The sequence below is a fragment of the Calonectris borealis genome, chromosome 16, assembly GCF_964195595.1.
Source record: "Calonectris borealis chromosome 16, bCalBor7.hap1.2, whole genome shotgun sequence".
NCBI lineage: Eukaryota > Metazoa > Chordata > Aves > Procellariiformes > Procellariidae > Calonectris > Calonectris borealis.
Genome location: NC_134327.1, coordinates 17,520,932 through 17,660,918, shown reverse-complemented (window position 1 = coordinate 17,660,918; position 139,987 = coordinate 17,520,932). Strand labels below are relative to the sequence as shown.

Genomic DNA, 139,987 nt, shown 5'->3' with positions numbered 1-139,987 from the left:
CGTGGAGGAGAGAGGAAGAAATCTCTCTGAAACACAGAAAACAAATTGTTTTCCTCTTGCATTTCTCTCTCTTGCTAAAAGCCCCAGTGCAGTAATCTGAGTGGCATTGTTTAGCCAATTACTAATTTACTAGGAATTAACTTTAATGCATTAATAAATGTTGTCATTTTCCTGACAAATTATCATCATAACGCATTTTAATGGGCTGCAGGAGTCGGGAGAATAGTGGGAAATAAATATATTTTAGTATTACTTATTCACTACATCTGTACCTAATTATATTTGCAGAATAATTACACTGCCGCTGCTTCCCCGAACTGCGTTAGTGTCAGCAGCATGGCAGTGATAAATCCCTGCCAGGCGGAGGCAGCCCCCCGCAGCGGTGATTACAGCCTTTCATCACCCACGGGGGAGGCCCCTGGGTGACACTGTCCGGCCGGGCCCGCCGCCAGCTGCCCTGATTTACTTACCTCTGCGCAGGAGAAACTAATCCAGGAGACGGATTGCTGGAAGGACCCTCCGTGTGAAACATGAATCATTCTTTAATCACAGCCTACCCTGGGCTAAAGAGCGCGGCTCCAAGGTACTGGTGGGAGAGGAGGGCTCCAGCCCAGCCTGGATGATTTGGGTACTGCAGCCATGGGCTGGAGGACCCCCCTGCATGCCGCTGCAGCCCCTCCGCAGCCCCCCAGCATCGCCCTCGCTGGGCGTGCTGGAGCCCTGGAGCCGCAGGGACCCTGCACGGAGGAGGGGGCAGTTAACAGGGTGACGGGCGGCTGGGTGCGCCTGGCACGTGGCACCAGTTCCTGGCAGAGGGGCTGGGTGATGGGCTTCCGTCTGCCGCATGAAGGGCGTAGAGCAGAAACCGTGAAACACTGGGCCTGGCCAGCCCGAGGGCTTCTGCTGCCATTCGGGGGCAGTGTGCCACCCCATGGGGCAGGGACGGGGACAGCACAAGGACAGGGACAGGGACAAGACAGACCAGCAGCGCTGCGGGCAGGGCGCTGGCATGGAGAACCATGCCGGATCGGCTGGCTGCTTTCACGAATGCAGGGGGACAGCAGGACAGGAGGACAGCAGGACAGGAGGACAGCCTTGCACGTGCTCTCACAAAGGTCAGCGCTCGGGCTCGCCGCGGCACCCCTCCATCCTGCCACTTTGTGTGGGCTCTGAAGGGTCCTGGACAGCAGCAACGAACCACAATTACACGAGACCTTTCGATCATAACAGATTTATTCAACACTCATGCATAAATATTAATGTCCCCAAAGATTTTGAACAACTATTTGGCATAATAGCAGAGCAAATATTTAAATCAAACCTGACTGCTGTGCATTGCAAACAGACAGGGCAGTTCTGCACACGACGGCACCTCTGGCAAAGCCTGTCTGTGCGCTGGCATTTCTGGGAGCCCCACAGGCTGCTGCGACATGCACGGCACGTGGGCCTGCACCCGCAGATGCCCTCCTCTCCCCTGCTTTCAAAGTGATTGTTTTAACCACACAGGCTGCTGCCAGGTGAAGGGGAGCACCTCTGCCCAGCCTCGTCCTGGGTTGGGGGTCGGGGTAGCCCCGACCCCGCGATCCCCCTCCTGCACAGGGGCTGGCACACAGCATCGCAGCCGGCAGCACAGTCCTGCAGCTCCTGGCGCCCAGGTGGGTTAGCAGTAATTGAGCAAGTTTCAGCCCCTTAGCCCCATTCTCATCCCCTCTCCGAGGGCAGCACACCGGGCACATGATGTATCTGCAGTAATGAACAAAGATGTATTTGCTGTCATCAGACATCATGAAAGCTTATGAAATTATAACTGGCTCCTCTTAGCATTGATGAAGCATGCCCACTTTAGGCAAATTGCCATTTTCCTGGTTAATGGTATTCCAGCCACTCTCCAGGGAGCTGCCCGAGGGCTGGCACAGGGCTGCCCCCCTCCTGCTGGCAGCCAGAGCTCCTGGCCCTGGGGGGCTCGGCGGCGAAGGGCACAAGCTGGAGGAGCCGGGGTGCTGGGCAGCCTGCTCCTACTCCTGCTGCTGCTCGCCATGCAGCTCTACAGACCCGAAAGCAAGGACAATGGTTCATCCCCTGATGCGACCGCCTGTGATCCGTCCTCACGGAGGAGATAAGCTCTTTGCTGTAGGAAATGGCAGAGGCTTCGCAGGTCCTGCCTGCTTTCTGATCAGGCTGTGCATTAATGACACAATCGATGCTCATTGATTGTTCAAGGCCGCAATATCAGGATGCTATCAGCCAAAGAGGCAATTGCACAGAGACCTGGTGTCTCCGGCAGTTGCAGTGCAAAATAGAGATAACAGAAGTCCCGTTCAGCACTGATGAAATAATTGTTCGGTCTGTGCCGCGCAGGTGAACATGCTGCTGCACTTCGTGGCCGTCTGGGTGAGCGGTGCTGTGCTGCTTCCTGGCCGGGGGTCCAGGCGAAGCGAAGGGACAAAAGAGGTTCCTGCTTTACGGCGTCCCAGGGCGAGTTGCTGGTGCGTAGAAGAAGCAGGAGTCATTCAAGAGGTCACGGCTGCCTCGTTTCCCCTCTTCCTCAGGTGCCTTGACCGACTCCCTCTTGTGCTTCTGGCTCTCAGCTAGCATTCAGCAAACGAGGGGAGCAGCAAATAGCCTCATTTACAAATACCCTGGGCGTGCCTGGAGCTTACGCAGAACTGGATCAAGAAAAAAATGCCCACAAATGTGCTTTTGGTGTATGATTTCCTTGTAAGGTTTAGAAAACAGCCCCAGCTCTCTCCCCTCCAACAACAAACAGATCCTCTAGTAGGTAAGGGGGGAAAGCAGCAAATTGTAGCAACTTCCTACAGAAACAGGCTGGTTTGAGGCTACAGATGTTGGCACTAGTCTGTCTAAAATAAAAATAATTGCAGACCATTAAAATAAAGCGATCTCTTCAGATGAGAAACAATTATGCTTTTCAATGCAAGTGCACGTCTTTACACCTAGTAATTATCAATTCCAGAAGATACTTGCTCTGTTATCTCAACAGCATCTCCAGTTATCTTTTCAGGGCTAATTGCAATGGATTTAATTCAGAAGTCAAACACTAATGATTTTGACCTTTATGCTTATTCCTGATAACACTTTAAAGGCCATGCAAAACTGATCTGCCTGTTGTTCGCATTGCGCTTCCCCACCTTTTAAGGCGGACAACCCCCCTCCCGCCCCGGTCTGTCCTTCCTGCCGGCTCTGTCCGCTGCAGGGGCTGGCAGGGAGGCGGCAGGGGAGGCGGCATGTGGCTCCCAGCCCCAGCCCGCCGGGGCGAGCTTCCAGCTGGCACTGCCCGCTGGCGGATGCTGTGCTGCCCGGGCTCTGGAGCGGCTCTGGGCAGGCAGAGCCCCAGCCCCGGCAGGTCCATCCCAGCCTCGCCTGGGGTGTCGGCCAGGGGCATCCCCGCCACCCTGGCCAGCCCAGGCTGCCAAGGGAGCGCTGGTCTAATGGCAACACCGCGCAGCTACGGTTGTTCCTAACTCCAGATTATTTACAGTGAAGTTTGTAAATGTCCCTACAGACTTCCCCAGTCGAGCGGGGTTGAAAAGAGGCTGGAGGGAAGCTCTCTCGTTGCACTCTGTCATAACCCATAGCGGCCTTTGTTCATAAGTACTTCTCTTGTCGCCATGAGATGTTTAAAAATCACCCTTTAAATCACTTTGAAAAGCATCCATTGACGTCTGGTCAAGCAGCAGCTTTGGGGAGCTGAAACGTGCATGGTGCTGCGAAAGCTGCGCACAGAGCAGTGCGAATCATTGATTTATTGTGTTTCAGCACTTTGTGCATTAATGTGGGCGAGCGTCTCACGGGGCCCCACAGCATTCACTCCTGGGCAGCGTTTCCCCGTCTCTTCTCCTCGTTTAAACGTTAAGCGGGGGCAAAGGGCCTCCGGTAAAGATGAACATCCCCGGGGCGTTGCCGGACCCTGTCGTTCCTCCGGCTGGACACATCCGTGGGTGCACTGGCTGCTCCCCTCGGTGCCGTCTCCCGCGCCCCAGCGGAGGCCGGATCCTGGCCCTGAGGCTGCGGGCTGCTCTGCGGAGCAGGCGCTGTTGGCCGGGGCAGGGCGGCCCCACGCCCTGCAGACCCGGGGAGGGCTCCGGGCTCTGGTGCGGCACCCGCCCCTCGGCATTGGTAGTGTGGCTCCGGGCCAGCGTGAGCTGGTGTTACAGCTCTACGTGTCTCGGGGAGCGAAACTTTCTCATCTGCTCCTTCTCCAAAGCAGATTTCATCTCCACGTTCAAAAAGCACATGTCCCAGCTAAATCCCCTTTTTAAAGGCCCTGATTTCTTTTCTGTCTTTGAGGAAGACGATTCCCTCTCGCCTAATTAAAGCCTCATTTCCATGAGGAGCCTTTGAGTTAGCTGGATTCTCTACCGGCGCTGTCCCACGGGTCTGCAGCCGGCGGCGGTGCCGGGCTGTGCCGGCCGGCACGCTCTCCACTCGCCCCTGCTCACGTGGGTGACGCCGCCTCCGCATATGGCTCCTTGAGCCAGGCTGAGCCAGCCACGGGAAGGGGAAGGGGAAGGGGAAAGGGAAGGGGAAGGGCTGAGAGGAGCTCCGGGGGGGGCAAGAGGTCCCTGAGTGGGCAGGAGGTCCCTGGGGGCAGGAGGTGCGGTGGGTGGGCAGGAGCTGTGGTGTGTCTCTCCCCATTCCTTGTCTGCTGCCTCCAGCACCTGAGGAGCAAATTCAGGCGCAGAGGAATTGCAAAGCAGACAAATGTCAGGAGAAGGTGTGCAAGAAACCCCAAAGGTAGGTGGATTTCCATCGCACCCTTAACACTGTCATTAGCATCGAATGTTTTCATTATAAAGGATCCTGGAAGTTCTTTGATCTCCAATACAAATCGTCCTTATTACTTGCAGATGGTGAAAACCCGTTCACGCTGGGTCGAGCGCTCAGCCCTGCCTTCGGAGCTGACGCGTGCCCCCTTCCCCTCTCCTGCTCTGCATTACATTTGTGAGTTTTAATATTTAATTGGTGTTTTTTGCTATTTTTGTCTCCTGGCACTTTGCCACGGTTGAGAGCTGGAGGTCAGCAGCCTGGCAGAGTGGAGGGGAGGCTGTGTATTAGTTCATCAGGTTTTTATAATTTATTTGTTATGGATGCTACACCAGGCCTTTCCCAGAACCCTTGGCTGCCTCCCTTACCAGTTATTTATAGGCTTCTCTTTTCCTCCCCTTACACCCTGGGCTCTGGCAGCCTCACTGACGGAGCCCTCCTCAGGGGGCCGGGACCCCACCAACCTCCCGGCCAGCTGCTGAGGCCAGGAAGAGACCTGGGGGGTGACCCGGGGGGAGACCCGGGAGCACGGGTGGCGCAAGCACCGCATGCGTCCCCAAGCGACAGCTCAGTGCCCAAGGGGACAGATGCCCCGCGGCTGGAGGTGCCCCCGTTTCGGCTGGCAGCCCCCAAAGCGCAGCTGCCGGGCTGGCTCGCTGGCAGGACTCGAGCGCCGCAGGGGCTCGTGCCGTGGCCAGGGGCTGAGCAAGGCGCCGAGGGCGGCGTGGGGGCCGCGGGCAGTGACTCACCACACTTTCCCCACGGCTCGAGTCTGCACCAGAACCGAGCTCCTTGCACCAGGCTGGCATTGTGTCTCTGTTGTCTAGGCAAAGGTTTCCATGACACTAAATAAAGTGAAATATGATTTTGCACAGCTGGATTCTGTCTTAGATGCAGGTTAGGGACAAGAAATGTACATCCAGCAGAGAGCTGCAGGTAGCAAATTATAAGGGCTGTGATTCGTGATGGTGACAAGCAGAAAAATACCAATTTTTAGCAGTTATTCAGCTGGCTGCCAACCAGATGTTTACTTCCAAAGCCACGTCTTGTTTGTTGGTCTTGCATAATTGGCTTACGCCTCAAGGAAAGAGAGTGTTCAAGCGATGTCATATAACAAATAAGGAAGTGGAGGGGACGTATGTCTGTGCCTGGGCAACGCGCTGGGTACCCCCACCCAGCAAGCTCACGTCGTGCCCAGGATGCAGCCAGCAGCCCCAGCAGTGGGCAGTGTGTGTGTGGCTGGCAGTGTGTGTGTGGCTATGCATTGGCACCCTGGGCTGGAGCTAAACCAGGCCCGTCCATCACTTTCCAGCACCCAGGGTGCTCTCCAGGCAGTGGTGAGGGCATCCCCCCGGCACCCCGTACTTGGGTGCCTGAGCCCCAGGGGCCCGGGGGGAGCGAAGGGGGGTTCGCCTGCCCTGCAGCTCCTCGCCCCACTGCATCCCCCCGGCAGTCTCCGCCAAGCCCCACCATGAAGGCAGCACTGCCACACCGGCACCAGCGCTCGCTGGATCCCAGTGAGGGTGGGGGGAGCCAGCAGTGGCTGGTGGCCGCGCAGGACGCCCCCAGCGCCCGGGCAGCGCCTCCGCTTGTCCTGAAACACCCGCTCGATGTGCACGGGCTGATTAATCAGCTCAGTTTATTAACAGTGGTACCTGAAGATCACCTCTGCCGTGCTTGTGTGCTTCCCTGCAGTAGGCTCTGAAACTGCTGCTTGTATAAGGATTTTATTTAAATACCTTTAAGGTGCGGCATCCGATGGGATCATGTCTGCGAAACTTGGAGAGGAGCTTTACAGATCTTATTTTAAGAGGTTTAATTAAATATTATGGGATATCAAGTATACTATGCTAATTGGTGTTAATTTGGAAGTTGTCTGAATTCTGGAGACTCAATTAGAAGTAATTAAAATCCATTCTCATTCATTCTTGCATACAAAATACATGCTGCTTTTCTACTCCCCTTTTTCCATTTGAAGCAAAGGGCATGTCTGGGCCCAGGGTGCACCCAACTTTCGGAGAAGAATTTGGTGGGCAAACCAAATTTTGGGAGGAAAAATCAGAATAAAACTGCATTACGGCCTCGCTGCTTAGGTAGGCAGTTGGGAAAGAGCTTTCTGTGGTTGGAGCTCAACCCATTTCCACGGGTTCGGGAATAAACAGCGGCTCCACGTGCCTGCCGGGCAGGGACGGGCTCGGCAGTGGGTGGGCGGCTGCCGTGGGGGGGCCGCGTGGCACAGGAGGGCTGTGCCGGCACCCGGCTGGGGACGGGCAGGGCTGGGACCCCGGCAGGGGGAAGGATGGGGGGGCTTGGCTGCCTGAGAGCAGGTGAAATGGGGGTGGGTGGGAAACGGGCAGGCCCCTCAAGCCCTTCTCCCACCTGACATGCTGACAGACACCCGATGCTTGCAGAATAATAATGCAAAAGTGAAGAAATAAATATATAACCGCAGGAGGAGAGCCGTGGGAATGCCCCGGCTGCTGGGGCTGCCTGCCCGCCCCATGCCGGCAGCGCTAACGATTACACAGGCGATGGCTCTACAAATTAGCCATGAAATTGGGACCCTGACAGGAGCTTTGAAATTAGGAATTTGGGGGAGAGTTTATAAAATGTTTAAAAGGCAGAAACAGCACAAAGCCTCAATTTTAATTATTCCGGTTTTAATCAGTGGAATAGTTTTTTCTACCCTGAATGGTAAAGTAATTGGAAATGTGAATGGAGTGTGATTATCGTGTAAATTACAAAATCAAAAAGAAGAGCAACCCAGCCTGAAACAGGCTCCTTGCTCTGCGGGAGGGAAGGACTGCTTCGGCCGCACCGGGCGCGGGGGGCAGCTGACACATGGGGTCACTGCTGTGGGGACGGTGCACTGGTGCTGGCCGTGTGCCAGGGTGATGGCCAGGCGTGGGGCCTCCGCATCCCTTTTTGGTGAGCTCTGCCAGCTCTGCCTCCTGGCACAGGCAGCTTCTGCCCGCTGCCGTCCTCAGTAGCCTGATGGGACGCGCACCTCTCCCGCAGATGGCCTCGGGCAGCGGGTGGTGGCAGGGCTGCAGGACACTGCACCGCGCTGCTCACTGCAGGACCTGCTCAATGCGGTGCACTGCAGGCACCGGTTATCCCCCCGAGCTGCCGGCGCGGGTGTCCTGGATAGAGACGAGCTGGGCAAGGGCGGATCGCATCCCTCTGGGGCATGCGGATCGCATCCCCCCAGAGCAGGCGGATTGCATCGCCCCAGGGCAGGGGGAATGCATCCCTCCTCCTGGCCTGCCCGCCCAGACACCGGGGCTGGACTGCCCCGAAGCAGGAGGGCACTGCCCAGAGCGATGCTGAGCCCCTCCTCCGAAAGGGAGGACCCAGCAGCATCTCTGTCCCCAGCGCCCTGTCCCCAGCAGAGACCTGGCGGTGGGGGTGAGCTCCGGCTGCGGGCAGCGCTGCCTGGCAGGACCGGCCGTGGGCAGGGGGGCGAACAGCTTGTTGGGATGAGCAATATGGAAGTCATTTGATAGCGAGGAAGGGATATACCTGCTCTCAGTCATGTTTAGGTAATTGGAAGTAAATAAGTGCTTTCATCCTTAAATCGGGTGACTTCATACACTGGGTAAATGGAAGAAACAAAATCCCGATTTTCGTTCGCGTTCCACGCACGTAGTAAAAATGAACCTTCGTCTGCAGCAATTCTGAGCTAATGAAAAACGAATGAGGTTTTAAATCAACCCAAAACGCAGAGCTCTGCTGCCATAGTCGCACACTGCTGCTGTAGGACAGCCTCTATTTCCAAGGCTCCTCACAGAATCCTGAATAATTTTATTAGATTTTGAGCAAGGCTGTTGCCAAAACATTCATTACCGCACCCAGCAAACAGCGGGGAGACAAAGGGGTGTTTGAGGGGCTGATGTCACGGGCAGTCATTGCTTTCTCTTCTCTTTTTCAAGTTTCAAAGGGCTAAGGTTTATTTTGTGGTGTTTGTACATCACTCATCTGGTCCAGAGTGACCAGCCCTGCCGGATCGCTTCTCATGGAGGGGTCCCTCTTGCGCGGCCAGTAAATCATGTCTGAACACGACATAATTCTCCCATGTGCCTGGTGACTTCTATGTATTTGATCAGTTCAGATTCCATAAAAATGTAAATAATCAAAGCCCTTCTGCTATTATTTATAACGCCTCACTCCGGGCTGTAATTTATGTATTAATTTCAGCTGCAAGTTTCTGAAGGGAGGGAAAAAAGATTAATAATCGGATGTGTGGCTGCCACTAAATGCTGTTGCTGCCAGTGTCTCCTCCACCGCACACACCCGAAAGCCCCGCAGACCTGATTATCGGCTGCCAGGGGACCGGGGGGCCAGTCCCTGCCCTGCACCCGCCGGCGGGGCGGCCGCAGCGTGTCCCCACGGGTGCTGGGAGGGTCCCTGCCAGCCAGGGCAGCGGGAGGCTCCTGCAGGCCGGGGATGCACCGCGCGGCCCCGGCTGCTGCCGGGCGCTGCCTCCGGTGGTGGGTGCTCCTGGGCTTCGGGACCTCCGAGGGAGCGGGCAGGACCCGACGGGGTGCTATCGGTGCATCGGCACAGTGTGGTACAGCCAGGGGTTTGCTGGCAGAGGGTCCGCTCATCAGCATTTATCTCCGGTGTCTTGTATAATCTGCTGGCTCGTAGACTGAAGCTCATGATGGTCTTTAGAGCAAATGATCAGCCCGGAGCTGCTGGCAGGCGATGTAACACGGATCGGTTTGGGGCCTTGCCAGCAGCTTTCCATCGCTGCCCTGCGCACACAGCGCTGCCTGCTAGCCCTCCAGCCGTCTCCAAGGGAAGGGAGCTTTTCCCTGTGTTATATCTCCTCTGCAGCCCGGAGCAGGAGGGAGGACAGGTCTCTGCCCCCTCCGCCCTGGAGCCGCGGGAGGTGCCTGGCCGCGGCCGAGGGCTGCGGTGTGGGATGCTCGTGGCTGGCAGCGGTGGGTGAGGTGAGCTCCACACTGCGTCAAGGAGCTCCTGCCGTCGTGGAGACTGCTTTTCCTTCACCTGTCGCAAGCAGCCCTTCCCTCCCACACACTCGTGCACGTCGGACCCTCCTTTAGATGATATCGAAGCAGCCGTAACTGGGTCCTGCAGACCCAGAACTGGGGAGCAGACGGGTTGGTTGGGATGTTAGGGACCAGTCCCACCCTCTTCCCAGAGGGAAAGGGGGAGATGAGGAACACGGGGCTGTTTGTGGTGCCGTGCCAGCAACTCTGCGGCTGCAGAGGGACAGGACAGCGTGACTGCATGGGATGTGCTGAGATCCAGCAAACTCGTGCCATGTGGGGCTGCCTGGGGTGCTGCTTTCACAGCCCTGTGGGCCACGGCTCAGATCTGTTCTGCCTGGGAGCAGACGTGCCCTGCCAGGCCGGCAAGGAACCGGAGCAGAGGGATGGCAGAGGCGGCTGCCATGGGACCCCGGCCCTCCTGCGCCCGGGGCCATGCCGTGCCTCCCAGGAGCGGGACCAGCACCAGTTGCCGGCAGCACCGGCTCTGCCCCGCCACCCTGGGCAGTGAGACGCAAACTGGCCTGGCCACGCTGGCGGTTCCTCAGCCCCCACTATTAGCTATCTGTTAAGCATTGTATCTGATCCAGACACAGCATTATATGCATTTCTCTGGGAATAAGCTCCTGCTTGACACAGTCTGTGATTGCTTTTTTAAAACCATGTGGGGAGGATCAGTTCCTTCATCCACTGATAAGGTATCAGGTGACAGAGGGATCAGCATCCACCACATAAATCTGCAACTAATCCTTCGGAATCAATATTTTTCATTAAGAACCTGTGAGAGTTGGGCCATTATAGGGAAAAATCTGTTTAGGTTGACACCTTGATGAAGTTATTCAGTTCAGGGGCTTAAGTCATTGAAAGGTAATAAAGAGCAAAGAGCACAGAAAGATCGAGGTGCCGGTTATGAGAGCTTGCGACGGGAATAGGGGCTTTATTGCAGAGAGAAATTACCATACTGATTTATTGTGGAATTACGAGAACTTTAAAAGGCTGGCAGCACTGCCCAGATGTCACTGCCGGCTGGGGACGCTGCCCAGGTGTTCCCTCTTGCGCCGAGGGCTCTCCCCTCCTGTGCGCCACACGACTTGCTGTGCCACGGTGTGCCGTGGGTTTGCTTTGTCCTCCCAATGCTTTGGGTGCCGGCCGAGACACCGGCTGCGCTGCCCCAACCGCTGCCACCAGCACGGGCACTGCAGGGGGCTGGAGGAGCCTGGGACCCGCCGGCCGGGGCATGGGGACCCCCTTGCGCTCAAGAGCTCCGGGTGGCTCCTCAGGGCCGCCAGCGCTGGGGGTTCAGCAAGGGACCCCAGCAAGGCCGGGGTCCAGGACGAGGTGCTGCTCTCTTCGCCCCGCACCCTGCGCCATCCGTGCTCTGTGTCCTTGATGTTCCCCAGGAGAGGAGGTCTTGCTGCCTTCCCACACTGCTGGCGGCCGAGCACCCTGCGCCATCGCTGCTGTCTCCGTGAAGCGCTTCCAGCCACAGCAGCGATGTCTGCTGGGGCTCCCGGGTGGGATTCGCTCCTGGTCGGCTCCTTTCCCGGCAGCATGGCCGTCCCCGCTGTGGCTTCTGGCTGAGTACGTCCCCAGCTGCCGCGGGCGCCAAGCAGCGGCCCCGGTGTGGGGAGCAGCCCCGTGGCCACAGGAGGGGTGCGGGGGCACGGGGAGCCGTGGGGGCACGGGGAGCCGTGGAGCCGGGGCTGCGTGGGGAGCGGCGAGGGGCCTGGCTGGAGAGCAGAGCGTGGCCAGGCAGCGGGCGCCTGTTGTGCCTCATTGGGAGGAGAGGAGCAGCTGCCCACGGACCTGCCACAGAGCCCCGTCTGGAGGGCACCCTGGGCCAGCAAACGCTGCTCCTGGCCCAGCAGCGCTGCCGAGCTGTGCCACAGCTCAGCGCAGACGCTTAACCCCTGGATAACCTGTCAGAGGACGAGTGTACACAAGCATGTACACAGCTGGGAGGCAGGACGGCTCCTCACGCGCGGCAGCTGCTGGCTTCTCCGTGCATGATAACAACGTGAGCGAGCCGCAGCACCGCGGGCTGCCTGCCGCTCTTCCAATCCCCGCCTTTAATAAATGGAGAAGTCAAACTTATCCTGAAGTTTTCTTTATAGGTTAACCAAGGTTAATTGTGCGAGGTGCAAATGAATATGTCTGGTCCATAAATCCCCAAACCTCATTAAAGAGGATTAAATGATATGACTACTTTGTAAATCCTAAAATTTCATGCAAACCTCTCATAAACAATAACATAAGACCCCTGACATGCTCAGTCTGTGCTAATCCTGGTGCTCGCCCCAGGAGCGAGGAGGAAATGAGCATCCGCCTCCCTGCAGCTTGCAAGGATGGGTGCTGCCAGCAGCGGTGGCACGGAGGGCTCCGCTGCCCGCACACCCAGGGCGGGGCAGCCGGTGTCTGCATCCCAACCGCCTCTGGCCAGCAGCCGCTGTGCCCACGCCCGCGGCGCAGCACCCGGAGGGCCTGGCTCACCCAGGCGGGGTGGGTGCCGAGAGAGCACCGGCGGCCTCTGCTGAGCGCAGAGACGGAGCCAGCTCTGCCCCAGCGCTGAGCACCCTGCTCCAGCTGAGCCAGCAAATGGAGGCAAATCGTAATCCCTCAGACCTGGGTAATGCCGGGGAAATTCTGCAATAACTACCCTGGCTCTGAGCCACGATTGATGTGTTTTGTGCCAGAAAGATTTTGTTTTGCAGCTCCTTCAGCAATCATTTGTTTCCATCCTCGCTGACTATCCCTAACCAACACTGAAGTAAACAGGGGAGGGGGAGATACGGAGAGAAGCACCCAAACCAGAGGGAAGCACCCAAGCCGGAGAGCAGCACCCAAGGCAGGCTGAGCGGGCAGAGCTCTCCCGGCAGCCGGAGCGCTGCTCTCCGGGAGGAGCCTGGGTTTGCTGGCTGGACATCCCCGCACCCCTGCAGGGATGCTGCTCCTCTGCCATGCAGAAAAGACATAAACCACCCAAATCTTAATGAGCAATTAAAAGCTAATCAAAGGGAAATCTGTCAGATAAGGTTTGTTGTGTGGTTTTTTACTTGGCTTTGCAGCTGTTTGTGGAACAAAACATATTGTCAGCGAGATTTGTAGCCCTGAGATTTGCATTGTGGTTCCTGGATCCAATTCAATTCAGAATTGATGGGTTGGGAAGGATGGGATTTTTATGTTAACAGCAACCTTTATCTTAGATTTAAGCTAACTGCTACGTGCTCTGTAAATACGTGCATGTGCTAGACACATTTCCTTAATTTATAATCATGATGAGAACTGCTGTCAGTTCATCTTCTTCTCTCCAAACATTCCCTTTCACCCAAGCACTGGAGTAGGGATTCCAGTGTCCTAGAGCACGGCTCGGCCCTGGCCATGGGACCGTGCCCCCACCCTGTCCCTGCCTTGGCTCGCAGGGGCCAGAGTTGCCCCGTTTCTGTCAGTGGAGATGAGGTGCCCTGTACTGGTGTGGCACATTTCAATATCTGTTTGATTTTTATTTTTACTGACTTAAAAAAAAAATCTCAAAAATTTTCAAAAGAAAAGCAAATTTCGCAGGTGTTTTCACAAACTCTCTCTCTTGCTCTTTGCCAGTCGCAGAGCTGCTTTAGGAACGTTTTGGCTAAATTTCGCATTTGGGAGAGGAAGGAGAGAGGGGTTGGGGTTGGTGGTGCCAATGCTCCCGGTTTAGAGTCCGTGCAATCCCTCCCCAGCCTTTTCAGACCACCCCGAGGGGTGCAGGGCTGGTGCATCCTCGCCCCATGGGGCCATCCCGCGCGGCAGGGACTGGGGATGGCCACGGCCCCACCAGGCAGCCCGGCAGCGCCCGGCCGCGGGCTCTCGGGCTCTCAGCAGCTCCGGGCTCCCCAGTGGCCCTGGGTCCGGATGCCGACCTGGGACCTCCCGGGAGGGAGATGCCGGCATCCAGCCACCCACATCTGCCCAACACACAGGGACACAGGGGACAATTGCTCCCTGCAGCACTTGGGCTTCATCCTGCTGGCTCTGAAAGGTCTGCAAAGGGTGCAATCACAGCGGTAATTACTTGCCAGGCAGGGAGCTGAGACCCGCCGGCATTATGCACAGTTAAACGCTCAGTGATTCCGCCCCGAGCCTCTCCGCTCCACTGCAGGCCACCGCCCTCCGGTCACCGCGATTAACGGATTACGACATTCCCACTTCAGAAGACGCTTGTATCCCCAGAGTTTTGCTGAGCAAAAACTGCTCTCAGAGATGTGAATAGAAACTAATTGTTCCGCGTATCTTTCTCCTTCCTGATGTATTGATTAACCACCAGGAGCGGGAATCCCTCTAGAAATACTCCCCCAACTCACTCAGTCCACATCACTTCAGCTTCTTAACTAAATCCCTTCCAAATCCTTGCAAAAATCTAATTGAGAGCTCACGCTGCTCAGTGGAGGTGCTGCAGCCTGACTCAACCAGTAAATGGCGTGTGAATAAGAGGGAGCCTATTGTTGCCTAACATGGTCCCATCAATAATAGATACCAGCAAACCTCCGAGGGAGCTAAAAATTTCTCCTTTAGGTATGAATTATGGATGCAGTTTAGTGTAATGTAGATGTATCTCAGAGGTTTTTCCCAGTTTATATGCTAGTAAAAGCTAGCAATTTGCTTGTGTTCCACCTATAGGGCTTTTAAAATAAAGAAATTCTCTCTTCTGCAATACATTCCGGCATTAATGAAGGTGAAGACGAATTTTTAACATGCATTTCAAGCACAGAATGAGTGTGTCCAGGTGGGAGGCGTGCGGGGCTGCCAGTGGTGTTCTGGCACCACTGGAGCCATGTGCCACAGGCAGCCGGGCGCCGAGGGGCGCACAAGGCTGGTCCTCCGCAACCGGAGCCGTCCCAGCCCCACCATGCCCATCACCTCCTCCCCAGGGTGGAAGGGCAGGGAGGGTCCCTGGGCTCAGCGGTCTCTGCTCCGGGGTAGATTTTAGCTGTGGTGGGGCAGGGGAGTCGGGCGATCCCAAAGGGTGCTGAGCCAGGAGCAGGGGGGCTCTGCTGCTGTGCACAGGGCAAGGGGCTGCCGGCAGGAATGGCCCCTGGTGTGGAGGCTCAGCTCCACAAACGAGCGGTGCCGGCGCCCATTACCTGCGGCGCCCGTCCCTGCCCTGATGAACAGCCCGCGGCCCCGATAGATCTGCGGGAGACACTTGAAAAGCCCGTGTGCATCTCCCGGGGTCAGAGGGCTAATGCTTTTTTTAATACCCCCTGATAATTAATACTCTACATCTACAATGAAAGATCATTATAAAAAGATTTGCTATAACTACAGTAGCTCCTTCTCAAACACGTAATGAACAGCAATCCCGAGGGGTCAGCTTCTGTCAAAAAAAAATCCATAGCTGCAGATTCATGTCGGCGTTTCCTACAGCTGCAACAACCGCCGAGCGACCAGCAGTAATGAACTCACGCTGGCAGCCACGGGCCCGGTGGGACCGGCACGGCAGAGCCCCAGGGCCTCTGGGGTGCTGCTGGGTGCTGCTGGGTGCAGTGCAAGCCAAGCAGCAACGCTCTCCATCTTGGCTCTTGCTCAGATCCCCAGCGGGAATCCCAGCCGGTCCCTCTGCGAGAGGCTGAGGGGATTCCCTATGGATCCAGGGTGTCGCGGTGCCACCACGGTGCCAACCCCAGCTCTGCCTCTGGCCAGCTGTCCCTGCCTTGTTGGCCATTGCCACCAAACTGCGGGGCACCAGCAGCTTTGCAGCTCCCCCAGCCCTGCCAGAGCGAGCATCGCCAGTCCTGCTGCCCGGGGCAGCGGGGGGGACCCCAGCGGGTGTGCTGGAGCCCTGGCACTTGCTCTCGGGCACCCAGGCCCATCTGCTCTCCTCCGCGGGAGAAAGCATGCAGCAACAGCTGTGTTTCCAGAATCTGGGACCAGAACTATCAGGGAAATTTCCAGTTTTCCAGAAGCATTGGCCTGTAACACAGTTTATACACAAAATCCTTGTCATTTAATATAAGCAATAAAAAGGCTCTTTAAGCACATCTTTTGCAGACATAATGTTTCAATTTGCAAGTTTAATTTTTTTCTGGTTTTTTTCACAGAGCGTTGACATATCTGTATTTATTTTTTAAAGAAAGAACAAACTTTTATAGACCTTCTGCAAAACCTTGTAAAAATATAATCTCTTCTTGCACCAGACAACTGGTGCCTGCTGACTCAATTGCTTTTATATATGACAAGGCTTGAAAAAAATGATTGCTATTGCCTAACTCTGAATAGATTGGAGTGAAGTGCAGGACTCATCAATCAGAGGTGCCATGTCGGGCATGCAGAATACAGCACCCTGGTGCCAGGATCATTGTGATGTTTTTTCCCTAAATCTTCCCTTCAGCCATTGCTTCCGAGCGCTCCTGGCTGCTGCTGAGCGGCTGGAGCAGCATCATCGCAGGGTAATACAGAAAATGCAAGTGCTGCAAGTCAGACACCGCTTCCAGCTGACGGCGGCTGCTTGTCAGGCAGAGTAATCGCTGATACACTTTTGTAGGAAGAAACTGTCTTCAATTTAATAAATATGTAAAACAGTGTTTAACAGCCCTGAAATAAACCGTTGAACTATGTGGTCCGTGGAGCTCATCTCATCCGCTGCTCCTGACGGCGCAGCCGTTTGCATCTGTGTTTAAGCGTGTCACACGCTTTGCACCTGCAGATGTGTCCCCACGCCCCACTCCTGCTTCTCTCCACGTCCCCAGACTCCGTGTCTGTGATCAGTGGCCTCCTTTCCCCTGAACAGGGGGCAAGGCCAGGCTCGGAGGCGGCGGCGTGCTCACACAGGGGCTCGTGCAGGGGCTCGTGCTGGCAGTGGGGGGCAAAGGGGGGGTCTCTGCCGGTGCGGGAAGGGCCGGGGCTGGAGGCGGGTGTGATGGGAGCGTTGTCAATTAATAAATTTAGGAGGTGACAGCCCAGTGTTGTGCTAAAGTGTAGGGGTGGTATTTCTTGAAAGTTTTGTGGTACATGTACGTAAGCAGGATTATCGATTTGAGCACGTATGTGGTGCAGCATTGGAGCCAATCAATATGTGCATTATTAACGTGCTGTACTTATACCTAGTGATTGCTCATGAAGAAGTGGCCTTCACTGGGGCCAGAGTTCAGACTGCTCTGCTGTGATAGATGCTTTTTAAAATTGCAGGGTTTGAGTCGTCGGTGTTTCACTCCGTGGGTCCTGTGAGTTACTTGTCCTTCGCTTTCTGCTCTTCCGCCAGCTTGGCTTGGCAAACACGGTGCACAGAGCTGCACTGCTGCTGCTGCTTTGCACCTTCCCCCTGCCCTCGGAGTGGGGCTTGTGTCCCGGGAAAGTCCCCATCTCCCCGTGGACCAAGCGAACCGAGGGCTGAGCAGCTCTGTGTGGCCCTCGGCATGGTCAGCACGGCCACGGAGCCCAGCCCCGGGCTGCAGCCTGCCGCCGGGACAGTGGCTCCTCAGAGGGACTCGGTTTGGTGCTGAAGCAATCCCCCCTGTCACTGCAACTGCCTTCTTGCTCTGAACCCTGGAAATACTGACTGCTCCAGTGCTGCCGGTGCCTGGCGGGCTCCTCACCCTGCCCTTTGCTCCCGGGACCAGAGCCAGCTATGGGGTGGGAGGGGGGATGTGAGACCGCTCGGTCCACCTTTGCCGCTCTCTGAGGGCAGGTAAAAATCATCCCTAGAAAGGCTGCTCCCTGCTCCTGACCCCCTGTGTCTGAAATGCAGTGTGCGAGAGGCCTTCCCTGTGCTGGCAGAGCCGACGGAGGGGAGCAAGGGCTGCACCAGGCTGACGCCCGCCTGCAGCGTGTGGTCTGCGCGAGGGGCATCCAGCCCACCGTCGGCTCCCCAAGCTTTCAGCTCAGCCCTGCCGCGAGCCCAGTGCTGTCCTCTGTGCTTGGGGGTGTCTGCAGGGATGCCGCAGCATGAGAGGACTTGAGTTACAACAAGCCAGTCTGAACTCTGGAGTATTTAACTCACTAATTAAGCACAGGCTTTGCAAGCTGGGACTTACTGAAAAGGGAGATGCCAGGGGGATATGTCTGAATGCTGCTCTACAGCTGAAAATTAATTCTTTGAGATGTTGCACGGATTAAAAGGCAGAGCCAGGCTGGAGCTGGTAATTAGTAGCTCTGGGATCCTGCAGTCGCGGCCAAAGGAGCAGCTAGTCCTGGGGCAGAGACCTGCCTGGAAAGCAGCTCTGCCCTGGCCAGCAAGGCAGCAGGGACATCGGGGGCCCCTGGAGTCGTGTGTCCCCATGGCCTGCGGTGCCCGTGATAAACAAACGCACGAGAGCGGGGCTGGGCAAACCGGCAGCGCAGCCCCGTCCCCAGAGCCCTGCTCACTGGGGTCAAACCCGCCAAAACTGAGGGCCGGGAGCTACCACGCCGGGCTGGCCGGGAGGGTGGCAGGAGCAGGCAGGAGACGGCCCCCTCCCTTTGGGGGTGACGCACGCTGGCAGCGTCGGCTGGCGCTGCCGCCAGAGCTGGTCGAGACCCTCTTGGCCAAATACCTCCCACCACCAGCCCTGGCTCGCTGACACTGAGGTGTTCTGAAGGAAAGTGTCAGCACTGATGAAACTCTCAGTTGAAAAGCTGGAGATGATTTGAAGTATAAAGGACATCTTTCATCACAGTTCTCCCTCCTTGTTTTGTTCCAGCTTTCCTGCAGTTTTTTCTCCTCTACGCGACATAGTCCTGTTCACATTGCCCTGCTGCAATGTTCCAGTGGGATTCTTCCACAGCCTCTGAACTCAATTTCTCTCCAGATGTCCAGTCCACAAGAGATCTGAAAATTTTACTTTGTCCTGATTTGTGATTACCAACAACCAAGTAAGATCTTTGCCAGGGAAGGGAAGTTTGGGTTCCTCACCGGGGCAGCAGCCGTGCAGCACGGAGGGCTCCGGGTGGAGCTGCTGCAGGGCTGGAGATGTCCCCTGCCCGTGGGGGGAGAGGGGCCGCGGCAGTGGGGGCACGAGGCAGGGGCGGTGGCTGAGCCGCCAGCAGCCGCGCACGGGAGGGCGGCAGAGGCAGGGTGGGAGCCGCCGTGGCAGAGCTCCCACCCTGCCTGCCCGTCACCCATCACTGCCCCGCACCGGGTGCTGGCAGGGCCCTGGGCAGAGCAGCCCCCGCGCTCCCCATGTGGGCAATAGGCAACCTCTGGCCGGAATTATTCCTGTCTGCATTTGACCCATGTTTTTTTGCTTGCAAAGCTTTGAAAAGGCAAATAGTTACCTCGACTGATCTCCTTTTCTTGTTAGTTTGGAAATACAGCATCAGCCAGCAATCCAGATCCTATTGCTTTGCAACGCACCCTCATTAGAAACACCGGGACAAGCTCAGACTCCTCAAATCAAAGGCGCCAGATCTGTGCACACATCTGAGGGATTCAGCACTGTCACAGGTTCCTGCATGTTAAACGAGCGCATGCAGGAGCTGCGGCTGAGGATGCTCACACTGCTGCGGTGAGGGACGGAGGTCCCCAGCCCAGCCCCGCACTTACAGCATGGCACATGGACGCCTGGAACACGGAGCTGCGTTCCCTGGTGCTTGGGGACCCTGTGTGCCGTGAACAGCTCATGTTACACTATTCCCGAGACATCCAGTGCCAGCAGCAGCCAGCAGCACTCATGTTTTCCCGGGGAAAAGGGCTAATTCAGCCTCACATCCCCCTGTGAGGATCGTGGGATGCTTATGGGTCCCGGGGACCCCGGGGTTAACAGCCACTTGTCTGAGCGTGCTCCAGGCAAAGCCTTCCTGGGAATTTCCATGCCAGGCAGCCGATCACAGGTGTAAATCTGCTCCATCTGTCTCTCTCTGCCTCTCGTTTACATATTTTTTCTTTATCTTGCAGCAAAAATACCAACTTTGACAAGACCCTTCTCCAGAGGACAGCCTGATTAAAGTGGGAATATTCAGAGGTGGCTCCGGTTCACAGACCCAGCTTGACTCACCCACGACTGAGGAGCTGAGCATGCCCCGCCACGAGCCACCGGCTCACCAGGGACTCCGCAAAGTGCTTTAGCTGGAGCCGCCTGCGAGGCCGGGGGTCCCGCAGCACCAGGCAGCCCCAGCACCGTGACCCCTCGTGCAGCATCCCCCCCCGGACCAGGGCGGCTGCACCGGAGCTGAGAGGACATCCTTGCACACGCGTGTGCACACGTGTGGGCACTTGCTACAGGGAGGGGTTCGCCATGCTCCAGCAAGACGGGGTCACTGCGGTGCCTCTGCTCCCCTCCTGGCTTCTCTGCTCTGGTGACAGACGGCACTGTCATACCCACCTGCCAGCTCGCAGCCCCCCACGGCTCTTGCCGCTCTGCCAGTGATTTGGGAAGGTGCCATAAGGTGCCCGCTAGGAATGAGAAAACCCACAAGCCCGGTGAGTGGGAATTTGTGAAGCTCTAATAGGCAGAGGAACCACAAGCCTGCGGAGCTGAAGGACAGAAAAAGGAAGGGGAAGGACATTTCAAAGCAAAGACCGGGGGATCCTCTAACACCCACAGGGAGTGCAGAGGCTGCTGAGCTGCTACATGATGAATGAGAAACCCAGAGATTACAATAATTTTGTTAAAGAGTTCTTAGCTCTGCTCTGCTTTTCTGATTAATGGGATTTCATGGAGAGTGCAAGGAAAGGTCATCTGACACGTGTTCAACAGCTGATGACATTATTCAGCTCTGCCGGGAATTGCTACTCCTAAATACCCGTGGATGTGCTTCACCAGCATCTACAAGGTGCTCTGCAGAGCGCAGACCCAGTAGCATCACTCCAGCTGCACCGGAGCACCCCGAGCACTTTCACAGGGATAAGAAAATGTTTCAGACAGGGCTCGTACCTAGATCTGCAGAACGAGGTGGTACAGCCACCCTCGCCACCCTTCTTGGGAAGGGCCATTGAATAATGAACTGTCTCTGACTGTGCTTCCTATCACAGGCAGGTGTGTGGTACATTATACACGTTATGCAGGGCCAGTAAACGTCCGGCAGGTCCATACCTGTTTGATCCCCTGCTGCAGCTGACTGTGCAGCTCGGCAGCTCGGCTCCCACGCACTGAATGCGAGTGGTTTGGCGCAGGGCCTGCCTTGGGCAGAGGGATGGGAGAGATGTCTCCTCGAGAGCCCTTCGCCTCCCAGGGCCCCGCTTGGGGAGGCGAGTGCCCGGAGAGCCCTGGGCCAGCTCCCGGTACCTAGGGCCACGTGGGGTGCGGGCTGCAGAGCGGTCCCCGAGGGCGGGCAGGGGTCCCAGCTGGGCGCCCGGGAGCCTGCAGCAGGACCCAGAGGGCCACGGGGCAGCGCCCATCCTGGGGCTGGGACCGCAGCCCGCGTGCAGCCCAGCCCGGCTCGGGTCCCCTGGGGCCGGCCAGACCCTCGTCCCAGTGCTGCTCCTCCTGACCCGAGCTGAGCTGCTCCCGGCTCCCGGCCCCATCCCTCCTGATCCACAGAGCACCCTCCGGAGCACATCCCAGAAGCGCGAGGAGATTAGACAGTTATCACCAGCCCTGTGTGTAAATCTCAGCTAATGACAGCCCTTGATGACTGCTCCCAGCAGAGCTGGCTGGGGTGACTGCCGTGCCTTCTGCACGCTCAGTTAATCACTGCTCTCCTCCACCTCCCCAGCCACTGCTCAGCCTCAGATTTACGAGCCGTGCCGCCGGGAAGCGCGGTGCTGGTGGAGCCGTGCCTTGGTGCCAGCCGCTGCGCAGCCACTCCTCGTGCCAGGCTTGCGCCCTCGGCCCGCAGCCTGCCCGCAGCGCCCGCTGTGCAGGTGGTGGCCACACACTCTCCGTCCCCGCCGTGGGCACCGGGGCACAGCCGCACTGCTGGGAGTGGGCACGTCCCAGCCCTGCCCTCGTGGGGAGCCTGGTGCAGCTTGGGTGCCGCTCGCAGGGCAGCTGGGAAGAGGCCGATGTGCCACGATGTCTGCTCGCCGAGCCCACGCGCGCTCCATCAGCCGGTGCTGATGCCGGAGCATGTTCCAAGCACCAGCATGGGTTGGCAAACATATTCATTCTGGGTTGTTTTCCCGGGGGTGCCCATTTCTCTGCAGGAATCGATGTTTAGCCTGAAGCCAATTAAATAATCACAATAACTCTTAAAAATGGCGCATGCTCACTGTCTGGGAGTTTCCGTTCTTCCAGGTGAGGACATTCTCAGCGGCTGGGGGGATGCTGCAGCCCACCGGGCGCAGGGCAGTCCTGCAGCGGGAGCAGCGGGCACAGACTGGCGTCCAGGCAGACTGATGTTAGAGGCGTTATTCCTCGTTTAGCCCATCCTGCACCCTAGGCTGTGTCCCTGAGGGGTCCTGTCCCCATCCCAGGGGCTCAGCACCAGCGTGGCCAAGCAAGGGTGCCCCTTCCCCACTCTGCCCCCTTTATCCAGGTGTGCTGTAGCTTAGACTGTTTTTCCAGTAATGAAACTTTTTTATTGTTATATTATAATCTGCTTGGTGTAAATGGCTTGTCCAGCCAGCCCTGCAAATCACCTGTTATCATTGCAGTCAATGGTCTGTGTCAACCCAATTTCACAGACAAACGCTTCTCTCCCTGACCACGGTCACTGACATGGATAACTCTGATTTACAAAGCCAATAAAAATAAATTCACTGGATTACTAAGAACCACTGACTTAATATAGGAGATTAAAATCTCCAAATTTAGGGTGACTGGAAGCCATTTAATACACGAACAGTGGCAAATGGGTTATAGAAATGTCAGCCTAGCCAGGGCCAGATGTCACAGTACAGTGATTTATTGGTGAGAAAAGGGCTAATTGATAAGTTACCTTTAATGCTTTTTTCCAGAGGCCAGGTTATTTATATCACAGTTTGTTTGTCATCTTTTACTTTTGGGGTCAACCAAAATTTTTTATGGTAAGAAAAATCTCAGTGTCCTGTTCATTAAAGGAGCAAGGTCAGGCTGAAGGGTGGAATTTAGCTGGAAATAATCAGGTTGGTGTGATTAACCATGGCCTCACTGCCTCTTGGAGCAAGCCACTGGCGAAGCCAGCCTTCAGAGAGTCAAAGCGTCGGCCACCGGCTGCTGGCAGACGTGTCTTTAAAAACCGTCAGTAAATAAGCAGAGAGAAGGTGATGGGCAGTAACGAGACGAAGCGCCTGCATTTCCTACCCCATCCCTCGCTGGGTGCTGCGGTCAGCAGCGCCTTCCCCCTTGCACCGTCCCCGAGGGGGATGTGGGCAGCAGGCTGGCCCCCCACGGCCCCTGCCCCTGCCTGGGCAGGGTTCCCAGGGTCCCCCCATGCACCCAGGGGAGTGAGAGGGCACCCCGGGGGCTGCAAGGAACCTCTGGGAGCTTCCCCCAGGCTCCCTCTGGGGCTCAGCCTCTCCCTATTTCTGTGCATGATTTTTGCCCTTAAAGATCTTCCTGGTTTGTGTCTCCGCCCTGCGTGCTGTTTGCAGATGTTTGCAGATGTTGTGTGCTGTTGCAGCAGTGTCTCCGGGCCAAAGCCTGCCCTGGCTGTGCGAGCAGGCGCTGGCGCAGAGCCGCCCTCCCGGCCCCTTGTTCGCTCAGTCCTGCGCCGAGGCCGGGGGGTTGCACCCCCCCCCGGGGCACGGGCACAGCCAGCAACAGGGATTGAAGAGCCAGATGAAAGCACTGCTCCCAGAAGCCAGTTAGGAGGGATGCGAGATTACAAATGAAAGGCTTGTGTAGACTTTAAACTTCACTCTGCCTTCATAAAGGTGTCAGCTGGAATTATTTTGGGCATTTACTCGTGTGGTCTAGTGCATCACTAGCTAAAACATTTTTTTTAAATAATGGAATTTGCTGCTTGGCTCATGCATAAAAAATAGCAAGAACACGACCCAGTTGCATAATTTTTTAGTAATAAATAGAGTCAAAAGTGTTTAGCTCAGCTGCTGGTGCAGTGAGAACACCCTGCGCACGGGGACGCGGGGCAGGGAGCCCCGGGCAGCGGGCAGCGCAGCTCTTCATGGCGTACTTGTGACCAAGTCCTTGGGCCAGCGCAGAGGAGACTGCGGGGGAGACCCTGGGAGATGCGGCACCTTGGCTGCTCACGGTGGCCTGCTGCCCGCAGCCATGGCCCCGTGCCACAGGAGGGGCACTTCCCCGCGGGGGCTGCCCCAGCCTCGCATCGCTTCCGCGGCATCTGTACATCCCGCGCGGCTCAGTGCCAGCCCTCCTCGTGGTTCAGCACGGCAGCGCTCCTCTTCCCACTCCAACTGCTCCGTCTCCAGGAAAGCTGCTCTCCTCCTGGAGAAATGCAGAGCATGAACCATTTCACCTCCATGCTGTTAAACAATTGGTGCATGAAATATGTTTCTATAGGAACCCCTACAGATGTTAGCTGAGCACAGCCCGGCATGGACAGGAGGTGAGTCACCAGATCCTGCACACAGGAGAGCAAGATGCGGCAGGAACGACATGGCCAAGGCCAGCTCGTCGTCCCCGCCGGCCTCAGGGTCCCTCTCCCGCACCCTGGCGCTGCCACTGGGCTCTGGCCATCAGACCAGGCTCACCGGGACCCGCTGCTCCCAGCCCGCACCCCCTCTCCTGCGGGCCTGGGACTGGCATTGCCGAGGCTGCTGGGCTGCCTGCACGGGCTGCCGAGGGTCTCTGCGGCTGCGGATGCTGCGGGTGGACGCAGGACCAAAGGGACCCATTTACCAGCCTCCTGCTCTCCAGACACCACCTCCTGCCGCAGCACACTGGGAAATACGCTCCTGTTGCATTTCTGACAATTAAAAAGGTTTGCAGCAATTAATGTTACCTGTGATGAGCCTGGAGATAGGCACAGGAGCCGGTTATGGCCCCGAAGAAGCCATCCCGTGCCTGGCCCCCGGAGCAGGGCTGGGGGCCACAGCAGGGTGCAGCAGGACCCCCCACATGACGCAGCCACTGACGCCAGCGCAGGAGCCTGGTGCAGGGGTGCCGGTGCCAGTTCCACACGGGGCACAGTTCCACACACCTGGCCCTGCTCCCCTGTGCTGTGGGATGCCCAGAAGCCCGGGGGACCGCAGCTGGGGGGGATGCCCTGCCCGAGGCGCAGCAGAGCCCTGGGCACAGGGACAGAGCAGCCGCTCCTCCTGCGCAGAGGCAATTTTATAAGAAGTGGCATTTTGATTGATGCCATTTGACATTCGGAGAATTCCCCACAGCAGGCAGTCACTCACCCGGCTGATTACAGGCTCTGACTTCTTTCTCTAATTAAAACTCTCCCTCCCATTTTAATTCCTTTGCCCCCGAACTCCCTGTTCTGGATCATCTCCTAATGTGACACTAACTGCCTGCGACAGGCAGCCAGGAATGCCCCATGCCCGGACTGGCCAGAGCCCCGGTGCTGGCGAGCACAGCTGTGCGGCAGCCCGGACCCAGAGCCACGGGGTCGGGGCGTGCAGGGACACCCCTGCCCACCCCTGCTCCTGCGCAGGCTGCCCGCGCACCGGGCAGCTGGGTCCCCGCCCTGGCCAGGTGTGTCCCAGCCCTGGCAGATGTGCCCCTGCCCCTGCTCCAGCAACAGGCACATCCCACTCTGCCCCTGACTGTTTTCCAGCTGTGTCCGTGGGGACACACAGACTGCAGACTGGTCCTTGGAGTCCAGTGTCTGGATTTTTGGCGGGCACCCCTTTGCAGTGTCCTGCCCAGGCATATCCTCACCTGCGCGGCAGGGGTCTGCTTTTCCCGCTTGAGAGAGTCAGGTTTTCATTACTAAGTTGCAACGATTTCCCTCCCCTCCCAAATCCCACACTGGATAGGAGCCATTCAAACCGAATCCCTTTCCTTACGAAAGGGATCTCCTCAGGCAGGCGCCTGCACGGGCAGCCGGGCTGCCTGCGTCGGGCAGCGCTGGTGGGGTTTGCTGGGCATGGGGACAGAGCCCAGAGCCCTGCCTGCATGTGCCCCTGGCAAAGCCGTTTGGACAGGAGGGGCCACGGCGAGCACCCAGCCCCAGCAGGGCAGGGCAGGCAGGGCAGGCAGACCACACTGCGGCTTGTCTCTGGTTATAGCTGGCCAAAGCGGGACGAGTAAAATGGGATTTCTGAAGGAAGGCAATAGCCTGCCCAGGGCGCTGATGAACGTGAAAGGTCCCACTCGGGTTTTCTTGGCACTCTGGGACTCATTTTTAATGTAAGTGAAAGGAAAATATGTTTAAACACAGGATTTAACTCTCTGACATGAGCTTTATTCTGGATGAAAGTAAATCCCTGAGGAGCAGAGCCCGGCGCAGAGGACACAGGGCCCCAGCGTGGGAGCTGCAGGGGAGCCCGGGAGCAGGGCATGGTGCTGCCACACCAGAGCCCACCCGCAGACCCCTCCCCAGGGATCCACAGCCACCTTCTCCTCCCCCTCGCTGCTCGGCACCCGCCCCGGCCCCGGTGCCTCCCCGGTGCCTCCCTCCTGCCAGGGGTGTTTGCTGCTCCAGCTACATCTGTATTCAGCCCGACACCCGCCAGATTGGAAGCCGTTTGCCACAAAAACATGTGCATCTATTTTATATAAACAAGTTACCAAGCTGGAGTTTTACTGCAGTGGGTAAATACTGGGTCAGGCCCTCTCGCAACAATGTCTCTCTCACTGTAATTAATATTGATTTTGTGCAGCTGAAATATAGCTACAAAATTTAATTTTGCTGCTAAGATTTTTGACATCGCTGTTCTTAGAGATTAATGTGGGATTTAATGAAGGATTTGGCCTCTCATCTGTGATGTTCCCTCATCCTGTCGTGTGCCGCAGCCCCACTGCCGACTGCTCCATCGGTCAGCTTATGGCCGGCGTCCCCGTGGGCGGCGCGTGGCCCGGTGCCCGCCGAGGCCGTGGGGCCGGGGGGACTGCACCAGGCACATGGCTCCTGTTTCACTGCACTGCTTTAGAGGAGAAATAGGGCCCGGGGCGCTGGGTACACTGGACGATGGGGTGCAGCCCTGGGACGGCACCACGGGGTGGTTTCATAGCCGCTGCCACCGGAGCGTGGCCAGTCGGTGGCTCTGCCCACCCCAGGTGGGGCAGTGGGACAGGGAAGGCTCCTCTCCTCGTGCCCTGAGGTGTGCAGCGGCTCCCGAACTCAGCCCTGAAACAGAAGTGGGAATTGTCCTGCCTCAGCTGCAGGTCCAGTAAAGAATGAGCTGGGGGGCACATGGTCTCGTCAGCCCTTTCACTCTGGGCTGCGATCAGGGTCCGACCCCTTTAGTCCTGCGCCTGTGCCCAGCAGGATGAGACCAACGCGGTCCCCTGCACCAGCTCCAGCAGCTGGGCATGGCACAGCACGGCATGGCACAGCACGGCACAGTACACCATGGCACAGCACAGCACGGCAGAGCATGGCACGGCACAGCATGGCACAACACAGCACGGCACAGCACGGCACAGCACAGCACGGCACAGCACGGCACAGCACAGCATGGACAGCACAGCACAGCACAGCGTGGCACGGCACAGCGTGGCACAGCACAGCATGGACAGCACAGCACAGCACAGCGTGGCACAGCACAGCATGGACAGCACAGCACGGCACAGCATGGCACAGCACAGCATGGCACAGCACGGCACAGCACGGCACAGCATGGCACGGCACAGCATGGCACAGCACGGCACAGCACGGCTGGGCAGGACCCCGGAGTCCTCTGCCCTGGGGAAGAGCAGTGTGGCGGGCTGGCCCTCGGGCTCGGGGATGCAATGAAAAGAGGTGGCACCCGTCCTCGCCAGTGCCTCTGAGGGGAGATATCGGATGGAACAAGGACCATGTGGCCGGAGCAGATTTTTCGCTTATCAAATCAAGGAGCAGCTGGATTAGAGGATTAGAAACCAAATTAATTACTAATGACTTCCCTGGGCCCCAGGCGGTTCTGACATGAGTCTCCCAGGCAGGAGCAGGCAGCAGCAGGCAGTGGCAGCCAGCGGCAGTGCCCGTGGCGCCGGGCAGGCAGGGAGGGGACCGTTCGTCAGCGGGCGGCAGGAGCCAGAGGACGGGACCTGGCCCCACCGGCAGCCGGTACCCTCCTGGGGGGCTGTGTGCCGCGCCGGTGGTGCCCCGCTGCCGAGCCTGACAGCCGGCGGCTGCTGCACTGACCGGCAGAGCTGCGGCTGGGGGCAAAGTGCAACCCCTCACCTCTGGCTCCTGCTTAGCACAAGCTGGAGCATTTCCACAGGCGTATCTGAGATGTGGTCCCCCCAGCCCAGAGGGAGGTTTGAGTTGGAGGTCTCACCACAGCCAGACCCCGCTCCTGCCCCCACCATGTGCTGCCCAGGGTGTCTGCGCCCTCCCTCCCTGCGCTCCCCCCATCACCGGCCTGACCCGCTCAGCTCTGACAAGGGACAGGAGCGGGAGCAGGAGGGGGCGAGCGGCTGGTTTTGTGGACACAGTTAATTGACTCGGTAAACAAGCGCTCATAAACAACTGTTCTGTCCCCATTAGCCAGGACAACTGGGCTGGTTTCCATCTGCTTCCTGACCTGGATATTAAATTGCAGCAGATGATGAAAATATGTCAATGAGAAGAAGGTTTTCTTCTGCCCACCAGAGCCTTTTGCTCAAGTGTGCAAGTGCCAGGCAGAGGGATGGAAGGACAGAAGGACGGAAGGGCGAGCAGGGCAGTGGGCTGACCGTGCGTGCCGTCCCTTTGCCAGGCACCGTGTCCCAGCCACCGCTGGGGCACCCTGCGGTGCCACAACCATGCTGCGGCCAGGAGCTGCCAGCGCAGCGCTCAGGACATGCATGTGGCACCCGGGCAGCCATGGGTCCTGGCTCTGCCAGTGCTGCCCGGGAGGGCATTTCTGCAGCGGCTGCGAGCTCTGGGGATGTCAGTCGATCAAAGAGCTGAAAGGACTTTTTAAACCCAATCAGTCCTTGCCTCTCCCTCTCTCTGGATGGAGGCTGGGTTGTGTTTTTAACCAGGTACATCACAGCTCGCAGAGGAGCTCCCCAGGGACATGAAACCTGCCCGGGGTCCCCGGGGAGGGGAGGGCACGGGGACAGTCCCAGCCAGTGGGGGTGGCTGTGGCCGCCCCTCGCTGCAGCCACCTGGCATCGCTGCACCCTGGGGCCAGGCCCCCTGTGACCGCTGCTGCGTCCCATGGAATGTGGGACAGAGAGCATGGGGACAGCTCTGCAGGCGTGGCGCTGGCTCACAGGGCCCCGTGCGAGGCTGGCAGCCACCGCTGCCCGCTCTGCCGTCCCCGAGGCACAGCCAGCGCAACCCAGCCGAACGCGGCCGTGCCGGAGCGCCGCGGGAGCACCCCTGCCCGCTGGGCAGCTCCCAGCTCATTTCACTTGTTACACTGGGCTAATTGGCTTAAAAGAGATTGCTGGGTCACTAATTATGGAGCCTATTGAACAGCACATCTCAGCTTAGGGATACAATTAAAAGTTCACCCTAATTAATCAGGGGTAATTAACAGACCTTGCATTTCTCTGAGGGTAATTAATCAAGGAATCCAGAGCAAATCAATGCGGGCAGGAGGGAAGCAGGGGAGGGAGCGAGTGGGCGTCGAAGGGGTGACGCGCTGCCTGACCCACTTCTCTGGGCTGGGAGCAGAGCCGGGGTCCCCACACCGGCTCCTGCGGTCCCGGGGGTGTGTCATCCCTCTCGCCAACTGCCACAGCTGAGACCCCACAGCTCTGCCCCCTCCTCAGCATGGGGTCTTCGTGGCCGCAGCGACATGGGACCTGGCTCCCACCGCGGGTACGGCCAGCGACAGCACCGCGGCATTGCTGCCGGCACCACAGGGGTCCGGCCCCGCAGGGTCCCGTCTCCAGCCCGCTGGGTTCAGCCCACCGAAGCCTTCGTGCCCTGCACCGCCCCGGCCTCAGCCACCGCATGAGTGCAGCCGTGTGCCCACGTGTGCAGCAGTGCCCAGGCGGGGCCGTGTGCCCGGGGGACGCGGGGACGGTGGCTAGAGCGCTGCGGTGTCCTCGGCTGCTGCAGCCGTGCCAATTGTTAACAGTGGTTTGGCTGCAACTGCTCTATCTGCAGCTCCCCAAGGAGAAGCATATTGAGATAATCCAGGCAAAATGATAGATGTACATCGGTGTCTTGTGTATGGATCTGGCTCAGTGTTTGTAATATTTTGTTGCTAAGGAAGCCCTCGTTTGTGGTGTGATAGAGGACCCCGTGCCAAATCACGGAAATGGATGTACTTGTAGTGGGAAACTTAATCACCAGAGGGGAAATGCCCACCTCGTTTTTCTCATGAAAGAGGAATGCAGTGCTTTGATTTTTGGCTCCAGTATAAACAGGGTGTGATTAAATATTGTTTCCCCTCTCTTTCTTGTCATTAATCAGGATATAGCTGCGAGCGCTGGGTGTGACGTGGGGACACTTGCTTTGATTCCTCAAGTTCTTAAATGGTTTTGTTCTCTTTTCAATCCCATTAAAAATAGAAGGCAGGGTGTTTCAAAGCACTCCTGCTGGAGAGCGCTTCTGATCTGAAGGATGCGTGCTTGCCGGGAAACGCGCCTTCTGCAGCCGGCGGCTGCGCTGGCAGGTAGAGCACCAGCCCCACGGCCACGTGGCTCCTCCTGTGCCTCGCACCTGCGGCGCTGCTGTGCCGTGCCACGATGGGCCCTGGCAGCCGGGGCAGCCTCGTGGCACCAGCATCAATCGGGGCTCGGGGCTGTGCCCCACGGTGCAGCTGGAGGGCGGCCACCCCGACGCACGTCCCACCCCGACGCGCATCCCACCCCGTGCTGGCAGACGAGCGTCCCTTAGCAGTTGCAGCACCACGAGCCCCCGCCGGCTCCTTGCGGCACAGTGCGGTGAAGTTGTGGCTCCGCAAGCGCTGCCCCAGCCAGAACGGGCAGTACTGGCTCATGCGGTACAGGCACCCGATGCAGGGAGGTGCAGGGCAGCCCGTGCCCCTGGGACCCTCAGCGGGGCTGGCATAATTGACTGATACAAAAGCAGACGGAGCCTCACCTTTAGGTGCGTTTACTCCCCTGAGCTCGTGTGGGCTGTGATGGGAATTAATACTTGCAACAGGGGAGGCCAGGCGGAGGGAGCTTTTGGTCTCTGGCCACGCTGCCCAGCAGAGCTGCAGGAGGGCGCCGGGCTGGGGAAGCCTGTGAGCACCGTGAGCTGGGAGCCCCCTCACAGCGGGTGCTCTCCTCCCGCCGGCCACCACATCTGCCGCCTCCTGCGCAGTCAGAGGACGCTGCAATGTCATCAGCGGCTTGTTTAGGCTGTTCCCAGCAGCCAGAAAGGGGTGTCGATGCTGGTGGTTTTGCAGGAAGGAGAGTGCAGGCAGCGTGAGCCGCCGGGAGCCCTGCTCCAGGCATGGCCCATCGCACAGGGCAGGACGGACCCAGCCCTGCAGCCCCCTCCTGCCCACCCGGGCTGGCAGCGACCCGCAGCTCTGCACTGCCAGCATGCTCTGCCCAGCAGCTGCCTGCACACGCCTCACGTCCCTGCCTGCAGCTCGCCGAGATGGGGAGCGCTTTGCTTGTTCACTCCCGCCCGCGTGCTTCGCTCGCTCACAGTTTGGGTGGAAATGCACCAGAAACTGCTTTCACATAAGTTAATTTTAGTGCAAAGCTGCCACAGAAGCTTCTGGTGTTCTGCCTGTCACAACCTCTCATGTCTGTCAGAATCCCTCCCGGGCTGCCCAACGAGCCCAACAGCTGGGTCCCTAACGAGCATCCCCACAGAGAGACCTTGTAGGTGCAGGTCTCCTCTGGGCCCCTCCGCAGCCCCAGGTGAGGAGCATGGAGGTGATTAGTCAGGACGTTTAAATTGACAGTGGGTGAGGCTTTAAAAGCTTCTAGCAGTGTGGGTATATCAGGAGTGGGGTTGGTGCTGCCTGGGTCCCCCATGTGGGCTGGCCCTGGGGGCAGGGCATGGAACTTGTGCCGTGCCTGGGTGGTCCCAGGGTCCCCCAGTACCAGAGCCACTGGGCCGCTTGCCCAGAGCGGTCAGAAGAGGAGGGAATGGCTGACAGGTGCCCAGCAGCCCCCAGGAGATGGTGCAGGTGGGTTGGTGTTGGGGTGACTGCAGGGACACCCCCTGGGCTGGCGGGCTGCTCACCCTGGAGCAAGGGCTTTCCTGCAGCCTGAGACCTCTGCCAGCACACCCTGCTCTTTTGGCTTTGTGTGGCTTTTCAGCCTGCCCATGGCTTCCAACATGGGGAGTGACACCTCCTGGCGTGTGGAGGTGCAGTGAGGAGGAAGAGGGCAGACCTTCCTCCAGCCAGTGACGGTGCCAGAGGACACAGCAGTATTGGGAGTGAGTGTGAATTGCTCACTTCTCTCCCTTTAGTGTGAATGGGGCATCTTGCTTCTTATTTTCTGCCTTAAAGTTTATGTAAGGTGTGGATGGGGTTATAAAGCTATAGAAGAGCTGGGCTGAACATGAGGCAACACTGAAAACAAGCTTTAAGAAAAAAATTACCAGCTTGTGTTTGAGTACAGATTCCTCATTTGCAGTTAAATATAATTGTGAAGGTCTGTGAGCCGAACAGATATTTCTGGTTATCGGAGAATGAGCTCCTGCCCCTGTGATCCCCAAGGAATGATAATGAGATTTAACCTAAGCAGCTGCTGCGGAGAGCCTGGGAGAGCTTCATGCGCGATGGTGTAATGATGAGGAGCAGAGGATGGTTACAGGGTCCCAGTCTGCTGCAGCGTGCTGATGAACCCTGCCAACTGCATCATTTTCTGCACCGTGCTGTTCATACAGCGGCTCTGTGGCATGAGACGCAGACAGACCCGGCACGGCCACCCAGAGCCCTCTGACACCGGGGAGGTGCCTCTGGCTCCTTCAAGGGTAGGAAGGATGCTCATGGTGGAGGGGGGGGGATCCAGCTGCCCTCAGGGGCCAGGACATGAGGAGCCTGTGGGTCATCCTTGCACTGCCTGCTCCCGGGGCCCTTCCCTCCCAGGGGCAGGAGCTCGTCCTCAGGCTTTCGTGCATCCCCAGCACAGCCGGGAGGTGCCCAGCCCCATGGGCAGGATTTAGCCCACAGTCTCACAGCAGCTGCCTCCTTGCCCAATGAGTCATGGCTGGGGACAGAGGGTCAGCCTGACTTGGCATCCTCGTCTGCTGGCTGCAGCGCTGGGATTGGTGCCTGCTGGATCCCATCCCAGTGGGAGCAGCCGTTGCCTCCGGCGCGGTGCGCGGCAGGGCTGTGGCACCGCCACCCGCTACAAGCGGCAGGAGCTCAGAGGGCACCGGTGCACCCCTGCCCACCTCCAGTTATGGTCTTTGCAGCGTCAGTGACAGATACGTAAGGATTAAATTGCAGTAATCTCTGTAATCTACTCAGCAAGATTAAAACCTCCCCCTGCCCCCAGACTTTATCCCTTTCATTCCAGGACTCCGCTAGCAGTGATTACAGCCGAGGGAAACCATTTAGCTCTTAAGCACTGCTCCATCCTGCTTAAAAATGCATTTCAGAATCAAATGAGTTTGTGCAGCATGGCCAGGGCTGGCTGCTCTGGCTGGGCAAGAGGCTCAGAATTAGGACCAAAGTAGCTTGAGTCGGAGTCAAAATTAAATTTATTGTTTCTGGCCTTATTCAGAATACAGTGCATTTACAACTGATTAACGAGGCTTAACAGGAGTTTCAGACTCAATCAAGGCCACTCGGAAAGTCTCTGCTTCCACCCTGCTGCCTGACATGCCCTTTTGGACTCCGCTGCCCTTGGGAGACCCCACACTTCAGAGCTGGGAGACCTGCCAGCCAGCGTTGAGTTTGGTGGTGATGAGCTAGGGGGCTGCGGGAGATGGGATCAGCCTTCGGAAGCAGCTCTGAGGCCAGGACAGCTGAAGTGCCATTAGCTGATGGGACTGAATGTCACCTCCATCTTCCGTATCACCAAGCCCCTGGCTCTCACCAGGGCGGGGGTGGTGCGAGGGCTGCACCAAAGAGAACGGAGGGAGAACCACCCGAGCACCGACAGCTGCTGCAGTGATGCCGGAGCCTTTGGCATTGGCTGGAGCGGGAGAGAGGATGCAGTCCCAGTGGGCTCCAAGTGTTTGGGAATGGCTGGGTCCCGCTGGCATGCACTCTATCACAGCACCCCAGGACCACTGTGGGGACATGCAGCAGGTCTCCAAGCACCATCAGCCCTGACCCCTGTCCTCGTGCCCTCCTGGCACCTCGCTGCTGCCCACAGATCCGGCTCGGCTGCGCCCCTCGCTCCTCCGCTTCCTGGCTGCAAAACACTGAAATGTCTTTTTTCCAGCTCCAAGTTTCCTGCCAGGACAGGGAGAACTGGGAGACACTCGAGAGCAGCAGACCCCATGGTGGAGGCTTCGTGCAGGCGTTCAAGGACGTTGCCAGGGCCATGAGGCTGAGCAGCTCAGCCCCAGCTGCCCTGTGGCACTGCAGATCCCCCTGTCCAGGTACATGCACTGCTCAGCCATCAATTCCCAGCACAAAGAAAGGTGGCAGTTTGTCAGCCCAGAATCAAAAGGTTGTTAATGACATACATATTAGACACAGAAAACTGGATTAACAATGACACTTTGGCCCTAAGGGCTTTTTTTGGCTTTGGAAATAAATTCTAACCTTGATCTCTTCTGCCTACTATCTGAAGACATCAAGGGTAGAATATCACCTTTAATCTTATTTGCTATTTCCAGTATGCATTTTATTGCTTCCCTTTTTTTCTGTAGGTTTCATGTGCTCCTGGCACAGACTTTCTTGTGTATTTCTGTAATAATCTTCTGATCCCTACATTTCTGCAGCCTTTCTTTTTGCCTGCCCATCAACTGCCTGTGCTTGGGATGAGCCCTTGGACTGGGTCCTCCCTGGTAAACCCACTGAGCCAGGAGCCTCTCGGCAGTGGTTCTTGCCTGCTGCCCGTTCGTGGCCTGGGGTGACCAGTACCTTGGGGGGGAAGCAAGGCAAGAGGGCTGAGGGACAGGGACAAGCTCCAAATCCCTTCCACGGTGTCTGTGTTGTGAGTGCTGTCTGGCCACAGCCCCTGCAATCCCATGAGCTGGGGGCTGCTCTGGGCAGGGTGAGAAGGGAGGAGCACAAGAGGCTTCCTGGGGGCATTCGGAGAAACTGTCCTGGGGCAAACCAGCATCCAGGACCGTGCAATGAGCTGCAACTGGCCTGGGAGGGACAGGACTCTCTGAGGGGCCTTCAGGGTTAATGCCAGGCAAGGCAGTGGGGTCTCGAGCTGCTTTGGTAAATCCCACCCCAGCAGGGAGATCGGAGAGCCTGGGAGAGATGAAGGAGGAAGGATGGGAAAGAACAACTTGGGAAGAGAGCCAGGAACCCAGGAGAGGTGAGGAGGAGAGGGGGGCACTGGTGGGACCCTGAAAAGGGGCTAACGGAGAAAAGACGACAAAGGAGAGGAAGGTGTAAGGCTGGCAGCAAAACACAGTGCCAGCTCAATTCAGGAATGGGTGAAGGGAGGCAGAAGGGGAAGCAGGACCTTCTCCAGAGCTTGCAGCAATGGTTCCGCCAGTCCCTGTGCTGTGAGGCGCTGGCTGATGGGAGGGGAATCTCCTGCAACAATTCACAGGGCTCCTTCCTCCTGCTCTGGCAGCAGCACAGTGCCTGGCTCCCTCCCCGCGGCGGGGATCCCACTTGGGGCTGACTCCTGGGGCTCCTGTTAGCACAGCTGGCAGGGCCGGGAGTGTGCCGAAAGCACCAGAAAGCTGTTGCTTATGTGGAGTCAGGTGTAAACAGCAAATATGTCATGGAAAAGACATGCCCTGCAAAGATACGAAGACTGAAAGCAAAATTGTCAGCTTTACAAAACATTCCTCCTTTGCAAGCAGAGAAACCTGGAGGTGTCTAGGCATCCACACCAGCTTTATTTATCCAGACACCTATAATGTTCATGCTTAAGCAATGTGTTTGCTGCTGAGGCTGGATCACCACATGGAGGCAATAAAACGGCTAAAAATGGAAAAAGCAACTTTTCCACAGATCTACTTTGGCAGTTCGTCAGGGAGCGGAACTGAATGATGGACACCTCCTGCCACTGGAAGGGGAGCCTGCCGATGCCCGGCACCTCAGGTACCCCCGCTCCTGTGTCCTGCCCTGCTATTACTGCCCGGGCAGGGCAGCATCGCCTGGTTGAGGGGCTGAAGCCCATGGGCTCTGTCAGTGCCAGCTCCCTGCTTGGCACCGCACCAGCTCAAGTGGGGGGCATATGGCCCAGTGGAAGTACCAGACATGGGTGAGTTTACACTAGCTGGGAATAGCCCAGTGCTGCTGGACGCACGGCTCTGTCTCCCTACCTTGACCCGCACAGGGGTGCTGGTGCCCAGCCCGCCTGGGCAGAAACTGCTGTTGCACAGAGCAGCAGACATGGTACCAAATGTCCTAAATGCAACCCCCCTGTGCGTCACTTCGGCATGTCAGGATGATGAGGTTGGCCTTATGAGGACTCAGCCCCTGCCTTCCAGTTCCAGAGCTCTCCTAGGCCAGCAGACTCTTTCTTCCTTAAGAAACAATTTTTAAACTCCCAGGGAGGTGCAATCCCACTGCTCCCACACCAGCACAGGTGAAAGAGGCTGCGGAGAGCACTGCTTTTCAGCCATCTTTTCCGTCTTTCTTTACATCTGCACTGAGTTCCTGGGTGTTGCACAAGAGAAAACTTCATCCCCACCCTGGACTGGCTGCCAGGGAGCTTGCAGCATCCTTGTTTGTGTTGGGCTGGCACTTTTTGCCTGTCTCTCTCTATTATCATCCCTCTTCCCAAGTAACAAGACAAGTAGTTTTCTGCAGCTGAACAAGCTTTCTGTGCTGAGAAAGCAGGGACAATGACTGTTAATGTTTAAGCAGGGCTGCACACAGCCCTTTGGCTTTAGCATGAGCAGCCAAGCAGAAGCCTGGGATGTCAGGGTGTGAGAGGGAAGGAAGCCGCATCAAGCCCAGGGAGCCAGAGGGGTAGGGATGGAGCAACAATCTGCACCCATACCCTGCAACAGCCTTGTGGTTTTCCTGGGTCAGCCTGCTTGTGGGGCATCACAAACCACACAGGCGAGGATGAGCATCCCCAGCCTGCAGAGAAATTTAATTGTTGTGTCTTTTTCGAGCCTTTCCTTCTTACTTACTCAGCGGTACCACAGCGGCCGATGGCTGCTCTTCCTGCCCTCGCTGAGGACAGAAATCGTTGCTGCTGTGCGGGGCGGCCGCTCCTCGCTCCCGTCCCCTCCCTCGGAGGAAGGTGGCCGCAGGGCAGAGCGGCTCCGGCACCCGGGAAGGAGGATCGCTGGGGACTGGCTGGGCACGTTGCCTCGCTACCAGCAGCTACCCAGCCTGCTGCCAGCTGTGCCCGTGCACAGCTCTGAGCCCGGTCTGCCGGCTCCCGAATCGGTGGCTGCTCGCACCCGCTCCGGTGCTGGTTGGCGTTCCTGGCCTAGGGGCTGTGCGGCTGCGGGAGGCACCGCTCCCGGCCCGGGCTGCGGGGGCAGACGCGGGTGTCCCCGGCCCCGCACCGCTGCTCTGGATAGTTGAGGACTCGCCGCGGGTTCCGAGCTGCCTGCAGGGCCGAGCAGGCGTCCATCCCCGCCCTCCAGCCCCGGCGGCACGGCGGAGCCCGGGGCACCGGCCGGGGCGGGGCTGGGCGGGATGCTCGCACCGGGGCCGCGCCCGGGCAGGGCAGGGCAGAGCCGGCGGGGGCCGGGCTCAGCAGCGCAGTGAGGCCGGCCCCAGCCCCGTGGCAGCCCCGGCCCCGTCCCGGGCGGGAGGGCTCTGCGCGGCGGGTGCCGGCGGCCGGGCCCGGCCCGAGGGAGGCTGCGGCCGCCGAGCGATCGCGGGGGCTCCAGGAGGAGCTGACGTCAGGCGGCCCCTTAAATAGCAGCACAGCCGCCTCTGCCCCGGCACTTCCCGCGGAGGCGAGAGTCGGAGCCGCCGCCGTCCGAGCGCCGAGCCGCGCCGCGCCTGCCGGGGATGGGAGCCGCGGCGGCGGGGCCGCGGGCGCGCAGGGGCGAGGGCGGCGGGCGCAGCCCCCCGGGGCGGCCCGGCCGCGCCGCCGCGTAGCCGCGGGACATGCCGGAGCGGCCGCGCAGGGTGCGGGGCGCCGCCGCCGCGGGGCCCCGGGGGCAGCGGCGCGCCGGGCCGGGCCGCGCCATGCCCGGCGGCGCGGCCCCATGGAGCCATGGCGCATAGGGCGCCAAGCGGGCGGGCCCCGGCTGCGGCTCCGGCTCCGGCTCCGTCCCGGCGGCTGGCGCGGAGGGTCCTCGTCCTCTTCACGCTGTCGCTGTCCTGCTCCTACCTCTGCTACAGCCTCCTCTGCTGCTGCGGCGGCCCCGCCGCGCCCCGCGCCCGCTGCGCGCCCGCCCGCGCCGCCGCCGCCAAGAAACTTCTGCAGAAGTCGCGGCCGTGCGGGCGGCCGCCCCCCGCCGAGCCCCCGGGCAGCGCCGCGCTCGCCCGCCGCTCGCGGGAGCCCCCCGCGCCGCCGGCCCGCAGCCCCCCGGGGCCGGCCCGCCCGGGCGCCAAGCGCCTGCCGCAGGCCATCGTGGTGGGCGTCAAGAAGGGCGGCACCCGCGCCGTGCTGGAGTTCATCCGGGTGCACCCCGACGTGCGCGCCCTGGGCACCGAGCCCCACTTCTTCGACAGGAACTACGACCGCGGGCTGGAGTGGTACAGGTGAGGGACCGGCCCCGCCCGCCCGGGCATCCCTGCCCGGCCCGGCCGGCGAGACCGCGATCACCCCCGGCGCGGCCCCCGCCGCTGCCCCTGCCCTCTGCCCTCCCCTCGCGGTGGCGGACTCGGGGCTGGGGTCCGCGCCCGCTGCCGCGGCGGGTGCTGCCATCGGCGGGGCGGGGGCGGGCGGTCCGGCCCGCACGGACGGGCGGCGTTGCGCTGCCGGCGGGGTCTGTCGCCCGGCCGCACTCGGGGAGTTTTCCCTCCTTCTCCTCCTCCTCCTGCTGCAGGGCCGAGCGGGGCCGGGCTGGCTCCGGGCAGGGCAGCCGTGCCCCAGTCCTTCGCGGCGCGGTCCCTCCCGGCCGTGGGAACATGGCTGCTGGAGCCCACGCCAGCGCTGCGGCTGCAACCGCCCGAGCCCCAGCCCTCTCGGGAGCGGGCTCTGGAGCCGGGATGATAACAGGTATCCCACCCCGTCTGAGGAAACACTTGCCTGCGTGAAGAGGCCTCCAAAACACGAGTGAATGACTAGCCCACAGGATGGCACGGCTACCCTCCCTGCAGCCCCACTCAGCGTGCCTCAGCACCCTTCTGCCATCAGGTTTTAGCTCTGGCTCTGTGAGAGTGGCAGTCCCTGTCCTCCGCCGTCTTTCTCTCTGAACTCAGATAAGTGTGGGTCGATCTGAGATCTGTAATAATTTGCACAGAACAGCGAGTGCGTCTCCAGCAGGAGATCGTGGGATTTTAATTTCTGTAAAGGCTTTTGTGAGGAGCTATGGGGTGCTCATGGAGAGGCAGCGAGAACTGCGTGTGAGCAGGTCACAGCGCCCATGGGCTCATCCCCTGCCCATGGCCCCGCACTCGGTGCTGCAGGCAGTTCACCTCCTGCTCCCCGCGGTGTCTGACCCAGCGTACTGGTGGTTGTTTGCTGTGCTGTTGTGGAGCCCTGCAGGAGCTCTGGGCTGCTCTTGGGCAGGACTGCGGTGCTTCGGCTGGGCATCAGCCTCAGGAGGCAGAGGAGGGCTCGGTCTGACCCCAGGTGCCTGCAAGCTCGCAGCAGGGGAAAGGACACCTGGACGGTCAGTGCATCGGAGTATCGTGGCGGATGGTGGGAGGCAGCCCGCGGGGCAACACACCGAGCTCGCTTGCCCCTCTGTCTCAGCAGCGGTTCGCCAGTGGAGATGTTCCGTGTTCCAGAGCAGGGCAGTGCTTGTCGGCTGCCAAATGGGTCGGGAGGCACTGAGATGGTGCTCGCTCCCAGCTCTGCTGGGGTCCTGGTTTGTCTCCTTGCTGGGCAGGCATGAGTCGTGCCTGTGGTGTGAGGATGCTGTTTTCTGACTCTGAGCAGGTCAGAGCTGCTCTGAGCGGCACCTGCCTGCTGGGCACTGGGCTGGTGCTCCGGCCCTTGTAGCTGGGGTTCATGCCCGGGGAGGCAGCTCAGGCAGGTTTGCTGCCTGTCTGCAGACACAGGCAGGTTTGCTGCCCTGTGTTGTACTTGGGTCACAGCGGACCCTGCAACCAGGAATGTTCAGCTCCTTTTGCAGTGGTACAGGTGGCAGGGGAGCCAGGACAGGTGCAGGTGGAGCTCGCTGAAGCTCTTTCCCTCTCCTAAGGCTGTCCTGCAGCATGCCCAGTTCCTCCTGCCCTTTGGAGAGTTGCTGCAGCAGTGTCCTTCGCCTGCTCTTGCCCCTCCACACATCTGTGTCATTCCCCCCACCCTCCCCCTGACATCAGACACTGTGACCCATCCTGCATCGCCTAAAAGCAAACAGCTGGGAGCAGCCCTGCAATACAGGCGTGTAAGGACAGGAGCAGCAGTGGTTTGTCTAAAGGGCATCCAGAGTAGCAGGACAGGCGATGGAGGAGGACGTGGGTCCTGGCTGAGCCCCTCACTCAGAGGGGAGCTGCGTGTGCTCAGTGCCTGGCTGAGAAGCAGCCCCCCCAGTCTTGAGCTGGCATCCCCCCATGCAGTCCTTGGCCCTGCAAGCTCTCTGGGCTCTTGTGCTTCCCGTGTGTGGGGTTGGTGCAGGGAGTCCGAGGCTGGGAGCCTCGCAGGAAGCGCAGGACCGAACTCGTGGCACTGTTCCCGCAGAAGTGCTTGTGGCTCCTTGCAGGAGGGCTGGGGCCACAGAGCCCGGCCACGGCAGCGCTTGCCAGCACCCGTCTGAATGAAGGGAAGGGGCTGCGCCCCGGGACAGACCCCGCCTGGGGCATGTAAGGGCACCAGCATGGTGCTGACCCAGGAGGCGGGAGCTGTGTCCCCCTCCCACACACACTTCGGCACCGAGGGGCTGCGGCAGTGAGCGCCGAGCAGCCGACCTCCCGCCCCGAGCCGTGGTTCAGCCTGGGATCCCCCATGTGAAGGGACTCGTCTGTGACATGGAGGGACGCAGCCTGTGACAGTGAGTGGCAGTGGCAATGGGCAGCTGCCAAGCGAGGCAAGGGCAGTGATGGGAGTGCGGCCGGGTGAGCAGCGTGCTGCCCGGGGCCTGGCTTTGTGTCTGGATCGATGGAGAGATCACGCTGGAGCAGCAGAGCCTCCAAATTAGTTCAGCTAAAACAATTAAATGACACTTCCCTGGTTTTATTACTTTTTTTTTTTTTTAACCTCACAAATGTGCCAAAACTTAAGCACAGAGGCTGCTAATGTATAAAACGTGGAATTGATTTTCCTCCTTGCAAGTGAAGCAATTAAATATGGAGGTCTAACTCGCAATGTGATGAGCTCCTGTCGCTCTGCCAAGAGGCCAGGGAGCAGGAGAGCAGGGTCCTGCCGATGGCCGTGTCCTGGGGAAGGGCAGAGCTGACGCCACGAACTGCTGGTGGTGAAGGGCTGCCCCACCAGGACCCCGGGGCAGGGAGGCTGCTCCGGGCCAGAGCAGGAGGCCGTCTCCAGCTGCCAGCCAGGGTGAGGTGATGGTCCCGTGTTTGGGGAGCACCGCGGTGCGGTGGGGTCTCTGCAGGTATCCCAGAGCACAGACCCCTTGGAAAGGCAAAGGCTTCCCCCATCATGAGCAGAGACTTCACTTGCAGGAGCCCCTGGCTGCTGCGACAGCCGAGCTCCCAGTCCTTTCCGTTTCATGCCCCAGAGGGGAGCTGAGCAGAGGGACCAAGTAGGTCTTCGATGCAGTTGAGAGCTGCGTGAGAGCTGAGCCCCTCTGGTGCTCCGAAAACATCAGTTCCTGGTTTTCCACATTTTCCCCTGCCCCGCAGTTGGTCTGACGTGGAGGTGGCAGAACCAGCGGGAGCGGACATCTCCTCCTGATCCGCCTGTCCTTGCCGGCTCCAAATGTCGTGCTTGCTCACAGCTGCTGTTTTCATGGTGCCTCCTGTCTTAGCTCCTGCCCCGAGCCATCGCCCCGGGCAGCCTTGGCTCCCTCTGCTCCGGGAGATGGCACGCTGGGCAGAGCCAGACCCCTCTGCTCTCCCCCGCGCCAGACCACCGCCCGGGAGCTGCCTGCTCACCGACTTCAGACCCAAAACACCCGTGCCATTTCCAATTCCCATCAGCCTCTGTAATCCACCTCATTAGCTACAGATACACTACAGGAAGGGTATTTTTAGCAAGGTCTGTTTTAAGACAACTGAAACCAAACAGCCAGCTACTGGGGAATATCGATTCATTACCAATCCTGGACTAAATGTTCAGTATAGAGCTTTTCCTGCTGCAGGTAGTGTGTGCCAATAACCTTCAATATTTTCCAGAACACAGGGAAGACAGTGCCATTTAATTTGCAGTTAACTTTGAGTAGTGACTCTGTAATTACAGCATCTCAGGGTGCACTTTTCCTCCCTAAGATTCCTGAGTAACCTGTCAGATGCTCCAGCGTTACTTTCACAGAGAGAGGCTTTTCCTAGCAGGTCCGGCTGCAGGCTGAGCCCGGCTCCTGCCCGGCAGGCTCCGCAGTGCCTCTGTCTGCAGGAGCTGAGGCAGGCGCTGGCCCGGGGCGAGCCCCGTCTGGCCCCCGCACGGATCCACCTGCCTGAGTCCTGTCCCAGGGACGGCACTTGGGCCAAGCCCGGCCTTCCCTGCGTGCCGGTGCGACAGGTCCCTGGGGGCACCCGTGCTGCTGGGGCTCTGCCCTGTGTCCCCCGCGCTGCATTTGGTTTCGGGGTGCTCCTGGGGCTGCAGCAGCACGAGGAGTGCTGCCGGCCTCTGGGCGGTGGGCTGGCCTGGGGGAGCATCGCTGCGCCATCCCCGCGTCCCTGTGCCTGCGGGAGGGAGAGGAGGGAGCGGGCAAACCCAGCTCTTGCACTCCGCCTCGCTAATTGCTCTCTGCTAATGGCCAGGTTGGCTCACGCACAAATGGGAGCCCATTAGGCTTTGCCCAGCGACGCGGACTGTTTTGTGGGCTTGACTGACAGTGCATTTTGCTAAAGTTAATTAGTAAGAAGAGAGGAAGGCAGCAAGCTTCAAGGATGCTTTGAAATTTCCTTGACTTCAGAGAGTGCCCTGGCTCTGAGGAATGGGTACGAAACCTCCGGCAGAGACTTCTGTGTGAGGAGCTGCCCTGCAGGCAGCGTGTTCCCTGGTCACTGCCTTGCCTACGTCTGCCTGCAGGCAGCGGTCCTGCCCTGCCCTCCTCTGGGTGGGCCTGGCTGCCGTGGAGACCCTCGCTCAGGCCCCAGGAGGGCTTCCCCTGCTAAGGCGCTGGAAGAAACGCAGGGGGGTAAATCCATGCAGGGCTCCAAGCCTTCAATATTAATGATGTGTTCTTGCTCTGTCTTCCGTGACCTTGTTTGTAAACGCTGCAATTTGTTCTAACCTTCACTTCGGTAGCATGAAATCCAGCTCGTAACTTGGCATGGCCTTGGGCACAGATGCTTCATGAAGCTGGCAGGTGAAGGACACTGGTCTCTGGTGACCTTGGGTGCCCATCACAGGGGTCAGGCGCTGTCTGCGGTATCTGCACGCGGTGCGTGCTCCGGGGACAGCTGGGGCGTGTGTGCGACCCGCTGCCACCGGGCTGGGAGCGGGGTGGTGGGCAGGCTCCGGGGGCAGGCGGTGCCCAAGACCCTCTGGCAGCGCAGCACAGCGTGCGGCCGGCAGCACCCGGCCCTGTTGGGAGTCTGCAGCCCTGGATCCTCCACATGATGACCACGTCCAGGTGCGTCCCTGGCAGCAGGCACATTAGATGAGGCTGGAGTCGCTCTTTCTCAGTGCTGGCGTGTGTCATGGGGTTTCCAGGACGTGCTGCTGGGTTGGTGTGGCTTGTTCTTGGTGCTGGCACGTTGTCCCATCCATTTGCACACTCCTGAGCACTGGAAGATCACCAACTGGGCAACATATCTCTGACACCAGCCTTTAACTAGGGAATCACTGCAGCAGCTGGGGCATATTAGTGATACAGTTTTACCTATGGAAGGAGTTGCCTTGGAAATGGGAGAGGGGCAGACCCCAGCCTTTCTCCATGAGCCTCGGGGCCTCACCCAGCGTCGGGGCTCACGCCGGGCCAGGCTGGGGTGCGTGCGCTCGCTGGTGGGCTGTCTGCCCCGAGCGGTAGCAGCAGGGCTGGTGAGCTGGGCTCTGCAAGCACCATGCTGGGAAACCCTCGCCTCCAGCTGCGCTCCCGTCGGTGCTGGCCTTGGGCTTTGTCGGACCCTCAATCAGTGCTGGACGGTTATTTAGGAAGATGGGAGTTATACGGTGGCTTGTGTGCGTGAAGGGTGTCAGCAGCGTGCCCTTTGGAAAAGATTTTGTTGACTTAAAGGACACTGCAAATCTTTGCAGCGTTCAAATGATTACAAATGAATCAGCAACAAAGTTAATTACTGTGTTCACACTGCTTTTATGCATTGAAATGTCCCTCATTAGCTGTCTGTGAGCACTGGTGTAAATTCTTTGAACATAAACATTTATTAAAGGCAGCCGATCCATCATTAAATCTGAGGCTGCCTTAGCACAGGGCGGTGGCAGCGGGGACGCAGGGCCGGACCAGCCACTGCCTGGGCTGCGGTCCCTCGGCGCGGTGTTTCCCCGGTGCACCTCTCGAACCGTGCAGGCTGGGAGGACGCGGCGAGTCCATCCCACTCCGCATTGCAGGAGCTCTGCTCCCGGGGCCAGCCCTCTCCTGACCCCATTATTGTAGTGCTGCCAGCCTCAGCGGGTCAGGGGAGGGGACGTGGCAGCGGCGCTGGGGGGACCCGGGCCGGGGGATTCCTGCTTGCCCCGTGAACTCCTCGCAGGGGTCTTTCACTGCGAAGCACCAGCTATGCAGCTCTCGGCCGGGGTGTCCCTGTGCCCTAGACGTCTGCTGCAATGTCACTCAGCCAGGGAGAGTTTTTATCTTCCTCACACCTCAGTTTCTCGCGTGCTTGACCCAATTTTGCTTAAACCTCCATGTAGCTTTCCTTGAGCTTTCATCTACTGATGCCATCCGCAGTCCTGCTGATCCCAGCAGCGCTGGGCCACCAGCCGAGAGCCGGTGGTGGCTGTCAGCTGTGTGCACCTGCAGCATGGCACGGCACGGCACAGCGTGGCACGGCACGGCACAGCCGGTGGGATTCTGCCTGTGCCTTCCCCTGCTCCTGCCGGGGCGGTGCGGCAGGCAGCCCTCCTGCACAGCTCCGGCCGAGGTGGCGAGGGGCAGGCTGTGGCGTGGAGAGGGGACCTGCCGTCGGATCAAGGTGGAGCGGTGCCGCGGGACCATCCTGATGCCAGTCTGCGCTCTTGGAAGAGTTTCTGTGCTCGTCTCCAGCATGTCAAGCTGCAGCTGGAGATGCACTCGCAGCCCACCCTTCTCCCAGCTCCCTGGTGCCACACGGAGCAGTGACCCTCGCTGCCGCCCCACCACCCTGTCAGCCCCAGCCAGTCCGGCCCCGCCGGGAGGGCAGCAAGCGGGTGCTCGCTTGTGCTGGAGTATTTTGGCTCCCAGCGTGGCGGGCTCCCCTCTCCCTGCCTGCGCATGGGCAGCGTCCCCGGATGCAGCCACTGAGCCTGTGACATCAGCTGGAAGAGGGAGAGCACACAACCCTCGTCACAAGAGCCAGCACTTGGGGGTTTTTGCCAAATTAAACAGTTTTTGTTTTTATGCCGATGAGTGGATGGAGTCCAGGATTATGCACACGTCAGTCTCTAGCCTCCGAGGAGAGCCCGGGATGCGCCTGCCATGTCCTCACACGCAGTGAGCTGCAGCAGGCAAATATTTACGCGGGAGCTGCACCGCTCTCCTCCTCCGCGGTCTGCAAGCTGGATGGAGGGGCTGGTGCTGTAACGGGATTATTGGAAGGGTGCTCTCCTCACGCATGCTTATCTGCAATATCTCAATTGTCTGATGAATTTTTGTACAAATTCCTCCCTGGGAGAGTGTTTCACGCATGTTCGACATCAAAGCAGCGCAGCCAGTGAGGGAGCACATGTTTCTTTAATGTGGGAGTGTTGTAGGGGCCGTGGAGTGCCCAAAGGCAGATTAGAAGAAAATTAATAATTCAGGTCTAGGAAAGGTGCTGGTGAAAAGTTAACTCCTTCAGAGCGAGGTGCTGCCTTAGCACTGGCACAGCTGCGGCTGGGGCCGGGCTCTCCGCTGCTGCCACCGCACAGCCGTGGGGCTGTGGGGGCTGCCCAGGGATGTGCCAGCTCCCAGGCACTGTGGGGCATAGTGATGCTGGCTCGGCCATGTCAGGGGACAGCAGCTCTCTTGAGGCTGAGCCAGCGACTGGATGTACCTGACGTGCGTCCCCTCTCCAGTAACGTGGGCAAACGCAACCTCTAAATCTGCAGGTTGGAAGGGAGCGTTAATGCCCGGCACTAAAGGGCTTTAAGGATTGAGTAACTATAATGAAAATAATCTCTAATTCAAGAGGAATTCATGCTATGTCTCCAGCCAGAGTTGAGCGGGGGATTTGGCTTGTGCCGGGGATGCCTCCTGCTCCCCCCGGTACACCCAGCAGGTCCTGCTGCCTGGGAGCCCCTGGCCCCGGGGCTGTTTGTAGGGGCACCATCGAGCACAGGTGCCTGCAGCCCCCGGCTGTCCTGGGGGGAGCTGTGATGCCCCTGACAATTAAATGCCTCTGTTGGTCAGAGCATCGGCCTTCTTGGCAAGAGCAATGAAAAGCAAACGAAGCAAAAAGCCTGTGGCTGCTGAACAGCGTCTGTGAGGAATGAGGGGTGAGCTGTTACTGCTGGGAAGAGCTTCCAAAACCTCCCGCCAAGGCTTGTCCCTCCTCGGAGGGCACCCATCCCACGCATCCCTGGAGCAGTGCTCCACGGGCTGGGGCCATGCCTGTGGTCTTGCAGCTGCAGGTGGGTGTGGGCAGCGGAGCAGGCAGCAGCTTTCACCTGGGCAGGGAGCCCGGGGCAAAGCACAGCATCCTCTGGAGAGAGCAGCAGGGCTGGGCCCGCGCTGGGCATGTTCGTGACCCTCCCTTGCGGTTTTTCTCTCCCAGGCAGTCGGAGGGAGCCGGGTGCAGGGGAGGGACAGGCTGCTCTGCTCTCCAGCCCACGGCGTAGCTGCAAGGCCAGAGTGGAGCTTGCTCCACTACGTCCCTAATGATTTCTGTGCAGAGCCGCCCTGGTATTCACTCAGCATCAGCGGTTTTGACCTCCTCCATTTCTGCCGCATCGCAGATTCCCATCATCAGGATACGGTGCGGATGGCTTGGGCACCGCTGCCGGGTGGAGAAAGCCGTGGTGTTTCTCCAGCCTGACCGTGCTGATGGGGAGAGCACTGGGAGCGGCTGGTGTGACACCAGCGTGGGCAGCACTGTCACACCACAGGGAAATCGGAGGGGAGGGCTGGGGCTGAGGGCAGCAGCCTCGCGCTGCCCTCCCGGACCACCAAAGCCACCCCCCACCCCTCCAGTGGCAGAGGCGACCCCTCCAGCTCCACCAACACGGGGGGACCCGTTATCTATCGGGGTCCTGAGGGCAGCCACGCCATCCCCCTCCCACCAGCACTGTCCTCGTCCCTGGTGCAGGAGGAGGTGGCCGCTGACCGTCCCTCGGCACCCAGCAGCTCTCCCAAGAGCGGCAGGCTTGGTGTCTCCTCTCTGCACCCGGCGAGTGCTCCAGCCGTCTGTCCCCATCGGTGTCGCTGGTACGTCACCGTCACCGTGCTGGCGTCAGCTCTGGCACCGCCTGGCAGCGTCTCGCTCGGTGCGTGCCAGGAGCCGGTGCCGAGGCCGGCTGGGGATCGTTAGCAAAGTCGCAGGCGCCCAGGACAGGTCCCCGCAGCAGCAGGAGTGGCTCCTGCCTGAGCCCTGGCTGTGTTACGCTGCGGGCCGGCTACTGAGAGCCTTCACACCTAAACACGCGAGTCTTGGGCTTAAAACTATGTGACATGCTATTTGTATGCAAATAACTCTGTGAATGCAGAAGTCCAAAAATATCATTTTAAAGTCAACTGTAATTAAGTTTGCAATGCATTTCCCCGCTCTTTCAGCCCTAGGGATCCTGCCGTTAACGTAAAGATGAATGCCTGGGTGACATTTCTCCCCCTTGCATGGTTTCACTGGTGATTTATTTATCTATTCGGGTTGTGTTTGTTGTCTCAGCAGTCTCTGTTGTTCAGAGGCAGCAAACACTAGGAGTCCATTTAAAAAAAAACAACTCTTGTCTCATTTCAGTAATTTACTATGCAGAGATTTTGTGTTTTTCATAATGGATTAGAACCTGTAATTTCATTTTTTTGAATACATGGACCTAATAGCTCACGTAATGAAAGTCTAACAAGCCTGAAGATGAGCCATAAATGAAACAGCAGTTTTATGATTCTCCACCAATATATTGTAATAGTGAATCACTTATAAAGCTGTCCCGGGCTGATTTATGATGAAACTTGTTTGTGATACGGAGATACAGCCGTGGTGCCTGCCGCTAAATTAGCATTTCCTGACAGTCATTAAACAATGGGAATCGTAATCAGGATTTATGGGGTTTGAAGCGGAGCAGTGGGAAGGGCCAATTAAGCCACATCCATGCTCAGGTACCTCTGTAAAACAGTCCTGTTAATTTATGCTAACGAATTAGTTTGTTCTCTTTCAAATGAGGAAACTGGTCAAGAGCGCATGAGGGTGCGTGGGCTGGCTGCCGTGCTGCCCCGGACAGAGAGCCCCGTCCCCTCGCCGAGGGGGCAGCGGGGTGGCAGCCCTGGGGCCACATGTGGCACAGGGACCGTGTGGGCACCTGGGGCAGCGAGGACGGCCTCGGCCATCACCTCCTGTAGCTCCCCGGCAGCTTGGCACAGACCCCTGGGCACGTCTCTTTAGTATCTCTCCACGGGCCTCTTCCAGCTGCTCATCCAGTCCCCCTGGACCACGGTCTCTTCTTGTCCCCACGTCACCTTCACAGGGAGCGTCCCAGGTCCACCGCGGACCCGCCGCCCTCGGCACGTGCTGCCGCCCCCCGCGGTGCCCCGGCTCTTCCATCGTGGTCCCCTTGTCACGCAGGATGTTGTGGGCTGCTGTTGTATCTCCTCCCAGTTAGGTCTTTCATCGGGTTTCTCTCTACAGAGCAAGCCCCAAAGCCGGTGGCTGTGGACCGTGCTTTAGGGACCCTGCAATGACAGCTGGTTTCCCTGGAGGTGTCTGGTTTCGGTCACCCGGCTGATGCAGCTCTCGGGAGACACCCGTGTTGCAGCACGCCAGCGAGGCAGCATGGCCGTGGCGGTTGTGCAGGGTTTGTCCCATGAATAAATCAGTGCCTCGCTCTCTCCAGCTGAATTGCTGCAGCCAGGGTTGCTGATGTTTGCTTTCCCTGACTGCTTCTGTCCCGAGGCCTCGCTGGATTACCCAGACATCCATAGCTCCAAGTCTATTAAGGTAACTGTTGTTACCAGCTCCTCCCCAGCCTCCTTCCCCAGGGCCCCTTGCAGGGCTGAGCACCCGCTGCGGTGCCCAGCCGGGGCAGGCCCTGCCTGGAGGATGTGCATTGGGGGTGGGCTCACGAGGAGTCCCACGAGCTGAGTTAACGACGCGCCTGCGCACACAGCGGCTGCTGCCGGTGCCATGGGGCTGCCAGGGTGCAGATGCAGCTGGAGGGCAGCAGCCTCGCTGCCCAGTCCCCCTCACCGCAACGTGCTTGCTGTGCACCAGAGCATCTCCCTGGGTTCGTGAGGGGAGCGAGCCGGCTGAGTTTGCCCCTTCCTCTTGGAAGAGCCCTGCTGTGCCCCCGGAAAGGTGCAATGGGAGGTGGCAGACCCGGGACACCCTTCCTGCTGCCTGGGGTCCCTGTGGCCAAACTGCCCATGGGCTGTCCGGCAGCCGGGGTGCTGCTCTGTGCTGGGCACATGTGGGCGCCTTGCATTAAACAGGGGCTCTGTTTTAAAAAAAACTACTCCTGGAGGCACTTTTCACAGTTCCCCATAAAAATCTCCCCAGCCAGTGTTCTGCTGCACAGCTGAATCCAAACCAGCCAGTTTATGAACACAAGCCACCAACTTGCGCCACAAAGTGGGAAAAGTGGCAGATGCTTCTGAGCAATGAACATAACTGCAATAGAAGGTGCCCTTCCAGCCTGCGCCTCTCCCCGAGGGGCTGGGGCAGGAGGGCAGCGGCCCCAAGGCAGGTGCCCGGCTCGCCGTGGCATGGCTGCTGGGAGGGCTCCCGCGTGCCCAGAGCTGTCATCGTGGCAGGACGCTCCCCGGTGTGGGTGCTGGTGCCAGTCGGTACCTGCGGGGCGCTGGCCTCGTCCTGGCTGCCTGCGCTCCCTGCCCGCTCCCTGCCCGCTCCCTGCCCGCTCCCTGCCCATCCAGCCAGGGGACCCACAGCACCATGAATCTGGCTGAGATGGATTTGATAGTTTACTCTAGTAATACAAGACCAATTTATAAATCTTTCCATCCCATTAGTTTTTATTTGATTTGGATGTTCACATGTCAAAGCAAATGATTTAATTAGTGCTAAGCTGGGCTGCAGGGACGTTACATTTTCCCCCGGTCTGGTGCTTCCTCCCGCACCTTGCAGCCCAGCTGCCTGCGCCAGAAACAGCCAGGTGCACGCAGGTGCAGAGCCACTGGGCCTGACCAAGCCCCCGGCAGGGTGGGCGATACCCTCGTGGGCACAAGCCCCGTGTCCCTGGGCAGCCCCTTGCTCCCAGGTCCCGCTGGAGGAGCAGCACAGCACCCGGGTCTGCATCCATCACTCCCCACAGCTTCTCCTGGCGGTGGCATCACACAGCCACCACGCTCCTGCGTCCTGGCCCCGGCAGCCTTTGCCGTCACTGGGCACAAGGGTTGCGTGCAGGCAGCCCTGGTTTCCTGCCCACCTCCAGGATGAAGGCAGAAGGGGACTGTGCTCCTGGTGGGTGCTGGAGGCCAGCACACTCCTGGGCTGGCACCCTCCTCTGCCCCAGGCACGGTGCTCGCTGTGGTGCCAGCGGCACAGGGAGTGCAGGAGCAGGGGTGCGCTGTAACGTGATCGGGGAGGAGAGACGCCGCGTAATTGCAGTAATTCCGGAAGGAGCTGCTGTAATTTGTTTTGCAGATGGCAACTGTTGTAGGAATGGGGGATGAAAGGTTGAGCACAGGCTCCAGCAGAGACTGTCTGCTGGGTAATGAGTCTCCGTGCCAGCGATGGGGGCGGGTGGCAGGACTGGCTCCCTTTCCTGGCTACCGACTGAGCTCCATCGCTTTCCTTACATTGATAAAGACTTTACCGACGATGGGGACGGAGCAGCCCCAGCAGTCAGGCCATGCCCTTGCCCTCCGTCCTGCTTGGCTCTGCCCTCTCCGGGAGCTGAGCATCTCCGCTTGCTGCTGTGCGAGTGGGGCTGCCAGTGACACGTCCTCTGCACGGGGGGTCCCCTGGGGCTGGGATGGACCCGGGAGATGGTCATGGCCAGGGACCCTCTGCAGCACTGCAGGAGGGAGCTGTGCCTGCCTTGTCCTGCCTTGTCCTGCTGGGAGGGGACACCATGCCAGCCCCATGCTGCGGACACCACCTCCTAGTGCCATGCCTCGCCCAGCTCCTTTCTCACTATCACCTTCTGCTTCACTTGCAGGAGCCTGATGCCGCGAACGCTTGACAGCCAGATCACAGTGGAGAAGACCCCCAGCTACTTCGTCACCAAGGAGGCACCACGGCGAATCTTCAACATGTCCCGGGACACGAAGCTGATCGTGGTGGTGAGGAACCCGGTCACCCGGGCCATCTCAGACTACACACAGACGCTTTCCAAGAAGCCGGACATCCCCACCTTCGAGGGGCTGTCCTTCCGCAACCGCAGCCTGGGGCTGGTGGACACGTCCTGGAACGCCATCCGCATCGGGATGTATGCCGTGCACCTGGAGAGCTGGCTCCAGTACTTCCCCCTCTCCCAGATCCACTTTGTCAGTGGGGAGAAGTTGATCACGGACCCAGCTGGGGAGATGGGCAAAGTCCAGGACTTCCTGGGCATCAAACGGGTTATCACGGACAAGCATTTCTACTTCAACAAGACAAAAGGTTTTCCTTGCCTGAAAAAGTTGGAGAGCAGCAGCTTGCCTCGCTGCCTGGGCAAGTCCAAAGGCAGGACTCACGTGCAGATAGACCCCGAGGTGATCGAGCAGCTTCGGGACTTTTATAGACCTTATAATATCAAATTCTATGAAACAGTCGGGCAGGACTTCAGGTGGGAATAAGCATCTGGGAGCAGAGCTGCGGTGATGTGAGGCTGCAGTCTTCCATGAGGGGGGCCCAGGGGGGCTGAAGCCAGGACCCCCTGACCAGCACCTCCTGCCCAGAATCCGTGAGCAGAAGCAGGCAAGGGGCTTCCCCGGCCCTCGGGAGGCTGGGATGCTCCAGGGCGAGCCGAGTCGGAGGAAAACACAGAGTCCTGCTGCAGCCACTGAGGGATGAGTGCCTGGCAGGCACTGCCTGTCCCGGCAGGTCAGCAGTGCCGTGGCTTGCTCCGTGGGGTCCCATTTGCTTTTACTGCCACCCGGTCCCTGGGGCCATGGTGATGGCCCCGTCTTGCAGCCCACTTGCAGGCTGCTCCAAGGCACATCCTTCCTCTGTGTCCCAAAGCAAACCGGTGCTCCCGGGCATCCCCCGACTGCAGGCAGCGGCTGTGGGGCTGTCCCCATGGGGCTGCGTCCCAAAGCAAACCGGTGCTCCCGGGCATCCCCCGACTGCAGGCAGCGGCTGTGGGGCTGTCCCCATGGGGCTGCGTCCCACCACGGTGCTGGGGCAGGCAGAGCTCCAGCCGCTCCGCTTTGCCTTTCATCACTTAAGCGCAGTGTGTATCCATGAGGACAGTGAGATGTATCTGCTAGAAAAAGAAGTCTATGAAAAATGTTGTACCGATATTTTGTCCTGTGAATAAAGCACAGAATCCTGCTGTTACGGGTACTTTAGTGGCACTAGTTTCCTTGTTCAGCATGTGATCCCTTTGTGTAAATAAAAGCGGCTACCACCGGTCGTATGCATGGGCTTTTCTTAGGGCAAGGCTGGGCAGCCCTGTGCTGCACCACTGCCCGTGCAGTGCTGCCGGGGGCCGTGCAAAGCCCCACTGCACCCACGGGTCAGGCAAGGCGGTGGGCATGGGGCTCGGGGCAGGACAGCGGATCAGCCCAGCCCTTCACAGGGGTGGCGGCACCGCTCGGGAGAGACGGCGGACCCTGGGGTTAATGCCACCTCCTGCCAGGCGCCGGGGGGGCGGACGCTGCATTAGACGTAAGCAGCAGTAATTTATGGTTGAACTTAATGGGCTGTTCTGTAGGAGCCCACAATTACACTGAAATGTCAAGTGCTGCACGCTTTGCTAGATGGCCCCCCCCGGCCTGTGCACACCTCCCGTTGCATTAGTCACGGTTGTCCTTTGATTTATCTCCCCAGCAGCTGCGGCCAGCCCCGGCGGAGGTGCTGAGCCATGGGCAGGCTCCGCAGGCAGCCCCTCCTGCCCTGCCTCAGCTGCACAAAGCACAACAGCACCCGCAGCACCCGCAGCTGGGCATCGGGGACGTGCCTCAAGGTGCATGTGCCCTGGGCAGCTCCTTTGCAGTCTCACCCAGCCGCAGCATGACCATGCCAGCTAGGAGCTGGGAGCTGCCGCACCTTCTCCAAGCGGGGCTGGAGCGGAGCCCCCCGCACCCCCCTGCTGCACCCCGGCCCTGCTCCCTGCGGGCGCACCCTCAGCATCCGCCCAACCGCTCGTCCCGGAACCCGGCCAAGCCCTGCAGCACTGCAGTGTCCGGCAGCGCAGGCAGGTGCCCCTCGCCCTGGCTGGGTCAGCCCCATCGCTGCCCCTCCTATGAGCACTGCACCTCTCCCCCGCACCTCGCTGAGCTGATCCCGGGTCCAGCCACCCTCTAACTGCTGGCGCGTTCGGGGACAGGGAATTGTCCCAGCTCAGCACCCTGCCTGGAGTTGAGATTGATGGGCTGCATCCTCGGGCGCCCAGAGCCGGGAGCAGCATCACTGTGCTCCTGGCTGAGCACTGCTGTGCTCCCGGCTCAGCATCGTGAGGATGGGAGCCGGGGGACCAGACAGCTCCCGCAGGGCTCGGCTGTGGGGATGAGCTCCTGAGCACCGTGCTGCGTGGGGTCCTGGCCTGCCAGGGGAGTGCCCGCTCTGTGGATGCACACACGTAGCCCCATCCCATCCTGCAGCAATCCATCTTACAAACCTGTTAGCAGGCCCTGTAATGAGCACCACTGTTCATGAATATCAATAGCAGCTCTTGTTGGAGTGGCATTATTTGCCTTTCCGAGTGCTGGACTGTTTGAATCATCTATTGATTTTCGTAGTAAATCTCAGGCATTTCTGTCAAAGGTTGCAATTTACCACGAGCATCTAAATCTCAGCCCGAGCCTTCAGCCTCTCCCCCGTGCCTGCACAAACTGGTGTCAGTGCCATTTTGCAGCCGGGCTCTCCCCGGGGCAGGGAGCAGCCCAGGAGCGGCCGGATGGGCCGGGAGGCTCCCACCACATTTGCCAGCGCAGCGTGGGTGCTGCGGCAGGGCCGGTGCTCCGGGCACTGGCGGCTATTAGATCCCCACATGCTCGGTAGCAGAACAGCCCAGGGTACCACAGGACAGGGACAAAACCAGGCCCCTCCACCCGCTGCCAGCATGGAGCGATTCCCGGCCAGCCCCGCTCAGACTCGTCCTCTGGCGGCACCGGGGCCACGGGTAAGTCCCTGGGGAGAGTGGCAAAAGGGTGGGGGGTCCTCCTAGGGTGGCTGTGACCCAGGAGGGCCCGGTGTCACCCCACGGTGTGGAGGACACAGGCACCCCCAGAGCTGGTGGGTCACAGAGGCAGGCTCACGGACACGTTTCGCTCTGAAACCTGTGCTTTCTGCTGGGGCTGCACAAGGCAAATGCAGAACGGGGGATCGGCCTGAGCCCAGCTGGGGACTGTGACAAATGCCCCGGGGACACGCTGGCGTGGGGGCTGTGACAAGTGCCCAGGAAAGGGGGCACGGCTGGGCAGGACCAGGGGCTCAGTTTGGGACAAGGCTGCTCCCCCCGCCTCGCACCCCAGTGCTCCCTGCACACACCGCAGGCTTCCCTGGGGAGGGGTCAGCCACGGGGCTGCTGGAGACCCCGGGCGATTTGTCGATGCGTCCGGAGCGGGCCGGTGACTGCGGGGAGCTGCAGCCCCAGCACCCTCTGTCCTCTGGCACAGGGCAGGAGGATGCTTCAGAGCGATGCCCGGTGGCTGTGTGGGGATGCAACACGACCACGGACCAGTTTGGGAGGCCTTACTGGAAGTGGTTACTGTCCAGTGAGCTCGAATAGGAAAACAATGGAGGTAATTAATGGGCGCCTAATAGAGCCCTATCTGCATCTCTTCCACTCATCCAACAGCAGCCACAAGAGACACGGGGAGACCCAGCAGCGAGGGACCCAGCGCTAGCTGTGGGCAGGCAGAGGGAGAGCAGGGGATTAACGGCCATCTACAGGAAGACAGGATATTTTCTTGTATGATTTTTCCTTTAAAGGAGAAAAACATTCACAGCGAGACTCACAAATCCCAGCCTTGCAGTAGAAAAGCCATTTCCAATCCACTCCAAGGAGGCAGAAGGTGCCGGGTTAGATTGATCCCCCTGACAGTACTGTATTAGTGGGAAATTAGAGCTGGAGCCTGAGGAAACCGCTGCAATATCAAACAATTACTTTACATTTGTCCTTACAAATGGAGGGAGCAGAAATGTGCTTAAATCAAGTATTAGATTTCCAAAGGGTAAGCAAATGAGGGCTCAGGAAGGGCTATACTGAAAATGCTTATCACATTAGGAGCTCTTAAAACGCAGCTTAAAAAGCCTCGGAGTAGACAATCTGCATTCGGAAGAGGCTCTGGTAAGGCCAGGGACCCCAGGAATTCTGACTGCCCTCCCCGGCCGTGCAGGAACAGGCAGGGTGCTCACCTCCCTGACGGGTAGTTGCCCGGGAACAGACGGTCTCTGCACAAACCCTCGTCCCACTGCCAGGTAAATGCCACCAGCTTCAGCAGTGCTTTTCTAACGGCAGCCGCAGAGTCACAGCAGAGTACGGGGGGCTGCATGCTGGCTGTGCCTGCACAAAGCACGCCTGCAGCTGCCGTGGGGTGACCCACGGGATTCGAGCCCCACCAGCGACGCCAGTAGCACAGGCACAGGGCGCTGGCTATGCCAGGAGGTGCCAAGAGACACCTGCCACCGATCGGCAGGAGGCTGCATGTGACCATGCAAAGCCATCCCTGGTGCAGCACGTCCCACAGCCCTGGCTGCCCCAGCGGCATGGCCACGGCCATTGCATGCACCATGTTTTGATCAGTTCACTCAGGCTTGAACCCTGGCGAGCACCTGTTTAATATTTATCAGCTCATAAATACTTAAACATAATGAATGCGACTTAAGTGGTCCCTCATCCTGTTCACGTTAAAGAGCTCTTGAGATGCGCTGGGTCAAGGGAAACCTTTACATCGCTGGCAAGTGCCCTGCCCTGCCCCACGGAGAGCGGAGCAGCTTGGCATGTCCCCAGGTGCTGCGGCACTGCTCCTGCCCAGCAGCAGCCTTTTATCCCCAAAATGGCCCTGAACGCCCCCTCCCCAGTGGAACCGTCCCAGGACCCCCAGTCAGAGACATTAACTTTGACTTAGCATCTCCATTAGTTATTTACCTTCCCTGTCTCCTGATGAGGAGACCCTGACCCCAGGCATGAGCCGCCCTGGGAGCACCGCAGTTATTCTTTACTACCAGCAGCCCCGGCCAGGAGGAGCTGGCTCAGCAGCGCGCTCCCCGCCAGCGAGCTCGAGCTGCGGTGCTGGACCGGCATGTTAAATTAAGCCCGAGTATTTGCAGTTGCACAAGGAGCATCATTCATCTCTCAGACCAAGGTGGGATCACAGCGCCGTGAGCACAGAGAAAATTTCATTAACTTCTTATTAATTAATTTGATTCAGTTTCACTGCTCGCTCCATGTTCATTGGCAGCAGTGGGGATGGGGAATGCAAGTGAGGCCTGGGGAGCCGTGGGGGGAGGCAGCCCTGCAGTGGGGGAGCCCCAGCCCTGTCCCCCCGCTGCGATGCTTGGGAGCTGGACCCACGGCTGGTGTTGGCTGTTACGATCCCGCCATGGCCATGCCTCTGCTCTGAGCTACGCACGTTTCTAACACACCCTGTCCCTCCACCCAACACGGAGCTGGGCAGCAAATAAATTTGATCATTAACAGAAACCTCTAACCCCTTGGAAATGATTAATGCTTAGGAACAGCTGGGGTGCTAATACAGTCAAGTAGGTCAAGTTTCCTCCTATTATTTTATCAGGTTGCAGCAAGGGACAGAAACATGCTGTCGGCTGAACCCCCGGGCTCTGCCACCGCTGCCCAGGATGGGTACAGAGATGCTGGCACTCGCTTGCGTGAGCAGCACAGAGACAGTGCAGGCACAAAACACGGGCTGCCTGGGGTGCCAGCTCTGCGCCTGCAGCGACCCCGGGGCCCGCAGGCATCCCTCCGCAGCACGGGTCCCACACACAGGCTCTGGGAGCTGCACCCCGCTGCCCGTTCTCCCCTTCCCCAGCAGGAAACCTCCAGCCCCTCCCGGCAAAGGCGTCTCCACCAAGCTCCCAGGAACCACCAGCCTCTGACCCCTGAATCTGCTTTCCTTCCTCCCGGCCCCGCTGTCCTGCCCACGGGCACTCGGAGCAGGGCGGGCAGCTGCCCATGGGCACCGAGTCCCCTGCCTGCCCGGAGCACAAGGCAGGCGGCAAGCTGTGCAAAGGAGGAGCTGACGTCTGTCCCCGAGGCTGCCAGCTGAGCTGCTGGTGCCAGCCTGCCCGCCTGCTCTCCCGGTGACTTGCCACCGCGCACAACTGATTAACACGTTTAATTTGCTTTGAAAGTTTTCCAAGTTCTTCTACAAGCTCTGATCAGCGCTCCAGCGAACAGCAGCATGTAGAAATGAGAGGAGCTGATGGTATCAATACTGCACTGAAGTCCAGGCATCACTGCATAATTCATTACCTGACAGCTAATTAGCTGGCTGGTCCAATTAGGGCGATTTCTCTGCAGCCAGGGCTCAGGGCACAGGGTGGGGGGGCTGACGCTTGCCAGCACACAGGCGGCCGTGCCGGCGGTTCGCAGGGCCCATGAGGATGTCAACTGCCACATGAAACTGCTGCCAACAGATGGTGGCGGGTGCCGTGCACAGCGATGGCTGCGAAAGCGCCTGTCAAAAGCACTTTAGCACTGACTGAGGAATGATGCTCCTTACACCCCTGCAAGAACACTGATTCCTGCAGCAGCCCCGAGGGCCCCGACAGCACGGGGTGCTGTGAGTGCGACCAGAAACAGGGTGGGGACGTGGCAGGCACCCCAGGAAAGGGCACATCTCACCAGGGCATGCAGGCAGCGCTGCCCGCCAGTGCAGAGCCCTGCTTGGCCACGGGGTCGGTGTCCAGCTCGCCCGGCAGAGGCGGGCAGCAGCGGGCAGGCTGGCCGTGGGATTGCTGCTGCTGGCCTGGGGCGGCCGCCGGCTCCGAGGAGGGAAAGGAAAGCTGGTGTTGGGCTCACACCACATGGCACTGAGTCCCCAGCTGGTCCTGAGCCACAGCATGAGGCAGGTCCACGCCGGTGCCCGCAGGGTCAGCGCAGCTCCCTGCTAACTGCAGCCAGCTCCTGCAGCAAGCACAGCAACCCCTGCATGCTCCAGTGGCTGGGATAAGGATGGCTTAGGTATAAATATTTACCCAGTGATTGAATGGATTCAACTGAGTTCATTCCTATTAGAGGATCTGTTAGTAATTATCTGAATATGCGTTATTACCTGGGGACCTATAATCTGCCACAGTAATGAGTTCAAGTGGCTCATGGCATAATAAGCAGGAAAGGGAAGGTGGGAAGGGGCCCACTGCAATCTGCAGCAAGGGCAGGGCAGGGCTCAAGGACAGCGGAGTCGCTTGGCTTCAGGGAGCTGCTGCTGCCGCAGTAACACCGTGGCCATGGGACATGAAGCTCCCCAAGCAGCGGGTCGAGGGCGAGCCCTGGGCAGGGTCCAGGGACGACTCACCAAGCTCAGAAAGTCAAAAAGAAGCTGAGACCTGAGTGAAACTGCTGCTTCCCCGGCCAGGCATTGCTGCAAGGGATGCACTGCAGGACACATTCCCTGTGCCAGGCACAGGGCAAATCCTGGCTCCACAGGGCAGCCCTGGCCGCCGGCTGGGCTCTGCACCCCTGCAAATCCAGGCTGTGGCTCTGCAGCATCGTCCTGGTCCCGCCTGCCATATGGACTCGCCCTACAAACTTGAATTGACTTCATGTGACTCAACTAAAATAAAATAAAGAGTAGGACGCGAGGCAGAGACTACCTCCTGCAGCCGGTATTGACATAACCCCACAGCTAGCAAGGGGGAAAATTCCCTCCCATCCTCTCTTCCCCGGGAGACGTGTCCAGGGTCTGTGTGCATTTGCAAAGTGCACGTCCATGCTGCCGTTGCCATTCAGCGCACGTCCATCCCCGTGCGCCGCGGCGCACGGCAGCTCCGCTCTGCAGGGTGGGGAAGTCTGCAAGCGGGTTGATGCCCTAAACGGCAACACAAGAGGAAAAGTGCCCAGGAGGGATTGAGATTAATTACTCTGCTGCTAATCCCATGAAGGATCCAACCTGCCAGCTGAAGTGAAAGCCCACGATCCATCTCTCCTTATCACACACACCATTTTCCTCTCGCTGCCATGCCATGCTCTTGGCAGCCGGGCTGCCAGCGCCTGGGCTCACACCCCGGCTCCGTGGCCTGCACCAGGGAGGATGAGGGGTTTGAGGTCCCGTTCAGCCTGGCTGAGGGTGACCCACCTCCCCCAGGGCAGGGCAGGGCAGAGCCCACAGCCCACAGGCGCCCGCTTGCCCCTCGCTTGCGGGGTGCAGCCGTCCCCAGCCGCCCGCTCCCCCCGCAGCAGCCCAGCCCTGGACTCGCGGTGCCTGCCGGTGGGAAGCTGGCGAGTTCAGGCCAGGATTGCTGCAGCCCCTGCTTTGGGCAGCCTCGTTTGCTCGTTAATTGTTCGGTGCTAGAGAGACACGGCTTGGCAAGATGGCGAGCAGGAGGCGCAAGGGCTGAGGGGGGCGAGGCGGGGGTCCCACCGCAGACCTTGCCCTGGCTCCCCCCAAGCGCTGCCTGCGGCACCCTTCGCGCAGGCAGCCCCGGGCCCTCGCTCAGCCCCTGCGGCGCTCGGGCTGTCGGGGCTTGGGGGCTCCCCGGGAGGGAGAGGGCAAAGGTGCCCATCCCCATGGGAAAGGGCATCGCTGGTCTCGAGAGACAGGGGCTTCGGCCCGTACCCCTCCTCTTTACGCAGCTCCTACCCTCTCCAACCTTCCCTGAGTGCTGGCAGGTCCTGCTAGGTTTGTGATTTTAAATATATTTCTTTACTTGAGAAATAATGATCTGAGACCAGCAAATAATCTCTGTCCCATCTCTGCCCACTGCAGTGCTGCCATGTGATGTTACTGTATTTAGTCACGGTGCTGTTATGAGAGCAATACAGTCATTAAGCTCTAATTTCTAAAACAAAGATAAAATTACGTGATTAAGATCTAATTAAAGTCTAACTACCAGCACCATGAATCACTTCAGCACACAGTTTAATGGATGTCTTTTGAAGCCATCATGCATTTTGTTTCCTTCTGTGGCCGGTGATTTCCCTGCAGGGACTGGGTTTGCTCAGGCTGATGTTTGCTTTCGCTGTTTCTGCTTTGGCTGGGGACCACTAAAAATGTTTACATGTGAGCGAGGAGCTTGAAAATCCATTTCTAACCAGACAGAAAATTTCTCTTGACAAGCTCGTTCAGATGTGCGTCTCTGTAGAAATAAGCGGAGCAGGGAGGGTTCCTCACGCCGACACCAGCCCCCGGCCCCAGTCTGGGAGCATCATTTCAGCAACGCCATGTGCTTTGGTGCAATTAGCACAAACCGCCGGCACGCTGGATGGGCTCGGTGCCGAGGTGCCTTGTGGCTAGCGCTGCGCTAAGTGCCGTTAAAACTCTCCTTGTTAGGAAAAAAAGCAAACAAGAAAACCTCCCTCACAGCTCTCGGACTGTTGACTCTAAGGGACAGCACTGTAATAATTTTGATGGAGAGTATTGTCATTTTCCTTTTCCCCAGCAAAACATTGCCAGTTGATCAGGTTGGTTTGGGTTGGAAGGGACCTTTAAAGGTCATCTAGTCCAACCCCCCTGCTGCGGGCAGGGACATCTTTCACAAGAGTTTCTGGGACATCTGTTGATGTCCCAGAGCTGCCTCTGCCAGATCAACACAAGCATTTTAATGCCATCGCTCCTGTGGCCGCAGCCTGCCAAGGCAGAGATGCTGCCAAGAGCTGCCTCCCCTGGAACCTGCAGCCACTGCGGCAGCCGGCAGCCCCGCACCTGCCAGACATGCCACGCCGTCACCACCCCGGCTCGGCCACGGCGCACCGCCAGGCCACGCGGGCACCGGCTCTGCCAGTGGCACGGCGCAGTTCTGCATCGGGCACGCCGGCCCGGCCCCGATGAGCCCATCCTAGAGACCCTGCCGGCTCCCGCCGCCCTCCGCGGGGCCGGACGGCACGCTCCCCACGGGCTCTGCGCGCTCTGCGCTCTCTGCATGCTCTGCTTCCATCCCAAAAGGCAGCACCTGCAAAATTGTCCTCGTTTCTCAGAGCCAGCCCTGCATTTATGGAGCTCAGTGGGGGAGACGTCAGAGCCGTGTGGCTCCTGGCAGAGACAGCGGTGCAGCCTGTCCCCGGTGATGGTAGGATGCTGAAAGCCCTTCCAGCTCCCACCAGCTTCACTGCCGAGGACCTGCCCTCGCCTTGGGAAGTGGGTCTCACCAGACATGGGCAGCCCCTGTCCATCCTGCGGGTGCCAGGCTCCCACCCCAGCCCGCAGGCAGGCGGCGATACTGCTACGAGCCAAGGCAGCTATGGCAGATTCCTCCGCACTGCGTCGACCCTGGAGGATTAGGAGCAAGAAAATCTTATCTTGACATGAATCCAAGGAAGCCCGATGAGGAAGGCCCAGCAGAAGTGCACATCTGCATTATTAATGCAACAGCCACCCCTGCTGCTCGCCACGGCTCGGCCACGGGAGCAGCCGGAGGGATCATCCTGCCTGTGGTCTCGCAGCCCCGTGGGAGCAGCCGGAGGCACACCAGCGCGGCTGCCAGGGCGGTTACGTCCCTCCGACCAGCCAAGCACTGCGAAACCCGTCCCCGGAGGCCCCTGCAGTGATCGTCACCATCCGAGGCAAGATGTACTGCACCTGCAAGCCAAGGCAGCGGCTGCCACCTGCCCGCGGCGCTGCCGGCACTGCAGAGGTGGGCAGCACAGCCCCTACGACACCAACCGCTCCATGGATTAATTACACCCACAGGGAAGTTTAAGATGAAGACAGCCTGGTATTTCCCTTGGGGAGAGCACACAGTGAAATTACTTCCTCCCTGTTGCTCAGATGTGCGGGATGGATAGAAAAGCATGTTGGAGGGAAACAAGACAAAGAAAACTTATAGCCCCATTTAGGTTTGTTTCGTTGCCTTCTTTTAGTAGAAGAATGCCTTGTTTTCCCTGCAATGACACATTAAGTGAACACGTGTTCTCCTGGGGATAGCTGCAGCTGCAACAGGTACCTAACAAACTGCTAAATGGGAAAGAAGATTTCCATCATTAATCACACACTGTGAAATGAGGTAGTGCTCAAAATTGCACCCCCCGAATAAATGTTAGTGGATACAAACAAGGAGCAGTAAGTCAGGGTAATGTTCCCCAGGTGACTCAGACAGCCAGAGGAGATAAAGGAAATGGAACTCAGGGGTGCTCCTGGTTTACATCGTCAGAGGGATGAACTTCCTTAAAATGCTCGTTACAACACAGCGGGGCTCAAAACGGGGTCATTCCTTTCAAGAACTGGACAAACGCACCCGCTTGGTTTTGTGAAATATGAAATACTGGCAAGACAAGCCCGGGAGGGCAGGCAGGCGCACGGTGCCGGAGCCGCGCAGGGGAGCTCGGTGCCAGCAGCTCCGCCCGGAGCAAAGGGGCCGCAGTGAGCCTCCGGGTCGACTCCGCTTCCTCTTGGCCCTGGGGCCACCATCGGGGGTGCTCGGTGCTCCCAGGAGGGTGTCTGGCCGGGCGCTTCACCGGCATCGAGCCCAGGCGCTCTCGTGCATTTCCAGCCGCCACAGTCACGGTGCCGACGGTTGCTGTCACCAGGAGCAGAACTGCTCACACCATAATGATGATTATTTATAACAAGGAAACGCCAAGCAGCGAGCGGGGTTAGGCTATTCCCCAGCCAGCTGGCACAGTGTGCCTGTGCTTTCAGGAGCAATCAGCAGCTTTGGGTGCCTAACTTGAGGCAGTTTCCAAGGGGCCTAATTTTCAGAGAGCACGCTCCAGGGAAACGGATTCAGGACACGCAAGCAGAGCCCCGGGAACTGGAGGTGACGGGGCAGAGTCACTGAAAGTGTGGGGAGAGCGTGGGGACCACACCACAATTCCCAGGTGCTGGCAGGGTGCCCGAGATGCTGTGCAGAATGACAGCATCTCTTATTGCCAATAAAGCAGATCCAAAATAGTGTGAGACACCATTCTCAGTCTCCTGCCGTTTCTCCCAGCCCAGCTCTGTCCCTGTCTGCGGTCACTCAGCTTTGCCAGAGCACCGGAGCCACCGAGGCCCCCACGCAGGGGCTCATTCACCAGAATTAGTGAAACCAGCAGTTAGAGCAACGTGAGCTGCAAGCGGAGAAATAAGAGGGGACAGATTGCCAATGCTCACGGTGCACGTTAGCGAGCCTATGATTAAGACATTTCATGCCTCCAAATAACAGGAGTGCATGTACCGCCAGCCACATCCGGGCAGCAGAAGCTCAGCCAGGCTGCACCCGAAGCAGAGATCGCCCAGCGCTGTAAAAAGACGAACTGCAGAAGTGATGGAAAACATGGGGATGTATTTTTCTGGCTGCACAGAGGACCTGCACTTCAGGCTCTGCAGAACGAGCCCACAGCACGGCCCTGGGCAGGAGACGTCGGTGCTTCTTGGTGGAAAGCTCATTTTTCCGCTAGCTGCCCTGGCTATCTGTCTGCAAAGAGAGCCGAGGCACCAGCCCCGTGCCAACATTCACACCAGGCTCAGATGAGTCCCACTGCCACTTCTCCTGTAGACGGTGCGAGAGCCAGGGCAGGTCCCACCATCTGCGTGCTCCTCCCCAGCTGCATCCGCCAACACCTGCAGCGAACACCCGCGGCTTTGCAGGGGGCTTGGGAGGGGCGGGAGGTGCCCGGCCGGGAGGACGCGCGGGGGCTCGCCCAGCAGCGAGTCCCACCAGGACACTGCTCGTGGCACAAAGGAACGGCCGGTGCCGCATCACCTGCGCCCGGCCCCGCCAGCCCCCAGGCACCGCGGCCAGAGCAGTCCCTGTCCCAGAGGGAAATCAGATTGGATGAGATGATTTGTTTGTGACAGATCCGTGTTGGCTGTTCCTCGTCTCCTTGTTTACTCCTAGGTGCTCACAAGCGGTTTCCTTGTTCATCAGCTTGGCCGCAGTTCCTGGAAACACCCTGCGACCGCCAGCAGAGCAGTCGGTCCCCGACACTGCAGCTCCTGCCCTCGCTGCTCATTAGCAGTGGGCTCCCCTCGCCCCCGTCACCAGGAAGCGAGGGCTCAGACATGGCCATTAATTAGCTTCTGGCTGCTCCAGCTACTTGCTTAAATTAATTTGGTCCAGCCTGGTTGAAAACATGTGGTTTAGCTGCATAGTCCAACCTGGCCTTTTCCCATCTCCTTGGGCTTTTACCCTGTGGCAGGGCTGGTATGATCTGTGTCTGTGTGTGTGTGAGTGGTGCTGCGCTGCGTGTCACCAGCGTCGGCGGTGTTGGTTCCCCTGGCTGCAGGCGACTGGTTTTGGGTGGTTACGGGAAGCACGGGGGGGTTTACACCTGGCTGAGCTGGGAGGGGACACACTGGCACAGGATCAATGAGGGGAAAGGAAGGGAAGAGCATCGGCACCGGAGGCACAGGGCAGAGGATGCTGCAGGACAGCCGCGGGACTGCGCCGGCACTGGCACCTGGCACCCCCGGGCACACCTCCCTGCCGGCTCTGGTGGGACATGGCTCACCTCCGCGCCAGGACGGCGGCTGCCGGGGGCAAGCTTCAAAAGGGGGAGAAAATGTTGTTTCTCCACGTTAATGTTCCCTTGTGGATCTTGTTCTCCTCATTATTCTGGTCGTTACTTAAGCAACAGCCGCTCGTCACTTGTGGTTCAGCAGCTGAGGGAAGAGCTGAGTGCAAGAGGCTAATTTATTTTCTTTTAGTGCTTCTCATCCATGGCAGCCCCTGGCTGCTCCTCACCACTGGTAACCAACTGGAGGCATTTCAGATATTTCTAATGTATGACAGCAACTGGGAAACAGAAATTACCCTCTCTGAAATAATTCCTGTGACAGATTTCTTTTGGCACTTTGCAATAGATATGCAGAGGAGACGCAGGCTGCATGTACTAGCTTGCCTTTCCTGAGCAATTTTTTAGCCCCGCCATCTGGTTAAGACCTCGATTCTTTCCCCATGGTGCGCCGGCCCACTGGGATCTTCTGCCACGCGGGGCTTTACAGAGCCGGGCTCCAGCCTCGCCGGTGCTCAAATGGCGCTGGGGGAGCGTGGCAGCCCCACACAGCCCCGCAGGAAGGACCGACAGGTCCCTGCCTGCACCGTCCTGCCCCCACCCCGACCTGCCTCCGACCAGAGCCCCAGCCCCGCAGCAGAGCACCGGGTGAGTGGGGCGAAGGGGCTCGGTCCCCTCCTGCCCTGGCTCGTCCTGCCCAGCCGGCTCCCTGGCTCCATCAGTGAGGAGCCGCCGGCATCATCTCACGTGCTGGGCCCCCGCCGAGATCCAGAGCGGGAGACAAATGATCTGCTTAGGATGCGCTGCCTCCACTCCGCCTGCTCAGCCCAAATTAAATTAAAATATTGACATAAACAATTTCCAGGGGGAAATTGGAAAAGTTAGTGGCAGTGCCGAAGCCGTGCGGCTCCTGCGGGGCACTCAGCAGCCACCAGCCCTGCTGCCCATCGTCTTCCTGGGGAGCGTGGGACAGGCAGCGTCCTCCAGCTGCTGCAGACGAGCAGCACCAGCGGGCGCCCGGGCACAGGGCGGCGAGTTGCTCTGGCCATGACGTGCCGCCTGCACCACGGGAGCGTGTTGCCCCGGACAGGGCAGCCCCAGCACTCGGTGCTGCTTCGTTGCACTTTGTTAAAGTCAGCCCAGGGAAACAGGAGTTGGGCCATTACTCACAGCACGCCCGAGCACCACTCCAGGCTCCTGGTGCCATCCTGCTCGGGCACCGGAGGTCTGGGGCACCGCTGGCCCCAGTGTACTGGCCAGGTACTGCCCCAGGCCACTGTACAGACCCGAACGTGCCCCGGCCATTGCACCCCACGGCATGCACATCCCCCCACCACGCTGCACCATGCCAGCAGCCCCATCCCGGCAGAGATAATCCCGCAGCAGCATGCAAACCCGCTCCTCCACTCTCCCTCCAGCCTCCTGGAAGCTGGGGGGACCCGTCACCTCCAGACGTGAGAGCGCAGGGCAGTGCAAGGGAAGTGGGTGCATGGATGGGCAGTGAGATGGTTGGCCAGCAAGAGACTGAAAAACAGAAAAAAATGGAGCTGGAATGACCCCACTAGCGAGCCCCACAGCATGGTGCGGTGCTTACAGGACAGGGCAGGGTGACAGCGAGGGTCTGCCTTGCAGCCGAACTGCCGGAGCTGGGGGGATTGCAAAGAGCACCCCAAATGCAGCATTCTGAGCAAGCCTTCCTCTCCCGCCGGCGGTGCAGCTCCTGGCAGAGGAGCCCCAGCAGCAGTGCGGTGCCCGCGGCAGCCTGCCAGCAATGCCGCCACGACGGGCGCTGCCAGAAGCGCACGAGCCGGCACCTCCAGCAAAGTCCCTGCTGCTCGGCGAGCCGCTCCCCGCAGCCGCTGGTGTTTCACGACAGCTCCTGTGGGCCCTGGGTGGGCTCTGACCTGCCAGATCTGAAACAACAGACCTGCAGGAGATCAACCCTGCTCCAATAAAATTTTTATTACTAGTGTGTTTGAAAAGTTGTTTTACTGTTTTAGAGGAGAAAGGCAATCAGTCATGGCTTACTAATGCACCCTAATGGGGTTCTTTGTGTGTGAAGGACACGTGGGGGCTGTAATGTCTACCGGGGGCTGAGCAGCCCTGGCGGAGCATGCACAGAGCAGTGCAGCCCCGACACGGCACAGCCGTAGCCACGCCACGGCACAGCCCTGCCGGCTCAGCCCTCCCGGTGAGTGCATCCATGCCGGCCAGATGCGGGGAGGGACGCGGGAGGGACGCAGGGAGGGACGGCTGTTGGCAGTGCACGCGTGTCCCCGCTGCTCTCCTGCTCTTGGCTGCTTCCTCTGCCCCAGGCGCTCTAGTGCAGGGTGTAATTTGTAGCTGTCTGCGAGTACCGCTAGCACGGCTGTGCAATTGTGGGATTTTAAGAAAAAAGTGTTATTTAAAAAGCAGCAATAAAGGACTTTTGCAGGCCCTGTGTTCTCACAAGCAAGGAGGTAGCTGGCCCCTAGCATGCTTTCAGCAGTTACCAGCTGGGGAGCACCATGCCTGTGCCCACGCACAGCTCTGGAAGCGTGGCAGCCGGTGAGGCGAATGGCCATGAGCGCGGGCCTGGGCAGTCCTCCAGCACCCAGCATGGTGGGTGGCAGACTGCATGTCCCAAAACTGCCCAAAAACTCCCGGAGGAGGAACCGAGTCCAGACAGCAGACGCCATGAGTGGGGCGGGAGTCAGCTGCCCCCCAGCTGCGGTGCGTCCCGGGCAAGCCCAGCCGCGGTGCCCACCCGGCAGCACCGGTCACCGCTCAGAGCTCAGCAGCACCCGCGGCTTCCACGGAGAGCGGAGCTGACGCTGCAGCAGAGGGGCTGCGGGCACGAGGCCCTGCCCAGGGCTCCGGGTGCTGGAGACAACCCGGGCAGAGCACAGCTTCCAGCCCGGTGCTAAGTCAGCCAGGAACCTCTCCCTTCACCTTGAAACGGGCACTGAAGTGGTGAGGAGGGATGAGACAAGAGCTGCATAAATCTGTCTGTTGCTAGAGCTCTGATAAAAGAGAATATGGTGGTTAATTAAATCCATTTGTAATCAGATGGATTTGGGTCTTACTTTGGGCACAGTTGCCGCAGCTTTTGCTGCACTTAGAATCATCTTCATGAAATGCAAAAATAAAGCAAACTTGACATTTTCTGCAGACACGCATTTTCCCTGGAAGGCGGGCAGCACACAGGCACCCGTGCGAGCCGGGCAATTCACTGCCCCAGAGCAGCGTGAATATTAATCACTTCTCTCCTCCATTCACACTGCTATGGTGCCGAGTGCCAATGCCCCATGGCACCGCGGCACCACGGCACTGCGGCATCACAGCACCGCACACCGGCACTCCTGAGACCCCAGCCAGGACGTGGCCACCGCCACCACTGCCTGGCTGGAGAACAGCGACAGCGGCAATATTCCCTCCCGCGTTCTTCAGCCTCATTTTCTAATCCACTTTCCACCAGCTTTTTAACCAGGGCATCGCGGCGCCGAGTGAAACACTGTCCGGAGCCTGTTATTTCTGTACCACTGCGTCCATCAACCAAACTCGTAATCTCATCACAGGATGAAATCAGATTGGTTTGACAGGACCTACTTCTTTTCAACATATTGACAGGCATGAATTTATATTCCCAGGTTCTAATTCTCTCATTAATTGCATCTTGCATTAGTTTTTCCACCCGCTTGCCCAGGATTAACGTCAGGCTAATTGGACGTAGTTGTCCAAGCCATCTCACTTACTCACTCCACTGTCTCTTGGTACAATGCGTTCTCCTCCCACCCAACACTATTTTCCTGCTCTTCAGGATCAACAGGGAAGCTCCAAGGGGAGCTGCTTCTGGCTCCAGTTTAAATCCACTTCTCCCCAAAGCCCCTTGTACAGGTCCCGGGGCCAGGCTGCCGCAGGACCCCGCAGTAGCACCCGGCACCGGCACCGCGTGGCGCGCTCGCTGCACACCCGGCACCCACCGCGGCTGCTCACCCATCTCAGGCCGGTTCACTGAGCAGAGCTCCAGACCTGCCCTTGACATTGTCCTTCATTCTCACCGCCTGCTGCACAGGTTTCAGCTTCTGGAGGCCTCATCTCCCAGTTTCCTTCTGCAACCACAAGAAGCGATGATTCTTGTCTTTTACTGGCAATGGAAGTCTCCCGATTTTGTTCGAGTTTGAAAAGAGGGAGGTCCCGCCGCAGCCTGGCAGACGCCAGCCCCGCAGCCCTGCATATTGCAGTTGCATTTTTAAAAACAGTTTTAATGAAGGTGCTCCACTGTGTGTGTATCTGCATGCGTCATCCGTCCAGGCTCACACCATATAAGTCACCACTACTTGTGGAAAAGCTAATTAAAGGTAATCATGAAAACCTCATTAGTCCTCATTTACATAAGATACACAGAGAAATTTCCTAACCTTTAATCCTGGCCGTCACAATCCATTTAGATATCTCCTGTATGCTTAATTCAAAGGCAGAAGCACAGCCCCATCCCCTCTGTGCACACTGCTCCCCGAGCTCTCTCGGCCACTGCGAGCCCTGGAGAAGATGGACCCAACTGCTTCAAACACGGCTGAAACAGGTCTGGGTCAGCCCACGCCGATCAGCGTATCGGGGTGAGCATGTCCTGCCCCACAGGCGAGCACAAGCATGTCCTGCATCCTGGGGAGAGCATGTCTGCATTGCGATGTCAGCATGTCCTGCCTGCCCTGCGCTGCGGGAGAGCACGTCCTGCCGTTCCCAGGACCTGGCCCTGCTCCGGCACCCCTTGCCCCAGGAAGTGCCCGTCACCCCGTGCTCGTGCTGGCGCTGCGCGCTGGCACTGCGCACCAGCACCCCAGCCCCTACCGCTCCTGCCGGGGCTCTGCCCCCCCGGCCCCTGGCCCGACAGCAAGCGGCGCTCACCGCACTATGGCAGGAGCAGCAATGCTGGGGAGAGGAAAGAAAAAAAATTAGGCCCTGGGGAAAACAAAGTTCCACTTCTCTGCACAGCTCTGTCATCTTCAGCACCAGCCTCGCCACCACCATGAGGATCACCTTAATAATGCATATTCGTGGCAGCGCCGGGGCTCGGCACAGCGGCTGGTGAAGGTGACAGTCACACTGCAAAGGTCCCCCATGAGCCGCCACGTGCCATGACAGCTTCTACCCCCTGCCCGGCAGAGTCCTGGCCTCCTGCGCGCCTGGTACAGAAACGCAGCTCAATTAGGACCTGTCTGCCATAAAAATATTGGAGCATTAAAGGTATTAGATAAAACTGCTTCTGCTATTAAAGCAGATCACGTCCTGGAAATCTAAGCAGTAAGCTGTGCAATTTCACCCTGCGATAGGACTGGATTAAGTTCTTCCCACAAAAGCCTCTTATTGTACGAAAAAGACCATTAGCAACCTATGAAATCAATAGGAGACACAGCCCTGGTGCTGTAAAACACCAGAACTGGCCGCAGCACTGGCAATAGCACCAATTAGGCTGGGGCCTCTTTCGCAAACTCTAGCAGGAAAGAGCTTTGCTGAAATCGGAGGAGTTGTTGCAGTCCCGCGGCCGGCGGCTGGCCGGCAGGAACGAGCCACGAGCCCAGAGAGCTTTTTGCGGCGGGGACACGCGGTGGCAGCACGGGCAGCGGGGGCTGCCGGGCACGTGTCAGGGTGATGGGGCAAGCGGCAGGAGCTGGCGGATGGAAGCCTGCAGGACTGAGAAGCCCTTCTCATCCTTCTCCTGACAGCCTTTGGGGCTGTTCAGCTTTTTTTGCTGCGAATTGGGGTGGCAGCTTTTACCCTCAGTCCCTCAGACTCCCACCTGCAAACAGCCACCTCTGCTCCAGGAGCCAAGCTGGTTTCCCCGGGAGCCCCGGGGCCATCGCAGCAGGACCCAAAGGCGTCAGCCAGTGGCAGCGTGGCAGCTGCACCGACACCGTCAGGGTATCACCAGTGCCCTGCCTGCCCCGCCAGGTGCTGGCATAAGTGTGGGGAGCCACGTCGAGTCCCTGCTGTTTGCTATTACCTTCCAAAGACATTGGGTTTATTTTTCAGTCTTGGGCAGAGTTGGGTGAAATGCATCAAAGCAACACAGAATGTTGCAAACCTCATGAAAATAGATTTGCAAAATACGATTTTCCTCAATTTCTGCAAAGTAGTAATTCCGTAAGTCAGTGAGCACGGAAACCGGTGTGGTGGGGACAGACATTATTCTGGTGAGCAGCTCCCACCTTCCCTCTCATCTCTGCAGCTCTGCAAATCCCGCTCGGCTCCCGATCCCAAGCCCATGTGCCCGGGAGCTGCCCCGGGGAAGGTGCCCAGGAGCAGGCTGCGGCCATCCTTCAGCCGCGGCCACGGCAGCGCTGCCGGGCAGAGCCACGCTGCAGGCGGCTGTGGCCCAGGGCAGGCGCTGGGGCCCGGGGGGACGAGAGGATGCCCTGAGAGGGGACTTCGCCCCAGCTGAGCCCCACAGCACCAGGGTGGCAGGGGGGATCCCGGCTGGGCTCGGGGCTGGGAGGGCCTCACAGTGGGGAGGGGAGCGGGACCGGGAGCATCGCCTTGGCTCGGAGCTGTCCCCAGCCGCGAGCATGGGGGGACGCACCGGCCCCCGGTCGAGCTGCACATCCTCCAGCGCTGCCCAAGGACTCGCATGTCTCCTGGCAAACGTGGCCCCACCGGCGCTGACAGGCATGGCAGCGTCGGCTTGCAGGAGACGAGGGGTGCGCTCGGGAACGTGGCCCCCTCTCAGCCATGGCCTCTGCCGGCCGGGTGCTCCGGCCACCCCCGGGCAGCCGGCGGAGGGAGGACTCGACTGCCAGGGCCAGTCCCACCACTGCCGGCGTGAAGCACAGCCAAACCCGTGAGCGGCGGCAGAGATGATTTGACCTTCACATCAGATTAGCTCCTCTGCTCCTCAGACTGACAGCTAAGATTATTTGTAATTAGGATTAAAAGACGAAGTAAGAGAAGAAACAGAATTGAAAATGGGCTTTCTGTAATTAAGAGCGCTGCTTTCGCTGCCGTTGCGGGGCTGGCCGGGGCTGGGGCTGGTCCGGGCTGGGGCTGGTCCCGGGGCCGGTCCCCTGCCGATGCCCATGTGCGGCTCCGTTGGCGTAACGGGGGTTGGCAGGAGGAGGAGACCCCTTGCCGACCGCGCTCAGAGCCTCCAGCTCTGGTGACAAGTATTTAAATATTAAACGATCCCCTAAAGCGAGTCAGAGGCTGGAAGCTGAATCATCACAGAAAGTAATAGGCTGCGAAGGAGGGAACAAGAGGACAATCGCACGAGCGGCTCTTCGCGGGAGACGTGTCTCGGAGCAGCTGGCGCGGAGACTCCCGCTCTCGAGAACGCACAAACCCACTGGGCTCTGCCAGCATGTTTGCACAGCAGTAATTTAATAGAAACCAATCATGCAAAACAGACACAGTATGAGTTTGGGGATTCATTTCCATATATTACACTGTTCTTTACCGTATTCCCAGCCCCAGCCTGAACAGCAGCAGCAGCCGGAGAAAGCGCCAGGCTGGCAGAAAGAGCCGGTGCCCAAGCCGGCCCCAGCCCCAGCAAGCGGCAAGACATTCCTGCTCTCTGGCTTAGGGGGCCACAAGCTCCCCAGGAAGCATCATCACCCCGCTGGGGCCTCCCAAACTCATCATTCCCCCGCACCGGGTGGGCCGGTGCTGGTCCCAGCCCTCACTCCGTGCCCGAGCCGGCATCTCCCACCAGCGCTCGTGGTGTCCTGCGGGGCAGAGCTGCCCCTGGGAGACAGCCTTGGAGAGGGACGAGGATTTCAAGCCAAGGCTAATTGAAGGCTGAGAAACACTCTTTGTGATTCACCACTGGCACGGAAGAAACAGCCCTGCGTGCCATGCCACCTTCCAACGGGGTCACGCATCACACCGGGATTGTGACAAACCCCACACAGAGAGGAGAGCCTGTCCTGCAGGAAGGAAAATCCTCCTGTGGCCACCTCGCATCCCCAGCCCATTACAAGCTATCCTGGGAATGCTGTGCACCGGGTTCACACCGACCTCTTTGGATTTACTCCCACTTGCTTTCCACGGCCTCACCTGACCCTCTCTTCCTGCAGCACCTCTTGGGCAATAGCCATTGCCCCCAGGGCCAATACTTCTGGGTGAAGGCTAATGGAAAGGCTCCTCAGCCATCGCTGCACTGGAAGCCCTTGGTGCCGAGCAGCCCGGGGAGAGCTGGGTCTCACTAGCGCACAGGTACGATGGCACAGCGCGGCTGCACAGGACAGCCTGTGCCAGCACAGCACGATGCCAAGCGGCACAGACCATCCCGTTGGCTTGCTCCAGACACCCACCACCGTGGTGTCAGGCCTGGACAGCAGCGTTTTGCCAACCTCTGCCCCATGGTGCCTGCACTGTGGGTGCCAGTGCAGAGCAGCAGGGCAATGAGCCGCAAGGGCATCGTGCACCCTGACAGCTCCTGTTGCTCAGAAAACACTGCTGCCCCACACAGCAGCCCTGCAGCAGCAGCAGGGAGAGGTTTCCTCGCCCCCGGGCAGCAGGCAGGACCTCACACAACTCCTCCTCCCCAGGCACCCTTCTGCTCGGCAGCCCTTTGCCACCCCGAGTAATGGCTGTGCACGTACCCTAATAGCGCAGTCAAAGGGCTCAGCCGGAAGGCGGTGGTCCAACATGAAAAGCAACCTGGGGAGTTTGATGCAATATTTATACAGTGCCTTGTCTCGGTCTGATGTGGCGGCACAGCAGGCTGGCTCCCGATGTGCGGGGGGGATAACCCACCCCCTGTCCCCGTCCCCAAATCCCTGGGAAGCCTGTGCCCAGCCCAGCCCGGGCGCTGCAGTCCCCAAAGCGCTGCCGGGTCCCTTGCAGGGTCTAAACACCAGATCGAGCGGCAGCTCGCGCTCCATGGCTGCCCCGGGGACCCTGTGGCTGTGGCAGGGGCTGACTGTGACTGTGCCGCTCGGGCAGCCACCCCCCGGAGTGCCCATGCTTTATGGAAACATGATTCAAAAATACTGACACTTCAGGGAAAAGTGAAACGTACCTGGAAGGAACTTTATGGGAGGAATTTCTAGCAGGTTTAACATTTACCCAGTTTCATATCTTCTTTAGCCCTTTTGGGAGAGCTTAATTTCCTGTGAAATTCAGATTGCAAATGAGTTTGGCCACTCAGCCAGCCAGGAAAGTGGCTCAAATAAGTGAACTCCCTCCAACTGACCAAGAGCGCTGGTCCGCAGGAACACCATATAATGGGATGTGAGCACTGGAGCCCTGACGGCCTAATAAATGCCGGGTTAATTTTGATTATAATATTTAAAACCTCGCAGAGTACACGAGAATCTGTCCGACACTGTCATAGAAAGGAAAACATTTCCCTTGCTGCTCCGGACAGGACATCTTTGCTTTGCTGGCAGTTCCCCTAATTTAATTATCCTTCCTTCAGCAACTTCTTATCACCATTTCCCAGGAGGTACAGTTCTTTGGAGGATGTTTTTAGGGGCTCTCAGTGGTTCAAATTTAATTGCAATGCGCTGTCACTTCAATGCAGGACAGGGAGCTGCATGGCCAGCCAGGACCGCGGGCACCCGGTGGGAAACGGCTCCTCTGGAGCGGCCAGGGCTGGATTTCAGCCTGGGCTCCTGCTCCCCACGGGGGATGCACCTGGGGGGCGGCAGCCACGGCTATGCCTTTGGCCACCCTCCGAGCCCCGCTGTGGGGACGTCTCTCGGGGAGTGGGCTGGGGGCTCCGGGCGCTGCCCTTGCCAGCGGCCATCCAGCGTCCATCTGCCTTCAGAGAGGTCAGGGGAAGGGATGACACCCCTGCCAGCCCCGTCTCAGCCGTGCTGGTGATCCCCCTCGCCAACGGCTCAGGGCCGGGGCTGCCATCCTCCCGCAGCCGCTCTCCCACCCGGGGGGATGGAGGTCCCCGCTCCAGACTGGGTCAGTGCTGCGGTTTGCATCTCTGACGCAGGAAATGTAGCGTGATGTGCTACATCAAAATTGAGCTGATGGCCAGCAGCTCCTGCAGCTCTAGCGCGGCTATTCATGGGGGTCACAAGCCCACCGAGCAGACCGCCGGCAGCACAACAGCAAGACCCTTCAGGTACAACTGCACATGAACATGCAGCACATGGGTGCCCCCAAAGCTGTTGCTGCTCTGCAGTGACACACAGCACACCCCAAAGCTGGATGTGCCAGGGATGCTGGGTGCCCGACCGTGGTGCCCAGCCCCTCGGGCCAGCAACGAGCTGTGGGCTCAGGGCTCCTGCAGCAGCAAGGCGGCCAGGCTGCTGCTCGCCCACCTGCCCAGCGCCGCTCTGCACCCACCTCCTGCTGCAGTGCAGGCGGTGCCCAGCATCCTGGCACGCCGGCTGCGGTGAGGCTGCCAGGGCAGTGGCCTTGAAAGGGAATTTCTAATGACCCCTGCCTCGGGTAATTCATGGCCCTGCAACAAACAGATGCAAATACACGAGCAAGAAGGAAACATCCCTTGGATTTTTAAAACATTCAGTAACAGCAAGTGAGGGCGATATATTATTTAAAGGCTCTTCTAAGGAAAGAAAATAATTTCAGCTTAGTTAGCTTTTTAGGACAGTGTAAGTAGAGAGCAGGGACAGCGGAGCCGCAAGCAGCAGCGTGGGTGGTGGAGTGGGGAGATGCACTGGCCGACAGGCACACGGCACCGGGCTGCTCGGCCACGCCAGCACAAGGCACCGCGGGGCTGTGGGGTCCCTGAACCCCGAGATGGCTTTTCCTGAAGTCCCGGCCTCCCTGAAGACAGTGCGGGGCGGCCATGCCAGGCTGCTGGGTGAAGCGGGGTCTGGTCCAGCACAGGTGCTGGTGGCTTCAGCCGGAGCAAGCAGAGGACGAGGGGACACAGCGCCCAGCTTGCAGCATCCCCGTGGCCGCCCCTGTGCAAGGGTGCCAGGAGCTCGCCAACCGGTGGTGTGAGAAACCGGCGGTGATGGAGGGGAGCAAGGCGTAATGGGCACTGCGGTGCAGGAGCGCACTGATGAATTAGGTGTCACTGGGTTTAATCCAGAGTCATTAGCCATGCTGAACACTCGCATATCATTTGTTAAACCAATGGATTGCTGGAGGTCATTCGGTAATAAGAAAGGGAGAGAAGGGTTATTAGTTTTTATCAGACATTAATTGGCCAAAATCGATTACTGATTTGGCATTTGCAGTGTATTAGGGGTGTCCCCCCGCCAGAAGCACCCCGGTTGGCAGAGCAGAAGGGTGGCAGCACCTCCGCAGTGGGCACCACAGCATTGCCCAGGCATGGGCCAGCAACCCTGTCCTGGGGGGACGCTCTGGGCAGACGCCATCGCGAGTGGCTCCCATCCACACGCTTCCCATCAGCTTGTCCTGGGCTGCAGGAGTGGGGAGCGGCGAGGGGCACCCCGTACCCGTGCAGCCGCCCCACGCGCCTGGGTGCCCCATGCCCAATGCACATCCTGCACCCAGTCTTGCCCCAGCCCAGGGCAGCGCCGCAGGCAGCAGCTCCTGCAGCTCCCCCAGGTCCACCCGCCACGCTCGAAGTGGCAGGGAGCGGCAGAAATGATCCGGGAACCGCTCAGGTGATACCACATTTATCTAACAAGCTTCCAAATGAAAACTAGCATTTGGACTTATTGCATTCTGGCTCAAAATTTGATTACATTTTTCTACAGCTGTAAATCTGCCTTCCTTTCTGCAACATTATTATTAAAGCCAGTATTGAATTGGTGGTGTGATACGTAAAATTTCAATCCTGGCTTTGACATTCCAGGAAGTTAAAAACCAATTACAGTGTGTGCTTTGCCTCGGGACAGAATGAATCATTGAACACAGCCACTTCACCAAGAGAAATTAAAGGTTGAAGCAGCAACATGGGGAAGGTATTAAGTTAAAAATCAAAGGTCAATTAAAGTAAAACTGAGTCTATTTTATTTTTAATATTTTGCTTACATTTTCATTCCTTTCTGATGAACAAGGAGGCAAAATAAACCTGCACTTTTATTTATTTGCTGGGTAATAAATCTGGGCTGAAGTTGGTTTCAGGAGCTAAGAGGAAACATTCAGGTGATAAAACTCCCAGCCCAATAACCAGCACTAATCTCGCCGTAACGAAGCCGGCGCAGCAATGGCGCAGCACGCACGCCCTCCCCACACCAACGGCAGCCGCCACACGGCAGCGAGGGTCCCGCCTCGCCTCCGCCTGCGACCACCGAGCCGCTGCGGCCGCTCACGCAGCAAAGCAAAGGGCATACGCGGGAGGTGCCCAGCGCCCAGGGGACACGACCCGCTGCCACCATCACCCCGGGCCCATGAGGGCCCACTTGGCCCCAGAGCTCGGCCGTGCCACGCCGGGACAGGCAGCACCGACTGCAAAACGCAGGAAAGAGGGTCAAAGTCAGCACTGAGGTGTGCAAAGAGCTACGTGTCCCGCAGCCAGCACCTCCCTCGGGACTGCTGAGCCCACGGGGACACGGAGGGAGGGGGTGCAGCAGGTCTTGGCAAAACCAGGCGGCACGGCTCCTTCTGCTACTTTGGCTTTGCGGCAGGGGATGCCCCGCGCTGCGGGTCCTCTGCAGAAGTGAGCAGCCAGGGCGCAGGGTCACACCGTGTGTCACACCACGCAGCATCACACCACGACAGCGTCACGCGGCGCGCTCGCGGTTCTGCTCTTGGCTCCAAGGGGCACCCAGGGTGAGCCGTTAAGCCCCAAAGCCCCAGCCTGCTCTTTTCCAAATGGGGGGGTAGCAGCTCCCCGTCCCCACGCATACCGTACCAGTGAGACCCCCGTGCCCCCCAGGCAAGAGCAGAGCAAGGCCTTTTCCAGCAGCAGACTCACCGGCCGCGGGGCAGGCTGGCACCAGCGCATCCCCAGGCTGGCACCAGCCCAGGACGGACCCGCCGCGGGTACCCAGGGCCCGGCACGCTGCGCGTCCCCGAGGGATGGAGCCAGCACCGCCGGGGGACCGGAGCTGCAGGCAGCGTGGGCAGCCCACGCCACGGGCACCTTCCAGCAGCAACGAGACACATGTGTGCACACACGCGCACACGCAATCCCCCCAGCACGGCGTGCAAGACAGCATGACAGGGGCAGCCCCTCTGCAGCCCCCCGCCTGCCTCGGCAGCGTGCGGTGCGACCAGCCCCACCGTATGAATTGCTTCATAAATAAATAAAGCAGACTTCTCCCACACTCCTTGGCGCACAGAGAGCCCTGAGAGGTGATATCACAGCCCATAAACCCATCCAGCGGTGGGAGTGAATCGGCAGCGCCCTCCGCTCTTTACCAGGCATGAAATCAGCTCCGGTTCGATGGGCTGAAGCCTCCAGAGGCAGCGCAGGGGCAGGATCGGTGCCGGCACGGCACAGGACCCACCACGGCAGATATTTACCGACGTCATTAGAGCAGCGAGCGGGGAGGCCGGTTATCTCCTGAGCTGTGGCAGAAGCTGTTGACCCCTCCTGTAAAGCAAAAGACAAGTTGTACTTTCCGTTTTCTGCAGCAGTATGTCATTTGCAGATGCCTTTTACGTGTGGACTTTAATAGATAATCCATACCCTTGAAGTGGAGTATATCATCTGCTCGTTACCGACGATAAATCATTTGCAAAATATTAAAATGCTTAAAGACTGTCATATGGGCTTCATGAATTGCTTTGCAACACACACACTTCTGCCTATCAAAGGAGAAAATGTATTCATCGTGGACCCAGGCACAGCTATCAAACTCCGCTTTATTTACGGTCTGGAGTACAAAGCTATCGGAGAGGCGCAGCGGTGGAGGGAGAACCACCTCCCGGCCCCGCCATTACCGCCTTTCTAGATAATCTGACCCCAGCTATGGAAACTCATTAAGGTCGTTAGGAAACGCAGCAGTTCTCCAGGGAGCCAGCTTCTTTTAGATTAAAAAAGGGAGCGAGAGCGCGTGCGAGCACTGCTAACTGTGCGGTTTATTCACATCTATACAAGTGTGCTAACGGCAGGGAAAGAGTAATCTAATATATTCTCACACAATTTAAACTCATTTCAATAAAAAAAGAATTAGATGGAAGCGAATGGCAGGGAGAGCAGATGTTACGGTGTTGGTGACACCCAGAAGAACAAGCCGATAGCGCTGTATCACACAGAGACGGCGCGTTCAGCCCCGGACGTGGGCTGGGAGGGAAGGCGCGGGAGGGCTGGGAGTGACGGGATGCCCAGGGAGCGACGCGGCCCCGGAGCAGGAGCTGGGCTGCCACCGTGCCACCCGCTCCCAGGCGAGCGCGGCCACCCACAGCTCCCAGGGACCCCGCGCCCCTGCCGCGGGCAAGCCTGCGGGGACACACCAGCGGGACGATGACCCACGGGTCTGGCAATCCACAACCAGCCTCGACCTGCAACGCCACCCGCGCTCATCAACAGAGGAGAGCGGCAAAGGGGCCGGGGGAGCTGGAGCAAGGACAAAGTGAAAGGGCTTGGAGGCTTCTCAGCATCAAATTCCTCCACTCACAGCAGCACCCCCTGTCCCCTGCCATCCCCATCCCCGTCCCTGCCCGCTGGCCACCAGCTCCTTGTCATCCACAGCAATGAGACCAAGCTCCAGGCAGAGGAATGCAGCCAGAGGCACGTTAGGGACCCAGGTCCTGTGGCATTTGAGGCCACAACACCCCAGCGGGACCCTCAGCCACCAAGGAAAGGGGCACGGGAGATGCCCGGGCTATCCCCCCACCAGGAGTTCCTGCAAACGCTCCAGCTTGTTTGGTAAATAATGACTTCGTAATAAATATTCCATAAGCCCACGAACTGCAGTGCATTAAAAAATGATAAGGTCCCTGCTTCCCGAGCAGCCACTCCTCTGCACCGGGGCCTGGAAGAAGTGTTTAAAATCAAGTGTCAGCCAGGGCCGACAGAGGAATTTGTCTTGGGGCTGATGAATAGTTTGAGAAGTATTCAATACCTTCCGGAAGGATCAATTTATCACAGTTTGGCTCAGACCGAGTGAAAACATACAGCCATCCACACTGCATTCGTTTATTAAGAAATTCGGGTCATTATGTTAGACATGCGGTTTCTTATTATTTTTTCTCTGGATGAAACTAATGTGGAAAAAGGGCCACGCGGTGCCTTGATAAATTGCTCCAGCAGCCAACGATGTGCTCATTTCCCCAATTTAAACATCTCCAGAAAAGAGGCGGCAGGACTAGCACCAACACAGCGAGCGCTGGCAGCCGGGAGGGAGCCTCGGGAAGGGCCTCAACGAGTGAGCAAACCCCAGTAACTGCAAAATCAACTGCTTTGTGGCAGCGGCCTGCCTCTGCTCCCCAAGTTGTGGCCACCACCCCACGCCACAGGGCAGAGCCTGGGGTGCCGTGCACCCCAAGGGAGGTGGCATGGGCAGGAGGAGCCCTGCAGGGTGCTTGGGTTTTCCCATCTCCAGGGCAATTAAGCACCACCAGCTCCAAGCTACCAACGAGCCCTCTGTCGGAAGAGCCAAGACCAGGGCATTACAGCCTTTGCAAAGCCTCTACACACGTTTGCAGGTGCAAAAACAGGGGAGACGGAGCCACCACCTCCGCGGCCACGAAGGCACAGCAAGCTCCTAAGGACCGAGGGCCATCACGCCGAAGAGCGCATCTCTCATCAGCATAACACCATGCTCTGGTGTTAATGGGAGGGCAACACAGCTCCCAAATACTGTCAATCTCCTCTCTGCATATGACAAAAGCCTGCACAGAAGTTTTCCCCTAGCAGGGGGAAGGAGGGGTTTCCCCAGCAACCCAACGCTACAGCTCTACGCCTGCCCCCGTTAACCGTCAGATAGATGCTGTGAGCGTCCACCAACCAGGCGAGGTTTCAGGAGCACTCTCAGGACTTCCTATTGGCCTCAAAGCTTTCAATTAGGTACATATGTATTTATGAAATATTATGACAATTGAAAGCCCGTTAAGTGTTACAGTAAAAATCCCTATGTGCAAAACGACTGGGGCATCAGCACGGCCTTAACTGCTAAATCCATTTGGTAATCAGGTTAGGCTGCCAGCGAGAGGCTGGTGTCAGCGGTTTTTATTAAAAGCTGGGTTTTTGCTATAAGAGGTACTAGTTTTATGTTACCATAAATTGTCAACAGTTGGTCAGATCCCCACAGAGAAAGGATCGATACCCAGCAGAGGGGAAAAAGTGCTGAGAAAGGAAAAGCGATACTCTAATTAGAACAAAATTTAAGAGTCCAGGGGTACAGATGACAGTGCCTAATATGTTATAATTTATTGACGGCCTCCAAAGATTGGGTTTTGTTCTGGCTCTCAGAGGCAGGCGGGTGTTAATAAATATCCCAACAGACAGCAGCTGCTGCAGGCAGCGAGGGCAGCTCCTCGCACATCGATCCTCCGCGCCCTCAGCCCCTGCAATCGGCACAACCAGCAGCCATCCTCGCACGGCAGAGCCGCTGCTGCCGCCGGGTCGGGTCCTCAGCCGAACAAGTGGTTTTCTTGGCTCCTCTGGTTTGCACATGGGCTGGGGGGTCTGCTGGTGCCCCCCAAGCCAGCGGCAGGCGAGCTGCAGCCCTGCAGGACAGGTGCCTCGCCAGCCCAAGACCAGGCTCCCGGGGCAGGGGGACAAGGCGGAAAGCCTGGCCCCCCATGGCCAGTGCTCCTGGGCCACCCCCGCCTCCCCGGGGTGTCAGAAATCTGCGCCTCGTTTCACAGTAATCTAATCCCGGCTTAGCACAGTGGTAATCCCGGCCGAGGACGCGAACATCTGCGAGCCCCAGCTCTGCACCCAGATGCAGCCTCCCCTGCTGACCCAGATTTAATAACCACTCGGGTCCTAACCTGCCCTTGCTTCATTTCACAGCGCACGAAGCACCTGCCATTGGACCCTCATAAACAAGGAGGCAATAAAATTTAATCACTCAAAGATCAAAGTTCTCAAGTGTTTTCCAATCACCCTTTCACCACCCTCCCAGCTAGGTTAAGGGAACTGCAGCAGGCGCTCTCTTTAATAAGTAGCCATAAAAACCCGGCTGGATTAGAGAAATATTCGCAAATATAATAAACAAAAATATATTAACTCTAATTCTGCAAAGCCTTTGGCTATATTAATATCTCTTTAATGTAATCACCTATAAATAAGTGATGACCCTATGATTTAATATGACATCTGTCATTCCCATTTCCATACAAGACACGAAGTAATTACTCTCTCTGGTATGCAATAAAAGGATGGGAACGGTATGTTGTGGTTGCCCAGTGCAGCCACCAGCTCCGTCACCCAACGCCCGTAGGCAGCCCCTGGAGGCTCGGCTCTGGCTCACCATTCCCAGCGGGATGGATGGAAACATGAACAAAAGCTGCATGCACGGTCCCATGGCATGGGCTGGCGGTGCCCACGTGTCCCCCCAAGTCCCAGGGACAGGCTGGGGCAAGGGATAACACAGCACAGCTTTGGGTAAACAAGCTAACTTCCATAGTTCTATGGCTGCAGCTGGACAATGGGAGATCAGCCATAGCTGATGACATGTCTGTGATTTGGGGACCAAGGGGGGATTCATGGGTGACCCCTGCCTGCCCCGCAGCAGGGGGGCACACGGCACGCACTGACAACAGCACGTCACTTCAAAGCTTACAGTGCCCTGCGCCGACGGCAGCCTGCCCACCTCGCTGTGCCCTTCGGCCGCTGGACGGGCAAGATGAAGCCCAGAGCCCCCAGCCACATCCCCCAGCCCCACAGCATGGGAGGGCTGGCAAACTGGTTTCTCAGTGCTGGGACCAGTCCTGCCCCAGGAAGAGCCAGGCTCCCCTCGAGGAGCTGCCCTGCTCTCTGCTGGGAACACTCTGCTGGGTGTCAGGCTCGGGCTTGGCAGTCAGACCCGGGACCTGCAGACAGGCAGGGAGCACCGTATGCCCCATGTCCCGAGCTGGGAAACGCACCAGCCGGGGAGAAGAGGCAGGTCCCAGGCTGCAGCAGTGAGCAGAGCTGGCTGCAACAGCCCCCCCGGAATCCCTGTGCCCCCAGACCGGGGTGGAAGCAGCGGCCCCCAGCGCCCTCCCCTGCAGGCACAGGGGCAGATGCACTGCCTGCCCCCCCAGCCCTCTCTGGAAGCGGCCGGCGGTGCCCTGACACCCCAGGGATCTGCAGCGGGGGAACCCTCAGGCCGCGGCTCTGCAGCTACCGGAGCTGGGCCGTGGTTCTAGCACTGGCTGCTGGAAGACCACGGCAATCACAGGCACTGTAGTTTAAGACAGCTCAGCGCGATCAGGAGAAAGGCAGAGCAGTCTGATATGCGGATCTTTCACTTTAGCTGGAGCTCCGCTATCAGGGGAGGTGCTGGGCTCCCAGCCAGGCTCCCGCCATCTCAGCAGGGCAGGGACGAGCCCCGTGGCACGACCCTGCCGGCTTCGTTTGAAGGGACGCAGCTCCGCGCCCCTCCAGCCAGCGCTCCGGGGCAAAGCTGCCCTTTCCCCGTTCTGTCCGGAGAGCTGGAGATTACCAATGCACAGTGCTGCGTGGTGCAGCTTACTGCTGTCCCCAGGGCTGGAGAGGTGACAATATTCTACAGCCCTGAGACAGGAAGGCAACAAGATTTACAGGGAAAAAGCAGCTATGGCAGGCATAAGGAGGCTGGGCTGAGGCTCTTCTTCACACTAAAAGTGTATTGCAGAACTGCCTCACCCCAGAACTGGCCAGAAGAAGCAGAAGAGACTCTCCACCTTATCCCCACCCACCCCTGTCCTTGCTGACTCCTGGAGTAGATCAACCCCATGAGCAGCAGCCTGCAAACAAATCCAATGAAGGGGAAACGCCCGACCATCCCGCCCCATGCCCTGCAGAGCTGAACGTTTGCTCTAGCAATACAGCAAAGGTGACAACCAAATAGCAGCAGCCAGCCACGGCTCCACAATAAGAGTCCACAACCAGAGTCATCTCTCTGCAACCCTACACGAGAGGCCCACAGCCCAGGACAGGAGCCTAGATAGTACGGCGTGCGCCAAACTGCCTTGGCCCAGCCACGCTCTTGGCCGACAGGACCTGCCCACCCAGACCAAAGCAGCCCCAGCAGCGACGCCAAACCCCCAAGCACGCTTCTCCAGCTGGAGCACTGCTTTTGTGTATTTGGGCACCTATGTGATGCTGCATCTCAAAGAGTGGGAAGACAAAAATATGTACATGGGAGGGAGGAGGAGAGAGGAGAAGGGACAAAACCTTAAGAATCAAAAATTGGATTTAAAGGCAAGTTTGTGAAGCATGAGCACCAGCCCCTCCTACACCGATCTGATGGCTCACTCAAGCAGGACGATCAGAGTCTGCAGTGGAAATGCCCCCGGGCAGCTCCGACCACGTCTTCCATTTTTCCCTCCTGTTTTTCAGCTGAGATGACACACCGATTGCTAAAGCATTTCGCACTCCATTCGCCCTCCAGACCAGAGCCCAGGCAGCCCAACAGCCACGGGGATGGTTGCCCAGCCATGCCTGCAGCAGCCGCAGCTGGAGCAGCTCACCCAGCCGAGGGTGTCCCCTGCAGACGACGCAGCCACCCGCATAGACAGCGACAGAGAGGTCCTCCCTTCAGCAGCCGGGAGCAACGGCCCGTCCTCCTCCCACCTTGCTCCATGCTCCTCTCTGGGCCAAGGCGAGGAGGCAGCAGGAGCAGCCCAGCTGCATTCCCGCTGAGCGGCCCACGCTCTCCTCCATGGCTGGAGAGCCGCCGCTGCACACCCTGCTAAATGAAAAACAATATTTAATTACAACAGAGCTAGAGAAGCACAGAATTAAACACACTGTTACTATCACTCTTGCACAGTTTAAGCCCCAGTTCAATAAAGAACCATTAAAAAAGGCTAATATTGAACCAAACCTCAAGAAGCGGAGCCGTGCACTGCATCACTACAGCTGCCAGCACAAGCAGCAGGCTGGAGCGCGGCCAGCACCAGCACTGCACGTGAGAGGGGACATGGGGACGCTCCCACCAGAGCCTTGCACCCGCTGGCGAGGGGAGTGCAGCCCTGGTGGCCCCGGGACATGGGGCCAACGCTGACGGGGAGCCATGACCAGAGACCCATGGACAGAAAGGAGCCAGGGCAGCCGCAGCCTTCGAGCAGAGGCCTGAGCTTTCCGCAGGGCTTTAGGGGCAGGAACAGGGAGGCTGAGCTCAGAGGCGAGGCATGGCTGGGCGGACAGGGGAGACCCCCACCTCTGCGGGCCAGATATGAGCCCCTGAGCCCCAAAAAGGAGCCAGACCGCATGCCCCTGCCCATGGGGCTCATGGGCAAAACTCACCTGCACAAAAAAGCTCTGTCCAGGTCCTGCACCCTGCTCTCGCGATGTGCCAGCAGCAGGTACCCCGGCCGAGCACCAGCAGGACCTGGGCTGCCAGTCTGCGGAGAGAGAAGCATCAGGGACAACGTCGGGGGGTAAGGTAGGAGCCCATGTCTCCCCCTCCCCAGCCCACAGGTCTACGCCCAAAGACAGGCCTCCGGGTTTTTGTTTCTCAAGAGGAGCGGAGAGGAGCCCTGTTCGGGAAGCAGAGGGACGTTACTAAGCCCTTGCCCCCTTCCCGTGCCTGCGCGGGGAGGGGGCAGAGCCGCCACGGCTGGGTGGTTACAGCCGGCACCGAGGCCCCCACGGTCACCCCACGCAGACTCCGGCCCTGCCCCAGAGACGCTCTCCTCCTGCAGCAGAGGGCAGGCAGGGCAGCACCGGCGGGCGAGAGCAGGCAACATGGCCAGGCTGGTGCAGCCGCTGCCGCCTTGTCGGGCGATGATGCGGACCTGGAAAAACGCTCACTCAGGCAGGATGCCTAGTAATAAATTTATTGTATTTTATTACATATTCCCCTTTTTGCACTTAATTCCAATTCCTCATATTCAAACTCTTCTTTCTGAAAGAAAATGATTTTTAACATAAAAATATAAATTCTGCATATTAAAAGTGCATACACCTTGAATAATAAAACATACAAATAAATAATAAAAGGCATTGACACAGTCTCATGCACTTGTCCTCAAATAATTTAAAATTTATGGTACAATGTTCAATCCCAAGTAAAGACAGCCTGCTTTCCAGATTACTGTACAGTTCAAAAACATTAAAATACAGAAGAGAATATCAAAGGTGTGGGCAAACCCCACGTCCCAGTATCAGTGTACAGTGATGTGACATGCAGTTTTTAGAACTGTAGATATTCCAGTGTAAAATCTGACATTGTGTCCAGAAGAGAAACTGCATTTGCAACAGGACTTAAAATTCAATTTTAACCAATGGTGAGGCACAGTTGGTGAGCAAATCTGTACAAATTAATACTTGGAAGGCCACAAGAAAATAATCTAGCCACTTGTAGCCTATATTCCCTTGTGTCACCCTACCCACGGCAATGTAGCACCTAAAAATGGTTTCTTATTGCACTGCACAAATGCCATACAAACCTAACACTAACTTTCTTGCAACGCGTTTGTGCTGCAGGGCCTAAAGTGAAACGGAATTTGTGTTTACACTTAGTTTTAATCTGTGTCTTTTAAAAAACACTATTTGCAGTTAAATTGAGTGCTATCGCCTTTAAAAAAATAGAAGATTCCCTAAACCTCTAGACCTAATATAGATATTGTACAAGTCTTCAGGTACTTTTATTTTACAAAATAAAGCTTCTAATAGTAAATGCTTACGGTGCTTTTATTAAGAAAACTTTCATCTCACCACAGATTAAAACTAAATTTCAGTTCCTTCCACAGGTAACATTAGATACCGCCAAATTATTTTGGATTAGTAGGCAAATGACAAAGATACAAAAAAAGGTAACAGTAGAACTATTTGGAATGTCGTTTCCAAACCCTCTCCGTGCCAGCTGACCAAGGGGGACGGGCACAGAGCCCGTGGCGGGAGCGGGGCCAAGAACCTGCCTGACACCCAGCCGCTGCTCAGACCGGCTGCTCTGTGAAGACAAGGCTGCTGCGGGGTGGTACCTCGCGGGGGCCCAGCCAGGCAGCCCAGGAGTCCCGGGACCCACGCTTCTTGCCAACCACACGTGCTGCTCGTGAGACCTCGCCAACCTGCCCCCAAGTCAGCCGCCCCGAGCAGGCAGCTGCCCGCTCTGCCCAGCGCGCCCCACGGGCTGCGACCCGGCCGGCCCCGCGCTGCGCGCACAACAGCCCGCTGCGATCTGCAGTCCAACGGCAGCGCGGCTCAGACAAGCAAACGCCACCGCGGTTTTGGAGCACGAAGGGGAAGCGCAGCCACCCCCGCGGGCGGCTGGGGCCCGGCACGGCTCTTCCCGGGAAGGCAGGCAAAGCCCCGTTACCAGCACAGGCAGCACGCCGACAACTGGAAACTGCTCCCTTAGCACGGAAATTCAACAAGAACTCTTTTTTGGAGTGCTCGTACGGCTACAGGTGACTGCCTCTTCTCACAACCTAGAACGTGTCATTAAAGTTACATGGAAAATGGCAGGCTACATACAGAACACTGATCAGGTTTTCCCTGTTAAAAAAAGAAAACACAATACAATACAGAAAACCAGTTTGTTCTCATTTCAACATTTCAGATCCCTTTGACGTTATGCTACACTCCAGCCTTGTCAGTAATGCAGAATTCTGCAAAGGAAAGAATCAAAGATGTGCAAACAAAGCAGGAACCCAGGGACATGCTCCTATGTGCTGACACGCAGCTGCACCAAGAAACAGAAGTACAGACTCAGAGCAGTGCTCCGGAGTCTACCTAGCAGCTTCTGATACTGAAAGCACGGTCTATGGTTTGTATTAGATGCTTGCATAGTTAGTAAGTGCATGCATTTGGGTACAGCAAGAGAACTGCCATGCAAAACTGTCTTTATTACTGAGAAAAAATGGTTGATCATGCTCAGTTTCAGCTTTGGAAAGCAAACAACCCTGCAGCTAAGATGGATGAGGGCACTTACAGTGGAATGAGTGTACTGCAGTTAAGCTGCTAATTTTCTATCCTAAGCATCTTTTTGTATTTAGTCATATTTGATAAGTTTGAAAGGGTTAACAATTTATACACCCAAAGTGAGACACTTACAAGTTACAGAGAACTGCAGGCACCAAATTGTCTATCAAATGTGATTAATACAAATAAAAGGTGCCTCTTTAATACACGTCATTGAAAATGTGCTTATAATTTGTATACTACTAAACACTATCCAAAAGATGCAGCCCAAAAAGGGTAAAAATAATTTCTTTAGGTGACTCCAGCAGGAATCTAGCACTGGAATGAAGGCACTGCTTTCCTGCGCCCAGAGGGCTGATTCCAGGAACAGGAGCAAGTGTCAGACTAGAGATGTGATGTGAAATAAGAGTTACACATGGCTGATGCAGGTGAGTTCAACCCAAAGGTGACTGGAAACATCATAAAACCCTTCAGAGGACTTGAAGCCTGCTTTCTCCTGGAGCTTGCACGGCTGTTGGAGAACAGGGACAGTGCTGAACCTCCCCCTCTCAAGATGTTTCTCACCAGCCTGAGGCTGCCCTGTAAACCTTTGCTTCCAGGTCATCGGCGCTGGGGTCCCAGACTCCACCACCCCCAAGCCAGGACAGCTCACCCCGTAGGCAGCCACACCACGGGCCGCTCAGCACGCACCATGGCCGTGCACGACTGGCAAAGCAGACCCGGACAGCAGCCATTCTTGTCCCACCCAGATGCTCCAGCCCCCACGTGCCATCACCCAGGGGCAGGTGGAGATCCCTAGCCAGTGGTGACCTTCGGAAGATGGCTGAACCCACCTCCTCCACAGGCACAAGTACTTCTGAAGCCAAACGTCAATTTTAAGAAAAGAGGTGACCATGTATAAGTGGCTGCTTCAGAACAGCCTCAAGCCTTCACTGCTGTAAGGATCAATACACAAAGCCAAGGTGGTGTTGGCGTCCAGGACTTGTAAGATCCCTCTCTGGAGTGTTCCCTAGCACTGTGCCACATCCTTACATCTGGACAACACAATACACATGGACAGGAATTCCTACGCATGAAAGGGCTAAGAAATAAGTCTGCTTTAAAGCAAGGAGAGAAGACTGATGTTGCTTTTCCCCAAATCACTTTAAGCAGGGCCTGCAATAACCTACATTCAGTTTTAGAAAGATTTACTGTACAGCACTGATGGAGCCATGACTTTAACAGCAACGAGGCTTGGTTTTACACTCAGAATGAACATTGTTGTTTCCTGGACCCACACCTTTCAACACTCTCCTGTGCAAGGAAGCTCATATACTACTGGAAATCTGTGATACCAAAAACCAGAGATGCACGAGTGGCAGCAAACAGCTGCTTTCCAAACTGCTTTGTTACAGAACCGACCCAGCCACAGAACAGGGACTGCACTTCCCAGGTCGTGCACAGGCATGCTTTGCACATTTTGCCCGGTGTGTGCCTTATATTCAACACGAACTACAGTGCACCCTTATAAGTCAAAACATTTTGCTCGAGGACACCCTAAGTCAAGCCCTCCCAAGCCAGAAAACACGCCACGTGCTGGCAGCCCACCACAGAAGAGCAGCATCTCATCTGCTCTAAGACGAGGGCACTCTCAGTACAGCCTCTTCGCTCACCCCACGCTCATGTGCGGAGCGAGGAGTCTGTGCACTAGAGCTGCTGTTTTCAGAGCGACAGGTAGGAAATCCAGTTTGGCAGCATACGCACAATAGTGCTGGAGCTGGCAGCAATTTCCATTAGGAATTATGGGGAATACACAGAAAAAGAGCTAGATTACATATCATGGGATTGCAGATGTTCAACTGCTTTTAACATCAGCTGCTGGAACACTTGGCACCAGGACCTCCCATTCCCATTTTGTCCAAATAGGAGCTCTAATGAACATTCTCATGCCCCAAATACAAACATATTGAAGTGGCGTTCAGCTAAAATGCCAATTTGGACACAGCTTCCAATTTCCTTCAGTCCAGGCATGCAATACAGGAGCAAAACCACCTCAAAAACCATGTACCAGCTTCCAGTTTAAAACAACTTCAGTGAACGATGGCATGAAAAGAAAATGTCATTTGATAAAAATAACCTTTTGCAAACATCCCATGGTAAAATGCACAGAAAACTAGGTTCTGTCTATTAAAAGATACCAAACCAAGTTAGCACTAGCTACCAGAAATACATTCTTGCTACAAGAGTTGTTACAAGAGAAGAGCCAACACAGTGCAGGACCTTAATACAGATAAAACCTTAAACAAATACTTCAACATCAACATTTCAGGGAGTAATTTAAGTACAATAATGTGAAGCAAGTCTTATCTGCTCTGCTGGATATAACAAAAAATAATCCAAGAATAATCCAAGTCATACATTTAAGAAGCAAGTAATGCAATCTTTGCTTCTTGCGCTGCAATAAATGAGACTGAAACAATACCCGGGAGAAGAAATGTATCAAGAATATGGTCATGTTCAGGTTTAAAAACACAGTCCAGGGCACAGAGTCCAGCACGTTGTAAAAACATGCAGGCTACTGGCATTGCTTCTGGGTTGCATGAAGGCAAGTACTGCAGAATGTCATCGGGACAGAGCAAGGGCTATACTGCAGGTGGGCTCACAGTCACACGCTGACCAGAGCTCTGTGGCACGTCCAGCTCAGCTCCACACACACGCTGCCTTTTCTCCAAGGTGTCAGCTACCCCTACAACACTTCTCTCCAAAACTTGCTGCAGATGTGTGGTGAGCCAAGTACAAAGAGTGATCACGGAGCAGCAACGTGCCCAGCAGACCTGGAGGCAAGGCTTCTTGCAGGGTTGTCGGCACATCAGCTCAAGAGAGGAGGTGGAACAGACTAGCTCAGAGTCACTACTTGTTTGAGAGCCGTTTGTTACGGTGACAGAAAAGACATACAAATAGGTCTGTCCACGAGCTAAGCCTGGAGAAGCTTTGCCAAACACGACTGTATGACAGGCAAAGACCTCATTCAGAAGACAAGTGTGCCCAGCACACTGCCCAGCTGCTGCATGTCGTGACCTACACAACAGATTGCTGCTGTGCATAAAGGATAAGCAGCACATAAATAAAAACTCATGAAATCAAAAAAAGATTATACCACATGTATATAAGAGGACTTGAGGAATCCACCTTTTAAGAGGAATCTTAAAGAACTTGAGGAATCTCCCCTGTAGGAAGGGCATGTAAACAAAGACGTCACTAGATGTAGTGTTTTAACCCTGATAGAGACTGTCATCCAAACAAGAACGAGGATCGCTTCGCTAAGAGACATGTGGCAGCCAGACCCGCCGGGGAAGGTGACAAGCATGCCGAAGGGAGGAACGTAGCAGCGCTCTGGAGAATGCGAAAACTCCTCCGCAGTATTTTGGTACAGCCCCTCCAACCCGCACGAAGAGGTTTGTTCAAAGCATGCTCAGAGAAGGCAGAGAAGACAAGACAACACTTGGCTTATCTAAACATTACTCCTATAAATAACGGATGCTATATTCACACCACTACAATTAAGCATCTGAGCACATTAGGAAACGCTTCTTCTCAGGAGTTTGAACAGGGGTCCTAACAGCATCACTGCCATTCAGGTGCACTAAGACGGCTCTCCTTCGGCACCGCAACCGCAACCATCTCCTGCCTAGCACTTTCATGGGTACGAGCTGGCAACCAGCTGCTGCTTAGTGATTTCTTCTGTTGCTTAGTATAGTGTTTCAGAAGAAAGAAAGTAATTAAAAAGGACAGGGTAGAGGTTGCCTTAGGTATGGACAGAGTAAAACTCTTCATAGACATAGCAACAAAAAAATGCAGGTTACATTTAATGAAAAAAACAAACCCAAAACTTTCTGCTGTTGGAATGCAAAACCGAAATCTATTACAGACACACGTACACACGGACACACAGGTACCTTTCTGTCCATCCACTAATGCTAGTCCCTCCTATACTGGCTGAGTATATACCTGAGAAACAACATTAGTGTTGAAATATTGCCCTTTAGAAAGCTTGAAAAATGGAGGGGAGCAGAGAGAGAGGGTTGAGAGAGAGCATAAAGAAGCGGCAGTCTCTCCTTTCCAGTTTCCTTCGCATCCTCCACAGCTCAGAACAAGGCCATACACCAGCATGGACACAGCCTGCTCAGAACAAGACCAAAGGAATATCAGTTCACAGCTCTACAAAGCACACAAGTGTCAGTACGACTGGGTTTCAGATTTCAAACCTTGAATCTGAAGAAAGTTGTTGCATTTTCTATAAAGAGACTCTTGTACAAGTGCTATGGGACAGCTGCATTCATGTTCAACAACGACTCCAGCTAGACTACTTGCATCAGTGCTGGCTGCCTGTGGCTATTTGGTTTAATGGCAGAATCAAAAGGCGCTTTAACAACTTGCAGTTAACTTCTCCTTAAAACATACATTAGGCACATGAACAAAAAACAAGAGCTCAGAATAAATTAGCTTCTCAGCAGAAAAGACACCTGGATTGCAGCATTTCACTGAGGTTCCAGAGAAGGCCGTACAGACACCTGCATGCTGGAAGGTAATTTTTTCAGCGGCTTGTCAGCAGACTGCTTGCCACTGGAAGGAGGAGACTGGACTCCGGGATCTACCTGGGAAGACTTGGACTTGCGACTGGATAGCAGAGAATGTTTGTTGGGTGTGGCATCTTTTGGGACAAGTTTTTCTTTTGCAGTAATGTTGGCATTGGTTTGAGAGGCTGGTGGGACAACACCTTTCTCCAATTTGTCTTCCAGCACATTTTTACTGCCTGACTTGGAACTGCCACTCACTGTCTTTTTTGAGAGCATCGATGTCTTTCCCAAGTCTGCGGACCTCCGGGTCTCCTTCTGCCTTAAGGCTGATTTAAAGAAAGACAATCCTTTCTCTTCTGACTTGCTGTCCCTCTTCAAACCAGAACGCACACCAACATTTGGAGACCGCAGGTTGGCCATAGAGGAACTCCGCACATGTTTGCTGTCTACTGCCCTGCTGTCACTCCTAGAGTGGCTTATCCGTGGGGAACTCGTTCTCGAACTGCTGGTAACGCTCGTTTTATCTGACCCCAGACTTATCTTAGAGCCCTCCCTGCTGAGGCTTCGGTCTGAAGTCCGGCTCTTCCCAGCGGAAGAGCCCTTAGTCAATGAGCCTGATGGGGTTTTCTTGGCAGCTGTGGAGGATGGAGAAGAACCTGACTTTTGCTTCTGTTGAGCCGATGGGACAGCCACCTCAAGGGGCTTCGTGCTATGGTCCTTCCTAGCCTGAGTGGGAGCAGGAGACCCATGTCGCCCACTGGCCCTAGAGGAGTCTGTCTTACTTCTAGACCGAGAAACTTTCTGGGAACTCTTTAGTGGAGGAGGAGAAGAGTGAGAGACTTTGGTCTCTTGGGTAGATAAGATTGTCCTTCCCTTCCTCAAACTTTTGTCTGGCTCAGAAACTCCCTTGGAGCTGTGAACCTTCTTAGGGGTGCCATCTGCCTTCTCTGCAGCCAGCCCTGTCCCACTGGGGGCTTTCACCTCCTTGACTGGAGAGCTATCCACAGAATCGCTCTGGTCAACAAAGGCGATTTGATTGTTGTTATCAAAAGGGTCCAAAGCAGGGTGATTCCTCTCTGGCTGCACAGAGCTTTTACCATACCCATCTGAAAGATCGGAGCTAGATGTCCTTACAACAGACTCTTCCCTGAATGACCCTTCCATGACAGCCAAGGGGGCTCTGCGAGCTGTCCTGTGCTCTCGCCGACTGCCATCACAGGGCTCCAAGTAGCTGCTAGAGAGATTCCTCAGGCTGCCGAAGCAAGAGGTGGAGACTTTATCATCTGCAGCCTCCCCGATCTTCTCCAGCGTGGAAGCAGAGGTATGTACAGGGGAATCTCCAGAGAAGCGCGATGGAGAGTTGGAGCGCAACTGCAGTTTTGCAGAAAGTGACCACGAGGGCCTGACACCATTTTCACTCACTGCCAGTGGGCTGGTGACAGAAGATCTAGATGACAAGCTCTGACGCTGGACACTCCTTACAAAGGGACGAGTTGAAAATCCCCCTGCAGAGAAAGAAAGCTACATCCTCAGTATGAAAGCCAAGCCTGCAGTCGGTTTACCCCACCCATCCACAAACGTTATTTCCATAAGCGAGTCAGACAGCCCACCTACACCACATTGTGTGCCTATCTCTTCATGCCTGCTGCAGGCACAGCTTCTTGCGTAAAAGCTGAATAAGGAATTCAACAACTGTTACTTGCTAGTGGTCTCCCAGAAGTAACTCTCTCTAAAACCTGTAACTGAAAATCCAGATTTTCTTCTCATCCTCAAGCAGCAGGAGACCAAACACAGGTTTTGTATCTTGGGAGTCCTTGAAGCTAGCACCGAGTTCACCAACTATGATTATGCTCCCAGAAATACATTTTTCTGTATGAAAGAATATTTTCCCATACCATCCTGTAATAAAAGGCAAAAGCAGGATTCCTATCTCTTTAGATAAAGCAATGTATCTGTATTCACAAACACAAAGTACAACAATAAGCATTTTAGAAATGCAACTACCATGGTTAGATCTGACAGTTATCACAACACTGCTGCAGGGACATCTCTATACTCACTTCAAAATGCTCAGATTGCCCCCTGAAGCTCCACATTTTCAAGAGTTATAAGGCATGATGTGGAGAAGCCAGGCAAAGCCAGGAACTGAACAGTTATTTGCACACACAAGTGAATTTGCATGTCTTCACAACTCCCTGGGAGCAGTCGTCTACAGCATGGCAGCAGACAATGAGTACCTATATTAAGCTGTAGTACCGTGTCAGCCTCCCTGCAAAGGTGCTGCAGTGAAACCCAGAAAAAACACAAACACAAAACATTCTTGATTGAGAGGTTTAGTTGATAGTATTTCCTTTCTTTGAAAGGATCCTTAAGATTCCTGCCCTGCTCTTCTTCATCCTTTCACAGAGAAAAGCTCACCTGTGCCAGAACCCATCTGCTCCTACTGAAACAGTGCCTGCCTCCCCCAGCTGCTAGAGGAACTGTCCCTTGTAACTACATATTTTGCAGCTATCTTAGTAGGGATCTTGTAACAGAAAGACTAGTGGCCCAATATCCCCCACACACTGCAGTGCTGATACACACCATCATCTTCACTCCTTTCCCCAGTCAGCTCTACCGATTCTGAGAGGGAAGCCAGAGACGTGCGCCGCGATGACGCTGCCGAAGCAATGCTGGGCTGCTTGCTACCAGGAAGACGGCTGACCCAGTGCTCACAGAGCGAGGAGCTTGTGGAGCCTGCAAGGAATCAGGCACAGACATCAGGCCACTAGTGTGCAGCTGCAGAACGCGTGAAACCTTGGAAGGCCACTGACAGTCAGGTACGTACTCACTGCACTGGCTTCGACAGACACCTGGAGCCTGGAGCTGGCCCACACAGCCACAGCATCCAGATACTGCCGAGAGAGTAAGTCTTTACTCCTATGAAGTAGTTATGCTCATAAGTGAAAGACAGAATTGCACTTGTCCCAATATGCTGTGAATCAGAAGAATCAGTGCAGCACGCAGGCAGAGGGCAGTCCTTGAGCTGCCACAAAAATGCAGTGCAAATTCTTGCCTTTCCAGAGGCAAGTCACCAAGCCTGCATCTGCCCCAGCTCACCCCGGGTTCAACCAACACATTCAGCTGCTGGCTGCCTACCTGAGACCAACAGCACTGCTGGAGGGAATGACCTAGTCACGTTTTTATGTCGTGGTTTTGGCAAAGGCAGCTCTGAGCAGAATTACCTGTCGGGGTGGAGGGGGTTCCCCCATCTCCACAGCCTCTTTGCCACAATCAGCCTTAACAGAAGAGGTGGGAGTTCCCCACGACCTCTGATGCACAGCAGCAGACTGAGACAAGCCCCGCTGAGTTCTGGGACAGAGAGTGGGGGCTTAAGCAGAGCTGGGCAGAAAATTCTTCAGAAGGACAAACTATCCATGAAAGACAAACTACAATCACTCCTTGACAATGCCAGCAGGGCTTACCTGCCACAGAGCTGTTAGCAGACCACGATGGGATTGCTGTGCGTCTCTGGTAGAAAAGAATATAAGCTGTGTGCTTGCAGACTTCGTTTTCTGGAAGTTGCTGAACATCACTGTCATCAAAGCAGTACCACTGGCCATCAACTGAGTTTTTGCAATATGCTGAGAGAAAACGCATTACTATTAGACTTTCCTCACTTCTACTACTCTCAGGTTTGCTGCATGATAATGTAAACACGACCTTATCTGCTATGACGGATTCAGAGGAGAATGAAAGGAATAGATTTACTCATGCAACACATCCTCTTCCAGTCTGTCTGGCAAGACAGGGACCTGAAGCCACCAGAATACCATAAACAGCTCACACTTCAGGATGTTCTTTGTCCAACATTACTGCTCAGAACAGAACACCACTTGGGGTGGTTCCATTCACGTCACGTTCTGTTACTTATGGCAGTCTGCCTCCATCAGTGGATCTCCTTCTGACTGAGGCCACCCAGGACAACACAGCCCAGAGACGTACATCAGAGGGCAAAACCAGACACGCACATTTTCTGGGCTGCTGTGTGAAGTCATACAGATTCTAAGAACCACCAAGCAACTTTGTCTATCTCTGGCTGCTCTGGGAGCTGCTGGAACAAGCAAAGAGGAGTTCATAAACTGGCTGTGCTGTGCACATAGGCAATGTGCAAATACTTCCTACGTATAACAGCCTCTTGCAACTACAGAAGTTCTGCGTTGAGTGGCCAGGAGCATTTTTGAAACATGAAAGGCCAGTTACATTACTCTGAAGGAAAAAAAAAAAATAGCAGAGAAAGAAACGTACAGTAAGACATTTGGGGTCAACAAGCATTGTTCCATTCCTCAAAGTCATAAAAGTTACCCCTCTGGTATTACATAGCCAGCCCTTGTTAGCTGGGTTAGGTCCTTTTGTCCAGAGAGATCAAGAAGTTATGGACACTCAACAGAAAAATATAACCGTCTTCTTTCTGAAAGGATCCAACGTACTTAATATTGCAGGATACTTGCCTGTATAGTGTCCCCCTTGCATGGTGCCATGATGATTGCAGACAGCATACAGGTCATAGATATAGTCCTCAGGATCCCTTCCGAGACCATAAGGTCTCCTCCAGGGTGACCAGTGAGATGGCAGACTCCAGCTGCTCTGACTGCGTTTAACAACATGAGGAGTCATGTCCAAGCCACTCAGAGGGAATTTAACCATGTTTTGAAGTTTCATCCTTCGGTCTCCTTCCTGTGTAAACAGAGAATAGTACAAGCTGCAGTGGCAGCGAGGCCACTATGGCTTGGGGAAAACAAAAACCCAGGAGAGGAATGCATAGGGCAGAACACAGCTGCTTCTGAGGAGGTGGTCTAGTCAGGTCACTCCCTGGCTAAGAAGCAGTCCTCCGGCATCACTGCAGACATCCTTACCTGTCTAAACCTTTTGAGATGTATGATGAGAACATCAGGTAGGGTCCAGAGGCTCAGTGTGATGCTACCCTGCTGCAGCTGCTTGCAGTGTGGGCATCGCCATGCGTCATCTGGGGCAAGCTACAAGGAAGAGGCATGAGTGGGTATTAGTTTCCAAATTCCAAGGCAGCTTTTAGTAGACCACTGTTCCTCTGCTGCCCCAGGCCAGTGTAGACACTGACACCTGCACCCCATCTACCTCCAGCACTTCTGAAGCTCATTGGAAATGCAGGGTTCCCAATGATGCTTTTCAAAATAGCGACAAGCAAAGAGACGTGCACCTCACGCCGGCGGCACTTCCCACTGCAAGACAGAATTCAGCTAGTGCTGCTGTGCAGAGAAGCTATTTCCACCTTACAAACCCCAATCCCTTTGAAGTGGGGGAGAAGAAAAAACAAAGGCAAAAAGCAGGCAGGCTTGGCAGCCTGAGTAAAAGTATTCTCACAAGAAAACCAGCAACAAAGAATCAGAACAGAAAGACAAGTGTACTTCAAATTTTATCTCTGACACCTCGCTGCCCTCTGGAAACCCTCTTCCTCCCTATGTCCCAATGGCACAGACTTACAAACTGCAGAGATTTTCACTGTCCACCAAGGAGAATGTGTCTTTTCAAAGACACAAACACAACATGCACTTCCGTCTGCAGCCCGGTGCTCAGAAAACTCAGAAGCCAGAGAGCTTTAAGTTGTCAAACAACTTTTCCCTCACCTCTGAAGGAAGCGACAAGAGAGGCTCCAAAATTATTAAAGCTCAATCATGGGTCTGCAGTCCACCTCTGGGACAATCCCTTTTTACAGCAGATTAGAGATCTCTGGCAAAGAAATGCAGATTGCTTACATGTTCCAGGCAAGGGCCAGATCAGACCCATCTCTAGTCTGCCCTATGGCACACCGTCTCTCCCGCCACTTCAACCTCCTCACACCACGACCTGAGCTAGAGGAGGAGAGCGGCCACGCTTCTGGAGAACTGAGCTCAGTGGTCACTGCGCTGCCATTCAGGGGGTCCCACTCAGTGGGGGATGCCTTGAGCCCACCCCAGCCCTGCTCAGGCTTGGAAAAACACAACTGCTCCAAGACAGAGCAATAAATTCCCCTGAAGAAGCCACGCTGTTCTAATCCTTTATAATGTGTGCCAGGAAAAGACATTGCTACTGCAGAACAGAGAAGTAAGTTCTCATATCAACATCTGGGGGACAAAAAACCCAGAAGCAGTACCTCCCACAACTTTCTCCTACTGCAGAGAAACTCTGTTAGCAGGACTGGTAACTAGTGTTGTGTTACAAATTTATTCTCCTGTCTCAACAAATCGGTGTTTGTAACAAATCAGAAAACGGCCAGTCTGCTGAGTGTGGGAGTTCAGGCAGCACGTGGACCAGCCAGACCTTCCGAGTTTTGGCTGCTATACAGTCTTGTCCCTACCTGTTCCTCTTTGGTGTACAGTTGGAAACACTGAGATAAAGTGCAGGTCTGAGGTTGATGATGAAGCTCTCTCTGCTGGCGGACGCTTTCGGAGTCTGGAATATACTCCTCTTCTGTATTCACAAACAAGCTGCATCAGGGAGACAACACAGTTACCAGCATATCCACCCGCTCCCCCTGCTGCCGGGGAGCCATCCTAAAGGTACAAACAGCAGCTCTTTCCTGGATTTGTCCCGCTGCACGTGAGCGAGAGCTGACTGGCAAGAGATCCCACCAGGGCAACACAACTGAACACAGGGGTGAACAGCTTCAGTGGGCACCCACTCCAGTTTATCTCAGACAGAAAAAGCTACTCACTGCCCACAAGCTTTCTCACACAAATATGATTTGTGGGGGAAGGAGCCACAGGCGAGACGCCTGCTCCGTAATGCAAAACCCCGACTACAACTCAGAGCAAGTCTAGTGCACCCAATCTGTGCCTACCGACAGGGGCCAGGGCACGGGGCGGAGTTTCTGAGGGGTCTCATGTTTGCTGAAGGGTACACAATTCACACAGAGCCACGCTGGCCACAAGCATCGCTCTCAAGGTGAACACACTTTAAGGCTTTCTACTTCATACTTACTAATCTTTAGTTTCTTTGTCCCATTCTACCACTAATTTCACATGAGCAGTTCCCCCCTGTCCACATGACTTCAATGCCCTGGGGAGAGGAGCAGACAGAGGTTAGACCACCTTTCAATCTGAAGCCTACATTATCTTTTACATGCATATAACTTCTCTCCACTACTCTTCATTCTTCAACTCCCACACAGCTCAAGTTTGCAAAGGAGTAAAAGGAATTCATACAGCAAAGAACATGGCAAAGCTGGCAAACTGCCTTTACCTAAGTACATTAATTCTGTAAGTAAACGTACACTTATTTACAGAACAGGCATCTACAAAAATTTCTGAAGAATAACAGTCACTAAAAAAAAAATTTAAAAACGGAGGCAGTAATATTTTCATTCTCTTCTCCATTTCCAAGGAGGACAGACTCCAGATGGCACGACACACAACTAAGCAATCCTCACACAGCTTCTTGAGGACACTCAGTCGTTTCCCTGCTCCTCAGGCCTGTGAAGTGCATTCCCCACGTGCACACCAAGACTGTCCTTTTCTGTATGGCTACACACTGAGTTCCCAGCTGACAAACCTCTCTCCACTCCTGGGAATGAGGGCTAACCCACCTTTCCACTGTTGGATGGCAGAGGGGTCGCTCCTCCTGAGGTAGCAAGTACGTTATGCCCACAACACTCACCACTCGCAAGCTGAATGGGCAAACCTGCAAAGACAGTAGAAGCCATCTCAGTGACTCAAACCCAACTTACCTATGTGCAAACCTGCTCTCAGCACCAGCTGACGTGTTCTTTATCTCATGTGTTTTACATGAGAAAGCAAATGCACGAGGTCTCAAATATGCCTACACCAAGCAGCTAACAGAGGGGCGAGGTACAGCAACTGAGGCTTTGTACCCAAAACCCCTCTACAGTGACCAGAGAAGACACCCCTCTTTACCCCTCTGCTCTCAGAGGGAGTTCTCATCAGAAACACGCAGTCACTAAGCAAACGTTTCAGCTTTTCTTTTAGGGAGACACCACCAAGCCGTGGATTTCCAGTGCAGACAGCAGCGCTAATCTCTCAAGTACTTCTTGGGGGTGAGGAAGGAAGTGAAGCATGCAATTTCTTCACCTGATCAGTATAATCTTACTTGTACCTTTCAGCAAATAGACAAAAGCACCAAAGAGTGGAATACCACACTTGCCATTATTGCACAAAGAAATATTGGGAAGCCATCAGTTCAGCGTGTGCATGTTTATCGCTGCAAGTAACTGGCCTCACGTCGCACAGAGCTAGAAGCCTCAAAACAGACAAACCATTTGCCTCACCTGCATGCAGGCTGCAGGCCGCAGGAAATACTGCATCTTCTCCAGAATCTCCTTCTGCAGAATATCCCAAGCAATTGTTTTTTCCAAATGCAACACAAAGGGCAAGCCAAACCTACAGGAAGGAGTAGCATTTGAGGGAGCAATTAAAAGATTATTCTGTTCAGCAACCGGATCCCCAAACTCTGACAGTGCCACTCTCCTCCTCACTCGGCACCTACAGAGCTCGGCATGCTTTGGATGAATCTCCTCAGAAACCAGGCATTTAAAAACTTGTCTCCAGAGGAGAGACGCTTAACTTTGAGGAAATGCTGTTATGGCTGCCCACGCAGAGGGCCCTTTTTAACCGGCTGCAGCCCTGTCCTGTGCTCAAGCAGCTTGCTTCAGGCTGCAGAGCTTTGCAACCTGGCTGGGATAACTTTTTGTGAAACGAACTTCAGCAGCTGAGATAGTTCTCAGCCCACGGTTGGTACAAACGCCTTTGTCATGGTCGTTTCTCACTTCCCCCACCTACTGTTTGCACTCTCATTAAAAATTTCCACACATCACAGGTCAGATGTGCTTGCTGCTCTCTCAAACCAGAGAGCTCTATAGAGAGGTGGTATGTCCTTCCAAATGGTCTGCATTCACCACTTTCCAACAACACTGGACTATTTGAAGTTCACCAAAATTAGGAATATTTTGCTGCATTCATTAATGCTCTTTGATCAACATGTTCTTTAGTACCTAATGCAAGCTAGGAATGCAAGCTGTCGCTCCTTCACCTTGTGTTTTCACTACAGGGTGAGTAAAACCCAGGTCAATTAAGGAAGCAGCCAGAAGAGTAATTCTAACTGTGAAGCTGCCAGTCACCTTTTGCTCTGCTGTCCAGTGCACGCTCTGTTACACACCAGCAAGACAATCTTGTCGTTTGCTGCTGGTTTAGTAGAGGGCTGTTCCAGTTTTCCAGACCTCACTGTTCCTTGAGAGTAAGATATTGTTCGGGTGTGCTCAGTGCCACATTTCAAGTTATTCAGGTTATTGTTCACATGTATTCCTGAAAAATTAGGAGAAAGGAAACATTTTGTTATGTCATTTGCCTTTAGTGCCCTGATGCCCCCCTCAAGAAACCCTCTTTCGGCTGCAGAGGAACAGGACAGTATGGAATCAAGACCGTTTTTGAAGCCTTCATACAAGTAATAAAGAGCAACTACTTTTCATAGTGACTATTTCTTTACAGAAAGAAATTATATGCAAGTGCTCACCTAACTGATTTTTCACAGTAATTTCTACAAGCACTCATAGCTTTGTCTGCCCGCAAGAAAACCTAAGTGACAGAAAACCTACTAGTTACTTCCAATAGTAAAATTTGCCCTTGATTAGGCTCCACCTACTCAGGATGCAATTATTCCCTTTCACTGAGAGGGAAATGCAGAGAAGCTCAGTTTTTTTCAGCTTCGAAAGAGAAAGTGTTTGTTCATTCCTGAGATGAAACAGTCTGGCAATCACTAGCAATTTGATTGTAAATAACACAATTTCAGTGGCTTCATCTGGTCCCTAGCAGATCTTTGAATTAAGCCTGACAACAGTTTTCACATTAAGCCAGCCTGGCCTGCAGAATCAGCCCTGGGAAGAGGAAGAAAGGAGTGTACATCGCTTCTTGATAACCTCCCGGCTGACAACACCATTAAGTCTGCTGGAATGAGTCTGGACAAAGTCAGAGTTGAAATCAATACACCAGAACATCAACTACTTGTGGACTTTTATTCTCAAGTACATCCTTTTCCAAAACAAGCCTCCCTCACCTAGTCACCTGAGGTGAGCATTAAGTGGAGTTATCAACTTACCTCTCTGACTAAGGATACCCTCAGGCCTAAATACCTCTGGGGTCTCAAAGGCAAAAATGCAGTCGCTTTCATGAATGGTGTCCAGGTCATCAGTATCGCAGAAGGAACGATGAAACCCATCGTAGTACATCTCCGTCAGCACGATCTAGAGTCAGCAGAAGTAAATTAGAACCCATTAAACCACCCATGCCTGGTCCAGCTGAGCTGCCCTGTCTCTAAACTGGGATTTTCCTGCTACAAGAGGAACATTCCTCAAAACATCCTGGCATCGGCCAGGAGCAAAGAAGAGGGAAAAGGACTGCTATAAAAGAGAAGCTGGGGTAAAGGCAGTATGTGAAGAAGTTTTGGTGGGATCCGACAGCTTTCTTGAAGCTCTTCCTACAGAGGAGTTCCTCGTCGGTGCCCAATGGTTCCCTCACTGTCAGCACGCACGGATCACTGGGTGAGGGTCTGCACGCGCCACAGATGGCTATCCCAACGTCACTAGGTTTCAAAAAGCCAATGCACAGGGAAAAGCATGATCCAGGTCATCACCACCCTGCTTCCCCCATTCAAGGGCAGCAAATTTAAATTCCTACATATCCAACATAGGATGAGAGCCTCCGCACTCCCTCCCGCTGAAGACAGGGCGCGCGGGTGACGAGACCAGCCCGTTACCTGCTCCGTGGGTATCTTGGTCTCTGAGGAGACAGCCTCCCGCAGCCTGGCCACCGTTCCAGAGATGGGCACTGCCACCCCGATCCGCATGCAGTGAGAGCACTTCCCCTGGTACACCACGGTGATGTAGAGCGGCCTGCGGAGAGCACGGGAGGCACTGCTGGGCTGAGCATCTCCTGGCAGTACCTCGAACACAGTCAGCCCAACCTGGGTGCATCCAGGCTGCCCATAAGCTACAGAGCCGTCTCGGCAGTCCAGATCCACCTTACACTGGAGTTATGCTCGGCCACAGCCAGACAAATACGTATGATTTCCAAAGACTCCTTTCTTACTAGGTGGACTGGTGTTACTTGATCCCACAAGCAGAAAGTCTTCTCAAAAGAGACCCACAAAGTTAAAAATAAAACTCTCTATTACAAGGCAATTGTAATTTTCCAACAAGGATCCTGTAATGCAGCTTAGGGCAGTCCGAGGCAGCACCTTAAAGCACTCAGAGAGAGCTGCTGCTGGGAACAGCTGCTCCAGGTTGTCTCTCAACACTCAATCCTGCCTCCACCAGCAACCAGAAGTACTACCTCGGGAAGAGGAGAGTGGGGCGGCTAGCCTACCAGGGACACCTTCCCTGGAAAGCCCACTCAGCCTCCACGCGGTCGTGGAGCAGGGACTTCTGAACCAAATGTGACATCACCATATTTAATATGTTCTTTCATTACTTTGTTCCCTTGCTTCTTGAACCCATACAAGTTCTCTGCATCCAAAACATCAGGTGAAGGAGTTGCTTATTTATACAATGGGTAGTTTTGCTGTGCATCACTTTATCTTCGCTCTGAACTTTTTATCCGGATTTTTTTTCTCCATGGAGCTTTTTTCTTTATTGGCAACAACTGTCTTTCAAAAAAAGCAAAACATTTTGCAGGAAAGCTTTTAACTTCACTTTTTGAAATTGGGAGTGATCAGTGAGGCTGTTCTAAAAGCAAAAAAAGAAAGTGTTCCATCCTTTTCCCCTTTTTAATTTTAAAATGCTATAAATTAAGTCAAAAGCAAAATATTTTGGTTACCTGAATTAAAGATTTTTTTTTTCTCCCAAAAATTAATTCTATAGGAAGTTAAGGGTGGAGGCGAAGGGCCATTCTGAAACAAGTAAAAGGCTCAATTTTCCAATTTACCTACAAAGCAAAAAATTTAAGCCCCATATGGTCCTATCTATCTTTTTTTAAAGACTTACCGGAGAGATTTTGCTGACATCTCTCTTCCTTCTGTAGCAAATTAAACAACACTATATGCATGGGAAACAGCCAATGTTAAGTTCAAGACAGTTACGTACCGTGTATGAGGCAAAGGAATCGGCAGAGAGATGCAGAGAAAAGGGTCAAAGGTGTTACTCTGCTTCTGGCAATGAGGGCACGTCAGAGAGGACCTAGTACAAATATCAGTAATAGGACAGAGTTATACCTCATTTCATCAGGAACGGGTAGTTCATCAAATCACAAAAAACAGCCTTCACATGTCAACCTGGCCGCTGCTTTCTACTCTTCTTTCTCCAAACAGAGCAGCTCTGCATAGAGGCTGTATAGACATAGCTGCTGTAAATGATGGACTCCTGATTTCTAGATCCTTTTAAAGTAATTGGTCTCAAAGTTCATTACAGGGCATGCCAGGAAAAGACTTCACTCCAGTCACTGAATTTGGCTTTTAATAAACATCACTGCAAAATTAATAATTCACCAACAGTAGCTCCAACATGGAATACCTGGAAGGATTTTCTCTTTGAAGAAAAGGGAAGTGACGGGAAAGAGAAGGCGACAGTCAGCACTGCAGGTGTACAGATCTCTCTTACTCAGAAAGGAAAAACTCCAGACAATACATCTCTCACGTTCAGAATTAACCTGCACCTTACACTGGCAAAGGAAGCCTTGGAAATACCGGGGAGAAAGCCCAGCAATTAAAATTCTTACAGCAGTACAGATACAAGCCATTGAGGAGCACTGGAAATTAGGTTGTTTTCTTGTATTAGTTCTGAAATTAGAAAGCTCCCTTCCCAGGCAGTATGGGAAACTCATGGGGAAAACCCTGAAGGGACAGTGAAAGATTCAGCTCAGAATTCCCAAGTGACAGATAACAGGAACTCTGCAAGATGTCTGGGATCCGTAACTCCCGAGCAGCCTCCAGGCATCTCCAGATCTTGCCACAGGCTCTCGCCTCTGAACAGCCAGGGTAAGCCTCACAGCACTGAGTCGTCCTGAGTCTTTGCTCCATTGAGCACTGACTTGCTTTCAGGATGCGTCAGGGCAGGTGAAGAGGTGGTACATACTTTAGATTTTCACAGAATATACCAAACCAGAAGTAGTGAAACTCTCTCCTCTGGAGCAATATCTCATTCAGCAGGAATTCAGAAACAGCTGTTAACACAATGACACCAGTCTCAATTGTACCAGGAGCTAGTGTCAGAGTAGAATTATACTGGGGTCACCATTACATGCAATAATGCCTCAAAATTTACAAAATATCATACCTGTACTGGGCTTGAAAGAGTTCCTGCACAAAAGTACTACTGATTGGAAAGGCTGGTCCCTCGAGCAGCACATCATCCTCCAGCGGTGGCTAAAAAAGAAGAATAGACCTTAGAAGCACATCCAAGCGTAGAGGTGCACCACATTACATGGCTCCAGTACTCCTTGTCCAATTTGCGCCCCCCTTGCCCAAAACCACCAGAAAAATGTCACAAGATTTTTAAATAACAAGTGCGCTCTGCTCACATGGGTGGTTATGCAGGAATGTGAGGTAGCTAGGGCAGCCCAAGGGAAGGCAGGGATCTCACACCAGATGATGTGCCTGGCAGTCTCTCCCCTGTAATGCCTCCCAGCTCTTGCAGAGCGGTACGTGACCATTAATAAATGGTTGTATTGGGGAGCACTTGCCGGGGATTAGTGAAACGGCCAGTTACTTTCACAGGGCCGGAAGCAAAGAGTATTTTAACCCAAGCTTTTGTTCCATACAAACTATCAGAGCTGAGAAGCCAACAGGTAGATATAATTATAAAGAAAGACTGTATGCAAAGTTACAGCTACTCTCCCACATTGGCTCCCAGCAAAATCCCTTACCTTGAGTGGAGGCATTCCGCTGTAGTTCACTACATTGTTCAGATCTTCATGGACTCTATCTAGAAGCCAAAGCAGGAACTCCTGCGCATCGTGCTGGGCATTCCCACGGTACTGCATAGCGTTCTTGGACACAATGTTCTGCAGAGAGACAGAGACGATGTACTGCAAAAGCACAAGAATCAAGCGCTTCCCTTTACCAAGCCCTCACAATCAGACAGGCACAGTTAACAGTGCACTCAAAACCAGGGACTGCCGACAGCTCTGGATGGGGCGCTGCCTTCCCATACCCGCCGGGGACAGACCAGGACGTACCATCGCGTGCGGGACCCTCCGCACAACTTGAATTAAAGCAGTAGCTGATGCCTTGCTGGGCAGGGAAACTGCCACCTGCTCTCAGAACAGACCAGAGGGGTTACAGCAGTGGTTATAGAGGAACTGCATCATTGTTTAAACAGAAATGTTCACAGCAAACTTGGGACTCAATTAGATGAGATGAGCACCAAAACAATCAGCCTACAATATTTTCACATACGTCAAGAGCGAGGCAAGCTCACTTCAATCCACTGACATCGACAGGCAGTATTTCCACGTTTCGACAGGCTCTGCTAACTACAGACTGATCATCCCAATAATATGCAGGTAGAGCAAACTTACTTCGCATCAGACACTCTCTTAAGCACATAAGCACTACGGTCACCATGTAATTTTCTCCACTAATTATCAAGTATCCACTATGCACAACTTGCTCATCCTAAATACCATCTTTTATTACCACTATCCGAAACAGAAAACTTGCTTCAGATGGACCACTGAGCAGGAGGAAGAGCGCAGTTTGCACTGGCACTGCACACAGTTACGAATGACTGTCCCGGCCAGCCAGATGCAACTTTCCCTCTAGCTGGAGCAAGCGCAAGGAACCGAAACATCACAGAACGACCGAGGCCAGAGCAGTGTGGTACCTGACGGGTGCTGCTGGGCTGGCGAACTACAAACAAGGCAGGACTCAGACAGCCATAGATGCGATGCGCACAACTGGCACTACTTTGGATACATGCTAAGAGCCTGGGGAATGCATCTAATTTACTCTTGAATTTCCAGAAAAGCCATCTCAGAAGGACACCAGGACACCCAAGGGATTTGCTCAAACCTGTTTTTCTTCCGGACACAAACGGGAAGGGCTTGAAGCTCACCAGCAACCAAAATCTGCGCTTGGCAGATTTATCCTTGCCCTGCAGCTCTGGGGACACCTTTCATAACACTGAAGTTTGCGCTGAGCCCTCCAGCCAGGCCACGCGTGCCCCTTCCCAGGACGATGTCTCTTCCTCTTCCTTGAAAAGCCAACGGGAGCCCACACCAGGGTTTGGTAGGGCGTCGTCCTCGCCAACAACCAACATCAGGAAATGCCTTCTCTGCTCCAGCTCTCTGATCTCACTTTTACCTCCACCCGAATGTCCGGCCAGCACTCATTGATGTGCACCGGAGGACATGGCACAGGCTCTGGAGGACGAGAGCCAGGCACCAGCATCTGCATTCAGCAGGAATACTCTCTGCAGTAACGTGCCGTGGTGGGCTGACCCCAGCAGCTGAGCCAGGTTTCCTTCCCGAGCAGCAGCCACCACCACTGCCGTAGAACAACTAGCACGTTCTGCTTCTTCAAGGAGGCACCAGGCCACAGCCAGGAGAGCCAGCCTGCTCCTCCCGCTGCTCATGAAACAGGCAGGACATCCACCTAACACACGGTCATGCCTCAGCCCCCCCCACGCTCCCACTCCACCCATTTTAACCACATAGTGAATACCAGGCTTTTCTTTGTAAAAATAGGCTCATGGCAAAGCTCATGTCAGTCACAGAGCTATTCCCCAACCTTCCTGTGCTGCATGCTACCAGGAAAATAAATCCTGTTTGGGATGTGCTGCACCTACATCCTTCAGTACACCTGCGGAGAGACAGAAAGTGCTTACACGGGACTCGAACTTGTTTGAGCAGGGTCCCCAAAAAGGGGCAGTGGCACCAGCAGAGACCAGACTGTACCTGCCAGGCAAGAACCACGCGGGCAGGCTGCGGCAGACCAGCCGCCCCAGGGAGCGCCGAGAGGGGCCAGGCAGGCTGCACACGTGCACGGTACCAGAGCTCCTCCATTTCTCTAATCAGACTTTGCAACAGATTTGAGAAATGAGGTTGGGCTGCTTGCTTTATCCCTCTAGAAAATGGGGTCACCAGAGGGGGGGGTTGGTGATGAAAGAGACAGGAAAGGACTGATAAACATACTCTCTATCCTCTACAATCTGACCACCTGCCTCAAGGCAGCAAAATAAGGGAAAACAGAAATAATCTGCTCTCATTACATATGTGCAAGCCCTTCTGACAACAGATTTACTGCCCTGGCCTGCACAGGGACCAGCACCCTCCCACACAAAATACGTAAACACAGTTGTAAACAAGTAGCAGTCCACAGCGGATTCTCACCTCTGCAACACACAGGTGTGAGCCAAGCATACCCCTGCTTGGTGCTCACTGTAATGTGAGCTTGGGACGCTGCCACAAGCCAATTTATTGGGGAGAAAAATCTGAAGTAGTCTGTGGGGACTCAAAGATTAAAGGGGACCAAACAGCCTTCTCCACTCCTAGTTCCCATTAAGCAAAACAAGATCCATTGGCAGGAAAGAGGTGACAGAACATGACCCAAAAAATGATCTTAAACCTCTTCAGATATCAGCCTGATACCTCTTGCCCTCCTTCAGCAGAAAGCCTAATGAATTATTCGTGTTGCACCAATTTATGAAATCTAAGACAAACCCCTGAAAATACAGTCAACATACTTGCAGATCTTGGTCTGATACCTAAACACTCGACATTCACCCAGCAGGTATCAGGACAAGATGGCAACAACCTAGAGAAGCCTAGTTCAGCTGTGCTAGAAGCCCACTGCCCCTGAGTCGCACCTAAAGACACAACCTTGCCGCTTCACCAGCTGACGTTGACTAGCCTAGACCACGGCGCTCTCATAACCAGACCTCTCCTTCGCATCCTTCGGCCGAATACTGCGGCACAGGGTCCCACACCCACCAACTTTATTGCCATGTTCGGTCTTGTACTTCTCCCGTTAGATTTACGGAACACTAGTTTCTTGATCAGAACACCATGCATTCTTTTATTTTTCAGACAGACCCAGGCTGACCCATCTCAGGGCGCTCACCAGGCAGCTCCTCGCGGTTGGATACCAGCAGGGCCCCGCAGCAGGTCTCGAGGAGCTCTGCTCCCAGAGCAGACCCAGGCCCTGCCTCAAGCAGGGGCGTTGGAGCCGGTCACCTTTCCAGCCCCATGACACCGTGACTTGAGTCCATGGTCCCAGCTAACAGTCATCCGTTGCTGACAGGATTTAGTGGGTCATCTAGAATTAGGAAAAATTAATTTTTCCGTGGCAAGGAGAGAAGGCTGATATTCACAGCAGCTGTGTTTAGCTGAACGCACCCACACAACAGTGTAGGGAAGAATTTAAGACATACAGGTGGAGACTTCCTTTGCAAACATTATCTTTGTTCAAAAAAATTACACTGAAAATTAAATTTAGCCCTTAAATTACTGTGTCAAGTTCCAAACTGAAAATCAATTGCTGAAGTGTGAAGCAGAGATTTTAGTCCAGTCTTAAGTGGTTATCTCACTAGATCTTTTCTCTAGAAATGGTATCCATGCCACCACAGTAATACACTTGCCTTTTAACGGCCTTATTCATCCTTCCCATTCCCTCCTGCACCCAGCTCAGCACACCACGGCGACAATGTCCCGTACCACCATCGAGGGAGGAGGCTCCAAAGGCAGCGCAGGTCGCAGCAAGACCAAGCTCGTTCTTCTCAGCAGCGAGTTGACCAAAAAGGGCCAAGAGAAAGAGAGGTGCTGAAACACACACACCCCCCACCCCCAGCAGTGTATGGTCCTCTCCACACTGTGATATAAAAAGGTATGATATCATCAGGCCAGCATTAATGCTTTTCAGTTGGCATGCTAAGAGCTGGCTGCCTTATCTGGTCTAGTTTGTTTTAGTGAAGTTAGCCAACAGGTGCTACCACTGCACTTTAAGTCCTAGTCTAGACAGAGCTGAAGATAAAAGGGTCTTTAGTATTGTTAGGAGGAAGTGGATCTGGTATTTCAAGTAAAAAAGGGGGTGTGGGGGGGTTCTGTATGGAAACAGACATAAGAAAGGACTTCAGGAATCCAGGCTAGTATTTCGTATCGCCTCTCTCTCGGTGTCACCAGCACATCACTCCAGTCGAGACCCTCACTGGCTTTTACTGACGTGCATTCCTGGTGATGTGTCATCCTACAGCAAGCCGCACAAGCCCGTAACACCCCACAGCAGAGCGAACCCCAGGGATTCGCAACAACCATGTGCCTATATCATGTCATTCCTTGTCTCAGAAGCATCTCCATGATAACTGTTCTGGTTTCCTCGACACTCTCGCAGCCTGAGTGGACCAAGGATAAAGAGCTGCCTGTGGAGATAGATCACAAGATGTTGGAAGTGATTCAGGAAGCACTACAAAATATCAGACGCAATTCCCTCACAAGAGGCTCGGCTACAAAAACACTCCAGCAATAGCAGCGTGTTCTCAGCGTTACTCATGCTTCCTGCCATCGCTGCTACAAGTGGGTTTGTTATTACTTATCTGCATCTGCTGCTCTGTGAAATGTTATGTGCCTTCCTCCCAATACACTCTGAGATGCTGGGGCAGCAAAGCAATCCAAGACAGGCAAGGTGTAAAGGAGGAGCAACAGATAGGCAGTGCGGAACAGTCAGTACAAAGGAACACAATTAAATCCAAGCGAGAGATAAAGGCGCTAACTCAAATAAACAATTTAACAATTTGAGAAAAATACCAGGAACTCCTAAAGCACAATCTCCACTCAACTAGATGGCTCAGCAATCAAATACAGCCCCACACACTTCCCTGCCTCCAAAGCCAGCCCCTTCACTCAGGCTGAGGGCAGCGGGCTGTATGAACAAGTGGTGGGGACCCTACAGCCCTGTGCAATAGATGGGGGACTGCAACCTCTTGGCAAGCCAGACTGGCAATTCCTGAACAGCTCCAATAACATTCGATGGGCAAGAAAACAAACAGAGCAAGTATCTCATCATCAAGCATCGTCCACCCTGAACCTCTTTGTATTTATTTTCTGAGACTCCCCTTCCAGCTCGTCAGCTGCAAAGCTACCACCCAGCTGCAGTGGGCCTCCTGCCCTTGCTCTGGAGCTTGCTCTGGCCTCCTCTCAGCGCAGGGCTAAGGTTGTTCAACTTAGTCTGTAATGGTGCAACCCAGGAGACATCCACGCAGCTCAGGCAGAAACCTCAGTTTAGATGAGGCCACAACTGCAACGCCCCTCCCCAAGATACCTGCTCAGCCTCCCGGGCTGCAGATTACTTTACAGGACAGGATAAGTCAAAACACAACCTCAAACTTTCTGTCCTCTTTCGCTCATCAAGTAAGAGAAGACAACACCTTGTTTTGCTGGTCCTGCTTATGCTGAACCCGCTGCAACAAAGCAACAGCAATTGCAACTGGCTGCAGATACAGAGTTAAGAAGCTATTGGTTTAAAAAACACATAAAACACATTAAAACCACTACGTTTACCAAGCCCTCATAGCCTTTAATCCTCTGCCCCTAATCTGAATCTGTTGTAAGTATAGGTGGCGCATCTGAACAGACTCCGTCCATTACCAGAGGGTATTAAGAACAGGTCAGGAACGATTTTGGTGCAGCTGTTTCAGATGTGAGATACCAGGAGCGGTCTCCAAAGCTCCCTTCCCAACACCTTTCCACGACTGTACAGCCGTGCACCTCCAGCCCCTTTCCTCAGCATAGCCCCTAAGAGTTTGGCAGAAGGAATGAAGTCTTCCTTTCCCCCAGATGTGCAAGCACCGGCACGCAGGCACCCTGAATGGAAGTGAGATAGAGTGGGGAAATCATAATTTCATATTGATCACATACACTTATCTAACCCCCTAATGCAAGCACCCTATAACCAAACAAGTCCCTGTCCGTCTATAAAGCAGATTTACGGCAAAGACACATTATCATTTTTATTATTAAACTTTCAGTGGGCTGATCATTCATCTATTGCTCTAAATAGATGCAATAAATAAAGCCAAACATAGCTGAACTACTGGCCTTTCCTCTGCTGCTGTTATTGTTCCAGATCACAAAGACAACTAAAGGAAAAATGTCAGTCTGCTATTTTCCAGTGTGCCTCTGGTAGGAAGCAGCTGTGGAAAGGTTTTTGTACATGAATGGATGAAGCCAGCTCATTAGAGACCTGACACAATGACACATGTGAGCAGGAAAGAAAGGCTATTCTTTATCTTTCATTGAACATCATCAAGTTATGATCAACCAGATTTTTTTTTTTCCATTTTAAACCCACAAACATAGTTCTGTGTTTGAGCAACTTCTACAGCAGACATCTCATGAAGAGTGTTTATCTAAATGATTCCCTCCGCTCACACACAGGAACAGCAATTTCCCAATTTCCCCTCTCTGAAGTGAGATGTTCTTTTCTGGGGAAAGCAATACCCAGGAAACTGCAGTTCAGACCCTCTGTTCATCTCCAGACCCACGGACCAAGCCAAGGCCAGCAGTGACCCTTCGCCCAGGTGAGGGTGCCAGCAGGGAGGCTGCCAGCAGGGACCGTTACGCTCTTTCCTGGCCAGGGCCCTGCCGCTGGCTGCCGGCAACAGACCTGCATGGCTTCCAGCACTCGGGACATGACAGCTCAGCTGCTGCAGGCTGCAGCAGAAAAAAGAAAACTAGGGAGACTCAGAGCAATGAGCCTCCCCCCTCCACAGAGGCTCGCAGCGACGCCGGCTGCCTCCCCACAGCAGCACACAAAGCACTGGCAGAGCAGCACTCCCAGGAACCCACCCTTACTGGCAGGAGCTGGGGATTCGGCAGCAGAAAGGCCCTGCAGCATCTCCCTGCACACGTAGGGCCCAGCGCTGCTGCAGAGGGACAGCTGGGCTCGCCGTCCCCCGAGCTCAGCGTCAGCCCAGGGTCTGCCCGCCTGCCTCGCGCCCAGCACCGAGGATGAGGCGCTGGCCCAGCCCCAGACAGATGAGATCTCCACTGGCTGAGTTTTACCATAGCTCTCCAAATGGCAGAAAAAGGGAGTTTTGAAGACAGCGGGTCTGTCGAAGCAGCCAGGGTGGGACAAAATGCTCCTCCTCTGCCCCGCAGAGCAGCCGGGAGCTGCTGGGGCTCTGGAGGCAGTACCCCGCGGGAGAGCATAGTGGCTCCACAGGCAGCCAGCCATCCCCGGGGCCGGCGCAGAACGGCTCCCCACGCAGCCAGGCCCTTGCCTGCTGTAGCAGGGGAAATAAGCACAGGCATTTATTATTCCACTTCAAAAAGTAAAAACAAGAGGAGCATGGCAGAGTGCAGCATGCCAGGACCAGAGTGGGTTCTCCACTGCATTTAACAAGCCCGGATAAGAAGCTTCAGCCCACCAGCCCCTGCCTGACATCTGTCCTGTGCTAGCAGCTACTCTGACCCTTCCAGACTGAAGCCTTAGTTAATCCTGATTAACCAACTTTCTTCAGCGTGTAAGGAGAGAGTGAAGTTTGTCAAGATGACACCTTCCAGGCTTGCTGTGCGCGCACGCAGTGCTCCCTCCTCCACGCAGGCACCGTTGGACAGAGCTGCTGGCAGCTCCCCAACACGGAGGAGCACAGCAGGAGCGGGCAGAGGGCTCACAGCCGGGGCCTGCGCCCCTCAGCCACCTCTCCCACGCAGGAAAGGGACCCAGACACGAAACGTGGGTTGTTGGGTGCTGTGTTTCCAAACAGTCATGCTCCTTCCCAGGCTCTTCGCAGGAGCGCAGTCATACCTGCCGGAAGGCACCACCGGGAGTCGGTGCTGACTGCCAGGAGAATTTATCCTTATGAACAGCAGAAACACAATTTTGTTCTACAAAAAGACTTTGTTTTCTTGCTACGCTAGCAGAGTGATCAGTGGGATTCAAAAGAGCGAGGGATGAAGGAGCAGGGGAATGCCACAAGTGTGAAGCAGTTCAGTAAAGGACAGTCAAGAAACGCTGGTGTAGTGGACAGACTCCAGGTCTGGGCTCGGGAGCCCACAGAGCTCGTGCTCCAGCTGCACACCTCTGCCTCTCCTGCTCTCTCCAGGTTTTGCCTCAGGTCCCAAGTTAGAGCACAGGCCCCTGAGAGAGGGATCTGATCAATACTGCTCACACGAGCCTCCCCAAGCACTTCAAGGATGCTGCAAAACAAAATTAATTTCACTGACACAATCATATGCAAAAGAGTTCATTGTAGTAGTGCTTCGCAGCAGTCATGCATTCAGATGGAAGCATGAAATGGGTTTACTCGCAATCAAGTGTGGCCATTTATGAGGGCCAGCATGCAAAGCAGGGCACGGAGCAACGCACAGATCCAATAAGCTGCCTAAGAACAAGCACTCCCTCACCCCCTCCACAAGTTGCCAGACATGACATGGTTTTTGTATTTTCACCATTTGTACTTCTGTGGAGGCAGTGTGGAAATAAAGACCTCAGAGCTCAGAAGACAGAGAATATGTTTTGGCAACCACGCGCCATCTCCCTTCCAGCCCCAGAGCGGGTCCATCCAGCCGTCAGCCCCCAGGACCACCCCACAGCGGGGCCGCAGAGCTGCTCTACATTGAGGTCTCTTCCCCTGCCTCCCCCTCGCCCTTCCCTCCACTCGTCTCCTGGACTTTGGGAGATGAACGGCTGCATCACTTCTGCTTCCCCCTCTAGCAGAATCCCCATAGCAAACCAGTGTCCGACACCCGGACTCTGCAGCTCAGCACTCTGCTCCCCCGGCCTTCTGCTGTACTTACTCAGATCAAAGTTTGAAGTATAACCCAGAAATCCCCAGAAAAGTCTTTGGAAGTGACAGGTAAATCAGACTGCTGCTTTAGGGCAATCAGGATCTTGCTGCAGGAAACGTTCTCTGCGGGTTTATGTGAGGAGGAAAGAAGTAAGAAAAATATGCCTCAATTGTAAGGAAATATACACAAAGAAAAAAGCAAAACAAACCCCACCACCTCCCCGCAATGGACTTGCATCTTACTGATCATTCACATTAAAAAAAGAAAAGTCTAACTTGGAAAGACTGGCAAAGACCTTTGTAATCCCAGTGAAGAGAGAAACATGTTCCCATAATGTCAAGAAATGTCACAGTAATGACGTAGAAAATTTATAACTTGGTTTTTTTTTTTTCCCAAGTGAAGTGTGTCAATTCCAAATCCCAGAGCAGCTCTAGGGCAAGTCTCCCCATTGCAATGCCACCACCGGGAGCACCTGGACTGAACTGGAACAAGCACTTCAGGGTCCCACGTTACCTGCCCCTACTCAAAGCCCTTTCAGATGAACACAGGAACTGAAACACCAGCAGCCAAGAGACGAGGGATCGGGAATGAAGGGTGAAGGGTCTTGCACTTCTTTCATGTCCCATTCTTCCACCTCTTTGTGTAAAGGGAGGACAGTCTGCTCTCCACAGAAATACCTTAGGAATAAGCAGCTGACACTGTCCAGAATAAAATAACGGATCGCTGCGCTAGCCAGAGAGCAAGATAATTAAACACGATCCAGGGGATCCCATTTCACATATAACTGGCCCTGTTAGCAAAGCACAAGGGCTATAGCGAGTGGAAGAAGCTCATGGCTAACAGCTGAGTGCAGGACTGAAGGCTTCCAACACCCAAACTGCACCAAGCAGCCCCATATTGAGAACGGCTGTCATTTAATCCACAACAGGAGGTAAAGATGCCGAGCATGTCAATACTTTGCAGGAGTTCCTTCATAATTCAGAGGAGTTGAAGTGACCAACACAGTTGACAATTGCTTGTCACAAGTTAAATATTTACACCAAGTGCATTTCCAAAACATGAGCACCTTGAAACTGCAAGAGTTACACATAGCTACTATGAAGTCTTAGACTAAACACAGGTTTAAAAATAAATAAATAAAAATGGAAGCAGCACTACTAACCTGACACAATAATCCCTGCCATACTAACAAGGACTCATTCCGGGTTCAGATCTAATTCTGATAATGCAACTATATCCAGTTCTTATGATTTTACTGTATTTGCTGTACACACTGCAGATCATAAAAATAAGGCAGTCTTCATCTTGTAGGACAAAGAAAAAAGCAATTAATGCAGTTCTAGCATACAAAGGGTCTTGTTAAACACTTGACATGGTTCAGTGTGCAACTGGTTTAGCTACGAAGAATGCCTCAAAATGGAAAACAGCCTCATCATCCATAGGAGATCAGAACTCCAAGAAAGGCAAAGGTAGAGGATTTAGATAAGTATATAAAATTTTTCAAGCCCAATTAGTTTAAATAAAAACTCTTCTCGCTTAAGACCCCATCATCACCTCTGAGTGTCACAGACTGATTCCCCATTACAAAGGGTGCTCTGTCCTCACTATCTGACACTCCCAGGAACTTTGCAGGCAGAACGGGACAGCTCCCTGGAAAAAAACAAGCCCAGAGCACAGCTACTGCTTATACAATAGATGTTTGTCACCATTGTCACACCATCACAAAGGGGAAAGAGGAAGCACAAGCTGCAATATTGGCCCTTGTTACGAAAGCAGCAACTCTGTTTAGGCAGGAAAATAAAAACCACTGAGCAATCGGAAGAAAACAATTGTTAAAACAAACTGCAAATGAGCACAGGACCAACAGGAAACTCATCCAAAGCAGAGATGAAAAAAACAACATCCATCACCTCCGCCACGGTGCTCCTGTATCGTCTCCCGGGAAGGGCTCCCTTCTGCTCCCAGACCCAGGGCTGCTACCCGAGGAAACAAACCCCTCTGCTTCCAGGTCCCAGCTAATTCCTTCCCTGACCTTTTCCTACTAGTACAGCCTTCTAGACCTCCTGCTCCCCAGCCGCTTCCCACCGCTCCCCCAGCTCTCGTGAAGACATGCCTCCCCACGTCCTTTGCCTCCTGCTAGCTCAGCCTCCCGCACCCGCAGTAGGCAAAGCGCGCGCCCCGGGCAGCAAACACCTCTGCAGCAGGAATAGCAGAGGATACACACAGCTTTACACACAACTTCCACTGCACTTCAATCACAGAGAGCAAGCGCTCCCAAAATTTTCCTTAGGGCCCTTTCCACAGCAGATCCTTGCCCTGAGGATAAGCCACTGCAAACACTTTAGAGAGCACTCCACATGGATCCGCGCTGCAGACTGGGAAGAAAAAATTATTAAAAAAAGAAATCGTGGCAGACAGAAATGTCAGGTTTAAAATGCAGAAACTGGCAGGGATCCTTGCGTTTCAAGTAGATCTGACCAGAGACGATGTACTAGCTGCTGGCTGGGTGAACACTTCACCTCCCCTCACCGTGCATTAGCTCTCTTGCAAGGCTCTCTCTTGGCCCTGCAGTTACAAGACAAACCATTTTATACAAACCACTTGTTTTAATTGCATTTTCCTTGTTTTCAGCAGCAGGACCACATGATTCATGAACACGTGGGATTGGTTATTTCTTGAAGACCAACCTAAAAAGGGAGAAAATACTACCAAGAAAAAACAGCTAAGGGTAAAGAGCATCTCAAAACTCACCCCCTCAAAGGCCTCTGTCCACAAGGACTCAGAGAGACCCTCTCTTAGAACAGAATTTTCTCTGCCCCAAGAAAAAAGCCTCCAGATATGAGAACGAGCAAGAAGATAAGTATTATCCTTTATCCTCAAATAAGCTTAGCACCTGCAGATAAGTATTTAGGAATCAGGAAGTGTCTTTGTGCAATTATATTCAGTGCCAACCAAAAGAGAAAAAAAAAGCAAAAAAAAATCAACACACGTGGATTTCTAAGCATGCTGGCTAACGAGCTTTTTGACTACCAAATAAATATTACTGTCAATAGCTATTACTGTTGGAGTAAAAGCGCAAAATGACTCTCCTGAAAACACTTTATACCCTTAAAAAAAAATGAAAGCAATGAAGATAGGGAATGTTCCACCCTCTATCCAAAAAGAGCTTGGGGGGATGTTTTTCTTGTTTTGGGGATAAGCAGCAGTTTCCAGAGTGAAAGTGCCAATCTTCACCCTTCCCAAATCTAAGCCTGTGGTTTACATCTTTAAATTAAATGTGCAAATCTGCTGCTGAAAAAAATTTTAATTAAGAACACTGAATTTAATAGCAGGTTCAGGCTACTTAACTGTCTTTAGAGGCGTTAATTTACTATTAAAAGTAATTGACCCTTGTAAGGAAACAGCAGAGTACTTGACATAATGACAAAGTCCTTCCGAGTAAGAAGGCTGCTGACATTGTGCAGCACTGAACAGGACCTACGGGGACAAGATCCCCCACAGCCAGACGCTTTTAAAGTCCTCCAGGGGACCTAGCAGGTAGAAGATTGATGGGCTCCTGCTATATCAACAACGAGTAGAAAAGCGTTCACTTACCGTTAGTGACGCCTGCAAATAAGCAAAGAAAGTTCCACTATAAAAAAACCAAACTTGGAACATGGCCTTAATTTAATCTACAGACCTGTTTCTCTTCCTCCTTCTGTCACTCTTATCTGACCACCACTACTGCAGGCCTGCATAAACAGCATATCTTGGCCTAGAAAGTGGTCTGCTTTCCGCTTTGATTTTATCAGTTACACTGGCAAAAGATAATTCTGCTTTCGCAACCTTTTATTCCTGTTATTACTTGCGAGAAATCCACAATTTCTTCTCCTGCCAGAAGGCCTCTAGAGCAGTGAAGGATTACAATAAAGGCGAGTGCCCTGAGGTGCTGCCAGGACTGGACGCACCGAAACTGCAGCCGAGCGGATGGGCTTCCCAAGCACTCCTCCATCAATAAACACTTCTGAAAACACCGGAGTCGCACACGGTCCCTACCCAGCGCCGGTGCGGCCACCTGCGCCAGGCATCCTCGAGAGAGGGCAGGCGCCTTCGCTCCAGAGGCAAACAGCCAGGCTCCCCAGAGAACACCCCACACACGGCAGCGGTGAAGGTGGATGCAACCGCCTGGAACACGAGGGAAGCAAAGGGAGGAGGTGCCGGCCGCGCATCAGTCCAAATGACTGAGGGTGCCAAAGACCACTGACACCCCTGAGGAGCCTCTCGGACTTCCCACCATCCAACAGACACCGAGGGATAGCAGATGCTGGTACCCGCGGTCTCTACCTGCTGCCGCACCCCATCTGAACTGAAGGCAGAGAGCTCGAGAACATGTGAACTATGTTCTTGCCATATTTTCATGCATCTGTGCATCCCCTCCCCAACTCATTCTGCAAGAAAAATTTCCCTAAAGCAAAGGTCTTTAAGTTAACAGTGTGGAAGCTACCACCTACCCTCTCATTCTTTCACATGGCCAAACAGTTTTATATGCCAAGGAATTGCTGTTATAATAAAACTTCACAATATTCGTGCTCTTTTGAGAAGCAAGTTAGGCCTGTAGCACTTTTAAAACAGTTGTGTCTCATTGCACACAAAAGCCTTGCAGGGAGTTTTTAAACCGTAGGTGCAAAGACCATGCCCTCTGCTACAACAACTCCTGGGGCGAGCGCACCGCCGGCAGCAGGGCAGGGCAGGGCAGGAGAGGGCTGCTGTCGGATCAAACTGCGGTGCAAGGGCTCCAGCAGCCATGGTATCAAACACAAGTTGTTAGTTACAATCTCGTACTCCTGCAACTCATTCCCCAAATCAGCCCAAGTGCTCGGGGAGACTGGGAAGCACACTCCTCAACAGCCGCCTCCTTCTCCCGTGCACGCTCACAGTGCCTGGCTCCAGCGCCGCAACAACTATTAGTCGCAACTTTTCTAAATCCAGCATGATGGAGGTATGAAGCAGCAAAATGTACACTTTCACCAGTAAAAGCAGCAGAGCCGTCAGCCGGCTTTCAACACCGTCAGTAACGAAGGAAGCGGCAGTGCCCCGAATGCAGGCGCTCACCCTGGGGACAACTGCAGAGCCGAGGGGCAGCTGCCATGGCCGACGGCATGGGTGCACACCACCGCCACTTGGCCAGACTGCGGGCAGGCTGGGGGTCTGCTTCTCCTGAAGGATGCCAGGAAGCCGGAGCAGCTCTCCAGAGCCACCGGTGTGCAGCTGGCGAGGCCAGGGGGCTTTTCACACCATTTAAGTGCTCGGACCAGTGACAAGGCCCCGCCGCCCGCCGATGACAGGAGCGGCCAGGCGGCCTGTGGCACAGGGGAACACACGTTTTCTGGTGTCACCGCCAGCACAGGCCGGGCAGGCCTGTCCCACCGGCCCCCGGAGCGATGCGGGGACCCTAGCCCCGAGCACGGCGGCCAGGCAAGGGACACCAAGGAGCCGTGCCCTCCCCACGCCGAGGAGGAAGGGCGCTCGAGGGCCCGTTCCATGCCGCTCCCGGCAGCCGAGGCCTGCGTGGCGCGGCTGCCTCGCGCCCGGCCTTCCCGCCTCGAAGAGACGAGGCGGCCGTCCCCGCCGGCAGCCGGGGCCCCACCGGGCCCGGCCGCCCCGCTCACCTTGAAGTCGCGGCTGTGCTGCGGGGTGTACTCCAGCGTCCAAAGCGCCCGCACCAGCTGCGCCAGCTGCTCGGTGACCTCGCCGGGCGCGGGCGGCGGGCCGTCGGCAGCGGGGCCGGGGGCGGCGGGGGGCGGCCCGCCGCGGAACTGCTCCAGCGCCAGGAACTCGGCGAAGAGCTCGGTGTTGCTGAGGCACTGCAGGATGGCGTTCATGAAGCAGGTGTTGCCGTGGTTGCGCAGCCCCGCCACGCCGGGCACGGCCTCGGGGCCGCCGGCGGGCCGCGGCGGGGGCTCGGGGCTGCGCGGCGGGCCCGGCGGGAAGCAGCTGCCCAGGCCGCCGGCCGCCTGCGGCGGGGGCAGGCGCGGGGCGTGCGGGCCGCGGGGCTCGGGATCGCTGCTGTAGTGCGAGAGGGTGGAGAGGGTCTTCAGCACGCGGCTCATGAACCCGCCGAGCGACCGCCCGGACGGGGCCGGGGCCGGGGCGGCGGCGGGGGCCGGGGCCGAGCCCGCGCCGCCGCCCGCCGCCCGCCCGCGGAAGAGCCGCTTGCTGAAGGAGCGCTTCTCCTTGGCGCTGCCGGCCGGCCCGGGGCCGCTCACTCGCGACATGGCTGCGCGGCGCAGCGCGCATCCCCGCCCGGCCGCTCAGCCCGCCGGCCGCCGCATCCCGCTGCCCGCCGGGCCGCAGCCGCCGCGGCTCGCCGCCTCACGGCGCCGCCATGCAGCGGGCGGGGCGGGGCGCGCCGCCACGTGACCGCGCCGCCACCTTAGCGGCGGGCAGGCGCCGCTACAGCGCCGCCATCTTTGTTGCGGGCAGGGCGGCGGGGCGGGTGCGGGGCGGGTGCGGGGCGGGAGGGGCGGCCGGGACCCCGCCCCGCCCCTCTCCCGTGCCCTTCCCGCCCCCGCGGGGGCGAGCGGCGCGTGGGAGCGGGCGGGCACCGCGCCATGCCCCCCACGGCGAACACGCGGGGCTCCCGCCGGCGGCCGGCTCTTGCTGCGGCCCGCAGGACCCTGCCCGCGGGTGCCCGCTCGGCCCCGCCGCTCCCGTCAGCCCCGCGCCAGCCCCGGCGGCCGCCGTGGGGCGGCGCTGCGCGGCCGCGGAGCGGGGGCGGTGGCGGGCGGCGGCAGGGCGGGCCGGGGCGGGCCGGGCGGGGCGGGCGGCGGGGGTAGGTGCCGGGGCGGCCGCCCGCCGCGCCATCGGCAGCGGCGCCGGGGCCGGGAGCGCAGCATGGCCCCGCCGGGCCCGGAGGGCGGCCGAGGTGAGGCGGGGCGGGGGCGCCGCAGCCGTGGGCTGCCTCGGAGGACGCGGTTTCCCCTGGAAAACGCTGATTTCGGCTTAGACGCCCGCCGGGGCGGGCGGGATGCGGGCGCAGGGCTCCGCGGTCGGCAGCGGCGGGACAGCGGGGCCCTGTCAGCGCGGCGGTCGCCCGGCCGCGCCGCGGGGGCGGCTGCGGCGGTAGCGCGGCGAAGTGGTGGATGTCGCCGGGCCCCCGCTGCCCCCACGGCCGCTGCCGCGCCGCGCTCAGGCGCCCGGTCTGTCTCTCCGCAGCTGCCGCCGGCGCCATGGCCCCCGGGAAGAAGATCACGGCCCGCATCAAGAGGACGCTGCCGGTGAGGGGCCCGCAGGCGCCGACGCTGAGCGAGCTGATGCGGTGGTACTGCCTGAACACCAACACGCACGGCTGCCGGCGCATCGTGGTGTCCCGGGGCCGCCTGCGCAGGTTCATCTGGATCCTGCTGACCCTGAGCGCCGTCGGGCTGATCCTCTGGCAGTGCGCGGAGCTCCTCATGAACTACTACAGCGCCTCGGTCTCCGTCACCGTCCAGTTCCAGAAGCTGCCCTTCCCCGCCGTCACCATCTGCAACATCAACCCCTACAAGTAAGGCACGGGGGCCCGGGCGGCCGGCGGGCGCTGGCAGGGAGGAGAGGGTGGTCCCCCGCCGCGGACTGCGGGCAAATTCGTCGTCCCCTCACCAGCCCAGCACCAGACCCCTTCCCGGGCTTATCCAGCTGCACCCCAGTGCTGCCCGTCAGCAGTCTTTCCCAGCCGCAGGTTTTCCTTCTTCGGCGCTTTGAGTAACGTGTCCACCTCTGTGCTGATGCTCTTCAGACACATGTGGATTGTAGTCACACCCTTCACTTGCTGCCTGCTGAGCTAGACTCGGTCAATCTAGCTTTCTGCTCGAGACAGTCCCTGGTCGGCTCCGTGGTTCTCTTCAAATTCCCTTCTTCCCAGGACCAAAGTTCCAGGATTACAAACAACGGTGTCTCCTGAGGAATGGAAGGGGAACATCCGTTGCTCCTCTGTTGCCTCTTTCTATCCTTGTAGGATGCTTTGGCATTATCAATCAACAATACTTTTTCTCCTGCCAAATTATACTTTACGTTGATGTCTGTTCTGCTGCCAGCTACCCACCCGAGTCCCTGCAGGCGATCCAGCTCTCTGGTGCCTCTTGGCGCAGATGCAGAAGTCCTATTTCCACATGCTCTGCCTCCTTGGGCTGGCTACACAACCTTCAAAGAGCTTGGGAGTCTGCAAGGGCTTTCTCTGTAGTTGTCTGCTTCGCTTCTTATGGTCCTTGCTCTGAGGTCTCTCCGTGGGCATAGCTGTGTGTGCCCACACCAATGTAAGTTGATGTGGTAGTAAGAGAGATTGATGTGAGCCCACAACAAAGAATTCTGTCCTGAGCGATGAGATTTGCAGTGCAGCGGGCAAAACGTTGCAGCTAGGTGGTGAGGTGAGATGGGATGTCACTTTCTATCGCATTGTCTCCAATGCAGGTACAGTTCCATGAAAGACTATTTATCTGAATTGGACAAAGAGACAAAAAAAGCTTTGGAGACTTTCTACGGATTTTCAGAGGGCAAGTCCAAGGTACGCCGGTCAGTGGATGAGTGGAACAGCACAGGGAGCGACTTCTTCAAACAGATCCCTCTGCTGAAGTTTGAGGACTTCTCTAAGACAGTGACTGACTTTCGCAGTGGCCAGAAGAGGAAAATAGAGGGCAGTGTCTTTCACAAGGATTCGTCCATAGTGAACTCCGGGGATTCAAATGATATCATCGGCTTTCAGCTGGTGAGTGTCACTCTTCCTTGGCCAGCAAGTTCCTTGTGGGGCAACAAAGGGGTGTTTTGGGTTGGTATCCCTCCAGCCAGTTTTATTGCTTGCTTAGATGGCTTTATAGTGAAATACCACTCCCTCTGCTCTTTTGCTCATTCTGCCATGCCTCTATGGCTGCCTGCAGATTCATCTCCAGCTCTGTGGAAGAGAAATGCCTTCCTGAAGTCTACCCAAATAGGCTTAGTGCCTTCCGTGACCTGTCCTTTGGGCCTGAAACATTTGATTGTGTCACTTAGCCCTGAATGAAAGGTCTCTGATGCCCCTTTGTCCCCTTTGTGCTACTATAACTTCATACGTGGTTATTACTGTGGAAGAGGAACGGTATCACACATACCTTGTAGAATTTCATTTCATCTGAAATACTTTTTCCCCTTTGTAATTATCAGTGCGATGCAAACAACAGCAGTGAGTGTGCACTTTATACATTCAGTTCTGGTGTTAATGCTATCCAAGAATGGTACAAGCTGCATTACATGAACATCATGGCACAAATTCCCCTGGAGACTAAAGAAAAATTGAGTTATTCTGCTGATGACCTTCTACTGACATGTTTCTTTGATGGCCTATCTTGTGACAAAAGGTCAGTGCACAGAAAATACCTGCCAGCTTAACAGCTTATTTCCAAGTACATAATACATACGAATTGAATATTTGGTATTTGCTGAATTCCAGCAGGAACCGTTTCCATTTTTAAATGAAAGCAAGCATTCGCGTCTTCGTGAACTTTAATTACGCTCTTTAATTTAATTTGTCTTAGTGTTCTTCTGTCCACATTTCAGATAAACCCATGTTTTTTGGCAGAATCAAACTACCTACTTATGATTGTGGCAGCACGATTCTTGTGTGTCCTGGTAGCAGGAGAGTCATCCCTTCATACTGGGGATAACGGCAGAGTTCCCCTGTGCAGTTGTGGGGATAAGATTGGACTTGTACACGGGTTTAGCGATTTCCCCACTGCCATGCGCAAAGCAAGCTGTACTGTAATTCTCATTACTGAAGGCATTTTGCTTGCGTCTGTAATCGTGCAAATGCATAACATCTTTTCTTGGAATGAAGACGTTTGCCTGAGTGGGAGGAGATGTTCACAAGACAGACATGAATGTGCTTGAATCACGAGGGTGTGTCGTCAGTCTCCCCTGCATGACAGTGGCTATGACATCTTTTCTGAAAAATGAAGATTCGTGTTCCTTTAGACACTTGGCTGTCAAATGAAAGAGGACTCTGTCCTCTCCACCGCCACCTTCCTGCTACTTCTGTAGATCTGCTTCCCCCACCTCTCAGCCCCCATTCGCACACAAAAACCTCCTAAACTTTTAATTTCCTGATCCTATTAAACCAGAACATATTTCCATGTAGTTTCAAGATATTGAGAAAAAGTCCCACACTTTTCAGCAAAGTAAATTGCTTGCCAAAAAAATAAAAAGAAACATGCAGTCCTGCTATGTCTCTGCCAAAAGAAAAAGCCCAAATCTGCTGATTTTCTCCCACAGACAGTTAAAACTGCAGAGGGAAATGTAACAATATTTGATTTCTTTCAGGCACTTCACTCGTTTCCATCATCCCCTGCATGGCAATTGCTATACCTTCAACAGTGGGGAAAACGGGACGATCCTGAGCACCTCCACGGGAGGCAGTGAGTATGGTAAGGAAACTGACTTTGCAGAGGAACTATTAGATAACGAGCAGTTCAGCGAACTGGATCCTGCTGGAGAGTGATTGATGTGTTGGCTCTAGATGTGCAAGCTGATTGGGGAAATGCTTGTTTGAACTAGTGCAAACTATTGCCAGAGAATACAAAGATAATATCATTGCATCACTAATGTTTTCCATCTGAAATTACTGCTTCCCAGTTATATAACTTCTTAAAGTAGGTTTCAGCCACGTTCTACGGAGACATTATTTGTTTGCTGTACTTGGGGCCGCGGAGGGATGTTGCTTGCTGAAAGGGTCTCAGTCTAGCACTGCAAAGGCTTTGCTTGGTTGTTACAGTTCTACTTAAGGCCAGTTAATATTAAGTAAACTGTGCTGCCCTCCCTGACCAGAAAAAATGGTTCTGGCTTCTGGTGTAAATCTGCTCCTGCCTTGCCTCTGTTCTTCAGGATTGCAGGTGGTTTTGTATATAGATGAAGCAGACTACAACCCCTTCCTGGTGACATCCACGGGAGCCAAGATCATTGTCCATGATCAAAACGAATATCCCTTCATTGAAGACATCGGCACAGAAATTGAGACTGCAGCAGCCACCTCCATAGGGATGCACTTCGTGAGTGACAGCAATCTTGTTTCCAGGTGCAGAGCACCATTTCCTTGAAACAGATGTAAATATGAACTGATACGATGTTTGAACGTAGCCAGTAGCTGGAAGGCGTCTAATACCTCACACTTGAGCAGCTGAAGCACCCCAAGGAAAATCCTGTGATAGCACTTTTCTGAACAAAGTTTTCCTTTGCACAGAGGCTGTTGGAAAATCAAGTCTTTATAAACCAAACAGCTGCTGGGATTTTGTTTGTTCTCCCTTTTCTCTGACCCCTTGGCTTTCCAGGGGATTTTTTTGTTTTGTTTTCACAGCAAAATCCGCAACCACAGAAATGTGTTGTCAAGTGCCCCGTTTCGCTTTAGCAATAAGCAGACAAGTTTGCATCCCACGCAGGTTCCAGGGGTGGAAGAGAACGAGCTCGAGCTGTGGGTAACCCACGTTAGGGTCAGGTCTGTAGAGTTGACTGCAGCGCAACCCGTTTAACTGTTTTGTGGGTGTAAGTCTCGTTTTTCTGGGTTTCTTGCTATTCCAGCTGTAAAGAAAACCTTGTGGGCAGTAACTCTGCCTTTGCCAGCTTAGTGAAGCCTCTTGCAAGGGCAGGGAGGGCTGCAGCTCCAAATTGCCCCAATTAGTGTAGTGCAGACAAGGCATTTGACCTAAGGGGCTTCTTTCTGTGGTAGAGAAGTGAAAGCAGTGCCATCAGGCAAGCCAGACTTTCCCCTTTCATCTAGATGGTCTGTTAAGTGAGTGTTTTAGTTCTGCCTTTTCTTCACTGATGGTTGGGTCAAATGCATCAGCCAGCCGGCTTATCTGTCCTGGGTGTGCCAGATCTAGATAGTCCACGCATTAGAAAAGATATTAAAAACAGGGCTGATGGTTTTAAAACGTGCAAATAGTTAACGATCTTCCAGCTGTCTGGAAAACTGTGGCAGCAACTGCTTGGTCTAACCCATGGGGATAAATGCTACCTAACAAACAAAAAGTGAATAGAAAGTATCGGAACCAGAACAGTGTAAAGGAGGCAGAGTCTCACAAGATTATTTCCTTTATAACTATTACACCATACAGGAAAAGTAACTGCAGGCAGAGTCTCAATATTTAATGTCATATTTTCCTGGCACAGTAGATTTGGACTGTTGCATATAGTGTAAAAAACAAGACTGAACATATCTCTGTGGCTGTGTTTAAAAGATTTGGCATGAGGAAGTGATATGATTGCATCCTAACGTAACAGTCAAAATAGAAGCTGGACACAATTTCTGGACGCAAAAGAAAAGCTGGTGATCACTATACTGCCAGTAAAGGAAAACTCCAGAGAGCCTGCCGAGGGGGAGTCGTGATTGTCAGGACAGGGCTGCACCACCAAGGTGCTGGATCAGTCCTTGTACCCACTCCAAATACATGAAGGAGGACACAGCAGACATGTGCCACACACAACGCTGCTCACTAGAGGCTTGAGCGTGGCAATTGGTGTTTTCCAAATGTGAACGTCAGTGTCTAGGTTATCGCTTATGTATTTCTGCTGTGTACTAGGACTTCCCCCCGCCTCCAAAAATATTCCAAGATGTTTGGAATGCAAACAAGGCATTGCTTGGTAGGAGTTTCAGTGCTTTAGTTAAATATTTAGTTTGGAAATTATTTCAGTACCTGAATGAACAAGTAAGCTTTTGTAGGAGTATAAGCCATGACAAAAAAATTCTATACAAAGGATCTATCATCTGCTAGAAGCAGCAGACTGAGGCAGGTGTCCTGGCATTAGATTGTCTGCAGAAGCTAAAAGCATATTATAAGCTGGTTTCATACGGTTTTCAGAAGTAATCCATCTCTAATATTGAAATCACATATTTCTGTGTTCCCTCCAAAGAGGGATTTGAGCATCTTTCTAAAAGAGCTGACTTGCATCATACATGCCCGTAGCCTTCTATTGCTGCAGACAAAAATAGTAATGCGCTTCCAGGTTTGACCTCAGTAACCTGTAGATCTATAGTCAGTGCCTTAAAGGTAAGCAGGCATTTCTCAGGTTCCTACTAAATTGATCCTTCGTAGGATCAGCCCCTAATTTTAAACTCTGTAGAGAAAGATAGGCGAATGGATTCTTAAATGCGTGACATTTCTTGTGGTTTCAGGCCACTTTCTTTGTTATAAAGTGGATAATTACTGCAGAAAGATAGTACATTTAGGGCTGAGTGAGGTAGGGCAGTCTGCAGGAAGCAGACGATGTAGCGTGAATCAAGTCTTGTGAATTTGAGGGCTCCCAGCCCCCTGGTTTCAGCAGACCTTGCAGGCACAGCACTTGGCATTTCAGAGCTCTTTTCTCCGGACAGAGATTGCAGAACAGGAAAAGGTGTTAGCATTCAGAAAAAGGTGTTAGCATTTATCGGAAAGGAAGGGTCAAAGCAGTACCTGGAAAAAGTCCTGAAGGAGATACAAACATTTGATTTAGAGTGATTTGAGAGAGGTGCTGTTGAGCATTAGCGGAGCTTGGAGTGCTGTTTTACCCACAGAACAGGAGTAGCCAGTGCAACAACAGCTCAGGAAGGTGTGGGTCTTCACAGAAAACAAAACAAAAAAAACCCAACAACCTCCCTTCCCTCAAAACACAAACACACATCCAGGATAAATGATGCATCGCCTCTAGGACTTTGCAATGAGAGAAAACATACATACAAATTACTCTGCTTTGAAAAATCCTCACTGTTACAATCATACCATCTCTGCATTCCTGCAGAGATTTTCAACAGAAACAGCAGATGATCCAGCCAGAGCAGTGTTTTGGGAACTGGATCTTACAAACCAAAAAATCCCCTTGGTTTGACAAGTGATTGACAAATCATTTCAGATGGCAAAAGGTAAACATGCTGTTCAAACCTGCCCCATCACTAACAGTTTCAGAATCGTGATGAACTGCCACTAAATCCTTTGGTTTCTCTGTGAACTCCAAAAACCAAGATTTGTTCTTTTCTGGTTCTCAGACTCGATCTCGCAAGCTGAGCAAACCCTACAGTGACTGTACGGAGACTGGTGCTGACATACCAGTAGAAAATCTCTATAACAAGAGCTACTCACTCCAGGTAAATCTGTTACATTTGTTTTTATCAGTCGCTTGAAAATTACCTTCATAAAAAGCTTTACAATATTCTGTAGTTCAGGATCTGAGATTGTGAACAGTCCAGGCGTAGGGTCACTGCTTTTAACGACTGATGTAAAATACTACAGCAGTTTTTAAAAATCCAAGTTTTATTCCTAAGTGGTTCATGTTTGAAGTTCCCTTAGGCGCCCTGTTAGATAAAAAGAGAACATTAGCTCATTAGGCAATTTTCAAGCAATGTGAGACTGGAAAATATTGGCCAAGTAAATGTTGCAGCTTAGTAACCCTTGAAGCCAGAAATTGTGACCTTTAGGACTCCAAGAATAACAGATACCATCTAATCAGTATCCAGATAGCAGGATGTTTGTTTACAGAGTAAGTTTCCACTAATTTTACATGGTTTCTGTAATTGGGTCCTCTTGGAGAGTGTCAGTTGTTCTGGCACTCTCCTCTTGAAGAATTGTAATTATATTAGCTGCTGCCTACTGCAAGCCTGTGCCTAGGCTGGATTTTTATTTTATGGGGTATTATACTTGAAATCTGCTGTGATGTATTGCCAGGTAGGATCACACAGACATTATCTCAGGTTTTTAATAACAGTACTTCACTGAAACTCAGGGTTTAGGAGAGCTGGGTCTAGGATCAAAAGGCTTGACAACTGGGATTTCAAAAAGAGTAGTTCAGTTCCTGCTTGTTCCAACTGATTGTTTTAGCACAAAACACTCACTCTACTGCCCTATTAATCCTTACAACTTCAGGTCTCCAAAGATGCACCAACACAATTTGGTCAAAACTGTGAACATTTTCACTCGTGATTCACGTCCCACACCTAGTTGTTGATTCATGGACCATGTGCCATGGCAGACCGAAAACCTTCTCCTTGGCTGTGGAAAGAGCAACTGCAACATTGAAGCTTTTGATGGCTATAGGGGAAGTGGGAGCATTCACAGAACCCCCCCCTCAGGGAGGATTATATTTTTGTTCCTTGCACTAGATCCTAAACCTATGGCACTTTCTGCCTGTATTTGTATTCACTAGCCTGAAGGCCCAGGGAAATGGATTCCCATCTTATTGCTACTATCATAAACAGGATGTTTTTAGGTGCACGCAAGCCTGGAGCTTGGCACTGCAGCAGCCTGTGCTTCTTAGATACCAGCTCTTGGTTTATCTCCCCCAGATTTGCCTGCACTCCTGCTTTCAGAAGGCCATGGTGGACTCGTGTGGCTGTGCCCAGTATGCGCAGCCCTTACCTGCTGGGGCAGAGTACTGCAACTACAAGAAAAACCCCAACTGGAGTAAGTGTTTAAACGCCTCCCGCATTGCGCGTGCCTCAACCACCCGCTGCCAGCCACATCCCTCCACAGCGCTGTCCCCGGTCGGCACAGCCCTGCCTGCACCCAGCACCACCCCAGCCACACACCACGCTGGGAAGAGGCGAATCTGCCTTAGCCCACTTAAGACCCAATACCACAGAGCCTGAAACTGCCTCTCTTGTTTAGACTGACTTGTTTCTGACAGTTGTCTTAATTGCTTGTCATTTGTGCACACCACAGAAGCGTCGAGTGGAGGACTTGACTGAGTGAGGCAATTGTTCATGCCTATAGCAAGTGACAACCACTTCTCAAGAGTATTTTGCAATATTTACAGGGCAAATCTTTTTATCCCCACCACACAGGTGATGGCCACAAAGGCCACCTACACCCCAGAAGCCCCACTCCAGCACAGGCAGCAAAAGATCATTGCTTTTCTTTCCAGCTTCTCATACACGTGTCCTGCTCCCTTCTTGCAGTGTACTGCTACTACAGACTGCACGAAAAGTTCGTGAAGGAGCAGCTGGGCTGCCAGCAAATCTGCAAAGATGCCTGCAGGTAAGTCCTGCCCACAACCAGAGGTAAAATGCTGCCTGTGCATGGGAGTTGAAGCTCACAATTGACAGCCTGCCTCTCTCTCCAGCTTCAAGGAGTGGGCGCTCACCACCAGCATCGCCCAGTGGCCATCCACCGTGTCAGAGGTCAGTTCCTAATTGCACTCTGCCGTGACAGCAGCATGGCACAGCAAGGCATTAAATAAACCCAGAGGTTCAGCGCGGAAGCAGGGGGCCCCTGGGGTATTCGTTAGCACTTCAATGATGCTCCTCCCAGAGGCTCAGTCTGTAGCGTCCAGGTCAGGGCTTCCCCTCCAGGAGTTCACCATTAAACTAAAATTTGGCTTGTGGGCTGGGACATCCCCTCCGGGACAGGTAGCCCATCACACGCATTCAATTTTGGCACTCAAGCTGGTCCGAGGAGGTGCGGAGCGCGAGCTCCCTTTCCAGGGCATTTCTACGCAAGCACACACAGTGTAGAAATCACACATACAGCAATATTTTCTGTCTTTTTTCCAGGACTGGATGCTTCGAGTTCTCTCTTGGGACAAAGGGCAAAAAATCAACAAGAAGCTGAACAAGTAAGGTTCCATGTATGTGTTTCTAGCTTGCACCTCAAGCTCAGATATAATCTCAGCAGCCCTAATGATGGCAATTGGGGAAAAAGCTCCCTTAGAGCAGCCCAGCCCTACTGGTCCAACTGGTTATTTGCATAGTTTTTCAGTATGTTTCATGTTATCGTTTTACTAAACCCTCAGCCTGCCTTCTGTTTCTCCTCTCAGGACGGACCTTGCAAACGTCATGGTGTTTTACAAAGACCTGAACGAGAGATTCATTTCGGAGAATCCTGCCAACACAGTAAGTGAGCGCAGCGGTTCCCTGCTCAGCACCAGGAGGATGCAGCTTTTCCTCCCAGACAGGCTGGAGGTTTTCATCTTGCCAGGGGAGTGGTCCCATCCAGGCAGGGGCAGGAAGCCATCCACGGGCGATGCACCCGAGGGCGCCCGGTCCTGCCCTTTGCAGCCCTTTTATCTGGGACCGCTTTTCAAAGTGCGCAGGCCCAAGCCCTGCACTGGGGTAGCCTGCAGGCTACCTGCAGTAAGCGCAGCGCTGAGCTCCTGCTGAAGCAGAGCAGGAGAGGATAACGCAGGCAGCAGAGGAAGGGCCCACCACATTTGGTAGCGCTTGCAGCAAACCCTGGGTGCCCCGGCTTGGCGCAGCCTCCCTGCACGCCGTAATGGTGCTGTGGACACGTGTCCGGCACCCACAGGAGCCGATAACCTTGTGCTCTTTTCTCTTCCAGCTCGTCATTCTTCTTTCCAACTTCGGAGGCCAGCTGGGCCTTTGGATGAGCTGCTCAGTCGTTTGCGTCATTGAGATCGTCGAGGTCTTCTTCATTGATTCGCTTTCCATTGTAATGCGGCGCCAATGGCAAAAGGCAAAGAAATGGTGGAATGACCGAAAAAGGGACCGGTCAGGGAAGCCACTGCAGGCCAGCGATCTGGAGAGGCAAGGCCACGATAACCCCGCCTGCGTCGACGAGGACCTGCCCACCTTCAACACCGCCCTCCGCCTGCCGCTGCCCCAGGACAACCCGTTGCCCAGGACTCCCCCCCCCAATTACAGCACTTTGCGGCTAGAGACTGCGTTCACAGAGCAGCTGCCCGATACGCTAGAGGTTGGGCAACACTGACGCTTATTTATCCACCCATCCAGGTGCCAAAATAAGAGGTGGGTGCTGGACCCACGTGTCCAGGGGTGAAAGGCACGCATCCAAACGAGCACTGAAGGGCTGTTGGGTCAGACCCTTATTCAGGGATTGAACTTGCAGTCAAAGCATCTCTGAGCAAAGCTCAGACACAAAAGCCAAGGGCTCAGAGACATTAGGAACTTCAAGGAACATCAGTTCTCAAGTTAATCATTGCAGGAGATGGCTGGAGCAGGATGTGGCACTGAGCTGGGATGTCTTGCCAGACAGAGGCATACATTAGCAACCAACTGCACACACCCCATTGTAAGCAGGCAAGAATTACTCCACAGCAGAAGATTGATGCCACATTGAGTATTAACACTAATTGCTCTCTGCCATGCAGCTTTACTTGTGGGAAAAACCCAGGGCTCTCAGGAATGCAGCATGACATTTATAGGAAGGGGCATGACAGAGGTTTGGGAAGAGCACAAATTGGACAAAAGGAAAGCTCTCAAGTTGAGTTTTGATTAGGAACCTGATTCCAAAGGTGGCCTGAGGAGCAATTTACTCTGAGATGAAAAGTTAGGATAGCCATAGATGTGCTTGTAGAGTAAGTTATTACACAGCTTGAGTAGAACTTAAGTCATCCCAAAAGAAACAGCTGAAAAGGGCATGAAATCTAATTTGGATCATAATAATGAACTGCATACTCTGCAACCTTGTTTCATTTTACATCGCTCAAGCTGGCCATTAAACGTAACCTCAGAGGAGCTCATTAAGCAGCGTGTGGCCTTGGCCACATGTGACTTCCCAGAAGCCTCAAAGGGAGCTGGCTGCTCTTTTCCTGCTCAGCCCTGGGCAAGGTCTTCCCTCCTGCGGCCACCCGGTTCACCGCCCCGGCTGCCTGCCCCAGAGCTGGCAGTGCCCAGGGCGGGATGGAGCCACGCAGGGCTGCAGCAGCAGCCGGAGCTGCCTGGGCTCCGCACACAGCCCTGAAGAGAGGTGGCCAGAGGATACATCTGCCCCACCAGTATGTTGTCCACCTTGCTTACACCCCCTCCATTCCACAGTGCTATATCAACACCCCGCATTTTGCCTCCTGTGCACCGCACCATGCTGCTTCCACCATGCCGGACCCTCCCTGCACCGCAGGCTGGCCAGAGGCTGCTGCCTGCGCCTGCACAGCTGCGGAGCGCTAGCGGAGACACCTCCAGGGCGCCCAGCTGCAGTGGCAGCACCCTTCCCCTTGCTCCCAGCCCTGACTTTTTCCTACCATAGCTGATTCTTAGCTGCCTAGAGCACGCTGTACAGATGTTGAGGATGGATATAGCCTACACTGGGTTGGCTGCTTAGGGTTTTTGTAGAGCAAGAGTGGTTGAGAGTGTGCATGTGTGTAAGTGTAAAAAAAGTCTCTCTTTTCCTTTATATAAGCTTATTTTATATAGGACAGTGAGAATCCAGAAAGGTTCTTTAATGTGCAATAAAATATATTTTAACTGGATTATTTAAATAGCTGATAAACTGAAAAAAATAAAGATATATTTTTGAATAACTGCCCCCCCCCTTTTTAAAAAAAAAAAAAAAAATCAGCGATATGCAAGTTACTTCCATGCAGGCATCCCAGGAGATTGTGGGATTTGCCTGTGCCTGCCCGGTGCCCTGGGCTCCTCTGCAGCAGTGGGGCTGTGCTGTAGGGTGCTGCTAGACCTGGCTCGGGAGCAGGCTGGGGGGAGCTGAGGGTGCAAGCAGGTGCACGGTGAAAATGCCTTTCAGAAAGCAGCATTAGCCAGCAAGGTGACCGAAAATGCTGGAACCTCGGGTGTCTCCAGACAGTTCCACTCCTGGACAGTCCTCTGGGGACCAGAGGAGAAGAGAGAGAGCTGGGTTCACTCTGCCTCAGAGCCCCTTCCCTAACGCACGAGGGTGAGGTGCTCGGAGCAAACCGTTGCTTGTCCCCGTCACCGCTCACACAGCATCAGATACTGGCACTCACTACACTGGACTTGGCCCATTTGCAACAGTGGCAAAACAGACCTAGAGAAAAACGCTGGGGAAGCCTACGAAAGGCACTTGCACACCAGGGCCATCTCCCCCTTTGCATTACAGGTGTGAGCTGTCACGACTACAGCAGTGGTGGAAATAACAGCAAACTTCAGAGCCAGATAACGCCTTAGAACAAACTCCTTCCTTTCCAGTTTGTTGCTTCTTTATATAGGAGCTGGTTTGGCTCAGTAACACCTGATTAAGGACCTCCTTCCAGATGCAGATAGCTGATAGAGTCAGTTCTGACTCCAACTCTTACAAAGCACAGCCTCCTATGAACATTGGGAGGGAACCATCTCCCTGAGAAAAAGCAAGCAAACATTGCAAAGTGGGACATACCACAATTCTTCTGTTCCTCATCTGTACCTGTGTGGGCAACAGCGCTCAACAGACTGCAGCTCTCCGCAGGACCTGCAAGGTTCACTCAAGTCTGCTTGCAGGCAGTACCAAGGAGGGGCTGCAGGATCTCAGCTTGCTGCTGGCACAGCACAGCTCCTTCCCCACTGCTGAGCCCGCTCACACAGGGACTCCTTTTCCTCTCAGGCTGCTCAAGTGACTCTGCCCCACTCCCAGCAACCCTCCAGCACCAAGAGCTGGGTTAAATCAGCAGGTGCTAATCATGCAATCAGCCTCCCAGAAAGGAAGGAAACCCCCTGCAGCTGCTGCCCAGAGCATCGCGCTGCACCTGGGTCCTGCGGCCGGGGAAGGGGCCGAGGGCGCACGGCCTCAGAGGGTAGCCGTGTCCCCGATGCTCGTCAGTGGCCACGCTTCCCATCATGGTGGCAGCCAGAAGCTCTGTTGTGTGGGTGCTGCAGGCTGGTTCCCAGATCTTTCTCTGGGGTACCTGAGAATGCACAACACAGACAAAGCCTTGCCATGACACATTTGTTAGAGCAAAGCCAGACCTCGGTGAGAGCTGTAAAGCGGATGACATTCAACCAGTGGTAATTTTAGAAAGCCTTGTATTTTTGAAGGCTTCCCAGAGCAAAACAGAAGCCTTTTAAAATAAAATAAGTGGTGCCAATCCTGCAAGAAAGCAGTTATACTGACTGGTCAAACTTTACACCCAATAACTGCAGTTCTAATAAGGAAAATATCATTTGACTGAGGGCAAGCTGAAGCGTAGCATTCCCCTGCAGCGGGCCTGTAAGGCCTCTCTGGTCGATAACCCGGGACATGTGTCCTGCCAGATGCTTTTTGGCATGAACACTCACTTTAAACTCTTTGGAAAAGCACAGGTTTTCTGCAGGTGCTTTTTGCATTTACTTCTCAGGGCACGCGCAGCACCTTCTCGCCTTGTATGAATAATCCTCGGGAGGCAGAAAGCCATGGAGTAGCTACAGAAACGGATTACTTCATCATAAATTAAATACTGAACTCTACTGAACTCCTGAGTCATCTTAAACACTGAAAACTACCCGAGTCGGTACGAGAATCAGGTCTGACACACACTAACCATCATAAACTCAAAGCGTTTGAGAAACTCAGCTTGGAGTTTATGGGAACAACAGGCAGTAATATTTGGGGTTTGGCGATATCCCCTCCTGCCACTGCAGCCGCTGCTCCGAGGGTCAGATGGGAACCCCGGTTTCTTCCCACGGGGACAGTATTCCCAGGAGACTCGTGGTGCGCAGTGGGAGCCCGGCCAGCCCCAGGCAGGGCTCGGCAGCAGGCAGCCCCCCGCTCGCCGGCACCGCGGGGCTGCCGGGGAGTGGCTGCGGTACCCGAAAACATGGCGAAGGTGCAGGCAGCATTGCAGGCACAGCGCTGCTTCGGTGCCGGGGTGAAGGACGGGCTGGGCAGAGGTGTCGAAACAAACCTGCAGCAGGCAGGTGCCAGTGACTCACGGGGAAAGGCTGCCTGCACGCCAGGGCCGGCCCTTCGGAGCAGAGGAGACGCAGCGGGCGAACCTCGCTCAGCTCTTCCGCAGCTCCCCGCAGCAGCCGCTGCCAGAGGGGAGAAAGTTGTGGGCGATGGAGGAGATGCTGGGGGGGGCCGCTGAGGAGGAGGAAAATCCAGCTACACACAGGTTTGCCGGACAGCAGAAATCTGTCGGTGCCTCTCTCAGCAAGTGATGCCTGGTCAGAAACGGGGTTTGAAAACACACGGAGTCTGCCAGCCCTTCTCCATCCTGCTGGGGAACAGACACCTCCGTACACCATGTTACGGAGTCTGCTGGCCAGGGCTAACTTTGTCTCACTTACACAATTGCTCCGTAATAGCCTTCAGGGGCACGGACCAAATCTCTTTTTTTCAGAGAAATCTTCCCAACCAACCCTAACCCAAACAGCTCAGGCGTTTTGCTTGTGGGTGCCTGATTTCTGTCTGTCCAGACCTACCCCCATCCCCCAAAGGAGCACTGCAGAGGCTACGCAGGCTGTCGTCGTGCCACGAGGAGTTTGGAGATGGGGTTGTCCAAGCTGTGGTGGAAGCACTTGCAGAGCAGGCATCAGTCCTGCTGCTGGCCTTTCCCAGTGGCTTTCCCAGTGCTCCCAGCTCCTTTACACAAGCGTGGAAACACCTGCCGTGAAAACCATGGAGCGAGGGGCAGCTGTGCAGAAACAAACTCCAGTTGCAGTTGCGGGACTTGCTGCTTAAGAACTTTTGAGAATCAAAACTGCTGGGCAAAGGCTTTTCCTGGGTGGAAAATGAGACTCTCACCCTGACTCTGCTTGTTTCACTGCTTGGCATGAACAGCCAGCACAGAAGTGAGTCAAACACAGGACGGCCAAATGCGGGAAGGATGTGTGGTTTCCCTGTCAGACAAAATTTCACCTGGTAATCCAGAGGAAAATGGGAGCATCCAACCTCCCAGTCAACCGGGATGCAAAACTTGCCCAGGATGTGACAATGAACAATAAGTCACAGATTCCTTGGAAAACATGTCTGAGACGCAGCCCGGCCCCATCCCGATCCCAGCTGGCCAAGGCACCGCCGCCCCCAGCCCCAGGGGCTGCAGCAACCCGGGGATGTCAGCCTGGAGGGGTAACTCCAGCCCCCCTCAGAGCGAAGGGATGGCTGCCCAAAGCTGCTCCCAGCAGATGCAGCCAGGCAGCACCGAGGGGGTTAAAGGCTGGCCGGGCCCCCTTCCACGCTGGGTGACATTGCAGTGGTCCACAAACAGGCTCGGAGTTAAATGCCTCATTAATGTAAATGGGGCTGGGGAAAGGCATCTCCAGCACATGCCTATGGAAAACCCTTTCAGGCTCTGAGCCTCCACTTGTGCCCTGCAACAAGGTGCAGCTCTGTGGAGGCCAGGACATGCTGGAGATTGGGGGTGTTTTAATTTTACCCTTTCATCTGAAGCGCAGGGTGAGCCAGCTCCGTAACTACCAGCATCGGGAGGTTTCTCCTCCAGACCCCCATGAAGGGGCTCGCAGGGCTATGGCAGCTCTGTTGCTGCGTTCTCCAGCCAGACCTCCCAGGAAACACCCAAGCGAGGGGCTCTGCCCCACGGGAGCCCACCCGTGCCTCCTGCCCAGCCGAAGCCCCGTGGTCGGGGAAATTGGTGCTACCTCACCAGCAGCAGCCGCAGCTGCCACCAGACCCCAGTAGCCCATCGATGACACACTAAAGCAACGGGCGATCTCGACACGCAGCAGCGATTTCCCTCTGCTTGGAGCTGCGGCCAGAGAGCCCCAGACCAGTGCTGCTCCCGGGGCTCAAACCGGCTCGGGAGGCTGCGGCTGCGGCGGCCGGCTGTGTGATATGGAGGGTGCCGGCAAGCGGGTACGTGATTGTACAAAATCGTTGCCTTGGCTTGAAAGTCCCACTGCCCATCTCAGGCGACACCACAGCGGTGAGCACCACATGGCCGGAGCTGGGCAGCTCCCCGGAGCGATTCCCCACTGCCAGGTGCCCGGTCTGAGCCATCCCCACCAGCCTGGCCTGCACTCGGTGCTTCACGGAAGCGTTTTCGAGCAGCCTCAGCCCTGGGAGGGCTGCTGACAGCCGGAGCATCCCGAGCACAGGCCCAAGCCGGAGCAGTTTCAGACAAGCGTGAGTCAGAGGTTAACCCACGATTGCAGCAGCTGCCCTCTGCAGTGACATGCCGTGACACGGCTCCGGCACTAATCCTGACGCCGGCATCTCCCTGCGAACAGGACAGACCAGGAGGTGCGGAGTCATCGCCGATTCCGCACGCCTCCACCAGCACATGCGGGTCACGCTGTCAGCGGGGCTGGGCAGGCGGCGCTGGTCACGGCTGACGAACCCCGAGAAGAGTGAGAGTTGGGGGTGAGTGTGACCGATGCCTAAGGAGGGGAAGGAGAGAAGAAATCCCAGGCCAGGCTGGGCAATCCCATCCGAGAAACTGGACTTCCCTCCTATGCAGGGGGAGCTTGGAGCTGCCGCTCCGGCCGTGGGGCAGCGCTGGTCCCGGCTCTCCCCGCTGCTTGCCAATGTCTCCTGTGCCCCACGCCGTGCCAGCGGCTCAATGCCACGCTGCTCCCGAGGGCAGCGCCGGCAACAGCCATCTCCTCCGCCAGACACCCACGTGCGCCCGCCCGGCTCTGCCTGCACACCAGCGTGCGCTCGCTCGCCTGGCCCGGCCGGCCCCGCAAGCTCCGCGAGCTCCACGCGCACACCGTGCTCTGCTGGGCCGCTCGCCAGGTGGGGGCTGCCGGGCGTTGGGCTGCGCTTGCCGGCCCGTGGCCACACCATTGCTCCCAAAATGAGCGCTGCTCTGCAGCTCTCAGCACTGCACACAGGGCGCTCGATGCTTTCTTAAGCAGCAGCACAATTATCCAACCGCATCGCTCCTGAACAGCTTTTCTCTTGGGACTGACGCTTTCTGGCAGCAAGGGCACCCCGATCCCTTGAGCTTTTTTATGAAATCTCTTTCTCCATCTGTCCCCTTTCTTCCCAAAAGCAAAGGCTCTTCTCCCGCATCCCGCTCATCCCTTTCCAGAGCAATGGGGGCCCAGGACTCCCAGGCCCCAGGGAGCTGGGGGTGGCGGTGGGGTCGGTGGGGGCGGTGGGCAGGGGCTCTGCCGGCCGTCCCTGCGGCGCAGGATGGAATGCCGCGTGGCGGGTTCCTGCAGCAGCCGGCCACGCTGCACCGAGGCTCTTCCCTTTGGCCCAGGCGAGAGGAGCCGTGGGCTCGGGGCGCTGACCCGGCAGCCGTGCCTGCTTCCCGGCCCGGTTGCAACACAGCCTGAGGTATAAACAGGGAAACACACCCGCCCTCCAGGCCACGGACAACATGTTCCTGGCGTTTTGTCCCCTCATGTATCATCACCCGTGCTTTGGCTCTTTGCTGTAACACTCCCGCACCGCCTTGTCTCTCCCAGTCTTACGCTCCTGCCTCAGTTTCCCTTCCAGAAGGAGCTGGGTGGGAGCCGAGCCTCCCTGCGCTGCCGGACATGCAGGCAGGCTGCGGCCCTGCGCAGCTCTCC

The 139,987-nt window shown here is 55.4% G+C and overlaps 3 protein-coding genes across 14 annotated transcripts; 2 read left to right on the top strand and 1 right to left on the bottom strand.

Moving 5' to 3' along the window:
* The first annotated feature begins 37,819 nt into the window (after nt 1-37,819).
* On the top strand, nt 37,820-51,885 carry HS3ST2 (heparan sulfate-glucosamine 3-sulfotransferase 2). The gene is made up of 2 exons (XM_075165648.1): nt 37,820-38,310; nt 51,245-51,885. Exons 1-2 carry the CDS (start codon nt 37,820-37,822, stop codon nt 51,861-51,863), a joined length of 1,110 nt encoding a protein of 369 aa, XP_075021749.1. The 3' UTR covers nt 51,864-51,885.
* A 527-nt stretch (nt 51,886-52,412) lies between these two features.
* USP31 (ubiquitin specific peptidase 31) lies at nt 52,413-121,136 on the bottom strand. 9 transcript variants are annotated; one of them, XR_012676164.1, is made up of 19 exons: nt 120,531-121,136; nt 106,024-106,161; nt 105,435-105,523; nt 104,247-104,339; nt 102,923-103,058; nt 102,266-102,410; nt 101,292-101,475; nt 100,443-100,554; nt 99,744-99,838; nt 99,140-99,217; nt 98,517-98,646; nt 97,060-97,179; nt 96,655-96,880; nt 95,629-95,787; nt 94,748-94,900; nt 92,111-93,669; nt 78,023-78,197; nt 68,762-68,877; nt 52,416-52,492 (listed from the first exon to the last, which is right to left on the bottom strand). XR_012676164.1 is itself a non-coding variant. In XM_075165642.1 (16 exons), exons 1-16 carry the CDS (start codon nt 121,134-121,136, stop codon nt 92,126-92,128), a joined length of 4,008 nt encoding a protein of 1,335 aa, XP_075021743.1. In that variant the 3' UTR covers nt 85,396-92,125. The 9 variants fall into 9 exon arrangements, 1 of the variants encoding a protein (XP_075021743.1); XR_012676165.1 differs by having other exon boundaries at nt 52,420-52,489; XR_012676162.1 differs by having other exon boundaries at nt 52,484-52,536.
* Nucleotides 121,137-121,711: 575 nt separating this feature from the next.
* SCNN1G (sodium channel epithelial 1 subunit gamma) lies at nt 121,712-134,100 on the top strand. 4 transcript variants are annotated; one of them, XM_075165627.1, is made up of 13 exons: nt 121,712-121,786; nt 122,077-122,407; nt 123,310-123,604; nt 124,036-124,229; nt 125,188-125,291; nt 125,749-125,912; nt 128,879-128,977; nt 130,172-130,289; nt 130,784-130,862; nt 130,948-131,005; nt 131,378-131,439; nt 131,641-131,716; nt 132,162-134,100. In XM_075165627.1, the coding sequence occupies exons 1-13, from the start codon at nt 121,756-121,758 to the stop codon at nt 132,549-132,551; spliced, it is 2,001 nt and encodes a 666-aa protein (XP_075021728.1). In that variant the 5' UTR covers nt 121,712-121,755; the 3' UTR covers nt 132,552-134,100. The 4 variants fall into 4 exon arrangements, with proteins under 4 accessions (XP_075021728.1, XP_075021731.1, XP_075021730.1 ...); XM_075165630.1 differs by having other exon boundaries at nt 130,750-130,862; nt 132,162-132,455; XM_075165629.1 differs by having other exon boundaries at nt 130,750-130,862; nt 131,378-131,451; nt 132,162-132,455.
* Nucleotides 134,101-139,987: the final 5,887 nt, after the last annotated feature.

Excerpts from the sequence above, each read along its gene's own strand:
- HS3ST2 (XM_075165648.1), top strand. The coding sequence starts at position 37,820 with ATGGCGCATAGGGCGCCAAGCGGGCGGGCCCCGGCTGCGGCTCCGGCT. Across the intron at positions 38,311-51,244 it reads CGCGGGCTGGAGTGGTACAG|GAGCCTGATGCCGCGAACGC; the intron begins GTGAGGGACCGG and ends CTTCACTTGCAG.
- SCNN1G (XM_075165627.1), top strand. The coding sequence starts at position 121,756 with ATGGCCCCGCCGGGCCCGGAGGGCGGCCGAG. Across the intron at positions 128,978-130,171 it reads ACAAGAGCTACTCACTCCAG|ATTTGCCTGCACTCCTGCTT; the intron begins GTAAATCTGTTA and ends TATCTCCCCCAG. Across the intron at positions 131,440-131,640 it reads ATCAACAAGAAGCTGAACAA|GACGGACCTTGCAAACGTCA; the intron begins GTAAGGTTCCAT and ends TTCTCCTCTCAG.
- USP31 (XM_075165642.1), bottom strand. The coding sequence starts at position 121,136 with ATGTCGCGAGTGAGCGGCCCCGGGCCGGCCGGCAGCGCCAAGGAGAAG. Across the intron at positions 105,524-106,023 it reads GCGGAATGCCTCCACTCAAG|CCACCGCTGGAGGATGATGT; the intron begins GTAAGGGATTTT and ends CTTCTTTTTTAG. Across the intron at positions 97,180-98,516 it reads TGTACACCAAAGAGGAACAG|CTTGCCCCAGATGACGCATG; the intron begins GTAGGGACAAGA and ends TCTTCCTTGTAG.